General features: G+C 31.6%; 16 protein-coding genes, 4 long non-coding RNA genes and 2 pseudogenes across 33 annotated transcripts; 12 read left to right on the plus strand and 10 right to left on the minus strand.

Moving 5' to 3' along the window:
• Window positions 1–2,082: 2,082 nt before the first annotated feature.
• LOC112797993 (protein trichome birefringence-like 19) lies at window positions 2,083–6,024 on the plus strand. Its single transcript, XM_025841131.3, has 2 exons — window positions 2,083–2,595; window positions 4,945–6,024. The coding sequence occupies exons 1-2, from the start codon at window positions 2,119–2,121 to the stop codon at window positions 5,764–5,766; spliced, it is 1,299 nt and encodes a 432-aa protein (XP_025696916.1). The 5' UTR covers window positions 2,083–2,118; the 3' UTR covers window positions 5,767–6,024.
• A 10,251-nt stretch (window positions 6,025–16,275) lies between these two features.
• Window positions 16,276–18,618, minus strand: LOC112797994 (glucan endo-1,3-beta-D-glucosidase-like). Its single transcript, XM_025841132.2, has one exon. It carries the CDS (start codon window positions 18,616–18,618, stop codon window positions 16,483–16,485), a length of 2,136 nt encoding a protein of 711 aa, XP_025696917.1. The 3' UTR covers window positions 16,276–16,482.
• Window positions 18,619–20,570: 1,952 nt separating this feature from the next.
• Window positions 20,571–23,167, plus strand: LOC112795420 (glucan endo-1,3-beta-D-glucosidase-like). The gene is made up of 3 exons (XM_025837351.1): window positions 20,571–21,846; window positions 22,156–22,165; window positions 22,459–23,167. The coding sequence occupies exons 1-3, from the start codon at window positions 20,571–20,573 to the stop codon at window positions 23,165–23,167; spliced, it is 1,995 nt and encodes a 664-aa protein (XP_025693136.1).
• A 1,871-nt stretch (window positions 23,168–25,038) lies between these two features.
• LOC112794502 (glucan endo-1,3-beta-D-glucosidase-like) lies at window positions 25,039–27,093 on the plus strand. The gene has a single exon (XM_025836502.3). The coding sequence runs from the start codon at window positions 25,039–25,041 to the stop codon at window positions 27,091–27,093; it is 2,055 nt and encodes a 684-aa protein (XP_025692287.2).
• Window positions 27,094–33,430: 6,337 nt separating this feature from the next.
• LOC140184268 (glucan endo-1,3-beta-D-glucosidase-like) lies at window positions 33,431–34,440 on the minus strand. Its single transcript, XM_072234596.1, has 3 exons — window positions 34,065–34,440; window positions 33,948–34,010; window positions 33,431–33,831 (listed from the first exon to the last, which is right to left on the minus strand). The coding sequence occupies exons 1-3, from the start codon at window positions 34,438–34,440 to the stop codon at window positions 33,431–33,433; spliced, it is 840 nt and encodes a 279-aa protein (XP_072090697.1).
• Window positions 34,441–37,365: 2,925 nt separating this feature from the next.
• Window positions 37,366–39,432, plus strand: LOC112797997 (glucan endo-1,3-beta-D-glucosidase-like). Its single transcript, XM_025841133.2, has one exon. The coding sequence runs from the start codon at window positions 37,366–37,368 to the stop codon at window positions 39,430–39,432; it is 2,067 nt and encodes a 688-aa protein (XP_025696918.1).
• Window positions 39,433–40,760: 1,328 nt separating this feature from the next.
• Window positions 40,761–53,302, plus strand: LOC112797998 (tRNA (guanine(26)-N(2))-dimethyltransferase 1). Of its 8 annotated transcripts, none has more exons than XR_011880602.1 (10): window positions 40,768–41,217; window positions 42,470–42,854; window positions 43,248–43,589; window positions 43,745–43,832; window positions 44,087–44,208; window positions 44,425–44,549; window positions 44,652–44,724; window positions 48,638–49,803; window positions 51,045–51,291; window positions 51,416–53,302. XR_011880602.1 is itself a non-coding variant. In XM_072233941.1 (8 exons), exons 2-7 carry the CDS (start codon window positions 42,762–42,764, stop codon window positions 44,699–44,701), a joined length of 834 nt encoding a protein of 277 aa, XP_072090042.1. In that variant the 5' UTR covers window positions 40,761–41,217; window positions 42,490–42,761; the 3' UTR covers window positions 44,702–44,724; window positions 51,416–53,302. The 8 variants fall into 8 exon arrangements, 5 of the variants coding, with proteins under 5 accessions (XP_072090042.1, XP_072090044.1, XP_072090043.1 ...); XR_011880601.1 differs by having other exon boundaries at window positions 40,776–41,217; window positions 42,490–42,854; XR_011880600.1 differs by having other exon boundaries at window positions 40,825–41,217; window positions 42,480–42,854.
• LOC112797999 (glucan endo-1,3-beta-D-glucosidase) lies at window positions 51,547–53,047 on the minus strand. Its single transcript, XM_025841138.3, has 3 exons — window positions 52,799–53,047; window positions 51,660–52,652; window positions 51,547–51,600 (listed from the first exon to the last, which is right to left on the minus strand). Exons 1-3 carry the CDS (start codon window positions 53,045–53,047, stop codon window positions 51,547–51,549), a joined length of 1,296 nt encoding a protein of 431 aa, XP_025696923.2.
• A 561-nt stretch (window positions 53,303–53,863) lies between the features above and the next one.
• LOC112797995 (glucan endo-1,3-beta-D-glucosidase-like) lies at window positions 53,864–56,181 on the minus strand (annotated as a pseudogene).
• A 1,895-nt stretch (window positions 56,182–58,076) lies between these two features.
• Window positions 58,077–59,655, minus strand: LOC112795423 (glucan endo-1,3-beta-D-glucosidase-like). Its single transcript, XM_025837353.1, has 5 exons — window positions 59,563–59,655; window positions 59,137–59,478; window positions 58,891–59,031; window positions 58,236–58,755; window positions 58,077–58,099 (listed from the first exon to the last, which is right to left on the minus strand). Exons 1-5 carry the CDS (start codon window positions 59,653–59,655, stop codon window positions 58,077–58,079), a joined length of 1,119 nt encoding a protein of 372 aa, XP_025693138.1.
• A 373-nt stretch (window positions 59,656–60,028) lies between these two features.
• LOC112798001 (glucan endo-1,3-beta-D-glucosidase) lies at window positions 60,029–62,318 on the minus strand. The gene has a single exon (XM_025841140.3). The coding sequence runs from the start codon at window positions 62,246–62,248 to the stop codon at window positions 60,188–60,190; it is 2,061 nt and encodes a 686-aa protein (XP_025696925.1). The 5' UTR covers window positions 62,249–62,318; the 3' UTR covers window positions 60,029–60,187.
• A 947-nt stretch (window positions 62,319–63,265) lies between these two features.
• LOC112798002 (glucan endo-1,3-beta-D-glucosidase-like) lies at window positions 63,266–65,320 on the minus strand (annotated as a pseudogene).
• A 1,355-nt stretch (window positions 65,321–66,675) lies between these two features.
• Window positions 66,676–68,760, minus strand: LOC112798003 (glucan endo-1,3-beta-D-glucosidase-like). Its single transcript, XM_025841141.2, has one exon. The coding sequence runs from the start codon at window positions 68,758–68,760 to the stop codon at window positions 66,676–66,678; it is 2,085 nt and encodes a 694-aa protein (XP_025696926.1).
• Window positions 67,185–73,492, plus strand: LOC140183993 (uncharacterized). Of its 2 annotated transcripts, none has more exons than XM_072233944.1 (3): window positions 67,185–67,326; window positions 71,116–71,174; window positions 71,860–73,492. In XM_072233944.1, exon 3 carries the CDS (start codon window positions 72,041–72,043, stop codon window positions 73,490–73,492), a length of 1,452 nt encoding a protein of 483 aa, XP_072090045.1. In that variant the 5' UTR covers window positions 67,185–67,326; window positions 71,116–71,174; window positions 71,860–72,040. The 2 variants fall into 2 exon arrangements, with proteins under 2 accessions (XP_072090045.1, XP_072090046.1); XM_072233945.1 differs by lacking the exon at window positions 67,185–67,326 and adding an exon at window positions 69,087–70,374.
• A 4,004-nt stretch (window positions 73,493–77,496) lies between these two features.
• On the plus strand, window positions 77,497–78,377 carry LOC140183994 (uncharacterized). The gene is made up of 2 exons (XR_011880604.1): window positions 77,497–77,851; window positions 78,079–78,377. It is a non-coding gene; the product is annotated as an uncharacterized lncRNA (long non-coding RNA).
• Window positions 78,378–80,573: 2,196 nt separating this feature from the next.
• Window positions 80,574–82,556, minus strand: LOC112798004 (glucan endo-1,3-beta-D-glucosidase). Its single transcript, XM_029297670.1, has 2 exons — window positions 81,743–82,556; window positions 80,574–81,658 (listed from the first exon to the last, which is right to left on the minus strand). Exons 1-2 carry the CDS (start codon window positions 82,554–82,556, stop codon window positions 80,574–80,576), a joined length of 1,899 nt encoding a protein of 632 aa, XP_029153503.1.
• A 4,436-nt stretch (window positions 82,557–86,992) lies between these two features.
• LOC112798005 (proline-rich receptor-like protein kinase PERK8) lies at window positions 86,993–92,206 on the plus strand. Of its 2 annotated transcripts, none has more exons than XM_025841143.3 (9): window positions 86,993–87,512; window positions 87,933–89,014; window positions 89,573–89,983; window positions 90,462–90,548; window positions 90,842–90,912; window positions 91,034–91,110; window positions 91,196–91,343; window positions 91,463–91,624; window positions 91,726–92,206. In XM_025841143.3, exons 2-9 carry the CDS (start codon window positions 87,946–87,948, stop codon window positions 91,966–91,968), a joined length of 2,268 nt encoding a protein of 755 aa, XP_025696928.1. In that variant the 5' UTR covers window positions 86,993–87,512; window positions 87,933–87,945; the 3' UTR covers window positions 91,969–92,206. The 2 variants fall into 2 exon arrangements, with proteins under 2 accessions (XP_025696928.1, XP_025696930.1); XM_025841145.3 differs by having other exon boundaries at window positions 87,077–87,512; window positions 87,590–89,014.
• Window positions 92,207–94,292: 2,086 nt separating this feature from the next.
• On the plus strand, window positions 94,293–97,903 carry LOC112798006 (uncharacterized). The gene is made up of 9 exons (XM_025841146.2): window positions 94,293–94,772; window positions 94,880–94,994; window positions 95,082–95,179; window positions 95,589–95,714; window positions 95,826–95,946; window positions 96,033–96,117; window positions 96,711–96,824; window positions 96,942–96,981; window positions 97,340–97,903. The coding sequence occupies exons 1-9, from the start codon at window positions 94,605–94,607 to the stop codon at window positions 97,490–97,492; spliced, it is 1,020 nt and encodes a 339-aa protein (XP_025696931.1). The 5' UTR covers window positions 94,293–94,604; the 3' UTR covers window positions 97,493–97,903.
• Window positions 97,904–103,833: 5,930 nt separating this feature from the next.
• Window positions 103,834–105,298, plus strand: LOC112794503 (uncharacterized). The gene is made up of 2 exons (XR_011881521.1): window positions 103,834–103,988; window positions 104,477–105,298. It is a non-coding gene; the product is annotated as an uncharacterized lncRNA (long non-coding RNA).
• A 3,115-nt stretch (window positions 105,299–108,413) lies between these two features.
• On the plus strand, window positions 108,414–109,856 carry LOC140184509 (uncharacterized). The gene is made up of 2 exons (XR_011881522.1): window positions 108,414–108,580; window positions 109,350–109,856. It is a non-coding gene; the product is annotated as an uncharacterized lncRNA (long non-coding RNA).
• A 4,524-nt stretch (window positions 109,857–114,380) lies between these two features.
• On the plus strand, window positions 114,381–115,239 carry LOC112794504 (uncharacterized). Its single transcript, XR_003198888.2, has 2 exons — window positions 114,381–114,556; window positions 114,849–115,239. It is a non-coding gene; the product is annotated as an uncharacterized lncRNA (long non-coding RNA).
• A 5,024-nt stretch (window positions 115,240–120,263) lies between these two features.
• LOC112798007 (trehalase) lies at window positions 120,264–128,329 on the minus strand. Of its 5 annotated transcripts, none has more exons than XM_025841150.3 (15): window positions 127,845–128,329; window positions 127,505–127,657; window positions 127,231–127,421; window positions 124,263–124,304; window positions 123,504–124,032; window positions 123,301–123,420; window positions 122,689–122,804; window positions 122,470–122,570; window positions 122,274–122,383; window positions 122,091–122,163; window positions 121,846–122,010; window positions 121,667–121,754; window positions 121,159–121,258; window positions 120,819–121,032; window positions 120,264–120,690 (listed from the first exon to the last, which is right to left on the minus strand). In XM_025841150.3, the coding sequence occupies exons 5-15, from the start codon at window positions 124,019–124,021 to the stop codon at window positions 120,607–120,609; spliced, it is 1,689 nt and encodes a 562-aa protein (XP_025696935.1). In that variant the 5' UTR covers window positions 124,022–124,032; window positions 124,263–124,304; window positions 127,231–127,421; window positions 127,505–127,657; window positions 127,845–128,329; the 3' UTR covers window positions 120,264–120,606. The 5 variants fall into 5 exon arrangements, with proteins under 5 accessions (XP_025696935.1, XP_072090047.1, XP_025696936.1 ...); XM_072233946.1 differs by having other exon boundaries at window positions 124,263–124,583; window positions 127,845–128,307; XM_025841151.3 differs by lacking the exon at window positions 124,263–124,304 and having other exon boundaries at window positions 127,845–128,307.
• Between the last annotated feature and the right edge of the window lie 14,300 nt (window positions 128,330–142,629).

Genomic DNA, 142,629 nt, shown 5'->3' on the forward strand with positions numbered 1-142,629 from the left:
GATATTGCTATAACAACTATAATAATTAACGAATGCCATACCACAAAACAAAATAAAATCAGTGACAGATTAATTTGTGTCACTTTATAGATAATTTTTCTTTCTTAATTAATATAATTCACATTTTCAGATTTTAATATATTTATATATAATATTTATTAAACATTTATCATTATAAATTAATTACTAAACATAATAATATTTTAATAAATATTTTTTATTTATGTACAAATGAAAAGTATTTATATATTACAAATTGTGTAAGGCATTTTGATAAATATATAAAGTTATCAAATAATATTGCCTTTAGAATTTAAAATCCAATGGATGTTGTAGAGTTTTCTTTTTTGGTTGTTCTTTCAGGACCATAAATATGAATTATAAATTCATAAAATTAATAATTTCCTTGTTCTTATGCAAACATTATCAGAGAAGAGGGCCACTTTAAAGATTTTTGCAGCTTTTATGCATTGTTGGTTTTTGGACTTTGTCTTTGATTCAAACATTATTCCCTTATTACTTGTAGTTGTTGCTGCCAGCTGCTGGCATGCATTTTTTTCCATTCTTAAAAAGAAACTTCTAATAAGGACTTTTTATATGATGAAAATCACATGCAACAATAATGTATTTTATTTTATTCTATTTTATTATTTACGTATTATTTTCCTGTGTTAAGATTATTCTCAAAGTAACTAATTATATTTTGAAAAAAATAAATAAATATGTGCTATTTAAAAATATAAGTTTAATGCAACTAAAAAATTATATTTTTTCTAAGGGTGGTTTATTTAGAAAATCTCCATCATTCATGTTTTTGTTCTGATATGAATTCTGTATTTCATTTATCAAATTTAATAAAATATATTTTTATCTTTGAAATAAAATAATTTTTTATCAATATTAGTCAATTTTCTTAAAAATAACTTTTATTCTAAATTATAAATCATAAATTTTAAATTCTAAATTCTAAATTCTAATTCTAAATCTTTCAAAAAAAATGAAAAAAATATAATTTTATAATTAAAAAAATAAATTAATGACTGATTAAAAATTTATTCCCTATATACTAATTCTAAAAATATTTATTTAAAGAGGTATACATAAAAATCTTCAAAAAAAAATTTGGTCCTCAATCCTTCAATCCACAAGTTGAGCAGTTTCTAAGCCTCTCCTTTTCATAGGCATGCACCTCCGATCAAGTGCGACAAATTAATCTCCTCATCAAGATGGTGGTTGCTAATTTCATTATTTCTTATTATCAATTTTTTTATTCTGATCCATCCTTTTCTTCCAGCTTTCAAATAAAGGACGGAATAAGAGGCAGATAAAGCAACATACACTTGGAATTAAGGGATTCACTCATGCTTTTAATTTGACATATCCACTTCCATTTTATTTATCCATCATATCAAATATTTTAGTTACTATATTTAATAATTTAGTAGATCATTATATAATACTTGATCAAATTAAACGACTAATTATTCTAGGAAAAGGAACAAAGTGAATTATGCTCATTTTAGAAACATTTTTCAATATGTACACGTCTATATATGTGCTTTATTATGAGTTAGAAATATGCATAGAGTAAATTATGACTTTTATTTCATGTGAGATACATGTAATTAATTAAACTGATTAATTATATTGTATTGTGCATAATATTTTTGTTAATTGTTCATAAAACTTTTTAAAATTTAAGCTATATTATATTTGGTCGTTTTTCATTTTATAAAATTTTATATTGATTTTATAACATTGACATTATTGTTAATTAAAAAAGAAGGGAAAAAAGTGTTATGTATAATTTATTTAACTTAAGAAAAATCAGTACAACTTTTTCCTAATTTAAATGAATGAAACATTATTGTTAAGCATGTTTTATAGGATGAAAATTCAATATAATTAATTTTATGTAAAGACAGTTAATAATAGTTAGGTAATATAATTTAGTCAAATCTATTAAATTATATAACGACTTTTAACTATTAATTTTAAAGGAAATTAACTGTATTTAAGTTTCTACCGTTTTATTTATGGTATAATATATCACAAAAATGTGGATATATATAAATGAGCTTTTATTGCAAAACCTTTTATTGAAACTCCATTTAAGGCATGATGTTGAGAATTAAGTCCTTAGAAAATCTCCATGGAAAATACACTCCATCAAGAAACACTACAAAGAGTGTTATCTTGCTTCCATTGATTCTTCTTCTTCTCATCTTCTTAGTATATCCATACCAATCATTTCCCAAGATTTCTGAAGTAGGTACCAACAATTTGAATTTGAATAATAGAAGTAGTAGTGACACAAAAAGATGCAACATATTCAATGGAGATTGGGTTCCTTATAGTGAAGGGCCTTACTACAATAATGAGACATGCAATTTGATAATAGATCAACAAAATTGCATCAAATTTGGAAGACCTGACATGGAGTTCCTTAAATGGAGATGGAAACCCTATGAATGTGAGTTACCACTCTTCAATGCAACTCAATTCTTGGAGATTGTCAAAGGAAAATCCATGGCTTTTGTTGGAGACTCAGTGGGAAGAAATCAGATGAATTCATTATTGTGCCTCCTAAGTCATGTAAGTTAATTATATATCACATCAACAACACTTTATTTTCCATATGGAAATGAAGTCATAACAACTTGCATTACCCATGCATGCATATATAACATACTACAATCATAATGTATATAAAAAAAAGTCAAAGGCAGAGGTACTTTATAACAGAGGAATGAGTATATTATATTATATATATTGTGTATATATGTGGATCCTTTTTCAAATATTTCTACTTAATTATATATTACTATTGTATTAATAGACATGTTAGTGTCATTAATTTACTTTTATTTATTAAATATATAAAAATTAAATTAGATAAGATGAGAAGTGATCTATATTTTAACTAAAAGATTTTAGATTCAAACCATGAAAATAACAACTTTTTTTTAATGAATTATACACAATGAAAAATATTTTTGAAAAAAAAAGTTAGACATCAATTTTTTTTAATATTCTCATTATTTATAGTTTAGATAAGTTATTTTTAGCTTTTTTTTTCATTTACTTTTCCTTTTAATATTAATTGAAGTTCTATAACAATAAATGAGTAAGTGAACCACAATTATGCTTAATTATTGTGCTACCGTTGAGATATTTGATGAAATAATATGTGTATACTATTTTTTATTATTATTTAGATAAAAAGTGTTTTAAGAACTTTGGATAAGAGAATATATATATATATATATATATATATATATATATATATATATATATATATATATATATATATATATATATATCATTCTTCCAATACATTCAATACATAAAAGATTTGAAAAAAGTTACATTTTTTTATTAAAATTTTCTACTTGTAATATTTTTAGCATTAGCATATATTTCAAAAGTTATATACATTTTTGTTCTGCATCTTAATACAATCATATATTGTTTTAGGTGAAAATTTAGGTATAATTAATTTCGAGTGTAGTTGATAGTTAAGAGTCGTTAAATTATTTGACAGATTTGACTAAATTATCATCTAATTAACGATTCTCAACTATCAACTTTGCATGAAGTTAACTGCGCCTGAATTTTCAGCATTGTTGTACTTCATACTCGTTCTGTGATTTGTGCAACATACTATCATTCTAATAGAATTAAATTATGATTGTGACAAAATTTTTGCCCCTTTAACATTTTTTCTTTTTTGAAAAAACTTTGTGGTTGGTTTTCAGATCAATAGATAATGGAAGCTAATATATTAACATTGCTGTACCACAAACACAATTCTATATCTTATCATTACCAAATATATATATATATATATACATATATATATATAAGTTGCCAGTTTATTTCTCGATTTACTATTTTTATGAGCTTAATCTTGATGATTTACTATTGTATTGCATTTTAATTAATTTGTTAATAAGTTTCATGTTTAATTTAGAAACACCTTGGGTGAATATCAATAAAAAGATATTTATTTTATTTGGTCCTTTTTTTATCTATTGCTTTGGCTTTTTTTTATTTGTTTTGCAATATCTACTATTTTCGTTTAATTCTATGTAAAATTTATTATTTAATTATCAATTAGACTTTTAATTAGTAAAATTGTTTAGTTGTATTATATTTAGATTGGTGCTTATTGCCATGAAAGTAATATTTTTATATTTTATAATGAAGAATGATCATAAATCAATAGAAAAAGTGATATGTAGAGTGCTACTTTTGAATTAGTCAACTTAAAAAAATCTTTCATTAATCAAATCATAATACTTTATCATGAAACAAAATTATTCTACTTTCAACTATATTATCTATTAAAAAAAATCAATCATCAAATCAGTTATACGTATAAAATATATATTAAACTATAAATATAAATTAAAATATATAATAAAATAATATATGTATATATAATTATGTACCTAGAAGACTACCAAACATTATTATTTTTTACTAGAACTTGGTTAATAAAAATTTATATTCATATTTTAAAAAATTTTACATATAAAAAATATATAATTTATGCTTATATTTATTAAAATTTAAGCACATGAATCAATATAATTTATACACCTATTTTTTAAAATTTATACAAAAAATTAATAAAATTTATTTATTAAAAATAATTTAATATTTATGATAGTTAAATAGTAACTAAAAATACTAAAAATTATTGAGTCCACAAATTTTTTCATATACATGTATAATTATATAAACAAATACATCACGATTTATTTTACGTATACATATAACATTTTTGTTCTACTTTATATGAAAATCCATCTTCTAGATTACCTTTTCTTTTTAAATAATTGTGAATTCAGTTAAAAGTGACGGATAAAAAGAAGGAAAAAAAAAAAACACTCAGATATGGCTAATTATCACATGTTATTTATTCCACTCTTCTTGTAGGTAGCACAGCCTGAGGATATTTCCCAGAGATATAAAACAGATGCCATATATTTCAGAAGGTGGTTCTATGCCGATTACAATTTTACCCTTGTAACACTTTGGTCCCCATATTTAGTGAAAACAAGTGATGTTGACCCTAATGGTCATTCTTCTAACAGCCTCATGAACCTACATTTAGATAAGGCAGATGAAGCATGGGTTAGAGAGATTGAAAGCTTTGATTTTGTCATTGTCTCTGCTGGACAATGGTTCTTTAGGCCACTAATATTCTATGAAAATGACACAATTGTTGGTTGCCACAAGTGTGAACTAAAGGGCATTAAAGACCTTTCACATTACTATGGTTACAAAATGGCAATGAGAACAGCGTTAAGGTCTTTAATTAATCTCAAAGGGTATAAGGGTGTAACATTTTTGAGGACATTCTCTCCAGCACACTTTGAGAATGCTGATTGGAACAAAGGTGGAAGTTGTGAGAGGACAAAGCCTTATACCAAAGAAGAGATTAAGTTAGATGGTTATATCTTATGGACATATATGACTCAAGTTGAGGAGTTTATAGAAGCTCAAAGAGAAGCTAAGGAAAGAGGTTTGCAACTTTTGATGATGAATACAACTGAAATTATGCTTAGGAGGCCTGATGGACACCCTAACAACTATGTCTATGGACATCATTCATCAAAGGGTAAAAAAGTCATTCACAATGATTGTGTTCATTGGTGCTTGCCTGGCCCTATTGACACATGGAATGAATTTTTGCTTTATTTGTTGAAAATGGGAAGTCAATTTTCTTTCAATTCAAACTTGGAGAGATTTGTGTAGAACATTAATTTTGTTTTAGGATGCAAGAAACAATATTTTTATTGGGGCAATTAGATAAATGTATTTGTTTACAATTTATCAATAATTAACTGACTCTAGTGTGAAAAATGTAAGTCAATTTGTGGGTACATATCTAATTTGAGGGATTATCTTTTCTTTTTCTATTTCCAAATTTGGACTAGCTAGGTGTGTCCCTTAGGCCTTTGTGGTATTCACATTTTTTTTTATTGTAACAATAAACCAATTGACATTTGATCATTTATGTCCTTTTATTAGAAACTTGTTTATTTAAAAGTACCTTTCATTATAAATTTAACCAACTCAATCCGGCTTGACAAAAGTAAAGAGAATAAAACTTAGGATGTGTTCTGTTTGTGTTTTTATTTATTTATTTATTTTTAATGTTTTTTTTATTTTTATAATTGTATAATGAAAAAAGAAAATAAAAAGTAAAATGTAAATACTGAAAAATAATAAAATAATAAAAACATAAAACAAAAGCATATTTTATTTATTATTGACCTTACCTAAGTTTTAAATTTGAATGTGCTTAGACTTATTTTAGTAAAAATTTTTGAAAAGGTAGTTGTGTTTTCAAAAGTACAAGCATCTCATCTTGTATTTGGTAAATAAAAAAACTTATGTGTTTGTATCTGCACTTTTTAAAGTTAGGGTTACTTTTGAAAGCACCCAAAGATGTGTTTTTTAAAATTGATTTGTACTGATCAAAATTAAAAAGTCTAATATAACTTTATATGTTAACTAATATCCAAATTTAATTCTTATATTAATATTTATTATAGTACTTTTAAATTTTAAAAACTATTTTACCAACACACTTATTGTTATTTATTCTTATTAAAAATTATTTTTAATTTAATTTATCAAATACAGATATTATAACTTTTAAAAAATTAATACTTAAAAAATAAAAACTTTACTAAATTATAACATAGAGATCATCACTATATTAGATTAAGGTCATGCTGCTTTTTTATTGTTTTTGGTATTAGCCTGTTAGGTCTTGCTGCTTTTATTTTCTCTTCTGATTTTTGTTTTTGGTTCATCAAGAAATTATTTTTACAAAATGAGTGATGTTTTTTATAGTAACGGGGCTAAAAGCCCAAAGTGAGTATAGTATCTATCATATTAACAATGATTGGGTTTGATCATGATCCTGGGCCGGGCCAATTTCAGACAATGCCGGTTAATCGGTCACGTCTTTATTTTCGTGGGCCAGCCCAGAATATCAAATATTAATATAAGCATGTTTCACGTGTACCAAAATATTATGGGAGGTGATTAGGCGAATACCACAAAAGTAAAATACAATGGTTTTGATATTGACATATAATCTTATAACATAGACACCGATAATGAAGAGACTAGAGTCCCATGCAATGCACGAGTATATTATAAAATCATTTTAGTAAACCAATCATTTTAATGGTTGGTTTTCTACGGTATTCTTCGACTTGATATATCAAAAATTAATTTATTGTAGTACTGAATTTTATTTAAAAATTTATTATTGACTAATAAATTATTATATATATACAAGATAATATTTGAATTCTATACTTATTTAAACAGACTAATAAACTAATTACTAAACGAACCTAATTTGATTATCACTCTAATTGTTTAGTCTGCCAATTATTCAACATGTAGGCTCAGCTTTGATTGCAACAAGGAGGAGCAAAAATTAGGTGGAAGAAGCGTAGCTATTAATTTTCATGAAAATGTATTGAGCTTACCATGGAATTTTAGCTCTATTTATTTTGCTCCAAGGAGTCTTGTTCTCTTTTGCTTTCTATTATATTTTACTCCCACGCACTTATGTATAATGATACACAGTAACAATATAATATATTTGTACTTTTTAAAGTAATTTAATACGTATTTAAAATCTATATAAGTAAGAGCTATTCAATAATATTGAATTTAGAAATTAATTTTGATACAATATCAATATAAGTAGTTTTACATATATATTTAATTATATAATATTATATCATAAAAAAATTATTTTTAATATTAATCGTGTAAATAATTATTTAAAAAGACGTATGTGATTAAATAACTATATAAAATATTTTATACTATCAGTATATCAAAATTCAACTAATGTTTATTGATGTATAATATTGATGAAATTTTTTCAAAAGATTTTTTTGTGGAATATTGTATACATATCTGTATTACAAAATGTTGAAATAGAATTGCATTAAAAAAATATATTTAATTCTAACAAAACATATTTTTTATTAGATTAATAGTGTTGTATATCCAAAAAATAATGAAATACTATTCATCTTTTAAAATATTATTTTTAAAAACTTTTAAATTTTTGTTATTTAATTATAATATTTTTTAATTACTAATTTTTCGATTTTTTAAGAAACCATATCTATTCCTATTTTGTTTAACTTTTATATTCCTTAATTTTCTCTCATTTTTTAACCTTTTACACTATTAAGCTCTTGTTAGTTGTTTTATTCAGGAACGTTAAAAATACATTTTTTTTTAGAAAAAATACTCCAAACCTATTAAATACATACCACTATCTTCTTATATGTACTTGACTTTATAGAATTATTTATTTATTTATTTATTCTTTTCTGTTAAGTATCCTTAAATACAGACCACTATCTTTTTATATGTACTTAACTTTATATAATTATTTATTTATTTATTTTTGTTAAGTATCGTTAAATACACTTCTAAAATAATAAATGAATAAAATATTTTTATAACACATTCGAAAATATATATATATATATTATAATTTTTTTGATAAAATTGAGTAAACACGTCTAAAATAACAAATAACAAACTAAATATTTTATAAACTCATCCAAAATTATCAAAAATCATAAAAAGATGGATATTATCAAGGATAAAGATAACCATTACTATATTTATTTAGTTATGATAGTTCCAAAATTATTTTTACAAGACTGAAACTTTCTCCCTCAAATACAAATAAAAACATAAATTTAAAAAGATAGAATCTTTTACCAGAAGAAACTTAAAAGCGTTATTTATATAATTTTTTAGTGGTGTCTCTCAAAAAAAGTGATTTGATTTATGGTATAATTTAAATTATATTTAAAACACATCCAAAATAATAAATAAAAGTAAATTTTTTTTAAAATACATCCAAAAATATATATTGTTCCAAGGGTTACCTGAAACGTTGATTTGGATTTAAACATGAGGTCTAGATCCCTTTGAGTGGGAGCGTCCGACCTTTTCAGTGTCAATGTGCGGCTTGTCCGAGTTCCTCGTGAGGAGGTAGGAGGTGGTACAAGAGACCCCGATACTTAAGTTAGCAAGGGTTTTAACTAGATTTTTAGTAGATTAGAATGTGAATTATAGTTAGGGTCCATTGTATTTATAGTAGAGTTGCTAACTAATTTTGTTAGAGTAGTTCTACCTTATCTTATGGGTAAGCGGTTCTTTTATCTTGGGGAGTTTGTTAGGATCCACCTTCTAGATGACGTAGAGATAGTATGAGAGATTTATGGAGATAGTTACCTGCTTTGGACGGGTAGAGCTTAGTCCCGTTGAGTCGGTGTCCGACCTCTTTAGATAGGTCGGATTTATCATGAAATTCACCTTTATTGGTGGGCCTTTTTGTGTTATTGGGCCTAATGTTTATTTGTTGGGTATGAAGACATATAATATAAATTTTTTTAGTAAAATTAAGTAAACACATCTAAATAAAAAACCAAATATTTTGTAAACACATCTAAAATAATAAAAAATCATAAAAAAATAGATATAAAGATAGCAGTTATTATGTTTATTTAACTATGATAGCTTCAAATCCATTCTTACAAGAATAAAATTTTCTCTCTCAAATACAAACAAAAACATATATTAAAAAGATAGAATCTTTTATTAGAGGATGCGGGGAAGACAAAGAGCGTGTTATACATTCAAATTACGGCTGAAGATCGAAGCACAGCAAAAATGAGAGGTGCATAGGACGGGAAAGATCGCGGCGCACCGATGGATTAGCACGGCTTGAGGGAGAAGCGTGACGAGGAAAAAGTGCGAGACGGATGAGGAGCACAGGTGGAGAAGGAGTGCGGCGTAAGGGAGGAACGTGACAATGGAGGAAGAGTGTGAGGCATTGTGGATCTAAATTTTAGAAGGGGTGAAAGATTTAATGGAGTAAAACTTGTATTTTGATATATTAAGGGATGTTTTGAGATGTATTAGCTAAGAATTAAAAAATTTAAAATTAAATTATTGAATTTTAGTTTTATTGAAGAATAAATGACTATTTGTACCCATGAAAGTTGATAACGCTGACATATGTACTCATGATAGATCGAAACTGATCTTGTACCCACGAGAGTTGTCCTCCGTGTGACAAAAATATCCTGTTTTGGTTAAGTGCTTGTTTCGTTATTATCCGAACCTACGTGGCACCCCAACCCTCCAAAACCCTACCCCTCTTCAATTTCATTTCTAATTTCAACCACCCATCCCTAATTCATGACGGCAGCTTCCTCCTCCTCTGCTGCCACCACCGCTCTTCTGTCCCTTTGTACCTTCGCCTCATCCTCACGCTCTCTTTCCCAACTCCCCATCTTTTTCAAACCCTTCTCCATCGTTGGCGCTCGACTTTTCGCAAAATCAACACCATCTATCAACCCTATTACGCGCTTGTATCTCCGCCACGGATTCTTCTCATCCCTCCCATGGACCATGCCAGCTCCGAAACGGAATAGTCTAGAAGCTCCTTACAGTCTTCTATGTCTAGTTACTCGCGGTTGCTCACGGAGATCGTGATGAACTTTGCTTACTGAGTGCGGCGCTCAACACGGAAGTGGGGCTTGGGGGCCAATCTTGACGAGTTCGTTTTGGATGTTGGCAAGGCCTCCGTTTGATTTTCGATGTTCATGTAGGCTTGTGCAATCATGGAATTCAGGTCTTGGGTTTCAATGCTGATGAAAGTGAAGCCTCAAATGGTGAGGATAAAAGCATAAAGATGAAAAAGAGATTAAGCAAAGCCATTATTATTTGGTAGAGTAGTAAAAAAGTAGTAAGATATATGTTTGTATTTGTGTTGTTCACAACCAATTTTTATTTATTCACAAGTTTTGGCTTTAGGAGTTCAAGTCGGATTTATCATGAAATCCACCTTTATTGATGGGCCTTTTTGTGTTATTGGGCCTAATGTTTATTTGTTGGGTATGAAGACATATAATATAAATTTTTTTAGTAAAATTAAGTAAACACATCTAAATAACAAACCAAATATTTTGTAAACACATCTAAAATAATAAAAAATCATAAAAAAAATAGATGTAAAGATAGCAGTTATTATGTTTATTTAACTATGATAGCTTCAAAGCCATTTTTACAAGAATAAAATTTTCTCTCTCAAATACAAACAAAAACATATATTAAAAAGATAGAATCTTTTATTAGAGGATGCGGGGAAGACAAAGAGCGCGTTATACATTCAAATTACGGCTGAAGATCGAAGCACAGCAAAAATGAGAGGTGCATAGGACGGGAAAGATCGCGGCGCACCGATGGATTAGCACGGTTTGAGGGAGAAGCGTGACGAGAAAAAAGTGCGAGATGGATGAGGAACACAGGTGGAGAAGGAGTGCGGCGTAAGGGAGGAACGTGGCAATGGAGGAAGAGAGTGAGGCATTATGGATCTAAATTTTAGGAGGGGTGAAAGATTTAATGGAGTAAAACTTGTATTTTGATATATTAAGGGATGTTTTGGGATGTATTAGCTAAGAATTAAAAAATTTAAAATTAAATTATTGAATTTTAGTTTTATTGAAGAATAAATGACCATTTGTACCCATGAAAGTTGATAACGCTGACATATGTACTCATGATAGATCGAAACTGATCTTGTACCCACGAGAGTTGTCCTCCGTGTGACAAAAATATCCTGTTTTGGTTAAGTGCTTGCTTCGTTATTATCCGAACCTACGTGGCACCCCAACCCTCCAAAACCCTATCCCTCTTCAATTTCATTTCTAATTTCAACCACCCATCCCTAATTCATGACGGCAGCTTTCTCCTCCTCTGCTGCCACCACCGCTCTTCCGTCCCTTTGTACCTTCGCCTCATCCTCACGCTCTCTTTCCCAACTCTCCATCTTTTTCAAACCCTTCTCCATCGTTGGCGCTCGACTTTTTGCAAAATCAACACCATCTATCAACCCTATTACGCGCTTGTATCTCCGCCACGGATTCTTCTCATCCCTCCCATGGACCATGCCAGCTCCGAAACGGAATAGTCTAGAAGCTCCTTACAGTCTTCTATGTCTAGTTGCTCGCGGTTGCTCACGGAGATCGTGATAAACTTTGCTTACTGAGTGCGGCGCTCAACACGGAAGTGGGGTTTGGGGGCCAATCTTGACGAGTTCGTTTTGGATGTTGGCAAGGCCTCCGTTTGGTTTTCGATGTTCATGCAGACTTGTGCAATCATGGAATTCAGGTCTTGGGTTTCAATGCTGATGAAAGTGAAGCCTCAAATGATGAGGGTAAAAGCATAAAGATGGAAAAGAGATTAAGCAAAGCCATTATTATTTGGTAGAGTAGTAAAAAAGTAGTAAGATATATGTTTGTATTTGTGTTGTTCACAACCAATTTTTATTTATTCACAAGTGTTGGCTTTAGGAGTTCAAGTGTTTTTCTTGAGAGTAATATTATTCACATTCACTTTGTGCTTTTTCTTTTCTCTGGACAAAAGTGTCAAGTAATTTCAAAACTTGCTTTTGATGGAGACATGACATGGTATTTCCCATCCTCATAGATGTTTTGTGATTGTTTAGAGCTTCTTACTGTTTGATGAAGGGGGTTTGAAAAAGAGGGAGAGTTGGGATTTGGGAAATAAAGCACGGGGATGAAGCGATAGTGCCAAGTAACGGAAGAGTAGCAGTGGCAGCAGAGGAAGAGGAAGCTGCCGTCATGAAAGAGGAATAGATGGTTGAAATTAGAAATGGAATTGAAGAGGGATAGAGTTTTGGAGAGTTGGGATGCTACGTAGATTTGGATAATAACAAAGCAAGCACTTAACTAAAATAGGATATTTTTGTCATACGGAGAGCAATTTTTGTAAGTACAAAATCAGTTTCAATCTATCATAAGTATATATGTCAGCGTTATCATTTTTTATGGGTACAAATGATTATTTATTCTTTTATTAAAACTGTTTCTTAAATTTGTATTTTAAATTAAAAAATATTAAATTTATTTAGACGAGTTTATTTTATTTTTTTTAAATTAATGTAATAAAAAATTATTTAAAGAATAAATTTAAAGAATAACTACTCGTATTAAAAAAATATATCACTTGCCTAATTTTAATTAATGTATATATCTTTGTAGTTTCATGTGCTCAATTCCAAATCAGGTAACCAACCACCAATATAATTAAGTCCCTAGACGCCCCCACACAAGTTTCTAATCTTTCACTAAACTTCAAAGTTACATGTAATATATTTAATAATTAATATGCAATAGGTAAAAATAATATTATTTTTTCTTTTAAATAAGTCTTCATAGGTTTGATCTTGATAATAGAAAAAAATATATAGAAAAACTTAATGTTGTCTTTACTAATCTTATTCTTTTATAATTTTCAAAGATATAGTTATTCTTAACTATTATAATTGCAACTTGTAAGAATTCTTTAGTAATAATCAAGCTGAGTAAATGATAATCGTGCGTCAAACTCTTTCTTAGGTACCAGTAGCTGCTTGAGTTATTTAAAGAGGAGTGTAAGAGTCAGTAATTTTTGTAATTTGTAATTATTAAATAATTATTAATAATATTTTTAATAGTGTGAGATTTTATTCAGTAATATAAAATTACTTATTTTTTTATTAGTTATATACTAACTAAAATTTAATAAAATTATTGTCCTTAAACTTTTTTTTATTTAAATATCATATTACTAATTGAATTTTTAAGATTGATGTAGTAGTCTTCTACCCAAAAGTAATGAATTGAGCAAACACTTAAATTTGTTTCTAAAAAGTTTTGATATGACATTTTGATTTTTAATAAATTTTTATAATTTTAAATAAAAAAAACTTAAACGTTAATATTTCAGTTAATACTAACATAAAGAAAAAAAAATGAAATTCTTTAAAAAAATTTCTAAAATTTAATTAAAAGAAATGTTAAAAATATAAACCCAATAAAAACAATTAAAAATTCATCTACTGTAGTGAATTTTATATTATACTTTAGATTTATTCATCTATTAGGTATTATAAGTCTATTATTAGGGAGTTACTCAGATAAAGACGCTTAAAATGTCTTTTTTTAAAAATGTTTTTCAGTAATTAAAATTTAACATATATAATCGATTAAGTCATGTTATTTTTGTCAAAATTAGAATAGACAAATTGATTTAACCAAAAAAATGATAAATCAAATTTTAAACTGATCTAAATTAATATTATTTTTTAATAAAAATTGATTATAATATCTTTATTATAGAAAATTATTAAAATATTCTTATTATATATATATATATATTAATTTAAAAAATTTTAAATTCTAACTTTATCATAGAAAAATAAAAAACTAAAATTTAAGATTCTCAAAATTAATATATATAATAAAAATATTTTAATAATTTTTTGTAATAGAGTATTGTAGTCATTTTTTATAAAAAATAATATTAATTTAAATTAATTCAAAATTTGATTCATTATTTTTTAGTCAAATCAATTTATCTAACCTAATTTTAACAAAAATAATACATTTTAATCTATTATATGTATTAAATTTTAATAGTTAAAAATTATCTTTATAAAAAGACATTGCGTCTTTATATTATTTTGGGACTGACCAACCTTTAACTTGATGATATGATTGATATCTATATATTAAATCCTGTATGTTCCCTCCATTACAGCTAACTAATCCTGAAATCTTATCAAAGAAACAAAATGTTACACAACATCACAAAAGGTATCACCACAGCAGTTACAGATACGGTAAGTTCTGTCACTGCCCCCATCAACAACATCACAGATGGTATCACCACGGCAGTTACAGAAACTGTAACTGCCCCCGTCAACAACTCTGCTGGTTCCAGCAACAAGAACATCATCACAGATACTCTCACAGCCGTCACAGGCAACAACATCACGGAAACTGTAACTGCCCCCATCAACAACATCACGGATGGCATCACCACGGCAGTAACAGAAACTGTAACTGTCCCCGTCAACCCCGTCAACAACATCACAGATGGTATCACCTCGGCAGTTACAGAAACTGTAACTGCCCCCGTCAACAATATCACAGATATCACCACGGCAGATGGTATCACCACGGCAGTAACAGAAACTGTAACTGCCCCCGTCAACCCCGTCAACAACATCACAGATGGTATCATGTCAGCAGTAACAGAAACTGTAACTGCCCCCGTCAACAACATCACGGATGGTATCACCACGCCAGTAACAGAAACTGTAACTGCCCCCGTCAACCCCATCAACAACATCACAGATATCATCACGGCAACTGTAACTGCCCCCGTCAACCCCGTCAACAACATCACAGATGGTATCACCACGGCAGTAACAGAAACTGTAACTGCCCCCATCAACAACTCTTCTGGTTCCAGCAACAAGAACATCATCACAGATACTCTCACAGCCGTCACAGGCACCGTTTCTACCACCGCAGATGGTGTTTCAAGCTCCTTATTGGACCCCTCCCTTCTCCTCTCTCTAACCACTCTACTATCGATTGCAGCATCCGTTCTTCAAGTTCTTCAAAACCTTCTTGCAAACCCAGAAAAGTTCATTGAACTCTTCGTTATCACTCCCTTATTGAGGTTCCTTCGTCCCTTAATAATGCTTGCAATCAGCGTGCTTCTCTTTCTTATAGGCATAGCCATCATGCTTATCATCATTTTTTCGCCTCTCATAATTCTATTTAGCCCTATATGGGTTCCAACTGCCATGGCTCTCTTGTTTGTAACCACAGCCTTGTTGATCACCTCTCTCCCCATTGTTATTGTTGTTACTATGTTTTTATGGCTCGTAAAATCACTTATTTCAACGGCTTAAACTGATATAGTTATGAATGAATGAAGTTGTAAAAATATTCAGCTTTTGGAACTTTGAAGGAAATAAAAATGTCTAGGTATAATATTTCCATGGCCAAATTTATATATGAGCATATGAGAATATGTTACTGTGTATTATTTTATTTAATTTCTATTATTGCATGCATGTATGATCATTTTATTCCATTTTCCCTATTGTTATTGCCTGTTTATTTGATTTTGATTTAGATAATAACGTGTACATTTGTTTTTATTTACATTTTTAATTATTCCTTAGTGGTCAAATTTCACCTTATATTATTGCCACGAATGACACTTAATTAGTTGGCTCGTTTGGTGTTTAATATTCCACTTGATCACGTTTCATGGAACCATGCATATTCAATTGGATTTAATTAACTACTTTTTCTATTCATGCCATAAGTATGCCAAAATTAATAAGCCGTAGAGTGTTTGATAATCAAAGTGACAACAAAAAGTTCTGATACATCAGTTTCCTTCCTAATTGTAATCATCAAAATTTTCATAATACAATAACTTGTTCTTATTCATATAACAATGGTATAAATGAAAGGAGTTACAATATATTAAATTTAGATGAGATATTGAAATCATTATTAAGAATACTTAGCTTAATTAATGGCTGTAATGACCAAATGATAAGACCTGTTTTTCGTCACAAAATTCTTCTATTATTCTGTCATCATCATCATAACTACCTCTGCTATGAATCCACCATAGCAGATTAGTAAATGAATTCCCATCATCAAAACCCTTCAAGCTTCTAATCTTCTTCAAAGCACTTTCATTATCATAAACTCCTTCCAATGCATACACAAATCCCTTCCACCCTTCTCCAACACCTTCTCTATCCAAAGCAGGCATTGTCCACTCCACAACCTCCTTCACAAAACTCTCGTTAGAAAATAAGAATTCAGAAACAGGTGTCAATGGTAAAAGCTGAATCCCAAGCCTACACTCTTTCCACACAGGAGGTGCAAACCATAATCCACTGTCCCTCTTATTAGACCATAGAACCCCAATTAACTTATTCTCTTTTACAAAATCTTCTTCATACATATTACTATCTCCTCCATTCACGTGCCACCACATTTTAGCTGCATGAATTTCCAATGCTGTAAGAGTTGATCCTAATGAAACAAGTTCTGTATCATTATATGCCAAACCCAACAATGCTGCTGAATAGTATGCGTTTATAGCTTCACTTGTGCTCTCTTGATTCCTTCCGTCCGCGAATTCGGTTAGTCCTCCGGCCCAAGAATGCAATTTGTAAAGATCAAAACACCTTAGACGTGTGTAATGATAATGATGATTCAAAGTTGAATGATAATGTTCTGTTTTTCCTCCTCCTAAGTTCATAAAATCTGACATAAGTGAATAGGCTTGTGGCTTGTACTTCTTACCCCATTTTGGATTAATCTTTGCAAGCACTCCAATTCCATAGAGAAAGTATCCCAAATGATAATGGTGATCATTGTAAACTCCAAAACCAAAATCAGCACCTGAATCAGTAGAACCTTGTTTGGTAATAATTCCACCCCATTTCTCATCATATAGAAATCCATTCCCATTGAAAGTTCCATCTAGCCATGGAGTAATGGTTTCATTCAAGAACTTCTTAACCACAGGAATCACATCAAGAAAATCAACTTCTTCAGCTATCAAAGCCAACCTTGCTGCCCTTGCTATCAATTTCCCATAAAAGTAAGATGAAGTTGTTGTTATTGCAGAAGAATCTAGATCCTCAACATCTTTAGAAAGAGCTGATTTGATTTCATCATAGGATTCTTCTTTGACACCTCTGTTTGAATGCCAATTCACAGAAACAGGATCAGTTTTCAATAACCATGAATCTCCAATAACACCAACAAGGTCCCCATCAATGCTTCTATACTTGAAATCATCAAGAATGGTAACATTATTGTGAGAATCATCATCACTCTTAGACAAAAGTAGAAGATGAAGAGGGTGTGCTAACATTAACAAATCACCATCACCTTTCTTCTCCCAATTATATTCAACACTAGATGAATCCGTGTTAAGTGCAACATCACCAGACACCGGATAACAAGAACTGAACCTGTCAAGAATTTCCTCATACTTATTAGAACTTGAATCATCAGGCAACACTGCTATCCGAATTACACCAGAAAACTCATCAGAAATAATCTGAGAGAGGGTGTGACTAAATTTGATTGGCGAAGATGCGTATATAAGCCAGGTTTGGCCATTGTTAAGCTTAATGGTATACTTAGTAAGAGAATCATTGGAAGAAAACGAAAGTATGGCATGGATGGTTTTTATGGAAAGCAGTTTATGATGAGTTATAGAAACAGTGACATAAGGGCTTCCCCTGACAAGAAAGAATCTAAGATTGTTAGAAGGAATATCCAAAGTTACACTGAGATCACTGTAGGAAGAGATAACATGCTTGTTATTGTTGTTATTATTGTGATGTTCAGAGGTAGATATGGTGAGATCAGCAATGAAGACTTGGTATATGAAAGCTGAGGTGAAGAAGCGAGATGGGAAGGAGATAGAAAGAGAAGAGGATGATGATTTGATGAGGTAAGGGTGGATGTATTCAGGTTGGTCGCCATTTTTGAGAGCAAAGTTTTGGAAGAAAGAGTTTGTAGGCAATGGAGAAGAGGTAAGGTTTGAGGAGAAGAAGGTGGAAGGATCAGGGAGGACTGTGGAATGAGTTTGAGGGAAGAGGAAGGAAGCTGCATTATGTGGGTGTTGCAGAGACATTGTTGCCGCTTATGATGCTGTGACAATGGTAATGCCATTTGAAATGGTTTTATAGTTTCTTTGATAATGGAAGTTAAGAGATACTATTCTATTGGAATACTATAAATGGTGGAGTGTATCTCAAGTTTTAGTTGAGTTTTGAAAGAAAAATTAAGAGTTTGTTGAGACAACTCCAAATTCTAAACTCTACTTTTGCTTTTTTTTATTAGACTTCTCGAGTTAGATTAGTCAAATATTTTTATAATGATTTTCGAATGTCTCAAAAAATTAATAAATAAGAAAGGTTAGAAGCCATTAGAATTTGTTATTTTAATATTTGTATTATTATTTAGTTATAAATTCAATTCCTATAATATAATTTTTTTAGTCTAATAATCCAACAACATATTTTATTTAATATAGATGCATATTGGATTCAATTTAGTAATTAAAAAAATTAAAAAATATTCTTATAAAATTTCATATATTTATTTTATTTTATTTTTTTAAAAATGGGCTTATAAAAGGTATAAGATATTCATGGCATCATAAGTACTTTAAATTTCAGTAAGAATTTAATTATTTTATATTCTAAAAACATATTTTAGTAGTATAATAATATAAATTTTTTAAGATATTCTTAAATGATAATTATTAACATAAAGTTATCTTATGTAAGCTCAAAAAGAATCAAGCCGATTCGTGATTTAGTTTAAATTCAATTTGTTAACATCTAAATACATTGAACTCATGAGTTTGTGAGATAAACTTAATTCTAAATTTGAGTTCATATATTAAATGAGTCGAGATTAAACTTAGCTAAACTGAGTTCGTTAGCTCGTAAATTGACTCAATTATATATATTACTTATTATTTATATTAATAATATATTATGAATTTTATACTTTTAATTTATAGTAATATTATATAATTTTACATATACATATAATTTTCACATATAATTAAGATAGAGAATATAAATTATAAGAATAATGTTAGTATGATTATGTTATGGTTACTGCATGAATATGGTATTTTAAAAAGTGTTCTTTAAATTAAAATAATATTTTTTTATTGTTAAAGAACACTTTTTAAAAAACGTTCTTTAAAAAAATTACTAAAATATTTAAAAAAAACTTTAATTTTAACAACACTTGTATAATCTGTAACAATAGTATGATAATTATATTAAAATGCACCAAATTATGTGATCAAATAAGTTATCTGTTTAGTTAGTTTTAACAAAAAAAATGAGGCTTTTTATAAAAATTAAAAAAGAAAAAGATATTTTTGACAGTTTAAATTTGACTAAGAATTTATTAATTATTTCATATTCTAAAAGCATATTTTAGTAGTATAATAATATGGAATTTGTAAGATACTTTTAGAAAGTAACTATTTATATAAAATTACTTTCATATAAAAATAATAAATAAAAATTTAGCTAAACATATAAAATTATTTAATAATTTTTAATTATTATTTTCGTAAAAAATTAAATGAAATACATGTTAACAAAAACCTTTCATCAAATAATTTTTAAGATGTCAATGAGTAATAGTTCAAATAGCATAATTTTTCCATACTCAATTAAGAGGTTGTGGGTTCGAGTCTCCTATCTTTGGTAAAAAAAAAATAATAATTATAAAAAATAAAACAACTTTTAAGATGCCACCAAACTCTTGTAAATATACTCCAATTACCCAGATGTGATTATTACTAACAATATTAGGATATTAGTACATAGAAAATCCAAAAGGCTGACTTAAGAGTAATTATAGTATAATTAAATTAAAATGGGTCTAAGTTATCTTTTCTGTGTTAAAGAAGAGGAAGAGGCAAAGAGTGATCTTAAAAGTCTCAAGTCTTAATTCACATTCCAGGGTTATATCCCTCTTATATATATATTCCTGCTATGGTGCCTAAATTTTAGACTAGAATTCAAAGTCACTGCATGCATGCAGATGCAGATAATGGCAAACACAACACAGTTAGATGATGAACAACCTTTTCATTTCCCAATAGCAGACTCCGAAGACGAGGAGCTCCCTGACCCTCCAAGCTTCTTCTCTGAAAACCTTCTCTCTTGTCCTTTGCCTACACACTCATTCTTCCAGAACTTCGTCCTCAACGGTGGCGACATAGAAGAGTATATTCATCCTTACCTCATCGAACCCTCTGATTCCTCTGTTTCTATCTGCTACCCTTCTCTCTCTGTCTCCTCTCATTCTATGCACCAAGTCTTCACACGTGATCTCACTATCTCTTCCTCAAAAGGTTCTCATTCCAGCCATGTTATATCTTCCTTCAGTGATCTCAGTGTCACTCTTGAGTTTCCATCTTCCAATCTCACTTTCTACCTTGTTAGGGGAAGCCCTTATGTTACCGTTTCTCTGTCACAACATGAATCTCTTTCCATTACCTCCATCCATAAAATCTCTTCTTTTTCTTCAAATGCTTCACCAATTAAGTATACTCTTCAGCTTCACAATGGTCAGAAATGGCTTATCTATACTTCTTCACCAACCATATTTAGTTTCAGCCTTGACATGAAACTCACTTTTTCCAATATTTCTTCTGAAGAGGCTCCTGTGATGCTTCGGATTGCAGTTATGCCAGATTCAAGTTCAAAAAGCGAGGTTGTTCTTGACAGGTACAGCTTTTGCTACCCTATTTCTGGAGATGCTTTGTTCAGTAAGCCATATTGTGTTGAATACAAATGGGAGAAGAAAGGGCTTGGTATTTTGTTGATGTTAGCTCACCCTCTCCATCTTCAGCTTCTGTCTAAAGATGAGGGTAATGTCACTGTTCTTGAACATTTTAAGTATAGAAGCATTGATGGGGACCTTATTGGTGTTGTTGGAGATTCATGGTTGTTGGAAGCCGAACATGTTCCTGTAACTTGGCACTCTGCTAGAGGTGTCAATCAAGACTCCTATCATGAAATCAAACAAGCTTTTTGTAGAGATGTTGGTGCTCTTTGTTCTTCAAAAATGGATACTACTACATCTTTCTATTATGGCAAATCGATTGCAAGGGCTGCAAGGCTTGCAATGATAGCTGAGGAAGTTGGTTTTCTTGACTTGATTTCACTTGTTAAGAAATTCTTGAAAGAAACCATTCAGCCATGGTTAGATGGGACTTTCAAAGGGAATGGATTTTTGTATGAAAAGCAATGGGGAGGGCTTATTACTAAACTAGGCTCTGATGATATTGAAGAGAACGTTGAGTTTAGTTTTTACAACTATCGTCGTTCTCTTGTGGGCCGCAGGGACGGACATAGGACATAAGGGGGTATAAGAGTAATAAGTTATTATGTATAATTTATTTTTTTTAAAAAAAATATTTAGTATTTAGTCTAGTATAAATAAAAATTCAGTCTAATTTTAATATTAATAATTTTTAATATTTAAAAAGTAAGTAACAATATTAAAGATATTATTACTAATATTTTTTAATTAAATAAAAAATTTCAAATATCATAAAGTGAATTTTTTTCTTTTTGTAGCAGTCTTTTTTTATTCATTTGATATTAATTTCAACTGCTACAATTAAGAGATTTTTTTCAACTATGAATATTGTGAAAAATAACTTAGAAACAAAATAAAAGATGAATTTTTTGATAATTTTCTTTTAATTATATTGAAAAGAAAATTACTGAAAAATTTTATACAAATTCTATTATCGGTGAATTTTATGATATAAAGAATCGACTATTTCGTTAGTAAAAAGTATATACATATTTCTTTTTACTTTAAAATATATTCGTAATACATCTTATATTATATAATTTTTTTACATAATTTTTAATATTATATGTGTTATTGGCCCCCATAATATCATTTCTGGATCTGTCCCTGTTCTGGGGTACTTTGTTTATGGAATCGCTGTTCTTGCGAAGATCGATCCAAATTGGGGTAAGAAGTATAGGTCAGAAGCATATTCACTCATGGAAGATTTCATGAACTTGGGAGGAAAAGATTCAAAATCTAATTATACACGTTTAAGATATTTTGATCTGTTCATGTTACACTCTTGGGATTCAGGGCTAGAGGATAGGGCTGATGGAAGATATCAATTGAATAGTGGTGAAGCTGTGAATACATATTATTCAGCAGCGTTGATGGGTTTGGCATATAATGATGCAAATTTTGTTGCTATTGGTTCAATTCTGGCAGCATTAGAAATTCATGCTGCTCAAATGTGGTGCCATTTAAAGATGGATGATAATAAATGTAGTGATGAGTTTGCAAAGGAGAATAGGTTAATGGTGATTCTATGGTCTAACAAGAGGTATGCTCCTCCGGCTTGGAAAGAGCATACACTTGCCGCTCATGTTCTTCCATTGCTGTCCATTACTGAGTTCTTGTTTTCTAATGTTGGTTTTGTGAAGGAGGTTGTGGAGTGGACTATGCCTTGTTTGAACAGGGTTGGTGTTGAAGAAAAATGGAAGTGGTTGGTTTATGCAATAGAAAGAATTTATGATAATGAAGATGCATTGAAAAAGATTAAGGAATTGATAAGTTTTGGTGATGAAGAAGGGAACTCATTGAACAATCTATTATGGTGACTGCCCAGCAGAAGAGGCCATGGAGATCATCATCAAGATTCTTGAAATTAAAACGATGTTGGTCCTGTCATTGTTCCTGTGGTTTCAATATCGAAAACTTAGTATTACTATCTTATTATTTCTTGAATTGCACCCTTTAATAGTTTAAGGACTTAGGTTATTCAAATTTAATGATCAAGTAACGCAAATCAGGAGGATATTTTAATTATGCAAGCTTTTTGATCTTTGTCAAAGATTACTTATGAAGTTTGGAATTTGGATTCTGTATGCATGCTATTCATATATATAGGCCCAATTTGAGTAAATAACAAAATCTTATAAGTGATTTTTTTTTTACTTTTAATTTCTGAAAAGATATAGGCCAAGTTTGAGTAAATAACTTATAAATAAGTACTTTTATTAATTTCAGCTTATAAATAAGTTATTTTATATTTGGATTTTTAGTTATAAAAGTACTTATTTTAAAGTTGTATTATTTGGATAAATAACTCAAAAAATAAATTTTTTTATAGAAAAGAATGAATATTAAAATAACGATAATAACAAATATTTTTCAATATTGAAAGTTGATTTTACATAACCTAATCACTAATATTGTGTATGATATGGTAGGTGAAAATAAAAAATAAATATAAAATGTGTAAATGTATATTTTGTTGTTGTTTTTGATTTTTTTTATTCCTATTAAAACTCCATTCTTCTTTATTGAGGTCAAGAACTTGCTATAATTAACTATGAAAATAATAGCAAGTTATAAAATCACATGTGAAAAAAATAAAATTAAAACTAAAATTTCATATTACAGTTAAATACAAATTTAATAATAAAAAATAGAGTGATAAAATGATAAAAAAAATACTTAAAAGGAATATATACATTAGGTTGTTTAGATGCAATATTGTCTGAAAATGAAAATGGTGGTGGAGGATCAATACTTCCATCACATGAATCATTACGTGAAAATGGTGAGGTTTGGAACATTGCGTGAGAATGATGGTGGAAGGCCAGTGCTTCTAACAGATCTTGAGTAAAAATAGTAGTGAATGGTCACAGAGTCAAGAAGGGTCAGTACTTTTTTTGTTTGTTTTGAAATTAAATTTTTTTAAGGAAGTGGTAGAATAACTTATCGAGAAATAGAGAAGTTATATATTTCTACTTCTTCAAAAAGCTGTAAATTAACTTTTTGTGAAGTTAAAAGCTTTTTGTAAAATAGGACAAACACGTAGATTCTCATAATTTAAAAGTAAAAAAAAAAAAAGTAGTTTCTGCTACTTTTCAAACGGGCTCATAGTATTAATGTCTGGTAAAATTTTCAAAATAAAATTACAAATTTTTAAAAAATTATTTTGGTGCTTAAGAAAAAGTTAAAAATAATAACTTTTTTCATAATAAAAAGTTTTTTATCACTTTTCTCTTAAAGTAAGTACTTTTAGAACTAAAAAATCAAATAAAAAATAACTTATTTATAAGCTATTTTTAATATAAATATTTATTATTTAAACTATTTCTTTAAAAGTAACTTAATTAAGTTGTTTACCCATCCAAACTAAAAAATCCTTTCATCAAGCAATTTTTAAGATGCCACCAAACTCTTGTAAATATACTCCGATTACCCAGATGTGATTATTGCAAAATATTTTGGGAATGGATCCTCTATTTTATTAGGGTATTAGTACATAGAAAATCCAAAAGGCTCACTTAAGAGTAATTATAGTAATTAAATTAAAATGGGTCTAAGTTATCTTTTCTGGGTTAAAGAAGAGGAAGAGGCAACGAGTGATCTTAAAAGTGTTAGTTATGTCACATTCCCTCGTTGGTACCTAAATTTCAGACTAGAATTCAAAGTCACTGCATGCATGCAGATGCAGATAATGGCAAACACAACACAGTTAGATGATGAACAACCTTTTCACTTCCCACTTACAAACTCTGAAGTGCTCCCTGACCCTTCAAATTTCTTCTCTGAAAACCTTCTCTCTTCTGCTTTGCCTACAAACTCATTCTTCCAGAACTTCGTCCTCAACGATGGCAACATACAAGAGTACATTCACCCTTACCTCATCAAACCCTCTGATTCCTCTGTTTCTCTCTGCTACCCTTCTCTCTCTGTCTCCTCTCATTCCATGCACCAAGTCTTCACTCCTGATCTCACTATCACTTCCACAACAAGTACTCCTTCCCACCATGTTATATCTTCCTTCAGTGATCTCAGTGTCACTCTGGATTTTCCTTCATCTAATCTCACTTTCTTCCTTGTTAGGGGATGCCCCTATGTTACTGTTTTTTTGTCTCAACATGCATCTTTTTCTATAACCTCCATCCATAAAATATCTTCTTTTTCTTCAAATGCTTCACCAATTAAGTATACCCTTCAGCTTGAAAATGGTCAGAAATGGCTTATCTATACTTCTTCACCAACCATATTTAGCTTCAGCCTTGACATGAAACTCACTTTCTCCAATATTTCTTCTGATGAGTCTCCTCTGATGGTTCGGATAGCAGTTATGCCAGATTCAAGTTCAAAAAGCGAGGTTGTTCTTGACAGGTACAGCTTTTGCTACCCTGTTTCTGGAGAGGCTATCTTCACTAAGCCGTATTGTGTTGAATACAAATGGGAGAAGAAAGGGCTTGGTAATTTGTTGATGTTAGCTCATCCTCTCCATCTTCAACTTCTGTCTAAAGATGAGGGTAATGTGACTGTTCTTAAATATTTTAAGTATAGAAGCATTGATGGGGACCTTATTGGTGTTGTTGGAGATTCATGGTTGTTGGAAGCTGAACATGTTCCTGTAACTTGGCACTCTACTAGAGGTGTCAATCAAGATTCCTATGATGAAATCAAACAAGCTCTTTGTAAAGATGTTGGTGCTCTTTGTTCTTCAAAAATAGGTACTGCTTTATCTTACTATTATGGCAGATCGATTGCAAGGGCAGCAAGGCTTGCAATGATAGCTGAGGAAGTTGGTTTTCTTGACTTGATTTCACTTGTTAAGAAATTCTTGAAAGAAACCATTCAGCCATGGTTAGATGGCACTTTTAAAGGGAATGGATTTTTCTATGAAAAGCAATGGAGAGGGCTTATTACTAAATTCGGTTCTGATGATATTGAAGAGGAATTTGAGCCTGAATTTTACGACAATCGTCATTCTCTTCTGGGGTACTTTGTGTATGGAATCGCAGTTCTTGCTAAGATCGATCCGAATTGGGGTAACAAGTATAGGTCAGAAGCATATTCACTCATGGAAGATTTCATGAACTTGGAAGGAAAAGATTCAAAATCTAAATGTACGCGTTTAAGGTGTTTTGATCTGTTCATGTTACACTCTTGGGATTCAGGGCTAGAGGAGAGTGTTCATGGAAGGGATCAAATGGATAGGGGTGAAGCTGTGAATGCATATTATTCAGCAGCGTTGATGGGTTTGGCATATAATGATGCAAATCTTGTTGCTATTGGTTCAACTCTTGCATCATTGGAAATTCATGCTGCTCAAATGTGGTGCCATTTAAAGATGGATGATAGTAAATGTAGTGATGAGTTTACAAAGGAGAATAGGTTAATGGGCATTCTATGGTCTAACAAGAGGGAAAGTAGAACTTGGTTTGCTCCACTGGCTTGGAAAGAGCTTAGGCTTGTCAATCATGTTCTTCCAATTCTGCCTATTACGGAGTTCTTGTTTTCCAATGTTGGTTTTGTGAAGGAGGTTGTGGAGTGGACTATGCCTTGTTTGAATAGGGATGGTGTCGAAGAAACATGGAAGTGGTTGGTTTATGCAATGGAAGGAATTTATGATAATGAAGCTGCATTGAAGAAGATTAGGGAGTTGACAAGTTTTGATGATGAAGAAGGGAACTCATTGAGCAATCTGTTATGGTGGCTGCACAGCAGAAGAGGCCATAGAGATCATCATCAAGATTCTTGTAATTAAAACAATGTTGGTCCTGTCATTGTTCCTGTGGTTTCAACATCGAAAACTTAGTATTACTATCTTATTATTTCTTGAATTGCACCCTAGTTTATGGACTTAGGTTATTAAAATTTAATGATCAAGTCATGCAAATCAGGAGGATATTTTAATTATGCAAGCCTTTTAATCTTTGTCAAGATTACTTATGATGTTTGGAATTTGGATTCTGTATGCATGCTATTCATAGAGTTAGGTTTTTCTTTCAAAACAGACTAATTATTAAGCATTTCTGAATCTGAACAAATAGATTGAAAACTTGAGAGTTTCCTTTGATTATATTCTTGCTTTGTTTGAATGAAAGTTCAGTAAAGATGCCTAGTGGAGAAAGAGATTCCTATGGTGAATTTATTTTAACACTTTTCAGAAGATGTGGAGGGTCTTAACTCTCAACTCTAAGTGCCTCTACAATAGAGTTATATGGAGCATGGTGTACACATTTAGCTATATTGACCAAGATCTTAGAATAGAGTATATGCAATACATTTTGTTCTATGCTGAGAACTGTTTTAGTGTTTTTCATCACAGAATTCCCCTATTCTGTTTTCCATAAGCCTCTGCTATGAATCCACCATAGCAAATTACTAAATGAGTTCCCTGTTCCCTGTTCCCATCATCAAAACCCTTCAGGCTTCAAATTGTGGAAGAATATTTCTTTCATGCAAATTAGGAGGAAATTTTAGCTATGCAAGCTAAGATTAACTTTGAAGTTTTAAATTTATTGTGTGCTATTCATAGATTTTTTTTTAGTCAGAGTATAATTATTGAGCATTTCTGAAATTGTACAAAGAGATTATTATCTTCTGGGATAAGAACTTGTTTTGTGTAGAAAGTAGGTTTAACAAGGCATCACAAACCTAATAAATCTTACAAATTTAAGGTTATTTCAAGCTCAATTAACATTCAACTAAGATGTAAGAGAATATATTATTGTACTGCAAATGGCTTTTCTCTAACACCAAATTATGCAGCTACTGTATTTTAAGAGCTAAGAGTTATTATTTCAATTTATATCTTTTTATAGTTCCAAAATCAAGACTCAAGCCACTTACCAAATATTTTCATACTCTCTCCTATTTTTCATTTTCGATAAGCATTTTTAATGGAGTTTTTAATGCATATTGATAAAATTATTAAACAATTAATATATCATTCTTGTAAAATTACAAACACATTAATTATAACTTTTCTTTATATTTTTAACAAAATGACAATTATGATTACTATTGAGATTTTTTTTATGACGTACTATTAAGAATTTACATGTTCTATTAATATATAAATTATTAAAATTATTAATTTTGTTTATAAATTCTAATTAATTAATAAATTTAAATTTTATTTATTTTAATTATTTATTTGATATTATAATTTATCTCATAATACTTGTTTTATATGTTATTTTTTTATTTTAAAAATTAACTATATTATAAGTAATATCGAATAACATACCATTTATTCCATCTATAACATACCACTTAATTCTAAATAATTAAAAACAATATCAAATTCAAGTAAAAAGTATATAGATAATTATAAGTCATCATAAATTGTGGCTTAATTTTATCTTAATTTTTATGTTGATTGCTCAGTCAATCTCTAAATTTGTCATTAATAATTTGTTTAGTTATTAAAATTTTTCTAATCATTCCAAAGTTTTTTTTGTCTTGATTATTAAATTGATTGCTAATATTTTATTTAAATATCACTCATTTTTACTTAAAAAATATCTAATCGATCACAAAATTAATGGTATAATAGATTAAAATATATTTTTTACATAACGTATTTGATTTTTCTATTATAAATGCCAATAATATACATTATGATAGACTGATCCTTAATTGAGTGTTTACTCGAAGCAATTATGAGTATCGGCCATTTGAGCCATAGTTCATAATAAAATACTAATAACATGATACAGTAATAAAATTAGTAAAAATATAATAATTTAGATTAGATCTGCTGATAAATTTAATTATTTTTAGTCGACATATAGTTTGAGATGAAATTTGATATGAACTTAAAAGAGCTATTATGGTTTAATCTATCATTTTTAGACATTAAATATTACAGCCAACTATTATATAATTTGTTGTTGAATTGGTTATTCAAACTTATAAATTCGTCACTAGTCTTAATAGAATGTATTTTTGTCTTTTTTAAAAGTAACTAATATAATATTTAAATATTTTAAATTAAAATTAAAATTAAAATTTTGTTTTCTATAACTAGTTGATTTAAATAACCTAATTCTAAAGCTCTTAAATAAACAATGAGGCAAACATGTAAATATTAGTTGAGAGTTGATATTTATAATTAATATGATAATATCTTGGGATCAACGATAGTCTAAACTGAATTAGGTTATATGTATATGTCGTTTACAATTCTATGTAAATCGATTTGATTTACATGTAAATAGCGTAAATCGAATCAATTAAATTTGATTTATATAAAGTTATAAATGAGACATGCATATAATCTAATCCAGTTTAGGATATTGGCGTAATTTTATTTGATTTATATATATTGTACCAGTAGTAAATCGAATAAATCTAATTTGATTTATTACTAGTACATATTATTGACATTTTTTACTTTTAAGTTAATTATTTATTTATTTTTTATTAACTTTAAAACATAAATATCAATAAAAAATACCCATATTTAGATTTAAATAAAATATAAAAAAATCAAAATAAATAAAAATAAAAATTAAACTTTTGTATTTTAGTTTAAATAATTAAAAAAATAAAACAAAAAAGAGAAAGACGCGTATTTTTAATTAATCTTTAAATATATATTTTAAAACTAATTCTCAAAAGTAGTAATTTTTATCATTCTAAATTCAAACATAAATTTTTAATATTTAAAATAAAAAAACAAATTTAATTTTAAAAAAATATTTTTGTATTTTAAAAGTTAACTAATATTACAGGTTATTTTTTTAAAATTAAATCATATTTTTAATTCAAATTAAATAATTTTAATTTTAAATTATATTTTAGTATTTTAAAATTAACTGTAAAAAGATATTTTTATTTTATTAGTTTTTTTATCTTTTATTTTTGTTTTTATTATAATAGTTTGATATCAATTTCAAAATAAAATAGTCCAAAATGAAAATAATAAAACAAAAAAATTCTAATCTAAATAAATTTTAAATAAAAATTTATAAAAATATTTTTTTATTGCTACAGTTTTTAATTTTAACTCACTATAATTTCAAATAAAAAAATTAATTCTAACTTAAAGTAGATTTGAGACAAAAACAACGTAAAATAAATTTTAATGATCTCTCTCTTCTTATTTAAGAACTTTTAAAATTTTAATTGAAAACTTTACACTTTCTCTTTACCATGGAGTTTTAAAACTCCGCACCTAATAGCGTCACATTCTGACACGTGAGTTATCTTACGTGCTAACGTGCACGAATATAATGGTTTAAACGCGAGACTATAACTACCCAAAGGAAGAAAGAAAGAGAGATTGAGAAAAAACGCAAAGTTGAAATACCAGTGTACCACTGAGGCCCAATTTAGTTACTTTTTCAAAAGAACTTAAAGTATAATTATTTTTATTAATAGCGACTTATAAATAAATTATTTTGTATTTAAATTTTTAGTTATAAAATTATTTATTTTAAAGTTGTAGTATTTGGATAAATAATTTAAAAAATAATTTTTTTACTGAAAAGAATGAATATTAAAATAACAAGGATAATAAATACTTTTTAATATTAAATGTTGATTTTACCTAACCTAATCACTAATATTGTGTATGATATGGTAGGTGAAAATAAAAAATAACTATATAATGTGTGTCAATGTATATTTTGTTGTTGTTTTTTTATTTTACTTCTATTAGAACTCCCTTTTTCTTTATTGAAGTCAAGAACCTGCTATAATTAACTATGAAAATAATAGCAAGCTATAAAATCACATGTGAACAAAATAAAATTAAAACTGAAATTTCATATTACAGTTGAATGCAAATTTAATAATAAAAAATAGAGTGATAAAATGATAAAAAATATTCAGAAGGAATATATGCAGTAGGTTGTTCAGATGCAATATTGTCTGAAAATGAAAATGGTGGTAGAGGATCAATACTTCCATCAAATAAATCATTAGGTGAAAATGGTGAGGTTTGGAACATTGCGTGAGAATGATGGTGGAAGGCCAATGCTTCTAGCAGGCCTTGAATGAAAATGGTGGTGAAGGGTCAGTATTTTTTACAGAGTCAAAAAAGAAAATAGATTTTTTTTGTTTTAAAATTAATTTTTTTTAAAAAGTGGTAGAATGATTTATCAAGAAACAGAGAAGTCATATATTTCTAATTTTTTAAAAAATTGTAAATTAACTTTTTGAGAAGTTGAAAGCTTTTTTTAAAATGATGTCAAACACGCATATTATAACTTTTCATAATCTAAAAGTAAAAAAAAAAAAATAGCTTTTACTACTTCTCAAACGGACTCTAATAAAGTAACGGTTAAGCTAAACTGAATTAGTTAAACTTGTAGCTGAGTCAGCAGAGAGTTAATTACAATCTCTCTCAATTAGATTAGTTACAATTAGTTACGCAGCTATTAGTGAAATTCCTTTTTCTCTCTTCTCTCCACTACCATTCTTCTCCTCTGTTCAATTTGGCACCGATACCTTTCAACCAAACACATGGCTGACGGAAATCAAAGAACCACCGTTTATCTTCAAGGGAGCATTGCGGAACTAGAGAAGAAGCTAAACAGCTTGAGACATGAACCGGTGAACCTTAAGGTCATCGGAGAAGCTGAAGAAGCAGAAAGAGAAAAAAGAGAAATTTTCAAGGAACTTTTTGATATTGAGGAAATTATTGAAGAACCATCAGAAAACCGCCACCTGATCCAGAAGGCCTTTTTCTCCAATATTGTACAGTGGACACTGGAATCCAGGTCGATCCTTGGGGGAAGGTCTTCCCGTATTTGCTGAGGTCCATCTCCCGCTGCTGCGAGAATATTAGTTTGGTTCGTAAATTCATAGATCTTAAGTTTCTATCAAGACAACACCAAGAAGAAGAAGGTGCTAATGTCCGATCAATAATTTTCAAATGAACCGTTGAATTATGCGAAGGAATACTCACCGAAATTTTTCTGGAGTTAGAATAAGTGTTTTAATTTTTAATTTTCAGTAGATCAGTGTTTTAATTTTCAGTGTAATTGCTACTGCCTGGGATGTTTAACATTATCAACTTACTGAGGTCTCACTCTGATCTCATGATATTCATATTTCTTTGTTGTTGATCAGTGTTTTAATTTTTAATTTTCAGTAGATCAGTGTTTTAATTTTCAGTGTTTTAATTAGTAAAAATAAATAATGATAGGTGTGATTTGTGTGTTAATTAGTAAGAATAAATGATGATAAGTGTGATCTAATACTTAGAATTCCCAAAATAATCTTCACAAATCACCATCTTTAGTGATATAATACCCTATAAAATAAATACCTTCATTAATGTGATAAAAAAAATTTAGGTCTGGTAAAATACAGGGGTTTGATACATCGCTTATTAAAAAAGTAATAAAAATGGTGTTTTTATTTTTTAATCATTTTGATTTGCCAAATGATGGGAAGAGGTTTATGCATTTTGTCTATCTTCCTAGTTGGCAATAAGACAGTAATGACCAAATCAGTTGCATCATCATCAAAATTACTACCTCTGCTATTATCAAAATCCTTCAAGCTTCTAATCTTCTCCAAAGCACTTTTATTATCATAAACTCCTTCCAATGCATACACAAACCCCTTCCACCCACCTTCAACACCATCTCTATCCAAAGCAGGCATAGTAAACTCTTATTAGAAAATAAGAATTCGGAAACAGGTACTAATGGCAAAAGCTGAATCCCAAGCCTAAACTCTTTCCACACAGGAGGAGCAAACCATAATCCACGGTCTCTCTTATTAGTCCATAGAACCCCAATTAACTTGTTCTCTTTTACAAAGTGTTCTTCATACATATTACTATCTCCTCCTCCATTCACATGCCACCACATTTTAACTGCATGAATTTCCAATGCTGCAAGAGTTGATCTTAATGAAACAAGTTCTGTATCATTATATGCCAAGCCCAACAACTTCTTCAGAGTTGGGATCACATCAATAAAGCCAACTTTTTCAGCCATTAGAGCCAATCTTGTTGCTCTTACAATTACTCTCCATGGCCTCTTTTGCTGTGCAGCCACCATAACAGATTGCTCAATGAGTTTCTTTCATCATAAAAAATTGTCAACTCCCTAATCTTCTTCAATGCACCTTCATTATCATAAATTCCTTCCCAACCACTTCAATTTTTCTAAAACACCATCCCTATTCAAACAAGGCATAGTCCACTCCACAACCTCCTTCACAAAACCAACGTTGGAAAACAAGAACTCAGTAATAGGCAATAATGGAAGAACATAAAAGGCAAGTGTATTCCATTTAACTCTACTTTCCCTGTTGTTAGAATATAGAACCTCCATTAACCTATTCTCCTTTGTAAACTCCTCAAACTTTTCATCATCCCTCTTTAAATAGCCCCACATTTGAGCAGCATGAGTTGAACCAATAGCAACAAGATTTGCATCATTATATGCCAAACCCATCAACGCTGCTGAATAATATGCATTCACAGCTTCACCACTAATCAATTGAAATCTTCCAACATCACTATCCTCTAGCCCTGAATCCCAAGAGTGCAACATGAACAGATCAAAACACCTTAAACGTGTATACTTAGATTTTGAATCTTTTCCTCCCAAGTTCATGAAATCTTCCATGAGTGAATATGCTTCTGACCTATACTTCTTACCCAATTCGGATCAATCTTTGCAAGAACTGCAATTCCATACACAAAGTTACCTAGTTGAACATGATGAATATTGTAAACTCCAAACCCACATTATGCTCCTGAACTATCAGCACCGCTTTTAGTAATAAGCCCTCCCCATTGCTTTTCATACAAAAATCCATTCCCTCTAAAAGTCCCATCTAACCATGGCTGAATGGTTTCTTTCAAGAATTTCTTAACAAGTGAAATCAAGTCAAGAAAACCAACTTCCTCAGCTATCATTGCAAACCTTGCTGCCCTTGCAATCGATCTGCAATAACAGGAAGATGAAGTATTAGCTATTTTTGAAGAACTAAGAGCACCAACATCTCTACAAAGAGCTTGTTTGATTTCATCATAGGAGTCTTGATTGAAACCTCTAATAGAGTGCCAAGTTACGGGAACATGTTCTGCTTCCAACATCCATGAATCCCCAACAACACCAACAACACCAGCTATCATTAATGGGATTCTTATCACAACACCATGAACAAATTCTTAAGATTTATCGGGTTGTGTTTGTCGGTTAATTTTTTTATATATTGAAAAAATTTGGGTGTAATACTTAATCATTGGATTTTATGGTGTTTTTCGAAATTGTGGGAACAGTACAATACGCCTCCCTTGTATTGACAATACGCCCCCTTGTATTGTATATTTTAAGTATTGTCAATACAAGGGAGGCGTATTGTACTGTTCCCACAATTTCGAAAAACACCATAAAATCCAATGATTAAGTATTACACCAAGATTATACCAATATGTAAGAAAAAAAATGTGTTTGTCTTGTTAACTAGTATTTTTATTTCTAATAACATTACGGAATATAAATCTTTTAAAATTATGGTTCACTTTGTTCTGACAGTATAGATTATGCATGGCATAAAAGACTTATAAAGTCAAACTACTTTTACCAAAAAAAGTCATAGGTTGACAAAAATCTCTGACTAAAAAGATTAAGGTATCTATAGATAAAAAATCAAATAATAAGATTTTTAGTTATTATTTTTATATGAAAAAGTCTAATTTTTTATTAATAATTAAATTGAACATTTGGTATGTAAAATTTAAAATAATTTAACATATATACTTTTATATTTAATTAGGTGTTAAGTCTGTTGTACAAATAGAAATAATGAATTTTATACTTGTTATTTAAAAATAATATTTTTTCTCTTTATGTATATAAAAATATAATTAGATATTAGTATAAAAAAATTATACTGATAGTTATAGAACTAACTCAAAATTAATTTTTTTTTAAAACAATTGAATCTTGATTCTAACTTTTAATTATAACATTAGTATTCTCTCCAATTTATATGTAACGAATATTTCAAAGAAGAGAAATAAAAATATAGATTAGAAAGATAAGCGGTGAAAATTTAAAACTAAATAAAAAAATTAAAAATATATGTATATAATAATAATAATTTTTATTTGAATTATATTATTTTCATAATTTTGTTTTCTATAGAACAGAAAGATAGAAAAAATAGAGAATGAGATAAAAGAGAGAAAAAAAATAAAGATGAAGAATGAGAGTAAGAGCGAGAGTTTGTTAATTTTGGAAGAAAAAATTTTATTTTAATTATAAAAAATACCAGATGACATATTTTGATTTGTCAAATCATTAATATAAAATATAAATTATATATAGAATAAAAATGATAGAGAGAAATAGAAAAATGGAGAGAGATAGATGAAAGAATTTAGGAAGAAAATTTATTAATTTTGAAAAAAAATATTTTCTTTCAGTTTTAATAAGAGAGTGTCATGTGACACATTTGATTATTAAATTAGATTGTAATATATGATATATAATATAAGTATATTTTAATTTCAATTTTAATACAATTAAAAAATGGTATGTTGCACATTTTGATTGTCAAATTAGTAATTAGTCATTGATATTGATAATGATATATAAAATAGATAGGGTGGTTGAAGGAACGAGAGAAATAGAAAAAGGAAGAGAGAGGAGGGAAGAACTTTTTAATTTTGGAGGAAAATATTTGATTTCAATTACAATGAGAGAGTAACATGTGACACATTTTGGTTGTAAAATTAGTAAGGAGAAGGAAGAATTCTTTAATTTTGGAGGCAAATATTTAATTTTAATTACAATAAAAGAGTGACATGTGAAAATTGTAAAATTAGTAAGGAGGAGAAGAGAAATCTTTAATTTTGGAGGAAAAGATTTGATTTTAATTGCAATGAGAAGTGACATGTGGCATATTTTGGTTGTAAAATTAGTAAAGAGAGAAGAATTTTTTAATTTTAAAAGAAAAGATTTGATTCTAATTACAATGAAAAAGGGACATGTAACATATTTTAATTGTAAAATTAAATATATAATAGATAAATTTTAATTATTTTATTGTAAAATATTTAACAAATTAGTTATTTTAGTATAAATTATTCTGCTTAAAAGTAAGTGAAATGATTGAACTAAAACTTTTAAAACTTAATTTTGTAAAATAAAAAATATTATTTAAATACTAAAATTAAAATTAATTGCTATGTATTTATGTACAAGGGTTTATTTAGGTAAATTTTTAAAAAAATATTTTTTCTCAATATATACTTTTTAAAAAATCTTTTAAAAAAATAAAAATAAATTTATATTTAAATATTTCATATAAAAAATATTTTATGTATCAGTTATATTTAGATATAATAATATAAAATATATTTTGTTTGTTTTTACGTAAAGAATATCTTTTTAAAAAAATTAAAAAAATATAAATGGTAACTTTTTAATTTTTTTAAAGTTTTTATTTTTATTATTAAAAATTTATTAAATATATTAAAAAAATTTATTAAAAATTTTATTTTTATCAATTTAATAATATTTAAATAAATATTAAATATATATGTAATTTAATTTATTTTTAATTTATATTTTATATTTGAATATATATTATATTTTAGTGATTAATTTTAATGTAAAAATAGTTGTTGTAACCAAACAAAGCAATTATTATAACTTAATATAAGATTTTGTAATTTGTAATATTTTATATTTGTACTCTTTGAAAAAAAAAAAATTTAACCTATCTAATCCATTAAATACTAACTTCTTCAACACGAAAAAGGATTAATTGGTAACGTCCCGTCAAAGAATAAAGGAGTAACTTGTCAGTTGTCACGTTCAATCGTTCATCACTAAACTCTCCCCCATCGCACCCGTAACCATGCACATTAATTATTAATTATCTTCATAATCGTAATTATAATTTAATTAATTAATTAATTAATTAGTATATTTTTGTTCAAAGGGTTTAACACTTTAAAGTTTAAACCTCAGTTTGCATCGTCTCAGACTCTCAGCTATAAAAAGTTAAAAACCAGAGCTTTAACCTCCATACCCATCAAAAACAAAGAATGGATTCAACAAAAGATGAACCTTTCTTGTTCCCAACAACAATGTACGAACGTGATTGCTTTCACCCTTCTAAGTTCTTTTCTGCGAACCTTCTTTCATCTCCATTACCAACTAACTCTTTCTTCCAAAACTTCCTTCTCTGCAATGGCGACAACCCTGAGTACATTCACCCATACCTCATCAAACCCTCAGCTTCCTCTCTTTCTCTCTGCTACCCTTCTCGCTCTGTTCATTCTGATTGCATTTACCAAGACTTCAACCCTGATCTCACTGTCTCTTCCTCAACAAGTTCTGAATCCCACCATGTTATATCTTCCTTCACTGGTCTCAGTGTTACTCTGGATTTTCCTTCTTCCAATCTTAGATTCTTTCTTGTTAGGGGATGCCCTTATGTTACTTTCTCTGTCTCTCATCAAACACCATTATTTTCAATGACCACTGTTCACAAATTCTCATCCTTTACTTCAAATTCTTCACTCACAAAGTATGCCCTCAAGCTTGACAATGGTCAAGCATGGCTTTTGTATGCTTCTTTACCAATCAAGGTTAGTAACAGCTATGAGACTATGATCTCTTTCTCAAAAAAATTTACTTCTCGTGATCATGGGGTTCCTCTGGTAGTGAGGATAGCATTGTTGCCAACTTCAAGTTCAGAACTTGAGGATGTTCTTGACAGGTACAGCTCTTGTTACCCTGTATCTGGTGATGCTTTGTTTACTAAGCCATATTGTGTTGAATATAAGTGGGAGAAGAGAGGGTTTGGTAATGGTGATTTGTTAATGTTAGCACACCCTCTCCATTTTCAACTTTTATCCAAGGATGCGGGTAATGTTACTGTTCTTCAAGATTTTAAGTATAGGAGCATTGATGGGGACCTTGTTGGTGTTGTTGGAGATTCATGGTTGCTGAAAGCAGATCATGTTCCTATGAATTGGTATTCTACTAGAGGTGTCAAAGAAGAATCTTTTGATGAAATCAAATCAGCTCTTTCCAAAGATGTTGCTGCTCTTTGTTCTTCTGAGATAACAACAATTTCAGCTTACTATTATGGGAAATTTATTGCAAGGGCAGCAAGGTTGGCTTTAATAGCCGAGGAGATTGGTTTTCTTGAAGTGATCCCATCCGTGAAGAAGTTCTTGCATGAAACAATTCAGCCATGGTTGGATGGGACTTTTGATGACAATGGATTTCTATATGATGCAAATTGGGGTGGAATTGTTACCAAAGAACGTTCATATCAAGATTTTGACTATCATAAATATGGTTGCCACCATTATCATTTAGGATACTTTCTCTATGGAATTGCAGTTTTTGCAAAGATTGATCCATCATGGGGTATGAAGTATAAGCCTCATGCCTATTCTATTATGGCAGATTTCATGAACTTAGGTGGAGAACATGATTTGAACTCAAAGAATTATACGCGTCTAAGGTGTTTTGATCTATACACATTGCATTCTTGGGGTGGGGAGACTTTCCCTGATCAAGGAAGGGAACAAGACAGCAGCAGTGAAGCAGTAAATGCTTACTATTCGGCGGCATTGATGGGTGTTGTATATGGTGACAACAATCTTTCTGCCATTGGATCAACTCTTGCATCATTGGAAATTCATGCTGCTAAGATGTGGTGGCATGTGAAAGAGGGTGATAATATGTATGAAGAAGATTTTACTACAGAAAATAAGTTAGTTGGTTATCATTCAGTTAACATGAGAAATAGGAAAATGCGGTATTGTTATACTAGTAAGGAGAGTAAGATTGCACTTCATGTTTTACCCTTGTTGCCTATTTCTGAGTGTTTGTTCTCCAATGTTGATTTTGTTAAGGAGCTTGTGGAATGGACACAGTCTGGATATGGAGATGGTCCTGCAGATGGAGATGGAGATGGGTGGAAGGGGTTTGTCTATGCACTTGAAGGAATTTATGACAATCAATTTGCTTTGAAGAAGATTAGAAGCTTGAAGTGTTTTGATTGTGGCAACTCATTGAGTAATCTGTTATGGTGGATTCACAGCAGAGATGATGAGGAGAAATTCAATTGTGGTCATGGGAGCCATGAGAATTGACAATGACATCTGAAAACATTTATTGCATGCTCGCTTCATCAGTCACGTATTTCGTTAAAAATTAAACTAACCCACCAAACACGGATATATGATATCTGTACATAATACACGACACTCTCCTAGATATTTGAGAATCCATCTTCTCAAAAATCACACCTTTTAATTCTTCAAATGATAGTGTTAATGGAATCATAATATCTAATGGATTTTCACACACAAATTTCACTCCTTCAGATGTTTGTAACAAAAATTGGCCATCATAATACACCTTTAATCTCACTCTATCATCCATAATAATAGAAAAGAAGAGAAAGACAGAGACAGACTGTAGAGATTTGGAGAACGGGAGAAGAGAAAGATGAAGTGGGATGTTCAGTTTGGGTTGGGTATATATATATAACTGAAATCGGACTGTCCGACCGCTTCCTTGGTGATTTGATTTTTTTGAAATTAAAATCGGACAGTCTGATTAGTGAACGGCCCGCCAAAAAAATTAGATACCCAGAAATCGTTGGGTTCGATTTAGGTTCCCTGCAAAATTTTTGTCCAAAAGCTTTGAAATCGGTGGGTCCGATTTATTTAGGTCAAAAAAATTTTATCATCCGTGCATGAAATCGGTGAGTCCGATTTCTTTGCACACAACCATCCATTAACCACAAATCGAAAAGTCCAATTTATGTTCCCTCTCACCTGCAAGAAATCGGACCGTCTGATTTCTCTCCGTCACCTAGCTGTCGTCACAACTGTGTAAATCTTTCCTACGTTTCATAATCCAGTGTTACACCAAAGTGTGTGTCATATGCAAAAAAATTAGCTGTTGATATACTCTTTTCGTTTTAAAATAATTTTCCAAAACTAAAGAACATATATACGTTTAAGAAAAATAATAAAAATAATTTTGGAATGTCTGAAAGTATATAGTAGAAATAGTTAATATTAATTGATAGCACCATTATGTTACAGAGAGAGAGGACAAAAATAATGTGTATTATTAACTATACTTGATAAATGATAAAATACATGTATTTAAAGTATTTACAAGATAAAATTTTGAATTTTAAATTCAATTTGAATTTATAACAAAGTAATTTTAAATATGTATTCTGTAACAAGTTAATGTTCTGAAACTCGGACCGGATTGGCCGGTCGAACCGCTTCAACCGAAAACCAACAAAAAAAATCCAATTTAGTATACAAAACCGTAAAATTAAAAACCATTCATGAACCGCTGAACCTGCCTGTTATCGGCAGGTCGGACCGGTCCGGAACCCGGCCGGTTTAGAGAAAACGACTTCGTTTCCTTCCTTGAGAGGGAAAAAGTTGCACGCGTCATCCCCCCATTCCCCCCTTCTCCAACTCCTTCCTTCAGCAAACCCTAGCCTCCACCAAAGAAAGCAAACCCTAGCCTCCACCAATAGTTGTCGCCATCTGTTGGATGAGAGACTGCTGCCGCCGTCCATCGCACTCAAGAACTTCCGTCTTCGTGCTCTCGGGCCTCTCGCCGGATCCTCCACGTCGGGTGCTCGCATCTCGCCGTTCTCCTCTGTGCTCGGCTGCTCGCGCCTCCCTCCGCCAGTGAGTGCTCGAGCTGTGCGTGTTGGTTGCTGCTCGTCGTCCGTGGTTGTCTCTGCTCGATTCTGCCTCCCAGTCTCACTCGAGTCTCGTCTCAGTCACTGGCATCTCGTGGTTCGTCTGTCTCGTCGCCGGCGGCAGAAGCAACTCGTGGGGTTGTCTCTTGCTTCGTCGCCTTCCGTGGGGTGGTTGCCGACTCGCCGTCGACCGTTGGTGAGTCCCTGCACCATCGCTTCCCTGTTCTCTCTTTTCAGATTTCCTTTCTCCCTGTATTTTTGCATGTTGCTGAATTGCTAATCAAATTTGCCTTGTTGCTAATCTAAATGTTGCTGTAAATCGGGACTTTACTTGGATTTGTTAAATTTGTTGCTGTAACTTAAATTTGTTGCTGAATTTGTTGCTTCCCAGTCACAGAATCAGAATAGAATACTCAGTCAGTGCTTGGTTGATTGGTTTTGCTCACTGATTGTATTTGATGATAAATTTTAAATTGATAACTTTTAAATTTTAAATTTGCACTGCGTGTTACTGATTCACTGTTCCTTCAGTCCTTTTTGTTGTTGTTAATCATTGTGATGAGCTTTATTAAAATTGGGTTGAAAACTGTTGAATCTTTTTTCATTTTTCATTGTTCTTAACTTCTGTTCTTATTAAAAAATTTGCAATTGGTGATCTTTTAATTTATTATATGCTTCATGTTTTTAATTTCACTCTGCTTCTAGGCTTTGAAATCTGTTTATGATAACTGTGATGCAATTATTTAGTTGGATAACTGATGTAATTATTGAGTTCAAGAGATTGAGTTTTTGATTTGCAAGGTGATTTTTGGTTGATTTTTTATTTAATTTGGTAATGGTGTTTATGATTGGGGTTATCTGGTTTTCATTCTTTTTGAATTTGGTAATAGTGTGATTACTTGTTGCTGTTTGTAATGTTTGTTGCTGAATGATGATTGTTCTTTCTTGCCTCTGTTTAGTAATGTTTATTGAAATTTTGTACTTTTTCAATGCATATTTTTATGTGTTATTAGTCAAAGTCATGTCAAGGCCATGCAAATTTATTCAATTCCTCCTACTTCAAACTGCTTATGCTGCTTCTCACTATTTCTGGTGTGTAACTTGTATACTTCTGCATGATTCTCTTTTGATTCCACACAAAGTTGATGAAAAAAACTGATTTTGTTATCTGGGTAATCTTATTCTGTTTCTGTCTATGTTTTCTTGCTAATGGAACATTCTAGTCTAGTTGTTTAGTTATCAGAATGTTATTCCTTCTTAGCTTCATGGAATGAAAGAGAAACTACATTGCATCCTCAGAGGAATCAAAAACCATTAATTAATTTATATATTATTCATTCTAGTTATATGATTCTATCAATTTGGTTGTGTACTTATTCTTCTTATTCAGCATAGGAATTTAAGCATTTTATTTTTCTGATATTTCAAAACTGTGTTTTTCTCAAGAGACATTTATAGTTTTATACAGACAAGTGGTTCTGATTTTGGAATCAACTATGGACAAATAGCCAACAATCTTCCCTCTCCATCACGCGTTGCTATTCTAAAACGGTTTTTCTGGTTGAACCACCGGTTGGACTGGTTGGACCAATAAACCAGTGAACCAGTGATTAAAACGGTTTGATGACCGGTCCGGTTTTCAGAACCTTGATAAATATAGACACGATTGAGTTGCAGTTACAGAAGCTCTAACTCTCAGAAAAACCGCTACAGTGTGTTGCTCTTCTTATTCTCTCAGCAATGGCTGATCTCAGTGAATTCAAGATCGTAAAGGAAGGAGAAGCTGAGATTCTCATGCACAAACAGAATGAAGTTTTCTATAACAAAGCCCAGGTCCCAAAAATCTCTCCTTTCTTCTTCTTTGATGCTTCTCCAGGTTCCAAGTTTCATGCTTGTGATGATTTTGTTCTGGGATTTGGATACGTTTCTGGGTTTGAGTTTAGGTGTTTGTTGAAATTACTAATAGAAAATGGTCATAGAGCAGAGAAAAATCAAATTTTGGAACTTGTGTAGTTGAGTATTATTGGCAAATGGCAAAGTTGCGTTATTTTGTGGTTATGGATTGTTTAATGTTTGTTTATTGATGTCACAGTTCATTGCATATCATCTGAATTTATCAAGTTTGAATTTTATCTATTTTTGGTGCATTTTATGTGCTTGATTTTTGTTATAGTGTGTTGGTGGTGATTGGTGAATGCTACTTATCATTCTTATTTATCATATTAGGTTAATAACAGGGATATGTCAATTGCTGTTTTGAGAACTTTTATATCCAAACGTAAGGAAGAACATGAAGCAAATTTGCCCAAGAAAGCTAAAAGAGCTCCAAAAGTATCTGAAAGTGATGCTTCTGAACCTGCCAAGGAGGATGTCCCTCATGCATCTCCACCTGAAGATTGTAGAGATAATGGCGAATGTGAAGATGGGAATGGAATGGCTCTTGATGAACCGCACAAAACAGCAGAGGAGCAAGTCAAGAGCTCTGAAGAATGCAACGGGGAAGGGGAGTCAATGAGTAATGCAGATGGAAAAGTTCAGAGGGAACTGAAGCCACCAAGAGTTCTAGAGGTTATAGATTGTTTTTTAAGTTTGTGTTCCATTTACATAATTCATTTGGTACAGGCATCATCATTTGCCATTGTACATTTAATAGCTATTGGATAATTTCCTCTTCAATGCATTATGGAACTCATGTGTTGTGTTTAATGCGTTTATATCTTCAGGCATTGTCTGCTTCTGGATTAAGGGCCCTTAGGTATGCTCGTGAAGTGGAAGGAATTGGTCAGGTGGTTGCTCTGGACAACGATCAAGGTGATTCAAGGATTTTGCATTATAGAAAAGAATTGAAGTCTTAGAATATTCTCTACCAAATTTGTTTTATTTATCAAAAACATGAAAGATCTAGCTTTCTGTGTTGACGGTGCATATATTGTTAGTTTGTCACTTTTGACTTTTTCTGATCTAAACAATTTATTATATTGCCCTTTCCTTTAAGCAATTACTTATTTGTATGCATCATTAAGCTTATGCTGTTGACAACTAAGTCCGAATTTTTGCTTGAGCAGCTTCTGTTGACGCTTGCAGAAGGAACATCAAATTCAATGGTTCAGTAGCGTGTTCAAAAGTTGAGTCTCATCTTGCTGATGCTCCTGTATATATGCTAACCCACCCCAAAGAATTCGACGTGGTGAGTAGATGATGTTGTTACATGCCTGGGTTGACCTTTAGACACAAGGAGAAGACTTTTAATTGGTGACCCTCAATACTGATCCAGATCACCCGTTGTGATTATTAAGAAATTAATGCATGATCTGCTATTCTGTCCCATGCAAGTCATTTTTTATATCCTTTATTACTTTAACTATTTTTCATGGGGTTGATGTGTTCTTTTCTTTTTTTCCAGGTTGATCTTGATCCTTGTGGTTCACCTTCCGTGTTCCTGGATTCAGCAGTTCAATCTGTTGCTGATGGAGGTATGCTGATGTGTACGGCAACAGATATGGCAGTGCTCTGGGGGGAAATGGGGAGGTCTGCTATTCGAAGTAATGTTAATACTTTTATTTGTTGTGATCTTTATTCAACAATAACTTGAGTTGTGGACTGACTTCTTAAAAATGCTATTCATACCAGATATGGTTCATATCCGCCGAGAGGAAAATATTGCCATGAAATGGCTTTGAGAATCCTTCTCGCTTCCATTGAGGTATGTCTATAATTTATTGTTTAAGTAATAAGGAATTGAGATAGACAACTAGGAAGATAGACAAAATGCATAAACCTCTTCCCATCACTTGGCAAATCAAAATGATTAAAAACACCATCTTTATTACTTTCTTAATAAGCGTTGTACCAAACCCTTGTATTTTACCAGGCCTAATTTCATTTTTTTTTATCACACTAATGAATGTATTTATTTTATAGGGTATTATATCACCAAAGGTAGTGATTTGTGAAGATTATTTTGGGAATTCCAAGTATTAGATCACACCTATCATCATTTATTCTTACTAATTAACACACAAATCACACCTATCATCATTTATTCTTACTAATTAAAACACTGAAAATTAAAACACTGATCTATTGAAAATTAAAAATTAAAAATTAAAACACTGATCAACAACAAAGAAATCTGAATATCATGAGATCAGAGTGAGACCTCAGTAAGTTGATAATGTTGAACATCTCAGGCAGTAGCAATTACACTGAAAATTAAAACACTGATCTACTGAAAATTAAAAATTAAAACACTGATCAACAACAAAGAAATCTGAATATCATGAGATCCAGTAAGTTGATATTGTTGAACATCCCAGGCAATAGCAATTAGTTTCTTGAGTTGCTTCCATGATTCGTCATCGGTATGATTGTTCGTTCCAACAGAATTCTTGATTCCTCCTTCCAAATTGAAAAGAATTTGACCGAGAATGACCTCTACCCGAACCCTGGCGCCGTTAACCATCGGATTCTTCTCGGGAACAACCTCATCCCACAAAATATAGCTAAGAACACAAATAAATCTACAAATATGCTTGAAAACACGATCAATCGTCTTAAAGTCTTCATTGGAGTCCACCTTTTCCTTTTTCTCTTCCTTTGATATGAAATCGATGGTTGACTCCATGACAATAATAAATTTTCGAGCGATTTTGTTGTTGATATTTTCTATCAATGTAGTCAACTTCGTCATGACCTTGGTCAGCGTGTTCGTCGTTAATTTTGGACAACAGGAAGATGTATTGAGCTAGAACCTTTGAGAGCTTACCTGCGGCGCCAACGACTCTTATTTGGATCCTCGCAAAAGACGCCGATTCAAAAGTTACGCTATTTTTATTGCTGTTTTCAGAAATTGATCAATAGTCATCTTCTTGTAAGCAACCAAAGCAGAAGAAGAAGGTCCTTCTTCAATTGCTACTCTGTCATATTCTAACTCCAGACAAATTTCGCTGAGCATTCCTTCGCTTAATTCAACGGTCAATTTGAGAATCATTGATCGGACATTAGCACCTTCTTCTTCTTGGTGTTGTCTTGGTGGAAACTTAAAGATCTATGAATTTACGAACCATACTTAAATTGTCGCGGCAGCGGGAGATGGACCTCAGCAAATACGGGAGGACCTTCCCCCAAGGATCGACCTGGATTCCAGCGTCTACTGTACAATATTGGAAGGTCGATCCTTGGGGGAATTGGATTCCCGTATTTGCTGAGGTCCATCTCCCGCTGCCGCGAGAATTTTAGTATGGTTTGTAAATTCATAGATCTTAAGTTTCCACCAAGACAACACCAAGAAGAAGAAGGTGCTAATGTCCGATCAATGATTCTCAAATGGACCGTTGAATTAAGCGAAGAAATGCTCAGCAAAATTTGTCTGGAGTTAGAATATGACAGAGTAGCCATTGAAGAAGGACCTTCTTCTGCTTTGGTTGCTTAGAAGATGACTATTGATCAATTTCTGAAAAATAGCAATAAAAGTAGCGTAACTTTTTGAATCGGCGTCTTTTGCGAGGATCCGCATAAGAGCCATTAGCCGCAGGTAAGCTCTCAAAGGTTCTAGCTCAGTACCTCTTCCTGTTGTCCAAAATTAACGACGAACACGCTACTATGACCAAGGTCATGACGAAGTTGACTACATTGATAGAAAATATCAACAACAAAATCGCTCGAAAATTTATTATTGTCATGGAGTCAACCATGGATTTCATATCAAAAGGAAGAGAAAAAGGAAAAGGTGGACTCCAATGAAGACTTTAAGACGATTGATCGTGTTTTCAAGCATATTTGTAGATCTATTTGTGTTCTTAGCTATATTTTGTGGGATGAGGTTGTTCCCGAGAAGAATCCGATGGTTAACGGGGCCAGGGTTCGGGTAGAGGTCATTCTCGGTCAAATTCTTTTCAATTTGGAAGGAATCAAGAATTCTGTTGTAACGAACAATCATACCAATGACGAAGAAACTAATTGCTACTGCCTGGGATGTTCAACAATATCAACTTACTGAGGTCTCACTCTGATCTCATGATATTCATATTTCTTTGTTGTTGATCAGTGTTTTAATTTTCAGTGTAATTGCTACTGCCTGGGATGTTCAACATTATCAACTTATTGAAGTCTCACTCTGATCTCATGATATTTAGATTTCTTTGTTGTTGATCAGTGTTTTAATTTTTAATTTTCAGTAGATCAGTCTTTTAATTTTCAGTGTTTTAATTAGTAAGAATAAATGATGATAGGTGTGATTTGTGTGTTAATTAGTAAGAATAAATGATGATAGGTGTGATTTAATACTTGGAATTTCCAAAATAATCTTCACAAATCACCACCTTTGGTGATATAATACCCTATAAAATAAATACCTTCATTAATGTGATAAAAAAAAATGAAATTAGGCCTGGTAAAATATAGGGACTTGGTACAACGCTTATTAAGAAAGTAATAAAGATGGTGTTTTTAATCATTTTGATTTGCCAAGTGATGGGAAGAGGTTTATGCATTTTGTCTTATCTTCCTAGTTGGCAATAAGGCAGTAATGACCAAATCAGTTGCATCATCATCAAAACTACTACCTCTGCTATTATCAAAATCCTTCAAGCTTCTAATCTTCTCCAAAGCACTTTCATTATCATAAACTCCTTGCAAGGCATACAAAAACCCCTTCCACCCACCTTCAACAACATCTCTATCCAAAGCAGGCATAGTCCATTTCACAACCACCTTCACAAAACTCTTATTAGAAAATAAGAATTCGGAAACAGGTACCAATGGCAAAAGCTGAATCCCAAGCCTAAACTCTTTCCACGCAGGAGGAGCAAACCATAATCCACGGTCTCTCTTATTAGACCATAGAACCCCAACTAACTTGTTCTCTTTACAAAGTGTTCTTCATACATATTACTATCTCCTCCTCCATTCACATGCCACCACATTTTAGCTGCATGAATTTCCATGCTGCAAGAGTTGATCCTAATGAAACAAGTTCTGTATCATTATATGCCAAGCCCAACAAAGGCAAGTGTATTCCATTTAACTCTACTTTCCCTGTTGTTAGAATATAGAACCTCCATTAACCTATTCTCCTTTGTAAACTCCTCAAACTTTTCATCATCCCTCTTTAAATGGCCCCACATTTGAGCAGCATGAATTTCCAATGCTGCAAGAGTTGAACCAATAGCAACAAGATTTGCATCATTATATGCCAAACCCATCAACGCTGCTGAATAATATGCATTCACAGCTTCACCACTAATCAATTGAAATCTTCCAACATCACTATCCTCTAGCCCTGAATCCCAAGAGTGCAACATGAACAGATCAAAACACCTTAAACGTGTATACTTAGATTTTGAATCTTTTCCTCCCAAGTTCATGAAATCTTCCATGAGTGAATATGCTTCTGACCTATACTTCTTACCCAATTCGGATCAATCTTTGCAAGAACTGCAATTCCATACACAAAGTTACCTAGTTGAACATGATGAAGGTTGTAAACTCCAAACCCACATTCTGCTCCTGAACTATCAGCACCGCTTTTAGTAATAAGCCCTCCCCGTTGCTTTTCATACAAAAATCCATTCTCTCTAAAAGTGCCATCTAACCATGGCTGAATGGTTTCTTTCAAGAATTTCTTAACAAGTGAAATCAAGTCAAGAAAACCAACTTCCTCAGCTATCATTGCAAACCTTGCTGCCCTTGCAATCGATTTGCCATAACAAGAAGATGAAGTATTAGCTATTTTTGAAGAACAAAGAGCACCAACATCTCTACAAAGAGCTTGTTTGATTTCATCATAGTAGGCTTGATTGACACCTCTAGTAGAGTGCCAAGTTACAGGAACATGTTCTGCTTCCAACATCCATGAATCTCCAACAACGCCAACAAGGTCCCCATCAATACTTCGATACTTAAAATGTTTAAGAACACTCACATTACCCTCATCTTTGGACAAAAGCTGAAGATGAAGAGGGTGAGCTAACATCAACAAATTACCAAGCCCTTTCTTCTGCCATTTGTATTCAACACAATATGGCTTAGTGAACAAAGCATCTCCAGAAAGAGGGTAGCAAGAGCTGTACCTGTCAAGAACAGCCTCGTTTTCTGAGCTTAAATCTGGCATAACTGCAATCCGAACCATCACAGGAGCCTCACCAGAAGAAATGTTGGAGAAAGCGAGTTTCATGTCAAAGCTAAAACTAAATATGGTTGGTGAAGAAGTATAGATAAGCCATTTCTGACCATTCTCAAGCTGAAGAGTATACTTATTTGGTGAAGCATTTGAAGAAAAAGAAGAGATTTTATGGATGGAGGTTATGGAAAGAGATTCATGTTGTGACAGAGAAACGGTAACATAAGGGCTTCCCCTAACAAGGAAGAAAGTGAGATTGGAAGAAGGAAACTCAAGAGTGACACTGAAATCACTGAAGGAAGATATAACATGGCGGGATTGAGAATCTTTTGGGGTAGAGATAGTAAGATCAGGAGTGAAGACTTGGTGGATGGAATGAGAGGAGACAAAGAGAGAAGGGTAGCAGAGAGAAACAGAGGAATCAGAGGGTTTGATGAGATAAGGATGAATGTACTCTTGTATGTTGCCATCGTTGAGGACGAAGTTCTGGCAGAATGAGTATGGAGAAGAGAGAAGATTTTCAGAGAAGAACTTTGAAGGGTCAGGGAGCACTTTGGAGTTTGTTAGTGGGAAGAGAAAAGGTTGTTCATCATCTAACTGTCTTGGGAAGATCTATAGTCTTATCATCAAACAAGTGAAACAACCCATCGCTCTGTATGCTAGGTATATATTTGCTATATATGTGATTATTGGCGAATACAAAATTGTCTTTTGGTGAGAAGATTATATTTTAAAATTGAGTAGTGCTAGGGAACCAATGGCTTAAACGTACAATGTGTACAATGGGCTAAATCTTTGGTTTATGAATAAAATGAACATCACCTATACTATCCAGAATAATCATCCAGATACCAGGGATAATAAACATCTCACGTTATAAAAAGCTAATTTTGGGTTCACCAAGGTTCGAACTTTCCGAATCTGGAACTCTAATACCATTTCTTGAAACCACTCATCCCAAAAGCGTAACCTGACAAGACAACGTAACACTAATGTTCATATCTCTAATACTTCCTAAACCTTCATTGTACACATTGTACGCTTAGGCCATTGGCTTCCTAGACTTTCTCTTTAAAATTTATTAAAAAAAATTAATATATTTAATTAATTTATTATTTAATAATTATTAATTATTATTTTTATATAAAGATAAAATCATTTGAGTAGTTATTTTTTACGAATGAGTTTAATTTTATTATATTAATAATGTAAAATATTTTATACAATTAATTAATTAATGACATCTATTTTTTTAAATTATCATTCATACTATTAATATAAAAATAATTATTTTTATTAATGCAAAAACTAGATAATTGGATACTACATGATTCAATTTTTTTTTTTTTGGTTGCCAATTCAATTGTTCTTTAATTAGATAAAAGGCTGCAAACTTTAACATCATTTTTGTAGCTTTGTATTTTTAATATGGGGGCAGAAGGTGGTGTTTTTAAATAAGGTGGAAACTTTGTGTGTTTTTGATTTATATGGATACCACAAATTTGAGGGTCAGATTTGTGGTGTTTTAATTTTTTTTTTTTTTGTTGATAACCACAAATCTGAGGGTAAGATTTGTGGTTTTAAATTTTTTTTTAAATAAAATACAAATCTGAGGGTTAAATTTGAGTTTTTTTATTTTAAATTTTTTTCAATTTACAAATCTGATCATCAAATTTGTAACCTTATGAAATCTGACCCCTAGATTTCTCTACTCCTCCAAATCTGAGGGTCTGATTTGTGACTCAAAATTTAAAAAAAAAATCCATATTCAAGAAAAACACACCAATGATCCATAATGATGAATTACACAATTTTTTTTCATATAAAAAAAAATTAGCCTCCAATCTCATCAACAAAAAAGAAAACAAATATTTTATCCAATGCAACATTGTTTCTCATGACAGGATCCCATTTTTCTATAATAATGTCTGCTGTGAATCCACCACAAGAGATTGCTCAATGTGTTGCCAGCATCAAAACGCTTTAAGCTTCTAATCTTGTCCAATGCAACTTGATTGTTATAAATTCCTTCAAGTGCATACACAAACCCCATCCATCCGTCTCTTACTGTATACAGAGATGGTGACCACTTCACAAGGTCCTTAACAAAATCAACATTGGAGAATAAGAACTCAGTAATAGGCAATAAGGGTAAAACATGAAACCCAATCTTACACTCCCTCTCACATTTATAATCGCGCATTAAATCAAGTCTATGGTTAGCAGAAAGATAACCAACTAACTTATTTTCTTGTGCAAAATCATCTTCATACAGGTTATCACCAACTTTCACATGCCACCACATCTTAGCAGCATGAATCTCCAATGATGCAAGAGTTGATCCAATGGAAGCAAGATGGATGTCACCATAAGCTTGGCCCATCAATGCAGCAGAATAGTAAATATTTACAGCTTCACTGTTGCTGTCTTGTTGCCATGCACTTTCCCAATGACAAAGATCTACATATAAAGTCCAAGAGTGCAATTTGTACAGATCGAAACACCTAAGACGTGTGTACTTGGAGTTTGATCCTCTTGCCAATTTCATAAAATTTGCCATAAGTGAGTAGGCTTTTAGGCTTATATTTCATTCCCCAAGCTGGATCAATCTTTGCAAGCACTGCAATTCCATAAAGGAAGTACCCAGCACTGTATGCTTCAATACTAATCCTTCCCCATTTTGCATCATATAGAAATCCATTGCCATCAAAAGTGCCATCCAACCATGGCTGAATGGTTTCATGCAAGAACTTCTTCACGGATGGGACCACTTCAAGAAAACCAATCTCCTCCGCTATCAAAGCCAACCTTGCTTCCCTTGCAATAAATTTCCCATAATAGTAAGCTGAAGTTGTTGTTATCTCAGAAGAACAAAGACCAGCTACATCTTTGGAAAGAGCTGATTTGATTTCATCAAAAGATTCTTCTTTGACACCTCTAGTAGAATACCAAGTCACAGGAACATGATCTGCTTTCAGCAACCATGAATCTCCGACAATACCAACAAGGTCCCCATCAATGCTCCTATACCTAAAATTTTCTAGAATAGTAACATTTCCCTCATCCTTGGATAAAAGTTGAAGATGAAGAGGGTGTGCTAACATTAACAAATCACCATTATCAAACCCTCTCTTTTCCCACTTATATTCAACACAATATGGCTTAGTAAACAAAGCATCACCAGATACAGGATAACAAGTGCTGTACCTGTCAAGAACATCCTCAAGTTCTGAACTTGAATTTGGCAACAATGCTATCCTCACTACCAGAGAAACCCCATGATCATGAGAAGTATATTTCTTTGAGAAAGAGATCATAGTCTCATAGCTGTTACTAACCTTGATTGGTAAAGAAGCATACAAAAGCCATGCTTGGCCATTGTCAAGCTTGAGGGCATACTTGGTGAGTGAAGAATTTGAAGTAAAGAAAGAGAATTTGTGAACAGTGGTTATCGAAAATAATGGTGTTTGATGAGAGACAGAGAAAGTAACATAGGGGCATCCCCTAACAGGCTAACAAGGAAGAAAGTAAGATCAGAAGAAGGAATATCCAAAGTGACACTAAGATCACTGAAGGAAGATATGACATGATGATGAGAATGAGAACCTTGTTGAGTTTGTTGAGTTGAGGAAGAGATAGTGAGATCAGCTTTGAATACCTGGTATATGGAACCAGAATGAACACGGCGAGATGGATAGCAGAGAGAAACAGAGGAAGCTGATGATTTGATGAGGTAAGGGTGAATGTACACTGAGTTGTGGCCATCTTCTTCAACAAAGTTCTGGAAGAAAGAATGTGTGGGTAAAGGCGATGAAAGAAGGTCTGAAGAGAAGAATTTGGGAGGGTCACCTTGATAATCCATTGATGGGAACAGAAAAGGTTCATCTCTTTCTCCTGTGAGAGCCATTTTGATAGGAAGAACTTGTTAACTTGAGTGAGAGACAGAGAGTTTTATAATGCAAATGTTGGTTTTTTTATTTCACAAAACTATGCTGATGCCTCTTTAGTGAAGACAAGGGATAATTTTAGTTACATGTTGGCTTTTAGACTGTGTTATAAGCTTTGGCTTTTGAAGATACAATCAAACCATATGGTAGATCAAAAGAATTGATTGCTATATATTATAGGTGAGGGATACATGTGGAAGCATTTTGGATTTGCATTGACATGTGTTTTGTCTTTTCTATTTTATGGTTAAGTTTAGTTAATATTTGAAGTTACCCATCTGACTATAATAATTTCATAAACTGATTATTTTCATGTGCTATATAGTTCATTAGCTACTGTGTTTAAAAGAAAATTCTTCCTGAATTTTTAAAAATTAGAACATGATTTTCAATTTATTGTTCAAAATCCTGGTTTTTCCTATAAGATGCTCCACTATCCTCGTTCTCTTTGCTCTGTTTTGCAAAGTTATGGGAAAAGGTTTATGCATTTTGTCTATCTTTCTAGTTATCCACTTTTTATAACATTCATATTTGCTATAATATTATTTCTAATATTTCCTTAATTAGATTGAAACTTGAATTAGCCATTATCAACAAATACATCTCTAAAATTTCACCACATAATTTCAAAATAAACATCCTCATTTTAAAATGATCATATTTCTGATATCCTTTGTTGTAATTTCTTTTTCAAATCTTTGCTGATTTATTTTCACAAGAGTAAATAGAAGCCTTATTTTTTTTTCACATTTTGTAATGGAAAAGAGGTTACAATATACAAAACTTATATAGTATCATCATTTTATGATAAGATTGAAATCATGATGAATAGTTGACAATAAGGCAGTAATGACCGAATGAGTTGCCATCATAATCAAAACTACTTACTACAACCTCTGCTATGAATCCACCAAAGCAAATTACTAAATGAGTTCCCATTATCAAAATGCTTCAAGCTTCTAATCTTCTCCAAAGCACTTTCATTATCATAAACTCCTTCCAATGCATACACAAATCCCTTCCACCCTTCTTCAACACCATGTCTATTTAAAGCAGGCATAGTCCATTCTACAAGCTTCTTCACAAAACTCTTATAAGAAAATAAGAATTCGGAAACAGGTACCAATGGCATAAGCTGAAATCCAAGCCTACACTCTTTGCACACAGGAGGTGCAAACCATAATCCACTGTCTCTCTTATTAGACCATAGAACCCCAATTAACTTATTCTCTTTTACAAAATCTTTTTCATACATATTACTATCTCCTTCTCCATTCACATGCCACCACATTTTAGCTGCATGAATTTCCAATGCTGCAAGAGTTGATCCTAATATAACAAGTTCTGTATCATTGTATGCCAAACCCAACAATGCTGCTGAATAGTATGCATTTATAGCTTCACTTGTGCTCCCTTGATTCCTTCCGTCCGCAAATTCGGCTAGTCCTCCGGCCCAAGAGTGCAATTTGTAAAGATCAAAACACCTTAAACGTGTGTAATGATAATGATTCAAAGTTGAATGATAATGTTCCGCTTTTCCTCCTCCTAAGTTCATAAAATCTGACATAATTGAATAGGCTTGAGGCTTGTACTTCTTACCCCATTTTGGATCAATCTTTGCAAGCACTGCAATTCCATAGAGAAAGTATCCCAAATGATAATGGTGATCATTGTAAACTCCAAAGCCAAAATCAGCACCTGGATCAGTAGAACCTTGTTTGGTAACAATTCCGCCCCATTTCTCATCATATAGAAATCCATTCCCATTGAAAGTTCCATCTAGCCATGGACCAATGGTTTCACTCAAGAACTTCTTAACCACAGGAATCACATCAAGAAAATCAACTTCTTCAGCTATCAAAGCCAACCTTGCTGCCCTTGCTATCAATTTCCCATAAAAATAAGATGAAGTAGTTGTTATTGCAGAAGAATCTAGATCCTCAACATCTTTAGAAAGTGCTGCTTTGATTTCATCATAGGATTCTTCTTTCACTCCTCTGTTGGAATGCCAATTCACAGGAACAGGATCAGTTTCCAATAACCATGAATCTCCAACAACACCAACAAGGTCCCCATCAATGCTTCTATACTTAAAATGTTCAAGAACGTTCACATTACCCTCATATTTAGACAGAAGTTGAAGATGGAGAGGGTGAGCTAGCATCAATAAATTGCCAAAACCTTTCTTCTGCCATTTGTATTCAACACAATATGGCTTATTGAACAAAACATCCCCAGAAAGAGGGTAGCAAGAGCTGTACTTGTCAAGAACAACCTCGGTTTTTGAACTTGAATCTGGCATAACTGCTATCCGAAGCATCACAGGAGCCCCATCAGAGGAATTATTGGAGAAAGTGAGCTTCAAGTCATGGCTGAAACTAAATTTGATCAGTGAAGAAGTATAGATAAGCCAATTCTGACCATTGCCAAGTTTAAGAGAATACTTAATGGGTGAACCATTTGAAGAAAAAGAAGAGACACTATGTATGGAAGTTATAGAAAGAGATTCATTTTGAGACAAAGAAACAGTAACATAAGGGCTTCCCCTCACAAGGAAGAAAGTGAGATTGGAAGAAGGAAAATCAATTGTGACACTGAGATCACTGCAGGAAGATATTACATGGCGAGAAAGAGAACTTGTTGAGGAAGAGATAGTGATATCAGGAGTGAAGACTTGGTGCATGGAATGAGAGGAGACAGAGAGAGAAGGGTAGCAGATAGAAAGAGAGGAATCAGAGGGTTTGATGAGGTAAGGGTGAATGTACTCTTTATTGTTGCCATCGTTGAGGACAAAGTTCTGGAAGAATGAGTTTGTAGGCAAAGCAGAAGAGAAAAGGTTTTTAGAGAAGAACTTTGAAGGGTCAGGGAGCACTTTGGAGTTTGTGAGTGGGAAGAGAAAAGGTTGTTCATCATCATCTAAATGTGTTGTGTTTGCCATTATCTGCATCTGCATGCATGAAGTGATTTTGAGGAGTGTTGATGTGAAGTGGTTTTATATATACAATGAGAGAATGTGAGATTGTTAAGACTTAAGATCACTTTTTGGCTCTTCCTCTTCTTCAGCACAGAAAAGATAACTTAAACCCATTTTAATTTAATGACTATAATTATTCTTAGGTGAGCCTGTTGGATTTTCTATTACAGTAATTATTACATCTAGAAAATTGTTTGGTGACATCTAGAAAATTGTGTTTTCTGAAAGGGTAAATACGAAAGGAATCCACTCACATACATAGTCAAACTATGAAAAATTATAGAAAGAATAATAAAGCTAATTTTATGGTGTTTTTTATTTGGTGTTTAATTTTTGTTTAAATTATTTTTTATAGAAATTTTAAAATATTTAAAATTTTTTAACTTTTATATTTTTAATTAAAAATTAATTATTTAACCTATTTTAACAATTAAGCAACATTTTTTAGACACTATCATGAGGAATAGAGTGTAATTGAGAGAATGGGGTCATGGTTCTTTCTAATTTTTTATAAAAAAATTAATAGTACTTCTTCAAAAAAAATAAAAGATAGTTTAGTTGGTTCAAATAATTATTCGTATTTCGCAATTCTCTATTCAAACAAACAACATTTCTTCTACCTTTGAATTCAAATATAAAAAATTAAGTATTTTTATTTATTTAATTTAATTTTTTATATGATAAAAAATTTTAAAATATTCAATAAATATTGCTATTATTGTATTTATATAAATTAATAAAAAAATTTAATAAATATTATAAATTTAAAAAAATATAATTATAAACTATTTTATATTTTTTATTTATAAAATTATTTATTTATTATCTTATTATTAGTGGCAAGTTTAAAAAATAATTATATTTATAAATTTTATTTTAATATAAATATTATTGTTAAATTTTTATGTTAAATTTTTTGCTCTCCAAAATTTTATTTCAACCTCTACAACTTGACCATAACAAACACCAAATAATAATGAGGAATGTTACGTGAATTTTATATTTTATATAAATAAAATATGATTTTATCATCAAATAACCCATCTTTCCATATTTATTACACATGTGAGTATTGGTCAATACAAAATTGTCTTTTCGTGAGAATATGATATTTTGAAATTTATTTAAAAATTTAATATATTTAATTAATTTATTATCTAACTAATTATTATTTTTATATTAAAATAAATTTATATGAGTAATTATTATTTAAGAATGAACTTAATTTTAATTTATTGATAATATAAAATATTTTATACAATTAATCAATTATATTTATTTAAAAAAAAATAGTTTAAATAATAAATATTTATATTAAAAATAATTTATAAATAAATTATTTTATATTTAGTATTTTTAGTTTTAAAATATTTATTTTAAAAAATATAGAATAAAAAATTTTTATTATAAAAAATTATTTTTTTAACTTTTTTATAAGCACTTAAATAGCTTCCTAAAAAATTATAATTTAATTTTAAAAATTACACAAAATATTAATACTATTACTTTTAACAAGTCAAAAACCAAAAAAAAAAATAGCTCTTAAAATTTTTTAAATAGGCCCTAAATAGTAAATACCTCAATAGGATAATAACAGAGTAATCATTTCTAATCCTTTTTAGTACTATAATTGTCACAAAATTGTGGTATTTAAATAAAAATGAATCTTGGCGAAAATATTATATTTGCCTATTAATTGTATGAGTTGTAGAAAAAAAATACTGTATAATTATCCTGAACTCTTGCAAGTTGCATGTTAGTTGAATCTTAATTGAGCTTTTAAGTACCATGAACAAATTCTTAAGATTTATCGGGTTGTGTTTGTCTTGTTAAATTTATTTTTTACATAAACAAGATCTTACCTCAAAAAGATAATACTCTCTTCGTACATTTTCAGACATACTTAAATGATAGTCTGTCTAATTTGAAAGAAAAACCTAACTCTAGGACCAGCATACAAAACCCAAACTTAAAATTTTCTCATAATTTGTATGATAGAAATATTCTTCCACAATTTAAAGCTTAAAATTTGAATAACCTTAAAGCCATTAGGCATAAAAAACCCAAGAGTTTCCCAAATTTTACGAGCACAAATGAAAGTATTAAAGGGTGCAATTCAAGAAATAATAACATAATAACACTTGTTTTCAATATTGATACATTGTTTTCATTACAAGAATCCTGATGATGATCTTCTTGGCCTCTTCTGCTGTGCAGCCACCATAACAGATCGCTCAATGTGCTCCGTGGAGAATCAAAACTTGGTAACTCCCCAACCTTCTTCAACGCAGCTTCATTATCATAAATTCCTTCCCTTGCATAAACCAACCCCTTCAGTATTTCTCCAACACCATCTCTATTCAAACAAGGCATAGTCCACTCCACAACCTCCTTCACAAAACCAACGTTTGAAAACAAGAACTCAGTAATGGGCAGCAATGGAAGAACATGAGCGGCAAGTCTATGCTCTTCCCAAGGAGCAAACCTATTCTCCATTGTAAACTCATCACTACATTTACGATCATCCATCTTTAAATGGCACCACATTTGAGCAGCATGAATTTCCAATGCTGCAAGAGTTGAACCAATAGCAACAAGATTTGCATCATTATATGCCAAACCCATCAACGCTGCTGAATAAATTGCATTCACAGCTTCACCACTATTATATTGATATCTTCCAACATCACTATCCTTTAGCCATGAATCCCAAGAGTGTCATGAACAGATCAAAACACCTTAAACGTGTATATTTAGATTTTGAATCTTTTCCTCCCAAGTTCATGAAATCTTCCATGACTGAATATGCTTCTGACCTATACTTGTTACCCAATTCGGATCGATCTTCGCAAGAACTGCGATTCCATACACAAAGTATCCCAGAAGAGAATGACAATTGTTGTAAAATCCAAACAAGTTCTCTTCAATATCATCATCAGAACCTAGTTTATTAATAAGCCCTCCCCATTGCTTTTCATACAAAAATCCGTTCCCTTAAAAAGTGCCATCTAACCATGGCTGAATGGTTTCTTTAAAGAATTTCTTAACAAGTGAAATCAAGTCAAGAAAACCAACTTCCTCAGCTATGCCTGCAAGCCTTGCAGCCCTTGCAATCGATTTGCCATAACAGGCAGATGAAGTATTAGCTATTTTTGAAGAACAAAGAGCACCAACATCTCTACAAAGAGCTTGTTTGATTTCATCATAGGAGTCTTGATTGACACCTCTAGTAGAGTGCCAAGATACTGGAACATGTTCTGCTTCCAACATCCATGAATCGCCAACAACACCAACAAGGCCACCATCAATGCTTCTGTACTTAAAATGTTTAAGAACAGTCACATTACCCTCATCTTTAGACAGAAGTTGAAGATGGAGAGGATGAGCTAACATCAACAAATTACCAAGCCCTTTCTTCTGCCATTTGTATTCAACACAATATGGCTTAGTGAACAAAGCATCTCCAGAAAGAGGGTAGCAAGAGCTTTACCTGTCAAGAACAGCCTCCTTTTCTGAGCTTGAATCCGGCATAACTCCAATCCGAACCATCACAGGAGCCTCATCAGAAGAAATGTTGGAGAAAGTGAGTTTCATGTCAAAGCTGAAACTAAATATGGTTGGTGAATAAGTATAGATAAGCCATTTCTGACCATTTTCAAGCTGAAGAGTGTACTTATTTGGTGAAGCATTTGAAGAAAAAGAAGAGATTTTATGGATGGAGGTTATGGAAAGAGATGCATTTTGAGACAGAGAAACGGTAACACAAGGGATTCCCCTAACAAGGAAGAAAGTGAGATTGGAAGAAGGAAACTCAAGAGTGACACTGAGATCACTGAAGGAAGATATAACATGGCGGGATTGAGAACCTTATGGGGGTAGAGATAGTCAGGGACGGATCCAGAAATTTTAATATGGAGTGGCCGAATTTTGAATTATAGTTCATTGGATAATGTACTATTCTACTTCATGATTGAATTGTTCTTTAATTAGAAAAAAAGCTGCAAACTTTAACATCATCATTTTTGTTCCACTATGCAACAATATTATGTAACTCAATGGGATAACTGATCTATAAGTCAGTCCTCATCAAGAACCATACATTCAACATTCAACATTCAACACACTATCACAATAATCTAAACCTTAAAATATTAGGGCAGCAATGACAAAAGCAACATTGTTTCTCATGACAGGATCCCATTTTTCTATAATCACGCCTGCTGTGAATCCACCACAAGAGATTGCTCAATGTGTTGCCAGCATCAAAACGCTTTAAGCTTCTAATCTTCTCCAATGCAACTTGATTGTTATAAATTCCTTCAAGTGCATACACAAACCCCATCCATCCGTCTCCTACTCTATATATAGATGGTGACCACTTCACAAGCTCCTTAACAAAATCAACATCGGAGAATAAGAACTCAGTAATAGGCAATAAGGGTAAAACATGAAAGCCAATCTTACACTCCCTCTCACATTGATAATAGCGCATTAGATCAAGTCTATAGTTAGCAGAAAGATAACCAACTAACTTATTTTCTTTTGCAAAATCATCTTCATAGAGATTATCACCCTCTTTCACATGCCACCACATCTTAGCAGCATGAATCTCCAATGATGCAAGAGTTGATCCAATGGAAGCAAGATGGATGTCACCATAAGCTAGGCCCATCAATGCAGCAGAATAGTAAATATTTACAGCTTCACTGTTGCTGTCTTGTTGCCATCCACTTTCCCAATAACAAAGATCTTCATATAAAGTCCAAGAGTGCAATTTGTACAGATCGAAGCACCTAAGACGTGTATATTTCGAGTTTGATCCTCTTGCCAAGTTCATAAAATTTGCCATAAGTGAGTAGGCTTTAGGCTTATATTTCATTCCCCAAGCTGGATCAATCTTTGCAAGCACTGCAATTCCATAAAGGAAGTACCCGGCACTGTATGCTTCAATACTAATCCTTCCCCATTTTGCATCATATAGAAATCCATTGCCATCAAAAGTGCCATCCAACCATGGCTGAATGGTTTCATGCAAGAACTTCTTCACGGATGGGACCACTTCAAGAAAACCAATCTCCTCGGCTATCAAAGCCAACCTTGCTGCCCTTGCAATAAATTTCCCATAATAATAATCTGAAATTGTTGTTATCTCAGAAGAACAAAGACCAGCTACATCTTTGGAAAGAGCTGATTTGATTTCATCAAAAGATTCTTCTTTGACACCTCTAGTAGAATACCAAGTCACAGGAACATGATCTGCTTTCAGCAACCATGAATCTCCGACAATACCAACAAGGTCCCCATCAATGCTCCTATACCTAAAATTTTCTAGAATAGTAACATTTCCCTCATCCTTGGATAAAAGTTGAAGATGAAGAGGGTGTGCTAACATTAACAAATCACCATTATCAAACCCTCTCTTTTCCCACTTATATTCAACACAATATGGCTTAGTAAACAAAGCATCACCAGATACAGGATAACAAGTGCTGTACCTGTCAAGAACATCCTCAAGTTCTGAACTTGAATTTGGCAACAATGCTATCCTCACTACCAGAGAAACCCCATGATCATGAGAAGTATATTTCTTTGAGAAAGAGATCATAGTCTCATAGCTGTTACTAACCTTGATTGGTAAAGAAGCATACAAAAGCCATGCTTGGCCATTGTCAAGCTTGAGGGCATACTTGGTGAGTGAAGAATTTGAAGGAAAGAAAGAGAATTTGTGAACAGTGGTTATTGAAAATAATGGTGTTTGATGAGAGACAGAGAAAGTAACATAAGGGCATCCCCTAACAAGGAAGAAAGTAAGATCAGAAGAAGGAATATCCAAAGTGACACTAAGATCACTGAAGGAAGATATAACATGATGATGTGATTGAGAACCTTGTTGGGTTTGTTGAGTTGAGGAAGAGATAGTGAGATCAGCTTTGAATACCTGCTCTATGGAACCAGAATGAACACGGCGAGATGGATAGCAGAGAGAAACAGAGGAAGCTGATGATTTGATGAGGTAAGGGTGAATGTACACTGAGTTGTGGCCATCTTCTTCAACAAAGTTCTGGAAGAAAGAATGTGTGGGTAAAGGCGATGAAAGAAGGTCCGGAGAGAAGAATTTGGGAGGGTCACCTTGATAATCCATTGATGGGAACAGAAAAGGATCATCTTTTTCTCCTGTGAGAGCCATTTTGAGTGAGAGACTCTGAGTTTTAGATGCAAATGTTTTTTCTAATTATTTATAAGAGTCGTGTTATAATACGATGAATGTCATTGTTGCATATCCATGTTTTTTTATTAGAGAAAACTATGCTAATGCCTCTTTAGAGAAAACAAGGGATAACTCATTTTAGTTACATGTTGGCTTTTAGACTGTGTTATAAGCTTTGGCTTTTGAAGTTACAATCAAACCATATGGTTGATCAAAAGACTTGATTGCTATATATTAAGAATCTTATGACAAAAAATAATTTAGATTAAATTATAAAAAATTTATCTTTCAATATTACTATCAGTATCATCATGATAAATCACTATCATAGTTGCATATCCATGTTTTTTTATTAGAGAAAACTATGCTGATGCCTCTTTAGAGAAGGCAAGGGATAATTTTAGTTACATGTTGGCTTTTAGACTGTAAAAAGACTTGATTGCTATATATTATAGGTGAGGGATACATGTGGAACCATTTTGGATATGCATTGACATGTGTTTTGCCTTTTCTATTTTATGGTTAAGTTTAGTTAATATTTGAAGTTATCCATCTGACTATAATAATTTTATCATCTGATTATTTTCATGTGCTGTATAGTTCATTAGCTACTGTGTTTAAAAAAAAATACTTCCTGAATTTTTAAAAATTAGAACCTGATTTTCAATTTATTGTTCAAAATCCTGGTTTTTCCTATAAGATGCTCCACTATCCTCGTTCTCTTTGCTCTGTTTTGCAAAGTGATGGGAAAAGGTTTATGCATTTTGTCTATCTTCCTAGTTATCCACTTTTTATAACATTCATATTTGCTATAATATTATTTCTAATATTTCCTTAATTAGATTGAAACTTGAATTAGCAATTATCAACCAATACATCTCTAAAATTTCACCACATAATTTCAAAATAAACATCCTCATTTAAAAATGATCATATTTCTGATATCCTTTTTTGTAATTTCTTTTTCAAATCTTTGCTGATTTATTTTCACAAGAGTAAATAGAAGCCTTATTTTTTTTCACATTGAGTAATGGAAAAGAGGTTACAATATACAAAACTTATACATAGTATCATCACTTTATGATAAGATTGAAATCATGATGAATAGTTTGACAATAAGGCAGTAATGACCGAATGAGTTGCCATCATAATCAAAACAACTTACTACTACCTCTGCTATGAATCCACCAAAGCAAATTACTAAATGAGTTCCCATTATCAAAATCCTTCAATCTTCTAATCTTCTCCAAAGCACTTTCATTATCATAAACTCCTTCCAATGCATACACAAATCCCTTCCACCCATCTTCAACACCTTTTCTATCCAAAGCAGGCATAGTCCATTCTACAAGCTTCTTCACAGAACTCTTATAAGAAAATAAGAATTCGGAAACAGGTACCAATGGCATAAGCTGAATCCCAAGCCTACACTCTTTCCGCACAGGAGGTGCAATCCATAATCGACTTTCTCTCTTATTAGACCATAGAACCCCAATTAACTTATTCTTTTTTACAAAATCTTTTTCATACATATTACTATCTCCTTCTCCATTCACATGCCACCACATTTTAGCTGCATGAATTTCCAATGCTGCAAGAGTTGATCCTAATATAACAAGTTCTGTATCATTATATGCCAAACCCCACAATGCTGCTGAATAGTATGCATTTATAGCTCACTTGTGCTCCCTTGATTCCTTCCGTCCGCAAATTCGGCTAGTCCTCCGGCCCAAGAGTGCAATTTGTAAAGATCAAAACACCTTAAACGTGTGTAATGATAATGATTCAAAGTTGAATGATAATGTTCAGCTTTTCCTCCTCCTAAGTTCATAAAATCTGACATAATTGAATAGGCTTGAGGCTTGTACTTCTTACCCCATTTTGGATCAATCTTTGCTAGCACTGCAATTCCATAGAGAAAGTATCCCAAATGATAATGGTGATCATTGTAAACTCCAAAGCCAAAATCAGCACCTGGATCAGTAGAACCTTGTTTGGTAACAATTCCGCCCCATTTCTCATCATATAGAAATCCATTCCCATTGAAAGTTCCATCTAGCCATGGACCAATGGTTTCACTCAAGAACTTCTTAACCACAGGAATCACATCAAGAAAATCAACTTCTTCTGCTATCAAAGCCAACCTTGCTGCCCTTGCTATCAATTTCCCATAAAAATAAGATGAAGTAGTTGTTATTGCAGAAGAATCTAGATTCTCAACATCTTTAGAAAGAGCTGATTTGATTTCATCATAGGATTCTTCTTTGACACCTCTGTTTGAATGCCAATTCACAGAAACAGGATCAGTTTTCAATAACCATGAATCTCCAATAACACCAACAAGCTCCCCATCAATGCTTCTATACTTACAATGTTTAAGAATAGATACATTACCCTCATATTTAGACAGAAGTTGAAGGTGGAGAGGGTAACATCAACGAATTACCAAAACCTTTATTCTGCCACTTGTATTCAACACAATACGGTTTAGTGAACAAAGCATCTCCAGAAAGCGGGCAGCAAGAGCTGTATCTGTCAAGAATAGCCTCGTTTACTGAGCTTGAATCTGACAGTACTGCTATCCGAAGCATCACAGGAGCCCCATCAGAAGAAAGATTGGCGAAAGTGATTTTCATGTCATGGCTGAAGCTAAATTTGGGTGGTGAAGAAGTATAGATAAGCCATTTCTGACCATTGTCAAGCTTAAGAGAATACTTAGTGGGTGAAGCATTTGAAGAAAAAGAAGAGATTTTATGTATAGAGGTTATAGAAAGAGATTCATGTTGAGACAAAGAAACAGTAACATAAGGGCTTCCCCTGACAAGGAAGAAAGTGAGATTGGAAGAAGGAAAATGAAGAGTGACACTAAGATCACTGAAGGAAGATATAACATGGCGGGAATGAGAACCTGTTGAGGAAGAGATAGTGAGATCAGGTGTGAAGACTTGTTGCATGGAATGAGAGGAGACAGAGAGAGAAGGGTAGCAGAGAGAAACAGAGGAATCAGAGGGTTTGATGAGGTAAGGATGAATATACTCTTGTATGTTGCCATCGTTGAGGACGAAGTTCTGGAAGAAAAATTTTTTTTAGTATATTTTTCAAATTTTTAATAGTAGAAATAAAAATATTAGAAAAATTAAAAAATATAACTTTTTCATATTCTCAATGTGCTGAATATATAAAAAATTTATATTATTATATTATGAAAATTTGTTTTTAAAATTAGGAAAATACTACTTCTACAATAAAATTCAGCTTTTATTCAATCTTTAAATTTAATATTTTATTATTTTAATTTTTTATCAACACATCTAAAATTCATATAAAAAAACTTATATATATACATAAGAATATAGTAAACAATATAAACACATCTAATATCTAATATTATAAGAATGCACTTTTAATATTTTATAATACATCCAAACCTTAGGTAAAAAAATTTATATATATACATAAGAACATAATAAACAACATAAACACATTCAAAATTAAGTATTGACACATATAAATTAAGTTAATATTACAACTTCCAAGTTCCAAATCAAATATATGAGTGAAAAAAATTATAATCACAAACATATTTAAAAAAAATAAAACACAGACATATTCAATATTATACATAAATTGAAAAAAACAGAACCTTTTATTAAAGGAAAAAAAAAAGGGATAACATGTTTCTATAAATGAACTCAACCAAATTTTTTTAAAATTTTGCCAGAGACATATTTTAAAATTTTACAGAAGGAAGATTTTACTAGTCATAAAAATCTGATTTGGAATATTTGGAATTTGTTAGGATTTATAAGTTTTAAATTTAAAATTTGAATTCGAATTTTAGTTAATTCGTTTTTGTAGATTTGTATTTAAATTTAAAAAAAAAACAATAAATCTATTTTAATGTGTTTGTTTTAATTTTTTTAAATTAATGTAATAAAAAGGCTAAATGAAAGACAAATTTAAAGGATATCTAGTTGAATTGTTAAAATTAAGATGATCATCTAAAGACATGAATAAAGAACTACCCAGGGTGGTTACTAGAACTTCCATTTTGAATTATAATTCATTGGATAGTGTACTGTTCTACCACATGATTCAATTGTTCTTTAATTAGAAAAAAAGGCTGCAAACTTTAACATCATCTTTTTTGTTCCACTATGAAACAATACTGTGTAACTCAATAGGATGACAGATCTATAAGCCAGTCCTCGTCAAGAACCACACATTCAACATTCAACACTCTCAATCACAATAATCTAAACCTTAAAATATTAGAGGAGTACATCTCATCAACATAAAAGAAAACAAATATTTTATCCAAATGTTAAACCAGAAAATAGATAATCCAAAAGTGATAAGCCTCATCACAATGTATTAACCATAAACATTGAAATCATTGTCAATTCTCAACAGCTGTAACGACAAAAGCAACATTGTTTCTCATGACAGGATCCCATTTTTCTATAATCATGCCTGCTGTGAATCCACCACAAGAGATTGCTCATTGTGTTGCCAGCATCAAAATCCTTTAAGCTTCTAATCTTCTTCAATGCAACTTGATTGTTATAAATTCCTTCAAGTGCATACACAAACCCCATCCATGTGTCTCCTTCATTGTATTCAGATGGTGTCGACTTCACAAGCTCCTTAACAAAATCAACATTGGAGAACATGAACTCAGTAATAGGCAATAAGGGTAAAACATGAAGGCCAATCTTAATCTCCCTCTCAGTATAACAATTGCGCATTTTACACAGTCTATGGTTAGCGAAAAGAGAACCAACTAACTTATTTTCTTCTGCAAAATAATCTCCATACAGATTATCACCCTCTTTCACATGCCACCACATCTTAGCAGCATGAATCTCCAATGATGCAAGAGTTGATCCAATGGAAGCAAGATGGATGTCACCATAAGCTAGGCCCATCAATGCAGCAGAATAGTAGATATTTACAGCTTCACTGGTGCTGTCCTGTTGAATCCCAACATCATCACAATGATTCGCTTCACTGGTGCTGTTCTGTTGCATCCCAACATCATCACAATGATTCGACAGGTATGTAGTCCAAGAGTGCAATTTGTACAGATCAAAACACCTTAGACGTGTATATTTCGAGTTTGTTTCTCTTGCCAAGTTCATAAAATTTGCCATAAGTGAGTAGGCTTTAGGCTTATATTTCATTCCCCAAGCTGGATCAATCTTTGCAAGCACTGCAATTCCATAAAGGAAGTACCCGGCACTGTGTGCTTCAATATGAATCCTTCCCCATTTTACACCATATTGCAAACCTTTTCCATCAGAAGTTCCATCCAACCATTGCTGAATCATTTCATGCAAGAACTCCTTCACAGCTGGGATCACATCAACAAAGCCAACTTCTTCAGCTATTAGAGCCAACCTTGCTGCTTTTGCAATGATTCTCCCATCATAGTAAGCCTCATTTGTTGTTATGCCAAGAGAACCTAGGGCAGCAACATCTTTGGAAAGAGCTGATTTGATTTCATCACAGAAACGTAGGTTAACACCTCTGATAGAGTGCCAAGTTACAGGAATATGATCTGCTTTCAATGACCATGAATCTCCAACAACACCAACAAGGTTACCATCAATGCTCCTATATTTAAGATCTTCAAGAACAGTAATGTTACCCTCATCCTTGGATAAAAGCTGAAGATGGAGAGGGTGTGCTAACATTAACAAATCACCAAACCCTCTCTTCTCCCACTTATATTCAACACAATACAGCTTAGTAAACAAAGCATCACCAGATACAGGGTAGCAAGTGCTGTACCTGTCAAGAACATGCTCAAGTTGTGAACTTGAATTTGGCAACAATGCTATCCTTACTACCAGAGGAACCCCGCCTCCATCATTACCAGCAGAAGTAATAGCCTTGGAGAAAGCAAGAATGTCATTGCTGTAACTAAACTTGATTGGTAAAGAAGCGTATAGAAGCCATGTCTGACCATTGTCAAGCTTAAGTGTATACTTAGTGAATGTATCATTTGAAGTAAAGGAACAAAATTTGTGCACAGTGGCTATGGAAATTAATGATGTGTGATGGGAGACAGAGAAAGTGACATAAGGGCTTCCCCTAACAAGGAAGAAGGTAAGATCAGAAGAAGGAGTACCCAAAGCGACACTAAGATCAGTGAAGGAAGATATGACATGAGGATGAGAATGAGAACCTTGTTGAGTTTGTTGAGTTGAGGAAGAGATGGTGAGATCAGGTTTGAATACCTGGTATATGTAACGATAATCAGCACGGCGAGATGGATAGCAGAGAGAAACAGAGGAAGCTGATGATTTGATGAGGTAAGGGTGAATGTACACTGGGTTGTTGCCATCTGCTTCAACAAAGTTCTGGAAGAAAGAATGTGTGGGTAAAGGCGATGAAATAAGGTCTGAAGAGAAGAATTTGGGAGGGTCACGTTGATCATCCGTTGACGGGAACAGAAAGGGTTCATCTTTTTCTCCTGTGAAGGCCATTTTGACAGGAAGAACTTGTTAACTTGAGTGGCCCACAAATCTCTTTTTCAAATTATTTATAGGATTTTCCCGTTGTGTGCCCTAAGCATATATAATATATAATATATATTATATATTGCTAAATACCTCTTCCGCTCCCTTATCTTTTTCTCTTGAAATATAGTGCATCATAATCATTTTTAAATTAAATTTTGTTAGATAGTTAATAACTTTTGTGAACAATGTCAACAATGGAATCTAAAATTGATATTATAAAATAAAAATATACTACATTTTCAAATTACTTACTTAAATCTTAATATTAAAATAATCATCCATTTGCATATTTAGTAAATTAAACATTTCATATATCAATTATTCACATTATTTAGTATTTTTATTGTTTATTTATATTTTTCTTTTTAAATTTCATTCAAATCCTCGTCAAATAAAAAAAATAGACAAAAACAACCTCTACCGGATAACAAACGATTACCAGATATCAGTTCTAACTTCTATAGATTGGAGAAACTAAAAATCCTCTCTTAACATCTTTCTTTTCTTCTTCGTCCTCCTTCTCTTTTCCTCTATTTTCTTCCTCTTCTTGTGTGTACTAAATAATCTTTTTATAATTTTTCAAATTCTACCGGTATATAAGTAACTACTATATAGATTCACCGAAAAATTACCATTTATAGGATTTCAAATAGTGCAAAATTCGAACACCAAAATTTTCAATCAAATTGCATCAATGGACAACAAGAAAAAGAAGACTTGGGATGTGTGAAAGAAGGTATTTTGTGAAATAGGAGAGGGTGGCATGGTCAAGGATGGGTTGGGAAGGGGACTGGCATGGTCAAGAGTGTATACGTGGTTGCTATCTGGAATATTCGTGGCAGTTTTAGGGCTAATCTAATGGAAGGTGGTTTAGGGTGGTGGTGGTTTAAGCCGAGGAAGAAGAAGAGGGAACCACGGTGATAGTGTTGAAGGTGAAATTCGATAATGATGCTTATGGAGATGGAGATGCGAAGAGAAAATGGAAGAGAAGATGTTATGACCGAAGAAAAAAAAAAGAAGAGGGGTTTAATGAGTCACGTGACTCACCCCCTCCCCAACCCCACTTATTTTCTTTCACCCGAAATCCTTCTCCCTTTTCTTTCAATTTCATTTCTTCTTCTTCTTCTTCTTCTTCTTCTTGAAATCATACACTATCATTAAATCCACTTCTTTCATTTTACTTCCTTCTCCTTCTCTTCTCTTCTTTATTTTATTCATTCAAATTTCTTTTATCACAACCCTAAATCATGGAGCTTCAACCTATTTAGTGAAGAAAGTATTCAACTTTTGAGTTCTGGTTATTATTGAGGCTTCAAGGTAACTCTTTGACTCAATAATTAGCTATATCTCAAATTTTTAGCATCCCTGTACTTGTGGGTATAGCAAAATCCGAATTAGGGTTATTAGGGTTAGAAAATTTGGGGCTTTTGTCAATGTGAGTAAGATTATGTTAATTGACAATATTAGTAGCTCACAAATATCATTATTGTCATATTTTTAGAGTTGTAGAGTTATTGGACATCATTTGGTAGCTCGTTGACGCACTCAGAATTGCTTCCGGTTCTTTGAAATCAAGTTGTGAGTGAATATTATATCTATAATTATTTTTAAATATATTATTATCAATATCTATCTTGAATCATTAATTTTGGAGTTTAAAAATATTTTATTATTGTGATTTTTGAATTTTTGAAAATAAATATTGATTTGTGAAACTTACAATTTTATAACAAAATACACACGAGACGATATTTATATATTTTGTAAAGTATAAATGTTTTCTTATTTGACTTATTTAAATTTTAATTAAATTTTAGTATGCAATCTTATATATATTGATTTGCTATGGAATTTAATAGTATGTTATAAGCACCAGAGATTTTTTATAAGTGATTTGGTTTGGATTGGCTTGGGAGACTCTGACTAGAAAACCGCAGTTAACGGCGGTTATGACGTTAACCTAGATGCATCTGACTCAGACCTCAGCTAGCAGGGGCGTTGCTAGCCTAACGTGTAGGCCACACGTTGGATCTGTTATGCCATACGGGCACACTAGAGGAAAGGGCTACCCTTAGAGGTGGAGCCGCCCTAGGTGTGTAATATTTGATTTGATTTGACTTCTGGAATGAGAACTCCCATTTCAGTTCATCCGCTTAATTATTTATTTAATTATTTGTATAACTAATTAATATGAATTCTTCATCTTTAGAAAGAAATATAATTTTCAAGGTAAACTTTGTATTGTCTTGTGTGGGTTATAGATGTAATGTTTGCTCACTGAGTTGCAAAACTCACCCTATTATATTCCATGTTTTTCAGATACAGGAGTCATTCCAGGTTCCATTCCACCTGCCCCTCAGTAGATCTTAGTCATTTTGGTGAGCTCTTCTTCTTTCCAAGGGCTAAGTAATTATGTAATGGAATCTTTGCTCAAAATTTAGATTATGTCAATGCTCCATACGTCACAGGCAGGATCCTCGTGTGGGTTATGTTATTTTAAATCTTGAACTGTTTAGGTAGTAATTATGATTTGGTTATGTAAGACTTATGGATATAATCATATACTCTAGTTATCAACTTTAAATATATATATATATATATATATATGATGCGTATTTTGGATATATTTGATTGTGGATATGATTGGAATGTGTTGTTGTTGTTGTCCTTGGAAATGGATGTTTATTATTAATACAGGAAGTTAATATTTATGTTGGTAAGGTCCTAGAAACAGAAGAGATTCTGTCCATTTTTCTAAAAATTTGGTCTTTTGGCTTGCTGAGAGACTTGTCCCTTGAGCGCCAGTCATGGCTTGGTTCGGGTCATGACAAAATGCTATCAGAGCCTTAGGTTTTCCTGTGTAATATGGAGCAAGTGTTCTTTAGTAAGATCACAATTGTGCAACTGGAAGCCGGCCCATTTTCACAAAGTGTGATGTTACTAGAGGCCTATAGGAAGTTGTCCTCAATCTTTTGGTCTCGTAATTCTTTCTGTTTGTCCTATTGTCTTTGAACTTCATATACATATGTCGTTGGTGATCCAATCGCTTTATTTACTCAATAGGTGGAAGATGCCACCTAAGAAAAGACGTGGTAGAGCTGTTAATGCTCCTGATACTGCTGAATCCAATAGGTCAGTTTCTCCGCCACTTGGAGCACTTCGACAAAGGCCAAGGAGCCAAAGGATAGCTGATAGGCGCGAAGGAGAGATACCCTGCGAGAGAGTTTAAGAGAACCCCGCAGTAATGGAGGCTCAACCGGACTTAGCAGCTGAATTGAGGGGAATGAATCAAACTCTTAATGCGGTGTTACAGGTTCTAACAACAACAAATAGGGGCGGAGCAAAAATTCCTAATATGCCAAATCCTCAACCTCATAGGGTTCATCAATTGTTTGGGGATCAAGAGCCATCAATTGAAAAATATTTGAAGTTGAATTCGTCCACTTTCAATGGAGATTCATTGGATGAAGATCCACAACAATATCTAGAGGATGCGAAGAAAGCAATTCGAGCTCTCAGGTGCACCAAGGAATGGGCTGTTGAGTTAGTATCCTACAACTTGCGTGGTTCAGCAAGGTATTGGTATGAGTCTCTTCTTGAGAGCAAAGAAGCAGCTGGACTTCCTCCTCCTTCTTGGGAAGAGTTCACTGAAGAGTTTCTTGCTCGATTTTATCCAGCTAACAAGCAAGCAGAAGATGCAATTGCCTTTGAAAGATTAAGGCAAGAGAATATGACCGTGACTGAGTATGCTAAGGAGTTTACTAGACTTTCTAAGAGTGCTCCATACTTAATGAATTCAGAAGAGATGAAAGTACGCCAGTTCGTTCGTGGGTTGGCAGAACCTATGTTCACCACTCTTATGCCTGAAGTCGGACGTATGTCTTTCAAGGATGTCCTAAACTCTGCTTATGGAATTGAAGCTGGGATAGCGGAGAGAAATGCTTTTAAGGATGTTGGTAAGAAGCCTAAGATGAAGGGACAATTTTCTGGTGGAGCTAGTTCAGGAGGATTTCAGTCTCGTCATGGTCAGACTAATCAGCAAGGTTATTCGGGGTATCGAGCTCGTCCTCAAACATCTTTTGGTGGGGTTGCTTCTTCTGGATCTGCTCCAATGAGTGTTTCGAATCCCAGACCTTTTGTTAAGAGCACCTCTCAATCTAGTGCACAAGGTTCAAATCAGACAAGACCAGCGCAGCCTTACTGCCATCAGTGTGGGAGTTACCATTCTGGTATATGTTTCAAGGCTACTGGAGCATGTTTTGGTTGTGGTCAATATGGTCATCTTAGGAGAGATTGTCCAAATGTTAGAGGAGGCTTTGCTCCAGGCATTGCACGTCCTACAACACCAATGCCATCATCTTCAGCTATGTCTATTGGAAATTCTTCTGGTCTTAGTGGCAGAGGAGCAGGTGGCAGGGGTCAGACTTATAACAGAGGAGGGAGCCAAAGAGGAAGAGGTCAGGCACGTGTGTATGCTTTAACACGTCAAGATGCTCAAGCTTCTAATGTTGTGGTGGCAGGTACTTTACAAGTTTGTTCTTTAGATGCTCGAGTGTTATTTGATACGAGTTCTCATTATTCATATGTATCTCCACATCTTGCATCTCGTTTCGATAAACAACCTGAACTGTTATCCCACCCATTTCATGTTGCCACTCCAATTGGAGTCTCCACGGTGGTTCGAGTCGTGTTTTGATCTTGTGTTGTTAGAATTAATACGGTTGAAACCTTAGCTGATTTGATCCTTTTAGAACCAATGGAAGATATTGATGTCATCTTAGGCATGGATTGGTTAGCAGCTTGTCATGCTGATGTGGGCTGTTACTCCAAAACTGTGAAGTTTGACATACCGGGTATCTCACCTTTTGTTTTTAAGGGTGATGATTGTCCCACTTTAGCTAGCATTATCTCATCTATGAGTGCGATGCAATTGATGGATAAGGGAAACCAAGGATTTCTGACAGTTGTTAGAGATATTGATGCCGAAGTGCCTAGCCTTGATCAGGTTCCTATTGTTAGAGAATTCTTTGACGTGTTCCCTGATGAGCTACCGGGGATGCCGCCTGACCGTGAAGTTGAGTTTTCCATAGAATTGGCTCCGGGAGTCCAACCTGTGTCCATTCCTCCCTATCGTATGGCTCCAACTGAATTACGGGAATTAAAGGTTCAATTAGAAGATATGCTAGAGAAAGGATTCATTCGTCCTAGCACTTCTCCGTGGGGAGCTCATGTTCTATTCGTAAAGAAGAAGGATGGAACGATGCGACTATGTGTGGATTATCGTCAGCTCAATAAGACAACTGTTCGCAACAAGTATCCATTGCCAAGGATTGATGATTTGTTCGATCAACTTCAAGGAGCTACCTGTTTCTCAAAAATCGACTTGCGTTCAGGGTACCATCAATTGAAGATAAAAGAGGAAGACATTCTAAAAACTGCTTTTCGTACTCGCTATGGGCACTATGAGTTCTTAGTAATGTCCTTTGGTCTGACGAATGCGCCTGCAGCTTTCATGGACTTAATGAATCGAGTCTTCAAACCTTTCTTCGATCGTTTTGTTATCGTCTTCATCGATGATATCTTGGTGTATTCGAAAAGTGCTACAGAGCATGAGTATCATTTGAGGATTATGTTACAAACCTTAAGGGATCACAAACTCTATGCTAAGTTTTCTAAATGTGAGTTTTGGCTGGATCAAGTGACATTCTTGGGGCATGTGGTATCAAAAGATGGAATCATGGTAGATCCAAACAAGGTTGAAGCCGTTCAGAAGTGGCCAAGGCCTACTACAGTGACAGAAATTCGTAGCTTTCTAGGGTTGGCCGGCTACTATCGGCGATTCATCAAGGACTTCTCGAGAATTTCGGCACCATTAACTAAGTTAACTCAGAAGAATGTGAAGTTTCAATGGTCAGAAGCTTGTGAGGAAAGTTTCCAGACAATTAAGGCTTGTCTAATCTCAGCACCGGTTCTTGTTTTACCTTCTGGGTCAGGGGGATTCTCGGTCTTTTATGATGCATCTCGGATAGGATTGGGTTGTGTATTGATGCAGCATGGTCGCGTCATTGCCTATGCCTCGCGACAACTCAAGAAGCATGAGCAGAATTATCCAATCCATGACCTGGAAATGGCAGCAGTCATTTTTGCTTTGAAGATTTGGAGACACTACCTTTATGGGGAGACCTGTGAGATCTATACGGATCACAAGAGTTTGAAGTATATATTTCAACAGAAGGATTTAAATTTGAGGCAACGGAGATGGATGGAGTTGCTAAAAGATTACGATTGTACCATTTTGTATCATCCTGGAAAGGCAAATGTTGTAGCAGATGCCCTCAGTAGAAAATCTATGGGTAGCTTGGCCCATATCACTCTTGGAAAGAGACCAATTGTTGAAGAAGTCCATCAATTGGAGGCCGGTGGAATTCAATTTGACCTTGGAGAATCAGAAGTTTTCTTAGCACATGTTCGAGCCCAATCTTCCCTAATAGAACAGATCAAGGTTGCACAAAGTGATGATCCGAAACTAAGAAAGCTTATGGAAGATGTTTGCAATGGGAGAAACTCAGACTTTTCTCTTGATCAAGATGTATTGCGTTGTGGTCAACGCTTATGTGTGCCAGATAACCTCGACTTGAAGAAAGCTATTTTGGAGGAGGCTCACAATTCTAAGTACACAGTTCATCCTGGCTCCAATAAGATGTATCAAGATTTGAAACAATTGTTTTGGTGGGAAGGCATGAAGAAAGACATAGGAGTTTTTGTTTCTCATTGCTTAATTTGCCAACAGGTTAAAGCTGAACATCAAAGACCTGCTGGGTTATTGCAACAGATTGAGATACTTGAATGGAAGTGGGAAAGGATTACGATGGATTTTGTAACAGGTTTACCTCGTAGTTTTAAAGGTTTTGATTCAATTTGGGTAATTATGGATAGAATGACGAAGTCAGCTCACTTTCTTCCGGTGAAAACAACTTTCAGTGCATCTCGATATGCTCAACTTTATGTTGATGAGATAGTTAAACTGCATGGAATTCCAGTGTCCATTATTTCAGATCGCGGACCTCAGTTCACCTCTCATTTTTGGAAATCTTTTCAAAGAGCGTTAGGAACTTGTTTGGATCTTAGCACAGCTTTTCACCCTCAAACTGATGGGCAATCAGAGAGGACGATCCAGATATTGGAAGACATGTTAAGGTGTTGTGTTCTAGATTTTGGTGGGAATTGGGACAACTATCTACCTTTGATCGAGTTCTCTTATAATAATAGTTATCAAGCCAGCATTCAAATGGCACCATTTGAGGCTCTTATGGTAGAAGATGCAGGTCACCTATTGGGTGGTTTGAGGTTGGTGAGGCTAAGCTTTTGGGGCCAAATTTGGTACAAGATGCAGTTGAGAAGGTTCGCATAATAAGAGAACGTTTATTAGCAGCTCAGAGTAGGCAGAAGGCTTATGTTGATAATAGAAGGCGTAACTTAGAGTTTTCAGTGGGTGATCAGGTATTTCTTAGAGTGTCGCCTATGAAGGGAGTGATGAGGTTTGGGAAAAGAGGCAAGCTTAGTCCTCGATACATTGGTCCATTTGAGATTTTGGACAGAATAGGTGCAGTTGCTTATTGCTTGGCATTGCCGCCTGAGTTGTCTACGATTCATCTAGTCTTTCACGTATCAATGTTGCGCAAATATCTTCATGACCCATCTCATGTGCTCGTACCACAAGCCATAGAGATAAAGGAGGATTTATCATTTAAAGAGGAACCGGTGGCTATAGTCGATCGCCAAGTAAAGAAACTACGTTCTAAAGAGATAGCATCTGTGAAAGTTGTTTGGAAGAATCATTCAGTAGAAGAAGCAACTTGGGAAGTAGAGGATGCCATGCGCGACAAATATCCATATTTGTTTGAGTTTGAAGGTAACTATCACACTTATCACCATATATGAATTTGAAATTCGGGGACCGAATTTCTTAAGGAGGAAAGAATGTTATGACCGAAAAAAAAAAAGAAGAGGGGTTTAATGAGTCACGTGACTCATCCCCTTCCCCAACCCCACTTATTTTCTTCTTCTTCTTCTTCTTCCTTTCCATCTTCTCATCTCTTTTTCTTGAAATCATACACTATCATTAAATCCACTTCTTTCATTTTACTTCCTTCTCCTTCTCTTCTCTTCTTTATTTTATTCATTCAAATTTCTTTTATCACAACCCTAAATCATGGAGCTTCAACCTATTTAGTGAAGAAAGTATTCAACTTTTGAGTTCTAGTTATTATTGAGACTTCAAGATAACTCTTTGACTCAATAATTAGCTATATCTCAAATTTTTAGCATCCCTATACTTGTGGGTATAGCAAAATCCGAAATAGGGTTATTAGGGTTAGAAAATTTGGGGCTTTTATTAATGTGAGTAAGATTATGTTAACTGACAATATTAGTAGCTCACAAATATCATTATTGTCATATTTCTAGAGTTGTAGAGTTATTGGACATCATTTGGTAGCTCGTTGACACGCTCAGAGTTGCTTCCGGTTCTTTGAAATCAAGTTGTGAGTGGATATTATATCTATAATTATTTTTAAATATATTATTATCAATATCTATCTTGAATCATTAATTTTGGAGTTTGAAAATATTTTATTATTGTGATTTTTGAATTTTTGAAAATAAATATTGATTTGTGAAACTTACAATTTTATAAAAATACACACGAGACGATATTTATATATTTTGTAAAGTATAAATGTTTTCTTATTTGACTTATTTAAAATTTAATTAAATTTTAGTATGCAATCTTATATATATTGATTTGCTATGGAATTTAGTAGTATGTTATAAGCACTAGAGATTTTTTATAAGTGATTTAGTTTGGATTGGCTTGGGAGACTTTGACTAGAAAACCGCAGTTAACGACAGTTATGACGTTAACCTAGATGCATCTGGCTCAGACCTCAGCTAGCAGGGGCGTTGCTAGCCTAATGTGTAGGCCACACGTTGGATCTGTTATACCGTACGGGCACACTAGAGGAAAGGGTTACCCTTAGAGGTGGAGCCGCTCTAGGTGTGTAATATTTGATTTGATTTGACTTCTGGATTGAGAACTCCTATTTCAGTTCATCCGCTTAATTATTTATCTAATTATTTGTATAACTAATTAATATGAATTCTTCATCTTTAGAAAAAAATATAATTTTCAAGGTAAACTTTGTATTGTCTCGTGTGGGTTATAGATGTAATGTTTGCTCACTGAGTTACAAAACTCACCCTATTATATTCCATGTTTTTCAGATACAGGAGTCATTCCAGGTTCCATTCCACCTGCCCCTCAGTAGATCTTAGTCATTTTGGTGAGCCCTTCTTCTTTCCAATGGCTAAGTAATTATGTAATGGAACCTTTGCTCAAAATTTAGATTATGTCAATGCTCCATATGCCACAGGCAGGATCCTCGTGTGTGTTATGTTATTTTAAATCTTGAACTGTTTAGGTAGTAATTATGATTTGGTTATGTAAGACTTATGGATCTAATCATATACTCGAGTTATCAACTTGATATATATATCTATATATATGATGCGTATTTTGGATATATTTGATTGTGGATATGATTGGAATGTGTTGTTGTTGTTGTCCTTGGAAATGGATGTTTATTATTAATACAGGGAGTTAATATTTATGTTGGTAAGGTCCTAGAAACAGAGGAGATTCTGTCCATTTTTCTAAAAATTTGGTCTTTTGGCTTGCTGAGGGAGCTGTCCCTTGAGCACCAGTCATGGCTTGGTTCGAGTCATGACAGAAGAGGAAGAAAATAGAAGAGAAGAGGATGAGGATGAAGAAGAAGAGGAATATGTTAAGAGGGAGATTTTTAGTCCCTCTAACCAAAGAAATTGACACCTGGTACTGGTAACCGTTTGTTATCCGATTGCAGAGGCGTTTTGTTTATAAATACCAAATCAGTACTCAAAAGATTCTGGTGCTGATAAAATAGTCCCTAACTTTTGTTATTGACAAAATAGTTTTAAAATTTGACAAATATGTTTCCAAATTTACCGGAACACATTTTCGGCTAGCACAATTTTAATGTGACTACTGCATTTTGATGAGATGGCAAACTCCCAATCCTAATCTCTCTCCCCAACCCTATTGAGAATCTTATATTATATAGTTAGTTATATAACTTTTAATTTATAAAACGTTATAACATTAATGTTTGGTATAATTTTTAAAATTAACTTGTAATTTTCTAAAAAGTTATTTTAGTATCTAAAAAAAAATTAAAATAAAAAAGTGACTTCTCTTATAATAAAAAGTTTTTTATTTTTTTTAAATAAATAATTTTAAAATTAAAAAACTAAACATAAAATAATTTATTTATAAATTATTTTTAATATAAGTTCTTATTTTTTAATATGGTGTTATAAGCCTATATGAATAAAATTGATGTACAAGTTTGGGACTCAAACAGAGGTGGATCCATATTGAGTTATCTTGTTCAACTAAGACTTAACATTATCATCTAAAGACAAGTGAAATTTATGATGACCATCTTCATCATCTTGGATACTTCCTCTATGGTATGCATATTATGTAGAATATTACTGAAGCTGTGAATGCATATTATGCAGCAGCATTTATGGTATGGGGTACGGTGGCATTTAAATGAGGATCATAGAGATAGCGGAATATGATTTGTTCCTCATGAGTTTAAATTGTAGCTTGGATAATTCATCTTCTACCATTGTTACCAATTTCTGAAGTCTTGTTTACTAATCTTGGTTTTGTGAAGGAGGTTGTGGAGTGGACTAGTTATGATGTTTGGGAAGGAAGGAAGGCATTTTGTGTATGCATTAGAAGGTGTTTATGTCAATGAAGTTGCATTGAAGAAGATAAGAAACCTAAGTGTTTTTTTTTATAGATAGATGTCTCTTGTTACTTTGAATCATAATTTATAAAATCTGTTTTATGGTAAATCTTCTGGTTATTGATAAAGCATAAACAATAATAAATAATATAAAACAAAACAAATGGTATTCAATAGTAATAACAATTATAATAAAAATTTAATATATTTTGAAATTTATTAAAAGTTTAATATATTTAATTAATATATTATCTAACAATTATTAATTAATATTTTTGTATAAACATAAATTTATATGAGTAATTATTATTTAAGAATGAGTTTAATTTTAATATATTGATAATGTAAAATATTTTATATAATCAATCGATTATATCTATTTTTTTAAATTATTATTTATATAATTAATATAAAAATAATTATTTTTACTAATACATAATTATGTAATTGAAGATACGTATAAAATTATTTTATATAACTTTATTAGAAGTTACAAAAAATATTTTATTAAAAGTTACGAAAAATATAAGTTTTTCATATTTCCAATGTATTGAATATATTAATAGCACTTCCATTTTGAATTATAGTTCATTGGATAGTGTACTGTTCTACTACATGATTCAATTGATCTTTAATTAGAAAAAAGGCTGCAAATTTTAACATCATCTTTTATGTTCAACTATGCAACAATATTATGTATCTCAACAGGATAATGACAGAATAATAAGTAAGTGCTCATCAAGAACCCTACATTCAATATTCACCACTCTCAATCACAATAACCTTTAAATGGGCAGCACATCTCAACAACAAAAAATGAAAATAAATATTTTATCCAAATGTTAAACCAGAAAATAGATAATACAAAAGTGAAAAGCCTCATCACAATGTATTAACCATAAACATTGAAATCATTGTCAATTCTCAACAGCTGTAACGACAAAAGCAACATTGTTTCTCATGACAGGATCCCATTTTTCTATAATCATGCCTGCTGTGAATCCACCACAAGAGATTGCTCATTGTGTTGCCAACATCAAAACCCTTTAAGCCTCTAATCTTCTTCAATGCAACTTGATTGTTATAAATTCCTTCAAGTGCGTACACAAACCCCATCCACATGTCTAATACACTGTATTCAGATGGTGTCGACTTCACAAGGTCCTTGACAAAATCAACATTGTTGAATAAGAACTCAGTAATTGGCAATAAGGGTAAAACATGAAGGCCAATCTTAATCTCCCACTCAGTATAACAATCGCGCATTTTACTCATTCTATGGTTAGCTAAAAGAAAACCAACTAACTTATTTTCTTTTGCAAAATCATCTTCATAGATATTATCACCCTCTTTCACATGCCACCACATCTTAGCCGCATGAATCTCCAACGATGCAAGAGTTGACCCAATGGAAGCAAGATGGATGTCACCATAAGCTAGGCCCATCAATGCAGCAGAATAGTAAATATTTACAGCTTCACTGGTGCTGTCTTGTTCCCCTCCTGAAGCCCAAGAGTGCAATTTGTATAGATCGAAATACCTTAGACGTGTATATTTCGAGTTTGATCCTCTTGCCAAGTTCATAAAATTTGCCATGAGTGAGTAGGCTTTAGGCTTATATTTCATTCCCCAAGCTGGATCAATCTTTGCAAGCACTGCAATTCCATAAAGGAAGTACCCAGCACTGTATGCTTGAATACCAATCCTTCCCCATTTTGCATCATATCGAAAACTTTTGCCATCAGAAGTTCCATCCAACCATGGCTGAATGGTTTCATGCAAGAACATCTTCAGAGTTGGGATCACATCAATAAAGCCAACTTCTTCAGCTATTAGAGCCAACCTTGCTGCTCTTGCAATGATTCTCCCATTACGGTCAGCAACTGTTGTTGATATATAAACCGTACCTAGAGTAACAACATCTTTGGAAAGAGCTGATTTGATTTCATCAAAAAAATGTTGGTTAACACCTCTGATAGAGTACCAAGTCACAAGAACATGATCTGCTTCTAACAACCATGAATTTCCAATAACAGCAACAAGTTCCCCATCAATGCTACTATACTAAAAAATTTTAAGGATAGTCACATTACCCTCACCTTTAGACAGAAGTTGAAGATGGAGAGGGTGTGCTAACATTAACAAATCACCAAACCCTCTCTTCTCCCACTTATATTCAACACAATATGTCTTAGTGAAGAAAGCATCACCAGATACAGGGTAACAAGTGCTGTACCGGTCAAGAACATCCTCACTTGCTGAACTCGAATTTGGCAACAATGCTATCCTCACTATCACATTAACCCCATCTCCATCGTCAGTAATCACGCCATCGCTGTAACTAAACTTGATCGGTGAAGAAGCGTATATAAGCCATGTCTGATCATTGTCAAGCTTAAGTGTATACTTGGTTAATGAATCATTTGAAGTAAAGGAAGAAACTTTGTGCACAGTGGATATGGAAAGTGGAGGTGTGTGATGGGAGACAGAGAGAGTAACAAAAGGGCATCCCCTAACAAGAAAGAAAGTAAGATGAGAAGAAGGAATATCCAAAGTGACACTGAGATCACTGAAGGAAGATATGACATGACAATGAGATTGAAAACCTTGTTGGGTTTGTTGAGTTGAGGGAGAGATAGTGAGATCAGCTTTGAATACCTGGTCTATGAAAGTTGAATGAACACGGCGAGATGGAAAGCAGAGAGAAATAGAGGAAGCTGATGATTCGACGTTGTAAGGGTGAATGTACACTGGGTTGTTGCCATCTGCTTCAACAAAGGGCTGGAAGAAAGAATGTGTGGGTAAAGATGATGAAAGAAGGTCTGAAGATAAGTATTGGGGAGGGTTACTGTCATAACTCGTTGATGGGAACAGAAAAGGTTCATCTTTTTCTCCTGGTAAAGCCATCTTTGATAGGAAGAACTTTTCAACTTCAGCTACACGCAAATGTCTTTTCTAATTATTTATAAGAGTTGTAATTTATGAAGAATAAATTCATTGTTTTTTGGTAATCAAAAGGTCAAGAATAGAATTACGTCAGACACACAAGAATTTATTGTTAATAAGGTCAGTTGAAAAGTTTCAAAAATATTTTTTTTGAATTTTTGACTTATGAAAATTAGTAGTATTAATATTAGGTGTAATCTTTAAAATTAAATTACGACTTTTTAATAAATTATTTAAGAACTTATAAAAAATTAAAAAAATAACTTCTCTCATAATATTATTACTTTTTATCATATTTTTATAAAATAAATATTTTTAAAATAAAAAATATAAATACAAAATAATTTATTTATAAACTATTTTTAATATAATCATTTATTATTTAAACTTTTTTCCCAAACCGAACCTAAATTGGATTTGTATTGCATTATTTGACTTATTTGGAGTGACAAATATGAATGACCATTTCTCCAATCAAACTATTTTGGGTCGTCCAAAAACTTAATAGTGGATGTGCAAAAATTCTAAGGTTAGACTACATATTTATGAAGCTATGAAAAGAGAATGCTTCTACATGTATAAATAGGAAAAGTGTGGTTCCAGAATAATACACAGCAATAACAACAATTTTTCTTTCTTTATATTGCTAATATTCTTCTTTCTCTATTTAGGTTACTACATATAAATAAATATATGAATTATCTCTATATTGAGTTAATTATACTAATGAATATTAATATACTAAGATCTTCTATTTACATATTTTTATTTTATATTTAGTACATCTTATTTATTTATTTATTTTACAACAGGCTTGTGGTATATATTGAGTTTTTTTTTTTTTTTTAGTTTGAATGTGTTGGCAAATAAAAGACTTAAACCGATGCCATTTCCAAAGTTTTAATCATAAAGATAGTAATTATGATCTCTACCTTTTCCAAAGCCAAAAAAAGTAACTCAAATTTGATTTGAGCATCCAAAAAGTCACCTCAGTGATAATTCTTAAATGTGGCGCTATAAGTCTATATGAACAAAATTGATGTGCAATTTTGGGATTCAGACAGAAGAGGATAGATAAGGATATTGCGTTATCTTGTTCAACTAAGACTTAACATTATCATCTAAAGACAAGTGAAATTTATGATGAGCATCTTCATCATCTTGGATACTTCCTCTATGATATGCATATTACATAGAATATTACTGAAGCTGTGAATGCATATTATGGTATGGGGTGGCATTTGAATTAAATGAGGGTCACATAATGCTGGGCTAACAAGAGAGATAGCGGAATATGGTTTGTTCCTTAAATTGTAGGCTTGGGATAATTCATCTTCTACCATTGTTATCACAGGTGGAGTTAGAAATTTTTTTAGAAGGGCCAACACAAACTATAAGTTAAGAAGGGAGAAAAATTGAAGATTCAGAAGGAATCAAATTGAAAAATTAGGTAGTATTTGGTAGAAAGATAGAGACAAAAATATTGAGTCTGAAAGACAAAGATTAAGAGACAGATATTGAAATAAATTTTAATAAATTTTAGTATTCTGTTTGGTATAATGTGAGAGATAGAAATTAAAACAAGAATGAAGTTTTAATTTAATTTGCACAAAAAATAAAATTGGAATTAATTAATTGTAATGAGGATATTTTAGGTATAGAATGTTATTAAAGTTTTGATCTTCATCTCTACAAATTTTAGTCCTTTGTGTTCTTATTTTTTGGAAGTACTGAAATACTGAAATATTGAAAATAGAAACAGAAATTTTAGTACCACATGATACTGTATCTCAGTCTTCCTGTTTCTGTCTCAATACTTCAAAACAAATGTGGAGAGACAGAGACGGAAAGACTGAGATTGTGAGACAGAGACTAAGAGATAGAGATTGAAATAAATTTCAGTATTTTGTTTAGTGTAAAATGGGATACAGAAATTGAAACAATAATGAAACTCTAATTTAATTTGCATAAAGAGTAAAATTGGAATTAATTAATTAAAATAAGGGTATTTTAGGTATAAAATGTCATTAAAATTTCAGTCTCTATCTTAAAAAATTTTAGCCCCCTATGTCCCTACTTTTTGAAGGTACTGAAATACTGAAATTTTGGAAATAGAGACAGAAATTTTAGTATCAGTCTCTTAACCAACAAACATGATATTGAGTCTCAGTCTCTCAGTACCTCAAAACAAACGCTATCTTAGAGACTTAGTGTGTACTGAACTCTTGTTTTTTAATGTTGGTTTTATAAAGGAGGTTGTGGAGTGGACTAGTTATGATGTTTGGGAAGGAAGGCATTTGTGTATGCATTAGAAGGTGTTTATGTCAATGAAGTTGCATTGAAGAAGATAAGAAATCTAAGTGTTTTTTTATAGATAGATGTCTCTTGTTACTTTGAATCATAATTTATAAAATCGGTTTCATGGTAAATCTTCTGGTTTTTGATAAAGCATAAACAATAATATAAAACAAATGGTATTCTTTAGTAATAAGAATTATATATGTATATATATTTTATTGGTAAGATTTGAAATCACAAAAGAGTGCAAGTAAGCCATCTTTTTAAGGAGAGAAGCCAGGAAGCTATCCATTGTTAAAATAAAATAGAAAAAGAAAAAATATTATTTATTTAGCTCACCAAATCTTAAACTTTGCTTTGAAGGATGAAGCAACTGGTTTATGACAAATTATCATAAACAATTCGAACGGACAGCTTCATGCATTTGGATTATTTGTGACAGTAAGAAGAAACTGTCACCATTCACCAGTCTCCCCCTCATTTCCCTCTTCAAAAAACAATTAATATCATAAAAAATATACATTTATATAAGTGTAGACAATGGAATCAAGCCAAGTAATCAACCCTCTGACTGGTCCAACTAATATAAATAACACTTTAATTAACATTTTGATCTCTACTTTACTTAATCATCTTCAGTATAATTTATTTATTTAATATTGACCAATGAATAAAAGAATTTATGTATTTAATGCCGACCATGCATGGTTCATAATCACAGCTACTCGGTACAGCATTCCATTCCATAGATCTGTTCTATATATTTATTGCAAACACGTTCTTCATCTTATAATAAAATACTTTTAATTAAAGATTTTTATTCCAAACATTTTTATTTTATTTTATTATTTTGGTCAACGTACCTGAATAATTTTTTGGTGAATGCTATGGTGTCTAAAAGATGTTACCTATTTACTAAAAAAGATTAAAAAATAATATTTAATTTAAAGATATAATAATAAATAATTTTTAAAAAATCAAAACTTACTACAAAAGGTAAGTTAGACAAAATTTAGATACCAATTCATAGGCACCATAGAATTGGCTTAATTTTTTTTATGCTTATTGTTAATTCTTTCAAAGTGTGTGTTGTTTCTTTTCCAAATACAATCACTAAATTAAAATGGAAATATTATAATGCATGTAATCAAAGTAGTTATATTAATCTATCATTAGTATTTGTTTCTTTTAATATATTGTTTTACAAAAATATTATCTACAAACTAAAAATTAACTACTAAATTAGCTAATGTATAATTTTATATTTGATATAAATAATTAATTTAATGACTTATTTTTCATGTATATATAACATGTCCTTTTAGTTTAGTGACCTTTATTCCAAAAAAAGATTAATATCTCTACAAGTACATTATTACTCAAATAATCCATGAATCTTTCCCATATATAGCTTGATTATTATCAATAAGAATAAGAATAAGAATAGAATTAGTAATTTCTTTTAGCTTGCTTTCTCACATACAAATATCTTCTATTATAAGTATCAACATTCCTTTCAATCAAATTGAAGTTTAAACCATAGTTTATCACATGTGATGTGAGGGATTAGTCTCTTGTCTTTTTTGCTAAACATCATCTTTTGGTGCCTCAAATGACATGTCAATCACTGAGGATGACAAAAAAAATGTTATTCCATGGAATTTAGAGATAAGAGGAATAGAAGTATTAGAATCTCCCAAAGCACGAAATGTACCATTGTTAAATTATTGACATTTATGCGATTTTTAATAAAATTATTTAATAATTTATACTCAATAATAAATAACATTTACACTTATAATTAATATATTATATCAATAACATATTTGATTTAATTATTCATCATCTCAAAAATAAAGATAAAAATTTTTTAAAATGAAAAAATTTATAAAATAAAAAAATAAATATTTAATTATGATTAAATTAATATAATAAAATTTATATATAATAAAAATTATAAATTTAATGATAATTACTTCTTTAAGAAAGTCTAAGTAACCAGCATTTTTATTGAAATAAAATAAAATCATATGGGTAATGATTAAAAAGGGATAACACAGCAAAAACAAAATAAAATCATATGGGTAATGATTAAATTTGTGCTCTCCATAATTTTCATTTTAATTATTTTATTTTTTTACAGAACAAGACAGAAGCTTTTTCATTCCATTAGCCAGTGCATGTGCTTGTGAGTGAGTGGAGGAAGCAGAGAGAGACTGTGTCTTGTGTGAAGGGAGGGACTTCCCACTTTCTTCTCAAAGTCGTCTCCACGTTCTTATTTGTTGCTGTGTCTTCCACTGTTCCCATATTCCGCAAATTAAGCTTCTTTTTTTCTTTTTCTTTTCTCCTTTTTTTCCTTTTCCTGTTGAATTCTGAAAGCTATTGTGGAACTTCCAATACGTTTGAACTAGTCCTTCAAATACCCTTTATTCAGATTTTGGTAAAGTTTTCATCTTTGGTATTTGGGTTGTGGCTTGTGCTAGTTTTGGAGATCTGGGTGTGCTGCATTTTGGACTTGAATTTGTGTTCTCAGGTTGTGGAAATTGCAAGTGATAAATCTGGGTCATAATGCTGCTGGGTGCTCCTTCATTTGTCTTCTGCTGCAAATAGAAGAAAAAGGTTTTTTTTTTCCTTTTTTTAAATTATTTCTAAGCTAGCTTTCTCTTTTCCCATTGTGAATTTCGCTTTACCTTTAGTATTTGTCAGGTTCTGTAGCTTGCAAAAGTTGCAAAAGTTCCCAACTTTGATAAAGTAGTTCATGGGTATTGACTTTTTGCTGCTAAGCTAAGCTTTTGTTTTTGGGAGTTGGGTCTTAGTGGTTGTTAGAAGTTTTGATTTTGGAAGAAAATTTGAGCATTTTGTGGTAGTAGAATAGTTGATGATGATCTGAAACCTGGAGTTGATGCTTGATCTGGAGTGTTGAATTTGATGGTTATGTGAAAAAGGATTGGAAATTTGTGAGTGTTATTGAAATTTGGATGATATTGATGGGAGTGTTATAGTAACATAGCACATTTTTGTTGTTGTTGTTGAGGGTAGATTCATAGAAGATATGGCTTCAACCTCTCCTTCTCCAAATGCATCACCTTCTGCAATTCCACCAGAATCTTCTGCTAATCCACCACCACCATCACAACCATCTCCATCTTCTCCTTCTAAGCCAAATCAAACCTCTGATACCCCTGCACCTTCATCTCCTTCTACCCCTTCTTCAGCTTCACCTCCTTCCCCTTCAGTTCCTGTAACCTCTCCTCCTACCCCATCCCTTTCACCTCCACCATCATCTACTACACCTCCACCAACTCCATCCCCTCCTTCACCACCAGATTCTCCACCACCCTCAACACCAGCATCGCCTCCACCTTCAGTTGCATCCTCACCACCACCACCAGCTGCCACTGCTGCCCCTCCTCCTGCCAAGGCCTCGCCTTCGGTTCCAAGTTCGTCCCCGCCGCCTCCCATAGCCACTTCCCCTCCACCTCAACCCTCACAGGCACCTCCTAAATCAACTCCACCTCCTTCTCAACCAGTTTCACCATCTCCTCCACCTCCAGCCAATGTGCCAAGGCCAACACCATCCACCCCTACTCCGCCAAAGGGAAAGCCACCAGAGAGTTCTCGTCTGCCTCCTTCGCCTCCTTCACAACATGCATCCCCTCCATCTGTTTCTAAACCTGCTCCTTCCACTGATGCTCCCCCTCCATCAACATTGCCATCCACTCCTCCTGCACCTCCTTCTAAAGATGTCCCTGCTCCATCCACATTGCCATCAACTCCTCCTTCAGTCCCTTCGGCGTCTTCACCTCCATCATCTTTGTCTCGTCCCTCTAATAATGGAACAGCAGCTGGGGCTCCAGCTGAGTCCTTACCCTCTTTTCCAACTGAGAAACCCACTGCTAAACCAACTAATGACGGCACCGAGAATATAACCTCGAATACCCCATCTTCACATTCAAAAGGGTTAGGTTCTGGAGGAGCTGTGGCTATTGCCGTTATAGCTGGCTTTTTTGTTCTCAGCCTTCTTGTTATGGCTTTGTGGTTTTCAAAGAAAAAGAAGAAAGGAAAGGGACCAAAAGCTGGTTATACTTTGCCTTCACCATTTACCTCGTCTCACAATTCAGGTATTGCATTTTGCACTTTTATCCCTTAACTATATAAGCTTATTACATGTTGTTTGTTGTCAACCTTGATTGTTACATGTGCTCATAGCAGTGTTCTTCATGTGTACAAATATGTGACAAGTTCATGTGTTTGTGCTGTGCTCTTAGTAGTGTCCTTCGTGACTTCCTGTGTAGACATATTTGATGAATTCAGCTGATTATAAATTTGTGTTTGTAGGCAGCTTTATGAACTAGGTAATAATTGAAATGTGTAAAATTTTCATAGAATATACATAATTTTTAGTGTGTGTGTTGTGCTCTTAGCAGTGTCCTTCATGTGTACACAAATGTGTTATGAATTCAGCTTATTACAATGATTTTAAGTGTGAATCAATTCTTGCTGGACTTTATTGTGTTCCAAAGAAGTTTGAATCCTAGTTGTATATATTATTTTTAAAGTGGTACTCTGTGAATGGAATATGTTCATAGGCAGCTTTATAAAGTAACTAATAATTGAATTGTGCAAAGTTTTGCTATAATATATACAATCTTTTAAGAAACATTGGTATTCTGTGCTAGGTACATTATTCCTGAGGCCACAATCACCAGCTAACTACTTAGGTAGTGGTTCTGGTAGTGATTTTGTGTATTCACCATCAGACCCAGGTGCTGTAAGTAGTTCAAGATCATGGTTCACATACGAAGAACTTATCCAAGCTACAGATGGGTTTTCTCCAAAAAATCTATTGGGAGAAGGTGGATTTGGTGCGGTCTACAAAGGTATGCTCTTTGATGGAAGAGTAGTGGCTGTGAAACAGCTTAAAGTTGGTGGTGGGCAAGGAGAACGCGAATTTAGAGCAGAAGTTGAGATTATTAGCCGTGTGCATCATCGCCATCTTGTTTCCCTGGTGGGCTATTGTATATCTGAGCATCAAAGATTGCTTGTCTATGACTATGTTGCTAACAACACACTTCATTACCATCTTCATGGTAAGTAAGATATCTCTGTGATTAAGTAATTCAAATACATAAGAAAATGTAATACTTATTAACAACTTATTACAAATTTACAACTTCAAGAGATATATTCTATATCCACTTTGGTTGAACCATGTGAAAATGTCATATATGAAGTCCATTCTTTAGCATGAAAGTTAAAAACTAATCATACTGTGCTGCTCTTATTATTTATTTAAATATTTTGGGGGTGAACTCAAGAACTCTTGAAAAAAATTATGCATTATATATTTAATGATTGTGCAGCTTGCAAGTAGATACACAAGGTTCTTCCCCATATGTATTCATTTATATTTTATGTTAATCTTGCATTTGAGTTCTACTCCTCCTATCCAAAGTAGGTTTTTCTAAAAAGTTTCAGTAGTGATGCAATTATAAGTTTATGTTTAACGGGTACCCTCCTATGTAAATTTTGATCTATAGCTTAATGAATAATTTACAACTTTTACAGGTGAAAACAGACCAGTTTTGGATTGGCCTACCAGAGTCAAGGTTGGAGCTGGGGCTGCTCGAGGAATAGCTTACCTACATGAAGACTGTAAGTTTCTTCATTGTTTTTCCCTTTTTTCCATATTTCATCACTATCCACAGTAATTGGGATTTTCTTTGTACTAGGGGTGTCTTTTAGATTTGGAGACATTCTTATAAAATATAAATATTTTTCTTATGACTAATTACATTGAAAGTTTTGAAGGACAAGATTGTATTCTTGTTCATTTTAAATTTAGAGCTACTTGTTTTTTAGTTGTTGATCCTTTTTTTTTTGCGGCATAATATTTTTTGTATCTTCTTCATCCCTGTTTCTTACTTCATTTTTAATGAATTTATCAGGCCATCCACGCATCATTCATCGGGATATTAAGTCATCAAACATCCTGCTTGACAATAACTTCGAAGCTCAAGTAAGCCACTTTTGAACTCTTGCAACATAATTGGTCAGGGAATAAGCAAGTTTTCTTGCTTCATTACCAGCTTAAATCACATTTACAATCTGACACCTTTTTGGTATGACTTGGCCAACAGGTTTCAGACTTTGGACTTGCAAAATTGGCACTGGATTCAAATACACATGTTACTACCCGAGTGATGGGAACCTTTGGGTAGGTAGCATGCGTTTACGTGTAGCCTCATCAGTGATCTTTCGTACCCTGTTGTTCAAGCCTCTTTCTGCTTATGAAATTGCAGGTACATGGCACCAGAGTATGCAACAAGCGGAAAATTGACTGAAAAGTCCGATGTATATTCCTTCGGTGTGGTGCTTTTGGAGCTAATTACCGGTCGGAAGCCTGTAGATGTCTCTCAGCCTATCGGTGACGAGAGCCTGGTTGAATGGGTACTTCCTATGTTAGAAACTTAGAATTAACATGGCTTTGCTTATCATTATAACACTTGAATTTATAGAAACCATAGATTCCAAGGTTTTATTTACTTACTAGGCCAACTTATTCCCAGGCTCGGCCTCTGTTGATAGAAGCACTTGATAACGAGGACCTCGAAATTTTGGTGGATCCAAGACTGGAAAAGAACTACAACAGAGATGAAATGTTCCGGATGATTGAGGCTGCTGCAGCCTGCGTTCGTCACTCGGCAATAAAGAGGCCACGGATGAGTCAGGTAATTTGTTATCTTGTTTTCAAAAAGCTCCTCAAGACTATACTTTTCTTAACTTCCAAGTTACTAACCCTGCATGCATCAATTCATGCATCACTTCCTAGGTGGTAAGAGCTTTAGATTCCTTAGACGAAAATTCTGATCTCAACAACGGAATCAGACCGGGGCAGAGTTCAGTCTTCGATTCTGCGCAACAATCCGCACAGATCAGAATGTTTAGAAGGATGGCTTTTGGTAGCCAAGATTACAGTTCCAGTTTCTTTAATGAGTCTCAAAGTAGCTGGATGAGTAGAGAGCAACATGACTCAACAACCATGAATAGATCAGGACCTAGGAATATTATTTGAGATGATTATGATGATGATGGTAATTTGATGGTGGCCAGATCCTGTGTTATAACTCTTGTAAATCTCAAAAAGTATCATTTTTTTAACCCTTTTTTGTTTCTTTTGCCAACATGATTTTGCTTGCTATGATGCCTTCTATTCTTTTGTAATTTAGGTCATTTGTTACATAACTACTTGTATTTATAAGTTTTCAATGATTAATGATATAATATAATACCATGTATGATTTGTTGATCAATCTGCAACAAGAAAATGCATTATATATACACCTAGTTTAGATATCCATCACCTCATTATTTTATACACCATGGATATTTTATATTTGGACTTTTATTTCAGATATTACACACTTATTAATTCCAAACATGTAAGATTCCAAAACACTTTAAATATATGGTTTATCTTTGTATCGATGCCAATTCTTTTTATCCTTTTGTGACAGTTTCAAAATGGATTTGCACCCGGAATAGGTTTTCAATTTTGCATTCTCATCTCTATCTAACAAATGCTTTTCTTGAGGTGCTTTTTTCCCCCAAAATCTTTTTTAGGTTAAGTTGGTCTTTTTTTTTATTCTTTTATCTTGAATTTCTTGTATAAAAAACTAATTTTTATACATGATTAGTGTAAAAGAGTTTTACAAAAAAAATAACTGTACTACTAATTTTTAAATTCACTATTTAAAAGGTCATCTAAATACATAATATGAGTTATAATTATGTAAACTCTTTTATATTTTAAATAAGGGGAAAACTCTGCGTACAAGCGATTAGGGCTTGTAAGTATTACAAGCCAATTAAACTCTAATCCCCAAAATTCGCTGTAAATGCTACGTTCCTTACACGCGCTACATCCCTTCTTCTTCTCCTTCTTTTTCGATCGTTCTTTTCTCCTCCTTTCTCACTGGTTTGTTCTTCGTCGTTGACGTTAGTTCCTCCACATACTGTTACGGCACGTTTTCATTGCACTTTCTTCTTCTTCTTGCTGCACGTTCTTCTTCCTCTTCCTCTTCTTCTTCTTTTCTTTTGTTTCTTGCCTTCTCTTTCTCCTTCTTCATTTACATGCTTTTCTCTCTGTTTTCTTTTTTCGTTATTCTCGATTTCTATTGTTTTTTGACATTAAGCTCTGAAATCGTTTTTGAAGAAGAAGAAGTAGCAGAAGATGAGGAGGAGAAAGAGAAAGAGTTCTGAATTATGCATGATTTTGGGTGTATTTCTTAAATCCTTTGGGTGTATTTTCTGTAATCTTTTGGGTGTATTTCTATAATCGTTTGGGTGAATTTCTGTAATCTCTTGGTGTATTTCTGTAATCTCTTGGGTGTATTTTATGTAATCGTTTGGGTGTATTTCTGTAATGCTTGTCATTTTTTCTGAAATGAAAAATACACCCATAGATATCAGTAAGATACACCCATAGATATGAGTCAGATACACCCACAGATATCAGTCAGATATCACTCAAATACACCCAAATGATTACAGAAATGCACCCAAAGGATTACAGAAAATACACCCAAACGGTTACAAGAATTCACCCAAACGATTATAGGAATACACCCAAAGGGTTACAGAAATACACCCAAAGGATTTAAAAAAATACACTCAAAATTCGTTGAAGTACATCTTATGCATAATTCAGAACTCTTTCTCTTTCTCCTCCTCATCTTCTGCTGCTTCTTCTTCTTCAAAAACGATTTTACCATGAAAAATCGAAAAAAAGAAAAAACAGAGATAAAAGACGTAAATGAAGAAGAAGAAGAGGAAAACGAAGAAGAAGAACGTGCAGAAACGAAAGAAAAGGAGAAGAAGAAGAGTAAGAGGAAGAAGAACGTGCAGCAAGAAGAAGAAGAATTTCAGAAACCATGAAAATCGAAAAAAAAAACGAAGAAGAAGAGGAAGAGGAAGAAGAAGAGAAGAAGAAGAAGACGAAGAGGAACCGTTTGAGTGGGGCGCGTGTAGTTACGCTCAATTCAAAATGAGTTAATGCGCGTGTTAATGAAGTTTGGGCTGATAACTTGTAAAACTTGTACGGCCTTTTTACCCTTTTTACTTGTATGTGTAGCAGGCCCCTTTAAATAACTATGTAAAATTCTAAGTTCTAAAATTATTTATCAGTGTATTAAAATTAAATAAAAAATACCTCTTATACAAAAAATTCACAATTTAGTCCATATAGTTTATGTATGAGAAATGCTATTTGTACACTAAAATCAGCCACTAATATATTTTTATATAAATATATGTGTGATTTAATTTATTTTTAACGTGTATTTATATTTTAGCATGTATTTCTTTACGTATATATAGTATAATAAAGAAGAAAAAAGCAAAAGAAAAGAAAAATAACAAAAGGTAAGGGTAAGTGTGACAAAAACGGAAAGAAAGAAAGAAGGTGAATGAGATGAGAATTGAGATGCGTTACTCAATTGCGAAATTCTTTGCATCCAATTAGCAAAATATTAAGCTAAACCCCCCCCCCCCCCCCCCCCTTATTTCCATTCGTCGTTTTAGTAAGCAGGAATCAATCGATCCAATATCCCCAACGAAGTAAACGACACTAAATAGCTTGACTCACAACTCACCAAAACGACACCGCCACATAAAGCAGCAGAAGCAGGTATTTGCAGAGAGCAGAGCAAAATGGGCGATGAAGGACAGAGAGCTAAGAGAGAGGCGGCGGCGTCCTACGACTACGACGGCGATTCTCGATGGGCCGATTATTGGGCCAACGTCCTCATCCCTCCCAACATGGCCTCCCGCCCTGACGTCATCAACCACTTCAAGCACAAATTCTACCAACGCTACATCGTAATCGCTTTCTTCTTCTTTCTCAAAACGCTTTCTTCTGATTGTGTAAGCTAATCCAAACATGGACTTAACATTTTGGATTTTCAACTCCGTTTTGTGCTTCACAGGATCCCGATCTCGTCGTAGAGCCAATGTCTTCTACCAGTAGTTCGCGTTCTTCTTCAACCACCTCGTCTTCCACTACTTCATCCAACACAGGCGTTCGTTCACGAAGTAATTCAGGTTCAGTTTCTCTCCTTTTGTTTTTCCTATTTTTTTTAATTTTTAGTTTTTGTTTTTTATTTTTTCTGTTTCTGTGTGCCTGTTCAGGTAGATCTTCGGGTTCGGGAACATATGCGACGCAAGCTCCTAATGCAGCACCTTTGCGTTGGGATCGCCAAACCGTTCAGTTTTCTGTTAATGCTTGGGTAAATTCTTATTCCAGTAATAAACATGCTTCTTTCTCTTTTTATGCTTCATAGGGTTTTAGCTAAATGATCAGGTTTTAATTTGGTTAAATTGTGAAATTTTTTATTCCTATTGAGTATTGACTGAAGTTATGACTTATTAGTTAAGAGAAGGAAAGATGGGGTGGAGCTTAGAAAGTTTAGTTTAAGGTTTAGTAATATTGTTAAATGACTGAAAATGTTGATTTCGATTTTCTTACAAGTGGATGCCACTGCTGGCTATCTTTGTTTTTCTTAATGTTCAAAATCTTAATGCTGAGACCTTAGATTTTAAACATTAGGACAAGGATCTTTGTTGTACGAGGCATTTGAATTGCAGATTTGCTAAGTTTACTTATGTGCTGATGCTTTTATTTAATATCGTGTATAGGTTTTTGTTGTGGCTGCCCTTTCACTCATTCCACTGGTGCCAGGACATCTTTCTAATAGGGCTTATCGACTTTCTTTTTTGGGTACCACATGCTCTTCTCTGTATTCCTTGTACTCATTATATGGGGTAAGTTTGTTGTTATGATTTTAGAGATGATTATTTTGTATTCACAGTTAATGTTATCTTGGGATTTTGGTCTCTGCTTTTGTTTTAATGTGTTGCCTTATTCTATTGCAGAAACCAACAGCATGGAATTTGCAGGGATTGCAAATTTACTTTCAGACAATAATTGCAACAAAAGATTTTATAACCTTCGTCTACTGCCTTTCATTTGTTACTTCTCATCTTTGCCTCAAACGTGAGTTTCCCTTGATTAATTACCCTGATTAGAATATTCAGTGTTTATTCTGTGTTTATTAATACTTTTCCCTAAATATGTTGCAGTTGCATTGATCCCTATCATTTGTCGGGCATTAGAACATGTTGCAAAGTTCCTTAGACGCAATTTCAGCCGCTCTACCTTGTACAGGTGAATAACTGTTTTAAAGTTTATGTTACTAATTTTAAAAAGAATATATTGCTAATAGATGTGCATTATTGTGGTAAACTTTAACATAGGGTCTGTTTGGCCAAGTAGCTTATGTAAGTCCGTATGTGAAAGGAGCTTATAAACAAGTTATTCTGTGTTTGTATTGATTGCTCAAATGTGATTTTGGAGCAGCTTTGATATTTTAGCTTCTCTAGAAGTACTAAAATGACATTTTAGAAAGTAATTAGTGTTATGCAAACAAGCCTTAATACTGAAGAGTGGGGCTGGCTAGTATCTCCTACCTTTTATGTGATGTCAAAATTTTAAGCTGTAGAGTCTAAAGTAATGTGTGTAAGTGATCTGGGAGCATGAGCTGATAATTGTGCTTCACTGATTCCTGACATACTTTTAAATTTGAATGAACTGTTAACTACTTGTAGTCCACTGCTCATTTAAATGCACTAGGCTTACTTCTTCTAACTTGTTTCTATTTTGAACTTTAGTTAGGATCTTGTTCATTTTAAAATTTTGATTTTGGATAACAATATAACATCAGTTTGACATCTTATTTTATTGCTTTTCCATTTGAATAGGAAATACTTGGAAGAGCCATGTGTTTGGGTGGAATCGAACAATACTACCCTCAACATACTCGCATCACATGCTGAGATTGGTCTGGGATTCCTGCTGATCATCTCGCTGTTCTCGTTAGTTTTCTAAGCTTTTCCTTAATTATTTTTCCTGATTTTCCTCTGCTAAATGTTCCTTATCTGTGAAGACTAGTTTGCTTTGTTTTTAACCCTTGTTTTGAACAACACATGCAGGTGGCAGCGCAATATAATACAGACATTTATGTACTGGCAGGTTTGTCTTATTTCTGTTTAAATCTCTGGACATACTGGGTTTTTTGTTTGAATAATGATGTTATGTAGTGTTCTCTTTGTTCATGCATCAATTAGCACCTTTTAAGGTGGATAGTGGAATACATTCTCGCACAGAATCAAGATATTTCTTTTTCATGACTGTTTATATTGCAATATGGTAATGTTTTTTAATTTATGAAACCCAAAAAGAATGGTTAATTGATTAGAAAGATGTAATTTTTGCAATCCAGTAATATACTTCTCCAACTTTTGCTAGTATTCCGCAGAACCCAGCCTGCAACACAATCAAATTAATAGTGTGTGTAATCGCTTTTATTTTGCTGTCTTGCTTCCTGTAGCTTTTGAAGCTCATGTATCAAGCTCCTGTTACCTCTGCTTATCATCGGAATGTATGGGCTACAATTGGGAGGACGTTTATCCCGATTATCCACCGCTATGCACCATTCCTGGATGGTCCAATCTCCGCAGTCCAAAGGTGGTGGTTCAGGTAGATCCTCGGGAAACTGGAAGATTCAAAGACAATAATATTATTTGGAAATTTCGTAGAAACACCTTATACAAGTGACTTCATATGAAGGCCCAAGTAGCCATTTTGACATCTAAAATCTTGAAACAGAAAGTGATTTCATATGAAAGATCAAAGTAGGCATTTTGGTCACAGTAAGTAATAGAGAACTGGAAATAGTTCTTACGGGTTGAATAAGGGTCTAACACTGAATGACCAATTTCATTTGCATTAGTGCTTGGTTTAATGATTTAATCTATACAGTTCTTCTATGATGGTGATCACATTATTGTATTTCTGTTTTTTCATGAGAAATAGGAAGGATAGGTGATTACAATTGAAGTTGCAACTTTGGTAAATTAGTTGAAGCTGAGGCTCAATGCCAGTCTTAGTCTTATTCGTGTGTGTTTGCTACAAATCGCCGTTGATTGGAAATTTTTCTTCTTCTTTACAATTTGTATTTATGTGTGAGATATAATCACCTCATCAGCTTAGTTTTTGTATCGTGAAAATTTTTCCCTCCAACAGAAAGACTTATGCCTACTAGAAAATGAGTATAGATCAACACTTGTATATTATTTGGACTTTAGAGAATAGAGATCAATATCTTAAAATAGGATTATTCATCGCCCTTCCTACCTATGTCTATTAATTGTTAAGTTGTAATCTTTATCAATTAAATCCCCTAAATATTTTCTGAAGCCAAATTAATCACAAGAAGGGTGAAACAATTATTATTGTTTATTTCACAATAGTTACCAATCCTCCTCCATACTTTATTTTTTTCAATCCATTTTATCACTCTTGAGATTTGAATGGTTCAAATCCTTAGCTCTTACGTTCCTTTGTTTTATTTTATTTTTCGGCAAGAGATTTGCCTGCTTCTACTGACATCTGGATAGTGTAGACAATTTCAACCATTAACAAAAAATAAAATAAGATAAAATGTTATTATTATATCCAAATTACTAGTATGACAAAATTAATAATTAATTGTGTTTTTAGTCCAACGTCAAGAAGCCAAATTGTCTGTTAGTATATAAGGTCATCGTTATTCTTTTCCCATTCTTCATCATATAGTTACGAATTGACCTGTTTTATAGTAAGATGCTCCCATACATTTCAAATGAAATTGCACAATTGAACACAACATGAGAAAAATTGAAATAATTTGTTGTACATGGGTTGAATAAGGATAGTGTAACAGTGATTAAGATTTCGTTTTGGAGTACTGCTTGGTTTAATCTGCATTTTCTTTATTCATGGTAGTGAACTGATCACGCGCATAAATATGTGTATAGTCAAATATCCTCCTGACCAAGTCCTTTTGTAAATTACTTAGCATGTGTTTATTTAAAAGTAAAGACTTTGACAATACATATTTGGCAGTAAGATATTATAAATTTTGTTATAATGTTAATTAAAAAAGCTGTTGTTTGTGTCTATAAATACAGATATCCGAAGGCATAGATGTATGCAGTAATAATTTAATTTGGCGATGACCATGAAGAAGGGTACTATTGTTGTTATTACATTCTTTCTTTTGGTTTGTGTTATGTTTCTTCCCACCTCAACTTTTGGTCGACCTGGACCACCCAATGGTAAGTAAGCACACTACTGCTACCGAGTTCGAATATCAAATTACTTATTTCAAAAGTTTAAATTTTAGAGATCGATAAGAACAAATTATAGATTGATAAGAGAAACTATACCAACTCTAACAATAGAAGATTATTATTATGTTGTGCAGGAGGAAGCACACCACCTCCGATTGCTGGATGCGGCCCTTATACAAGTAAGTGTGTTGGTCCTGGTCACACGCCACTGAAACCCGGTGGTCCCGGAGGTCCCGGTGTGTCCAAAACAAAAACATAATTTGCCAATGACCACAAAATTCCATAAATAAATATATTCTCTTATTGGTGTGTATATGTTTGTAACTTTTTAATTTCTATGGATTACTGTTTACGGTTTAGGTTTATTGTTATCATTTTCCAGAATGTATTTCTTTAAAATCCTAAAGTGTACTTTGGCTGAGATCCTATACATATTTTCTAGCTAGTTTAGGAGGTGAAATATAATTAAACGTGTACCTTTGTAAACTCATCCTAATAAATAAAAACATACTGCTTCATTATTATTATTATTACTATTATTCTCGTCGTCGTCGTCGATTATTAATTTGATTCTATTATGAGATGATATCAGAACTTCAATGATAACCTAAAAGTTTATAGTTTGATTCTTGGTGACTCAATTCTAGAAGAAAGAATTTCATAAGACAAATAAAAAGCTAAGACATAGTAATTGATTCATGATTTATTCACGGCCTCTATCTTGAAAGTCAGTGTAAACCGGCCTTTTAAAAGCGGGGTCATAGTAATGATTTTCACTCCTTCACTAAAAATTAGAAAAGGAATTTAAAAAAAAATCAGGACTTATTTTAAAAATAATTTATAAATAAATTATTTTGTATTTAATTTTTTATTTACAAAAATACTTATTTTAAAAGAAAAATAATAAAAGAAACAATTTATTATAATTTTTTTAAATTTTTTTAAATGCTTTAAATAATTTTTTGAAAATTTGTAAATTAATTTTAAAAATTATATTACATATTAATATTATAACTTTTGATGAGGTAAAAGTTAAAAAAAATCACTTATGGACAATTCAATCACTAATGCTATCACTTCTCCATGCATATGTGTTGTAATTTACTAATTTCAAATTCAAATATACCTATGCGTAGGTATATACAAAACTAAGACTGTAAGCTTTAATTTGAATTTTTTTGTTGTCATGAATTTGGAGTTTTAATTAGTGTTTGTCAAATTAAAGGCCTTTTATTGGTTTTAACATGAGCCCAAAAGAAAAACTATAATCTTGCCCCAAACTAATCACGGTAAATCCAACCCGTCACTAATGATTTTATTTATTTATTATTTGGAGGGGGTGGTGTTGAGGGAATGATAATTGTCTTAATACTTTTGCATGTGCTTTCTAGCTATTTGGTGTTTGAGCCTTGTGAGTGGTTTGTAATTTGTATGATGTTTCGTTGAGTTATATATTTATATGGATGATTCTAATGAAATATTACCAATATAACTTATTTTTCTTAATTATGCCATTATGGGAAGTTAGTTAGTTATTGATCCGTTTACATAAGAGTTTGGAGGAAAGTCATTATCCGAATGTATTAGTGGTTGGTTTAAGCCATGCAGTTCTTTTATCATATATGGTTATCACTTATCACATTATTTTAATTCTGTCTCTGATCATGATAAGAAGGATAACTAGTTTAACTTAGGTTTGATTTCGTAAAATTTTATTTTTTAAAAGTAATTTATCAAAATTAATTTTTAAAAGATATTTTTTTAAAATTATAGTATTTATATTTAATAAATTAATTTAAAAATAACTTTTAATAAGTATAAGTAATAACAATTGTTTTTTATAAAATAATTTTTAAAATTTTAAAAAATTATAATAGACACAAATATAAAAAAATTAAATATTTATTAATATATAAAATTATATTAAATTTTTTAATTTTAATAAAGACAAACGAATTTAAAAACTTCAAATACAAGCTTAAGCACAAGTTTTAATTACAATAGTTACTAAACTAAAAATTTTAGATGCATTTTATGGTGTCTAGTTATAATTTGATGTCTAATTTTTATTTAACTTATTTTTTATGACAATTTTTAAATATTTAATAATTATTTATTTTTATATTTTTAAAATTAAATATTAATTTTTAATTCTTTTTGATAAGTTAGACAAACATTTTTAGACACCAATAACAATTACCAAAAATTTATCAAACCAAGCTCTAGTTCAATAGTTACCAATCTACGTCCATCCATTTTTTCACTAAGCAATTTGAGTAGTTCATATCTATTCTTACGTTTTTCTTTTTCCTTGTGATAATTACATGATTTGCTTACGTTCGATCAAATCGATATCTTATTTTATTAAGCTTGACGCGGAAAAGTGATGCGTATAATACAATCTTAGGTTTAGTCAAGTGAAGATAATCAGAGACAAGAAAATAAACCTTTGAATTCGTCTATGAAATAATTATAAATGTTATCAAAGCAATCACTAGATTTTAAAAGGGGGAAATTTTGACTACATGTAGTCACTTAAAATTTTGAGTGCTAGGGATGAATAGATTTTGTGATTTATATTTATTAATTAATTATTATTAATGTTTTAATTTTAATAGTGTGAGATTATATCTAATAATATGAGATTATTTTTTTTGTTTGATTAAGTACCAACTAAATTTTAATAAAAGTGATAGTTTTCAAAAATATTTTCATTACTTGAATAATAATAATAATAATAATAATAATAATAATAATAATAATAATAATAATAATAATAATAATAATAACAATAACTAATTTAATTAATTGATGTATATGTTGATTGGTTTAGGGGTGTCCGCGGATCGGATATGGCCGAAAATTCGATCCGATCGTCCGCGTTTTTAAGTGCCAGATCCGATTTGCAAATGTGTGGATCGGATTGGATATCGGATATCGGATATATCCGCATAATTAAACTTTCTCTTTTTAATCATATTTCTATGTAAAAAAATTTAATAAAAATATTTTTTTATACTTTTAAACTTATTTATTCCTAAAATATTTTTAATCAAACTCTTTTTAAATAACAAAAATAAAATAATACAATATATGAATAATAATTACTAACTAAAACATACAAATAAGTAAATATAATACCAAACATATATATTTATTTATTTTTAATTATTATTGTGCGAATCTGCAGATCTGCGGATCAGATACGCGGCTGTAGAGCATATATCCGTGATCCAATCCGCAAAGGGTACGGATCAGATCGTATCCGTAATTTTCGGATCGAATACGGATATTTATCGCGGATATGCAGATACGATCTGATACATGGACACCCCTAGATTAGCTAAGACATGTTTATATATAGAGAGTTGATAGATATTGAGTTGAAGTATAGTTTTTGACTTTGTTATTTTTGTCTGTAACAGTAGATTAAAGTATCAGAATTGCTTAACAGACAAAAAAAAATTGATTAATAATTAAATCAAGATTGATTGATAATTAGTTGTGGTTAGTTTCACCTAGTGTGTCTTTGGTATTAATATAATATGGTAAGTTTTATATATGGTGTCTTTGTTACGGTGTTTAAATTATTTAACTTACTTTTTAAAATAAAAAATAAAATATTTAAAATAAAATTAAATCATATAAAATTTATTAAATATTATTTATTTATTCTTTTTAGTAACTTAAGTACAATGTAATAAGTACTGTAGTATTCATGTGAGTGAGCTATGTATATTTATAATAATAGGTAGAATACTTTATTTTTGTACTGTATACTTTATTCTTTGGAAAATTTATTGTTCACTTCAATACTAATTTTCTGTATTTTCAGTTATTCTTATTTTCTTTTTTTGCCGTTAGTTCTTTCTTGTTCAGTATTTTCTTAGTGTTTATATCAGAATCTTCATAATTTTTTTCAGTCAATGGCAGAATAACGATTAGATAATAATATGTTGTCATATCCATAAAGAAGAGATAGCGTGGCGCTATCAATTAATATTAATTTTATTGTCTACTAAATTTCTAATAACATTATATTATTATATATCTAATTTAATTTATATTTAAAAATTTTAGATATTTTTATGTGATGAATCTACTTCTATAAAATAAATTATTAAGTTGATAAAAAAATATATTAATAATGATATTTTTAACATGTCTGACCTCTTTTGAGTTTTGCTTGAATTTTTTGTAAAGTCTCTCTCTCTTTTTTTATCAGCATTGCACTATTTTTTTTGTGGTCAATAAAATTATTTTATCATAAATTTAAATTAATAAAAAATAAATACATATAAAAAATTATATCTTTAATATTTTATCAGCAAATATTATATTCCCATGTATTAGGATAAAATGGTAGCTTTTGACCATCTACTTAAATCCACATAAATAAATATTTAAAGTATCATATTAATTAATCCGTCATATTACGCTGACCAAGTCTTTCCATTAGTTTATGTGTTTTTGCTAACAAGTACTCTTTAGAATATTAATTAAAATTACTATTAATAAATTTAAAAGAAAAAAACATTTTTATTAAACACTTTAATTAATTAGTAATTTTAGGACATTTGTTAACATCACTCTTATTAATGTATTAAGTCTATTATTTAGACTTTAACATCTATATGCATAATTGAATCCCTTCCCTCCACTTCATACGCGGTTTAGGGGCAATATAAATACGCAACAGCTTGGGATATATAGTCATGCAAAAAAAAAAAGAAAATATAAGTGACAACATATACACAATAAATCATAGCATGAAGGCCATTTTTATTGCATTCTTACTTTTGGCATTCATGGCCTTCCTACTCTCTTCAACTACTCTAGCAGCTCGAGAAGTTCAACCAATCAAAAGTAAGATAGAGTACTCCTTAAATTAGTTATATTAAGTAGGTGAAAATTCAGGTTCAGTCATCTAACGACTCTCAACTATCAACTTTACGTAAAGTTGATTGCACCTTAATTTCCACCATACTAAGTATAGTATTATGTGGCTACTAAAAGCGGCAATTCTATCTGCACCTGTTTTATCAATTTATGCAATTTTTTTTCTCTTTCTTTCGTTGTTTTAAATAAGTTTCAAACTCAAGTTGTCACTTAAGTTTGAGAGGGAATGTTAGAAGATAATTAGGATCAATTAGCATCAATTAGTATTATTTAGTATATCTGAATATTTATTATAGGAGATTACGTCTTTATTATTATGATTCTCTTAATACCTATAAATACCTTTTATATTATATCATTCTAGACAACTTGAATAGACAACTTGAATACATTCAATAATACACAAATCCTTTTTCTAATTTAGTCTCTTATTTCTAACAATAATTTACTTGCAGGTGATGAGGGAGGGTATAGAAGAGGGTATAGAAGAGGAGCAAGACCTGGAGAAGCACCTCCACCTCCTCGTCCCAATCATCTTATTGGTGTTCGTCCTAATCCATATAGAAGAGGAGGAACACACCATCCACCACCTCCTAATCCTCCTGTCTCTATTGCTAATCGCTATGTTTATGGAACAGCACCTCCTAATCCTATGGCCAATACTCCATATAGAGGATGCATTAATAATCCATACACGCGTGGTTGCTCGCCACCTAATAATTAAGCCTTAATTAATAATTGATCGAGGTCGTCTAAGAACAAACAATAATTCATATTTGTTAATGTTGCAAGTGTGAGGAGTGTATAAAGATAGTTTCATATCAAAGAAAGCAAAGAAAAGTGAGAAATTTATAAAATGAAAAATTCATTAACTTATTACTTTAAAGTTTTGAGTTGGATGTGGTGTCTTATTATCTTATGTTCTATTATTTGATTCCTTCTCAAAATCTCCTAAATAGTATCTTGTCATCGTATATGTAAAATTAGTTAAATTTTTTAAATTATTTTAAAAAAAATTATTATTAACTTCATATAAAAATAAGTGTACGGTCAATTTTGATGATGTCCAAATGCATAATATGAACTCCTTGTTCTATATTGTATGCACGTACCAACCAGTGTGTATGCTTTTATTTTACTAGCCAATAGAATAAGCGATCTCAATGTACGTTTCAATTTCTATGTACGTTTTTAGTTTGTAGGTGTGTGCGTGTTAGTTTTGAGTTTGTAATAGTGCTTATTGTGAAATTAAATTATATGGTTTGAGCTTTAATTTTCATCGGGGGAAAGGAGTATTAGCTTTTTATGTTTAATTAATCTACAATAATATTAGGTCAAGGTTAAGATTTGTTCGAAAATTTTATTTTTAAATTGTGAAATCAGGTAGAGCACTACTTTATGTAGATTATGCACCAATAATTTAATTTGGCGGTGATGAAGGGTATTATTATGAATCTTAATTATTACTAGAAATTTAACTACTTTTCAGTGAATGTAAAAAATAAAAAGATAAATAAAAAAGCATATTTTTGAAATGGAGGAATTATCAATTTGAAAATATAGTTAACCTTAACCAACGTACTTAGGACTGTATTTGATTCTAAGAACAAAATAAAATAAAATATTGATAATAAAACATAAATGATAAAGATATAAAAATTAGTATTTTTATATTTTTATAATAAATTATAAAAATTTAATTTATTTTTTTAATTAAAAAAATAATTATAAAAAATTAATAAAATTAATAAAAAAATAAAAAAATTATATTTTTTGTTTGTATTTTTCTATCTTTTCTATTAGCAAGATAAACGTAAAATACATTAATTTATATTAGTGTCTTTAAACACAATATTTTTAATTATGTTTTATTTGTTAAACATGATTTTATATCTTTTTGTCTCGTGTTAATAAATAAACACAACCTAAAGGAATAAGCTATAAAGTATAAACCCGAAACAAAATGAAAGATCGCGGTAGAAGTTATCAAATTTTTACGTTGAATATAATGCTTGTTAAAATCATATAATAAATTAATTCAATTGATTGAGTATGACATGTTGTTGATTTGTCTATTTAAAGATTTTTCTTTTCGTATTGAAGAGGAAATTGATTAATCAATGACGATGTTAAACTTCACCCGTTTATGAGTCTTCTTTGCAAGTCTTCGGCTTTGTCATTTTATTAGTCAATGGAAAAATATTGACTACATACACAATATATATATATATATATGAGTACCCAAACAATATGACTAACAAGTGATTAAATTGAACTTGAAATTTAATTTTACATAATACATATTTAAAATTTCTTTATTATAAATTCAAATTGAATTTTAAAATCAAAATTTTATCTTGTAAATACTTTAAATACATGTATTTGATAAATTTATCAAGTATAGTTAATAATACACATTATTTTTGTCATCTCCTCCCTCTCTCTCTCTGTGTATATATACAGTGATCAGATCCAAAAAATTTTGTCAATAATGACAAATCATATATAATAAGATAATTTTTAGGATAAAGTGTACCTTTTGTTCTTAATATTTGCATTTTTAAAAAAATATACTTAATATTTAGTTGCATTTAATTTTGTTTCTAATATTTTTGATTTGTGTTAAAATTACCCTTAGATGTCAACTTATATAAAATGTTAGGAATAGATTAGAAATTTTTAGGAATAGGTTTGACACAAATTAAAAATGTTAGGAATAAATTTGAATGAATAAAAAATATTAAGAAAAACGAAAATTGAATGAAATTAAACATTAGAAATATTTAAAAAAATACAAATATTAGAATTAAAAATATATTTTATTCTAATTTTTATAATTATATTTTATTATTATAAAATAAAATTTAAAATTTTTGGTCATTATCCATAATCTGCTATAAGACTTTTTATTTTAAATTTTAAAATTATCTTTTTATTAGAAGAGGTTGATAAATTATTTTGAGATCCAAATTCTAATAATAATATTTTTTTAAATATTTCTTTGTTGCTAAAAAAGAAATTTATAAACTTAAATTAATTTATTAATAAATATCAATATTATAGAAATATAATTTATAATTTCACAAAAAAATTAAAATTATAATATAAATATAAAATACTCAGCAAACTAATTATAGAAAAACAATACTAATAAAATTTTATTATACAACAACCATTAACCAAAAAATAAAAATATTACACAATAGTATAATTACAAAACAAATGCAGTATAATTTAATAAAATAAAAATTACAAAAGGATAAGAATAAATTTTTAATTAAATCAAAAGAAATTAAAAAATATAATAGAAAAAATAGAAAAATAGGAAACTGGAAAAAAGTAAAAAGAAAAATAGCAGCGAGAAAGTTGGATACGAGAATAATTAGAAATAGGGTGGCTTATTTTGACTTTTTATTCTTTTATTATTATTTATTTAATTTTTTTATTAAATATTTAAAATCAAATTTTATATATCTATAAAATAAAATTTAATTAAATATTTTTCAATAATATTATAATTGTGAATAATGGAGTCAAAATTATTTATATAATAAAATAACTAAAATTTAATACTATATATTACTTGAAAATTTTATAAAACTCAATGAGACCAAGACACTTGCCCCCACATGCCACTAAGTAGATCCATCTTTATAAAGTATAAACATAATGGTGTTATCAATTAATATTAACTATTTTTACTATATAATTTCAGACATTCCAATTTTTTTTCCTTAAACATATGTTCTTTAGTTTTGGAAAATTATTTTAAAGCTTAAAGAGTCTATCAAACCACCATTCTTTATATATATTTTATATATATTTTCGTTGTCCATACAGTCAAGTCACTTTGAACATCTATCACTGCACCATAATTAAAAAAATCCTTTAAACTACACTGAGCAATACGCATCATGCTGATGCTACTATAATATATATCTAATCTTTCTTGGCACTATAAAAAAATGCATGATGCATGATGTCGCAGTTATATTTCCATGCATGCAAATCAAAACGGAAAATGAGGTAGACAACGTATGGTACGTGGCTATTAAATAAGAAACTAAAGTATTAATTTAATAAAAATTAATTTATTCGAATAAAACATTGTGCATGACCAATTCAACTAACTAATTACGTACCAAACAATTTGAGTTGATGAGTGGCTAACATTAACATAACGTTATTTGGGACGACTTGACCATGAAATTAAAGTAACTTGGTGATACGATCCACCACAGATTGATCTATAGAGTGTATGCTGGTTTATCAAAATTGTCATTAGTTTACATAGTCTAAATGAATAGGACGCATGTGGCTACTAATATGCAAGATAACATTGCAAGGCATATATACTTGAATACCCTTCAATATATTGTGATACTATAAATAGTTAAATACTGAAGTGTAGTCTCATCTTCACTCACAAATAAATATTTCCTAATTAATAATCATATCATATCATAAGATGAGGCCAATTTTTTTTGCAATATTCTTGCTTTTGGTTTACGTAGTGTTCCCTCCCTCCTCAACATTTGCATATTCAGTAGTAGAGAAGCGTAAGAACTCTCATCTTATCTCCTTCCTAATCATTTATAGAGTGTTATTACTTATTAGAGATATGAGCATTTAATTTTAGAAGAAATAAAGAATCTTAATATAAGTTTAAATTTAAAAAAATAAAAGAAAAGATTTATGTAAAATTCACGTTTCAAATTTAAAATAAGCTCCTATATATTTATAAAAAATACTATGTACATTAGGCCAAAATTATCTCTATATGCTTGGTCTTTGAATTTTATTATTTAAACATAATTTTAAATTTATCTTTCATAATTTTTGGTTCGAATAAATTAGTTTCCGATTATTTAGAATAATAGATAAATTCATTTCCAATATTGTTTAAAAAGTAACAAATTAGTCTTATCTTTTTATAAAAAATAATATAATTGAGAAATTAAATTATTTAAAAGTTTAACAGATATTTAATTTATCTAATGTTTAAAAAAAAATAAAAACTCAATTTATTATTAGTTAAAAATTTAAGAGTGCATTTGGTTCGTATTTTTATTTTCTGTTTTTATTTTTAATGATTTTTTGTTTTTTAATTTTATGAAAAAAAATGTGAAAATAGAAAGTAAAACAAAAAATACAGAAAATAAAAATACAAACCAAAATACCCTAATATGTCCCAAACAAAAATTATTAAAAATTAATTATGAACTTTATAAGATTAGAGAGTCAACATTTTTAGTTAAAACAAAAAAAAGTTAATTAATATATAAAAAAATGTGAGCTAATTCAAATTTGTGTTATTTATATATGTAGGAGGTGATGAGAGAGGAGTATACAGAAGAACATATAGATATGGAAGAAGAGGAGGAGCATTACATCCACCTCCTCCTCCTCTTCCTGATTTTCCTATTGGTCCATCAGGAAGTAATCCATATGAAGAAGTATATCATCCAAAAAGACCATATGATCCACGTGGAAGAAATCCTCCTCCTAATCCTATTGCCAATACTCCATATAGAAGATGCATTAATAATCCATACACGCGTGGTCCTTGCTCACCACCTAAGCCTTAATTAATTAGTTAATACTTGAGGTCGTCTTAGGAGAAATAATAATATAATTCATATCAACAATGCTAGGAACCAACTTTATATAAGTCAAGAATCAGTCAACTGGTAAAATCAGAAGTATCGGTGACTTTAACTGGATGTTATTATTGATAGGCACACGGATGTTTCTTTTTCTTGTAAATTGGATTTCATGTGTTACATATTAATAAAATATAATTAATTATATGAAACCAACTAATTAATGATCAAAGCATCTGTTCCATAATTATCTCCTATCACTAGCGTATCTTCCCTCATATTTTGAACGTGGTCAACAATAATTTAAAAAACAAATTAAATTATAAATTAATAAAACTAATTATAATTAATTATGTTGTTCCATTCTTGATTGATTATTAGTTGGTTCATGTACTTTTCTAATTCATATTAACTACTGTTTCGTTTTGTATGTTTTTGTTTTATTGGCTACTAGGTAGAATAACCGACCTCATCATGTATTGATTTCAATTTCTTTTTGTGTGTACTCTTTTGAGTTTGTAATAGTGCTTCAGAAATAAAAACCATATATTGGGCTTCAATTATCAGAGGTTGGCTTTTTCCTTTTTGTTTGATTAATTAATTAATCTAAAATATTAGCTCAAGGTCATTAAGATTTATTCCAAAATTTCATTTTTATATATTGGTGAACCTAAGAGCACTATTTTCTGCTGCTACTTAGATTTCCTTTTCTCTTTGGAGCATATATAAAATAACTAGAGTAGTAGAAAAATAATTCTTCTATATATGACCCATCATGAATCACTAAAATTAGAAGATAGGTTACTCAAATTTGCTATTTTGTTTTACAAAAGAAAAAGAAAAAATCAATTACATGCTGACCATCAAAATAAATAACTAATAAATATAGTTTCTTGGTTTGAATGTTTGAATGTTACAACAATTTATGTTTATGTGTGAATAACCCTTTCTTGGACTACTACCTATGTGTAAACAAAAATCTTTTCGCCCGGTACTTGAGCTTTAATTTGTGAGTGATTTGTATGAAGTTTCGTTGTGTCATATGGAAATATATATTATCAATTAGTATACTTCTTTAAAAACGCGTAAAACGTCTTTTTGTAAAAATATATATGTGTCGCATATTATTGGACGTATTAATGAATATATTATTTTTGAATTTTTTAACAAATTAGAATAAAATCGATTTTTTTTTTTAAGATTTAATTGTATTTTTAAAATTTTAGAGATTTAAATGTCCGCAAAATAAAAAGTCAGGAATATATTTATTTTTTTATCAAAAAATTTAAAGATATTTAGTTTAGATTGTATAATTCGATCGGATCAAATCGAGTCTAATAATTATAATGCAGAAAATTAAGTTTATTGTTGTTGCTATAATAAACCGATTTTATTTTAATTTATTAAAAAATAAATTAATTAATTTAATAAAAATGTCCAATAATAGCATAACATATATGAACATCTTTAAAAAAAATATATTTTTAATGTCTTTATTAAAGTGGTCTCTATTACAAATATAACTAATTTTTCTTATGCCATTATATGAGAAGCTAGTTAGTTGTGGATCGAAAAGGTGCATACGGTTCGATTTGGCTGGAAGATTTGTTCCAAACTTAAAAGTATTTTTATATATTTTGGTCTGATCTTGAAGTAGTTCGCAACTAATTTGAGAAAAAAAAATCACCCAAGAAACAATTCAACCAAAATCGAACAAAATCAAAAGATATAAAACAAAAAAGTAATGCAAATAAAACAAATTAAAAAATATCTTTAAGAATATGTTAGATCAACTATGCTATTAATTAAAGAAATCTGATTTTAATAATAGATAATATATAAATCTTGATGAATATTTGATAATAATTTTTTATTCTCTCTATCACTCCCTTCTAGCTAACTAACGCTTCTACATCAATAAATATCTAAAATATCATATTAATTAACCTATCATAATACACTGAGCATATATCAAATCTTTCCATTAATTTATGTTTTCTCTATAAGTCCTCTTATTAATTGGAATATTAATTAAAATTACTATTAAAAAAAATTCTATAATTCTAGAGGCATAATTGAAATCCCTTCCCCCACTTCATAGTTCATACACGGTTATGGACAATATAAATACACAGCAACTTGAGATATAATGATCGATATATAACCACGCAAAAAGAAAGAAAATATAAATGACAAGGTATATCCTCTATAATCACAGCATGAAGGTTATTTTTATTGCATTCTTATTTTTGGCTTCCATGGCCTTCTTGCTCTCTTCAGCTACTCTAGCAATTCGAGAGATTCAACCAATCAAAAGTAAATTAGTTAGTATGAGAATCAATTTGAATTGGTCTAATAATTAGCACACTAATTTATTTAAATAAGTGTCAATAATTCAAATTCTGACAAAAAAAAATGTATGACTATTATATGCAGGTAATGAAAAAAGATACATAAGAGAAAGTGATTCATATAGATTTAGAAGAAGAAGAGGAGGAGGAGGACCACGACGACCTCCACCTCCACCTCCTCCTAGTGCTGTTGGAAGTGATTTATATAGAAGAAGAAGAGGAGGAGGAGTTCCACCTCCACCTCCACGTTCTAGTGCTGTTAATAATTAAATTAATCAAAGATTGCATAAACTCCTTCTTCTACTTTATTATGTGTTACTACAGCTAGTAGTAATAAAGATGTATCATGTGTTAGTTTTCACTTTGTAATGGTGTTTGTCAAATAAATTAAAGCATATATATGAGCTTTCATTTTCAGGGAAATAAAGCTGCTGTTTTTTTATGTTTAATTAATTTTGCAGTAATATTAGCTCAAGATTACTTAAAATTTATTCCAAAATTTTATTTTTAAATTGGTGAACCAAGAGCACTATTAATTTTTTTGTAGATTTATGCACCAATAATTTATTTCGGCGATGATCAAGAGTATTATTATTATTATTACGAGTCTAACTATTAAGAAAGCAATTATTTTTCAATAAACTTAAAAAATATATAAAAGAGACAGCTTTAATTTTCTAGGGAATAAAATGACAAAATATATAATATGAATTATTTAGTCATATTTTTGAACTAAAAAATGAAAATAAATAAATGAGTGATCCCTTTTCATGTCAGAATGAATATATTCTTTAATATACTTCATAACTCTTTAAATTAACTAATAAAAAAATTAGAGTACCGATTTTTTTTTAATTTTTAATGTTTTATCTTAAATTTAATCATGAACTTTGATTAAATATTTTAAAACAACAAAATATAAAATATACAATTAAGCAAATAATTTCTTCTTAAATTTTTAAAAATGATATATTAATTCTAACATATTGTGTTAATGAGATCTCTAGTTATCAAAATAATAAAAAATATTTATTTTTCAAAGAAAAATGGCCAATAAAAATGGCGGCATAGCTAATTGATTAAACTGTTTGACATTTTAAAAATAAAGGATAAATTTAGCTAATATATTAATTTAATTTTATTAAAAGTTAATTTATTCGAATATAAATTGTCAACGACCAATTCAACTTACCAAACAATTAGGGTTGATGAATGGCCAACATAAGTACATAAGTACATAACATGTATTGTTTGTGACGACTTGACCAATGACCATGTAAGTAAGGTGGTAGGTACAATTCTTTGTTATAAATTTAAATTTAAATTTAATTTCAGTATTTAAAATAAAAATAATCAAATTAATTTAGATAAAATTCAATTTAATTTTTTTTTCAAAATCAATTACAACTAAAATATATCAAATTATTAAATTTTTACTTAAAACTTAAAATATCTAAAATAATTTTTTAATTTAATAATTTTTTCTAAATTTTTTCGCTCATTTTATTTCAATACTTTCCATCTTTTAATACATACACTCTCTTTTTTCACTACCTTTATTCCCTTTTTTCTTTCTCTTTTTTCCACCACTTTTATTCTTTTTCTCTCTTTTTTTTCAACTCATATATATATATATATATATATATATATATATATATATATATATATATATATTACATACCTTTTTTAAGAAGATCTATTATAAATAAAAAAAATATCCACACATATAAATTTTAGGTGTTTAATTAGTTGTTATAATTTATTATTAATAATTAATTTTTTTTAACATGCTATGTCATTAGACCACTCAACAAATTAATTCTTAATAATTTATGTTTACTTTTTGTAGTTAGTTTATTGTTAGAATTAATTATGAAGTAGAACTATTTAATTTTTTTAATTAATAACAATATTTGTTAAATTTAATATTTTTAGATTAATTTAATTTTTATTTTTTAAAAGAATAAACAAATTTTAGTTCAATAAAATTTTTAATTATTTTATATAATTTAATAAGTAAGCACATTTATTATTTAAATATAATATTATATTAATAAAAATTATCTACTATAAAATTTTAATTTATTTAATAAATATTCCAAATATTAAAATTCAATTCAATTCTAACTGAAACTTAATTTCATACTATTAAAAATTTTTAGATTGTCTAAATTATCTTCATTAATTAAAATAAATAAACAAAAGTTTGGTAGGTACGAGCCGCTATAGATCGATCTTTAAATTGTATGTGGGGCTATCAAAATTCTCACTAGTGTTGTTAGTCAAAAAGAGAATAGGACGCATGTCTCCCACTAATATGAAAGATAAGATTGCAAGACATATCTACTTGAAATAACCCTTCAATCTTGTAATACTATAAATACATGATATCGCTATGCATAACTAAGGAAAATTGAAGTGTAGTCTCTCTCATCTTCACTCACAAAAAATAAGTATTTTCTAATAATCAAATCATATCATAAGATGAAACCAATTTTCTTTGCAATAATAATATTATTGCTTTTGTTTTCCGTAATGTTCCTTCCCTCGTCAACACTTGCAGCTCCAGTAGTAGCGAAGCGTAAGAATTCTCATCTTATCTCATTCCTAATCATTCATATAGTAACATGCCCCTAGCTAAATTGAGAGATAATTAACTAAATTAATATAATTAAAATTTTAATAGATAACAAATTAGTTTATCTAATATTATCATAAAAAAAATAAAAATCAATTTATTAAAATTTTTTTTTTGTCAAAGCCTATGTCCAAACAAAAAATGTTAAAAATTAAATTAGAATATTATTATTATTATTATTATTATTATTATTATTATTATTATTATTATTATTATTATTATTATTATTATGCAGGAGGTGATGAATACAGAGAAGCAGCAGCTTATATTGGAAAAAATTCATATCTTAGAGCAGCACATCCACCTCCTCCTAGTCCTCTTCATATTACTCCTCATCGTCCACGTCTAAAACGTAGAAAGTCAAAACCTCCTCCTAAACCTGTTGCCAGATAGAGGATGCAATGATGATTACACGCCTATCTGCTCTGATCTCCACCTAATAAAGCCTTAATTAATTAATGAAAGTATTTTTACGGATGTGTCTAATAAAAATATTTTTTTTATAGTTGTTTTTAATAGAAATATTTTTATAGATGTATTTTTTATATGTGTCACTTTATACATATGTTTAAAATATAATAATAATCATTATTAGCAATAAATTAACAGATTTTATATTAGTACCATATACTTTTCTATTAATTAAAGGTCGCATAATAAACTCCTTCCATTTTCTATATATAGAATAATATGTAACACTTACTTTGTGTTAGTTTTCAGTTTTTCCATTTTGATGAGTTTTACACATTTAAATGATTATTTATGTTTAATGTAAAAAAATAGTTATTTTTATTAATGTAGTATTATATATAATTGAATGCGATGTAAAACAATTTTACACAGATAATACATCAAAATTATATATATGTGTGTGTGTTTTGAGGTTTTATTTTCAAGGGAAATAAAAGTTTTGTTTTTTTTAATGTTTAATTAATCTACAATAATAAATTAAGATTTGTTCCAAAATTTTATTTTTACATTGGTAAAATAAGAAGACTACTTTATGTAAATTTGTGCAAAGCTAGAAATCTGCAGCAAAATTAAAGAGAACCAATTATTCTTATTATTCACGGTTGAAGTTATCAAAATGTTAACTTGAATGCTTGTGAAAATCATATAATTAATTAATTTAATTGATTGATATTGATTGAGCAATGAGCATGACATGATTTGTCTATTAAAAGATTTTTTTTATAAAAGAAAATTGGTTAATTGACGTCGATGTTAAAGTTCACTCGTTTAATGTAAAAAAATAGTTATTTTTATAATGGATAATGTTTGGTTCATTTTAGGAGTGTGCATGGGTCAGGTAAAACCGGGTTTGATGTGACTCAAACTCGGCCCGAAATATATACCGGGCCTATTTGTTAGACCCGAATCCGACCCTAGACCCGATGAAATCTATACACTTTCGGGTCACGATTATACCGAGTAAAAGTCGGGTGAAACCGGACCGTTAACATTATATTACCTTGATACCTTCTTGTAAGTTAGCATGTAAAAATATCCAAATTTTCAAGACTCCAACTATTATTTGACATGGTAAAATTCACTTAGAAAATATAATAAGAACCAACTTTTCTCTAAAATTAAAGCATAACCATAATCAATACTAATATTGTCTAATAATACCAAATATTTAAATCAATACAAATAACACAAGATTATGCATTAGTCTAAAGTCTTATGCATTTTAAATATAAAACATTAACTTATAGTCTTATATATAATGACTAGTAATACAAAATATTAAGGTTTACAATACTTAAATTTCACATAATAATAGCCATCATCCATCACTAATAACATAAAATATTAATTGTGTATGATGACCGGGCCACCGGGCCGATTTCGGGTGACCCGAGATATGGCCCGGACCCGACCCGAAATAATGACCGGGTCTATTTTTAAGACCCATACCCGGCCCTAAACTTGATGAAATCACACCAAATTAGCCCGAAAAGTGTTCGGGACCGGGTCGGGTCTTCGGGTCGGGTCGGGCCATGCACACCCCTAGCTCATTTAATATTATACAGTGATTTTATTTTGATAATATTTTCGGTTCATTCTAGACGCAAGTATTTTTGAATTCGAATTTATATAATGAATAAATATTCGGTTCATTTAGTATTATATAATAGTTTTGTTTTGATAATATTTTCGGTTTATTCTAAATACAGATGTTTCTGAATTCGAATTTATATAAAAAATAACATAAATATCTAATAAAAATAAAGAAAAGAACAATATTTATAAAACAATAATTGGTTTTATATTATGATGACGGCAAAGTAAGATTACTTACCTATTCTCTCATTTTATACTGCAATTAAAACCACGTATCACTTGAAGAATAAGAATCAAGCAGTTGAGAGATAAAATCTTGATTATTAATATTAATTATAGTTATAGTTATTATTAGTGTATAATTTCTTGCGCAAAAACTAATATTATTGACAAGTTATTTAATTTGGTAGCAGTTTTTTACATATTTATTCCCAATTTTTATTTCAAGCAAGCTTGAAATTTGTGAAATTCAGAATATGGTTGGGTGAGATTCATATATGGTATTTGGTTCATTTGGTATTATACCATAGTTTTGCTTTAATAATATTTTCGATTCATTTGCAGTTTAGGTGTGTTGTCGATGAATAATTTGTTCCAATAGTTGGAATGATTTTCAAGACAAATTGAATGGAATTGAATAAAATCTAATACAATTGAATAAAATGATAATAAATAATTTTATTATTTTTTGCTAAAAAAACTCAATCATTAACAAAAATACATCGAATTTATTTTTAGATCCAAATGAATCTCATCAATTAAACTAAGAAATAAACCGAAATTACTTAAGAAATAAAAAATTTGGTCAATACTTATCAGCAGCATCAAGTGAATCTTAATTAACACAAAAATGATCGAAATAAATTAAGAAATGAACTGAAATTATTTAATGATGGTAGCAAAAAAATCAGAACTAATAAAAATGCTTGCAAAATGTTGGTATTATTGGTGATGACGATAACAAAAAAGAAAAAGTAGAAGATGCAACATTGAAGAAAAAGAATCTGCGTGTGCAAATTTGGAAGAAGAAGAAGAAGAAAGAGAAAGAGAAGAAGAAGGATGAGAAGAAGAAGGGAAGAAGAAGAGCTTGCGCGAATTTGGAAGAAGAAGAAGAAAAAAAGACGAGGAAAAGGAGAAGGAGAATGAGCGCGTAATTTAAAAAGTTGTTATAACAACTTAGATAGACTTGGATAAGTATTTTGTTTGAATGTAAAACTTTATTCTTATTTTATTATTCCTTCAGGTAGTACTCAGTCAAAAAGATATTACTATACAAGGTTCTAAAAATCGGACCGATAATCAAATTGTTCTAATTATTGATTAATTAATTTATTGATCCAATTGATTTAACTGTAATTCAATTGAAATAATTGTTTTATAATAAAATAATAAATAAAATATAAATAAACACATTAAAAACAAATTAAAGTCTAATATAAACTTTAAATTATGATCCCAATTTAAAATATTACATAACTAAAATCTTAAATTTTATCAAAGTATAAATTTAAAGTTAAATAATTTTTAATCTCATCAATTAATAACAATATAATACTCATTATATTATTAAGATAGTCACTATTTATGCATAATTTTAATAAAATTGTTAGCACAAAAAGATTGATTATAATAGACAAGTAATAATTTTACAATTTTAATATGGCCTGAAGTGATCTTGGTGGATGAACATAAACAAAATCTGTTTAAAAAACAAAAAAAAAAGGAAAATTTAAAATGCTAGAATATTATGTAATTGCTATTTAAAAAATGAACATATTAAATTATTAACAATGCTGTTGAGTTTGCACACATAGAGACTCTGCTCATATATATTTAAGACTCTGCCCAAGACTCTTTTTTAACAAAATTAATCTCAACTGATATGTTAGATATATATTTTCTATAACTAATGATAACAGAACTTAATTTTATTAAGTGATTTCATTATCTTTTGTACTCTTTACCAAAATAATAAATTAACCAATTTAGTTAATACAACTTTAAATACAGTAAATAATCTGCTTCATACACTTCTCAAAAGTGATCTTAAATTATTTGCAATAATAATGAACGATATTTCATAAACAACTCAATTGTCAAAATTAAAAGCATGAATAACACTATTTAAAATCTACAGAAATACACCAATCTCAAAAAATGTATAATTGGCAAAATTGATCAAATCATGGCAAAACTAAGTTCTTAAAAAAAAATTTGGTATATCACAATCAAAACGGAGCCGGAGCTGTTTTGTCCTTTTTTTTTTTTGTTGCCGCTCCTGTTGTGTTTTGTGCTTTAAACTTAAACCAAGCACTAGTAAATTATAATAGTGCTAAATGAGGAGTATATAATATAAAAAGGGGAGAAATGGAAATGAAGATTGAAAACTAAAAAAAGATGTTATGTGGTTAATTTTATGTATTTTTTATATATTTATATATTTTTATTATAATTAATTATCATCAACATTAAACGAATAAAAAAAATAGGTAACAAGCATCATATTGCTACTCATGATCAATTTATTAAGAAATGTATGTGTGTTATATTTGTTATTTGAGTGAAATATCAAATTGGGGCTTATTAATTTTTATTCTGGATAAATTAGGGTTATATATCTATATATTTTTAGAATATTAAATAAATTAATCTCTAATATTTTTTAAAAAGTCATAAAGTCTTTAATTTTTCTTAAAAAACATATAAAATGGTTAATAGATCAAATTGTTTGACATTTTAAAAAATAATAGACTAATTTAGATATACATTATTAATTTAAAAGATAAGAAACAAATTTATTCAAACAAAAAATTATGAATGACCAATTCAACTTTTCGAACAATTTGAATTAGAAAAAGTTTAGAAAATCAACTACAATATAAGTCAACTCAATCAATCTCATTTTATTTCTAGTTTTAAAATTCAAAAAATTAGAGTAGTAGAAGTTTTTTTTTATATAACTGACTTATTTTTTAACTAATTAACTGCAATTGACTGCACTCCTAATTAGCTGTCTAATATTATCGTTTGAGTTAATAACGAAGGGCTAACATAAAATATATAATGTTGCTTGTGACGACTTGACCATGAAGGGTTATCAAAATTGTGATAATGTACTTAGTCTAAATGAGTAGGACGCATGCGGTACTAATATGCAAGAAAAATTGCAAAACATATCTGCTTGAATACCCTTCAATCTTCTAAGACTATAAATGCATGATAATAATATATATTGCCATGCATAAGGAAAAGTGAAGTGTAGTCTCATCTATCTTCACTCATAAATAAGTATTTCATAATAATCATATCATATCATAAGATGAAGCCAATTTTCTTTGCAATATTCTTGTTTTTGGTTTCCGTAATGTTCTTTCCCTCTTCAACACTTGCAGCTCCAGTAGTAAAGCATAAGAACTCTTATCTCATTCTAATCATTTATAGAATGTTATTAGGGATATAATTATTTAATTTTAGAAAAAAAGGTTTTTAGTATATATATATATATATATATATATATATATATATATATATATATATAGTAATTTTAACTATGGACCTAACCAAATTTGCTATCGATTCACGGTTCGACCAACTGATCCATGCTTATATATTTCATGTCGATTAGTTCCAAAATGATGCTTAAAGATAGTCTCGCTTATGTTTTTTTTTTTTTTTTTGTTCACACAAATACACTCACACACTAAATTAGCCACTACTAGAACACCTGGTTTGGCTTCTCTAAAATGCTTAGTAAAGCAGAAACATGAAGGGTAAACTATTATTGGAATCATTTAGTCTCTCACACAAGAAAAATTATTGATGCAAGAAAAAGTGCTCAACAGTCAACACTTCCTTATTTAAGCGCATCATCCTCTAAACAATACCAGGCTCAAGGCTTGTTCAAACTTTGAATCTGAACACACATATCAACAATTTATACTCCGATCTTGAGGCCAACCAAACTCTTCCAAGAATGCCAACACAACCCCGTTAGACCAACCAAATCCAGTCTGCATTTGCAACACAGTTACCAACCAATACATAGTCAGATTCACATGGCACAGATCATGAAAAAGTGTTTGTGAAAAGCAACTTCAATTTGTGATTTTATAAGCCAGCTATATTAATTAGGACATACCTGGGTTGCATATTCACCCCCGCCTCCATATTCTCCACACTTCTCCACGTCAAGCTTTTCATGCATTACCCCTGTTTTCTTGTAACAAACATAATTGCTTCTAATCCATTTGATAGCAATTTCCTCAGCCAACAACCTTGCTTCTTTTGACCCTGATTTTACCAGGCCTTCTGCTAGCATGTGTTGAAGTGGAGCCCAACCATTTGGAAAGTCCCTATTACGTTTCAAATGAGTCACTAAAAACACTTAGCTTATAGACACTATTGTATTATTGGATGGTAAATGCATGTCAATTTGATGTACAAGAATATATCTCAAATCCAAATTGTTTATTACTTACCACTGTTGTCCTGAATCAGTCAAAGAAGTTGCAATTCCAGCAGCACGAATCAGGCCAGAAGTTTTGAGAGCATGAACAACGTTACCCACAAGCGAACCATCTAATGAAATATAAAATATACCAAATTTTCAACTTACAAGACAGGAAATTCTACCGAAATAAATTGAACAAAAAATGTAAAGCTTTGAAATATGGTATCCTGATTGTGCCTCTGAGAGTTCCAGTATCATACACTCTCATGCACTACTTCCTCCCCCAAAATACTCCCCTAATACATAACACGCTTTTGGAGGGATAACTATAAGAAGTTACAGATGGGTTTAACTGTAAGGCTTACTCTTGTATTAGTTAATCCTAAGTTACTAACTGTCCGCGTGCATGTTTGATTCTAAAAAGTTCAGGCTTGCTAGTTCAAAATTAACAAGGGATTGATACCACAATGATTAGGATAACCAATCATGCAATTATATTTACTTGTTATTTGATGAAGATATCATATCAAGAATACCTGAGTAAAATGGCTCCATCCACAAAGGAACAAAATTGGAAGCAAATACATTTTTATTCTGATGCTTAGCTTCCCAAACATGAGCCACCTAAGAGTGTCGAAGAGATTAGCAATGCAGCAGCAGAAGGCTATGATATCCCTCTTTATGGCGGATTTCTACAAGGAGCAATAGGAAATACCTCACATGTGCCACTGTTGAGCCAGTAATCGAGCCATTGCTTCTTGCTTGGACTCCAGAAAACAGAATTTATTGCCTTCTTTCTAGCATCAGAAAGTTCCATGAAGTGTTTCACAGTGGTTTTGTCTCCAATAGCTTTTGCAAAGAAGGCAATATTAATTTCCATCTGGATCAATATTCATCAGAATTAAATGAGGTTTCGAACTCTGATTTCATGTTTTTCTAGTCAATTGGTCTAAGACATACCCCAAGCAGATATGCATTCAAATCAACAGGTATTACAGATGTTGTAGCTAGTGTACTGTAGTCAGGTGGAACTCTGTATTAACACAACATGGTTTCATCAAAAACATAAATACGTCGGTAAGAACTTAAAGTTGTGTTTTTCCCCCTTTTTGCAAAAAATCTTAATTTTATGTAATACAGTACCTCATCCATCTTGTGCTGAAATCCCATCCTGATTCAGCAGCCGAGGCAATATCACGGTAAAAATGCTGCTTTTCTGAAATATTTGAGAACTTCGAAGCAGATTTCTTGTCCTGTGCCATGGAATTTGTTACCCAAAATTACGTTTGAATGAAATACCACTGCATCAATACCACAGTAGTTAACAAAGCACACACACCATTGTGGACGACTCTGGCCTGGGTTTGTTCCACATTGCCTGATAGCGATTCAAGTTATGGGAGTGTCCTTGAGCATCCACAATGGTCACTCTATGTATATCTTAAAGATAAAATATAAGGTAAAGCCATTACACTTGGGTAAGACTAAGAGGCAAACACATAAAAGTATTCTACAAGAATAGTCGATAAATATAAGGTGAAATTTTGTGGTTTAATACCTGAATTCCAAAAGGCATGCTCCTTAAGCAGTGCAGGTAAACATCTTTTAACTAACTCAATGTCACCAGTGCTGCGGTATATCTCATAAATCATAGAGCTTAAAAGAGGAGGCTGACTGTAAAATCATCTTCAAGGTTATAGTTTCTATTCTCGTTTGTAAGAGCAAGAATTATAATAACAAATTCTTTTATTACATACGGTGTAGTAATGAGAATGACATTATATGCAGGCAAAATTATTATAACAGAACTCATAGTACACTATCCTTTTGCAGCTTATTAGTGAAGTTAATGCAAGATCGCAAAAAATGATAGCATATAATATAATTCAGTGAACCGAAACTTTGGGAGTCAATAACATAAAGTTGCCTTATTTAACTTAACATCCATAATTTCATGCACGTAATATATCCAAACATTTTTATTCAGCAAAAGCAAAAGGCAGAGTCCAAGTTTAGACTTAGACCAGTCAACAAAAATGATGACAAATTTAGAAAGTCCAATCATATGGGTGGTTCTTTTAGGAAGCTATTTGTTTAAAAGAAATTAATGTGTCTTTACCTATCCTTTTTCCTAGATCTAGATCTTTGTAGGAATGGAAAATGTGGTTACCTCCTGTTAGTGTAGTACTGTCTAGCCCCATTGAGCACAAATCCATATTTTTCTATCAAAGAAACAAGATTCATCACAATAGCAGTAGCAGTCTTATGCATTTTACTCACCAGCAAGCCCCTGCACCACTCAAATGAATGCATCATTATTCCTTATAATGCTCTGAAAAGAGAAAAAGAAAGAGAAATAGTAGAAGAACGAACCGAATGACCCAATAGGAGTCCCAATAATAGACCTCACGAAAGCGTGAACCAGGAATAACAACAGGATTCGGCAGGGGAAGCAGAGTGTGCAGCTGCGGGTTCTTTTCGACTTCACGGGATACCTTGCGACTCAAGTTTCTCCAAAGCGAATGAACCTTCAAAGCCCACGCCCTCACCTCCGGGTGCTTCACCTTCGTCAAGAACCCTTCTGGCTCTGCAACGAAATCATGTGGCTGCCAGCACACCAGATCATCCCCTGCGCCCTTAAAGTACCTATTGATGAAGCCTTTCAGCACCTCCGCAGAAACGGTCCCGTTGGAACTCAGTCTTGGAAGGTTCTGGAATGCTTGGTGTGTCTCGGAGAGGGTGAACTTGAGGGGCAAGTCAACGTAGGTTTTGGGATCGAAGTTGGAGTTCCCGAAGGTTTGGAGCGCCGTTTCTTGGAGCTGTTCGAGGAAGGAAACAAGAGGAGTGGATGGCGTGACAACGGAACAAGAGGAAGAAGAAGAAGAAGCCATGTGGGACGAAGCTACATCAAAGGAGAGTGAGAGTGAGAAGGTGCACAGTAGTAGGGTGAGGGAGTGCAGTGCCATCTTGTTGGAGTCAACGCGTGATTGTTGACTCGTGAAATATGGTGAATGGTGATTATGTCAATATATATTGATATGTTGGTGGATGAAACAGACAAGAACTATCCAAAAAGAAGATAAGAGAGAGAGAGAGAGAGAGAGAGAAAGAGAGAGAGAGTGGAAAACAAACCTAGGAAGTAATGAGAATGATGCGAAGAGAGGTGACCGGCAGCTACGACAAAAAATGGTAGCTTTTAAACTTTTGCGTCATTCGTAAGCAAACAAGTGTCAGCGTTCTTAGGACGACGGCATAAATGGTATGGAAGCCGAAGATGACAAGGACAGAAAGGAGAGGCTGATGACGATGGGGACTTGCAGCTAGATGGGGGAATGGAAGATGGAACTTTGGCTGAGAGTGGACCAGAATGGATGGCTTAGTGATTTCAAGTTTTCTTCTCTTCAGCCTTTTTTTTTTTTTTTTGAATCCAAAACGACGTTATTTTGGTTCTAGCTACAAAACCGATCGGGGTCCCGATTCAATTGACTAACTAGTTCTCGATTGATATTCCGATTATCAAATTGATTTTTAAACTTGATGATTTTTTACTATGGACCTAACCAAATTTGCGATCGGCTCACGGTTCGATCAACCGATTCAAATTGGTTTTCAGAACCATCCTTATATATTTCATGTCAATTAGTTCCAAAATGATGTTTAAAGATCAAAGTTTAGAAAACTGAACCAGTCATCGAACTACTCTAGTTACTAGTTAATTGGTTCAACTGAAAAAATCATATTATAGTAATAAATAAAATATAAATAAACACACTAAAACATAACTATAGTCTAATATAAATTTTAAAATATCATCTAAATTAAAAATACTATATCAACCACAATGTCTCATTAAAAATAACAATTATACAAATTAACAATCACAAAATCAAAAATAGCACCACAACAACAGAAATTTATCAAATTAACACATTCAAGAACTTGAACTCAAATCAGAATAATTATTCAAATTAATAATTGGCAAAAATACAGCCATCTAGCAATCACAGGATCAAAGAACACCTCAAAAACAATTTATCAAATTACTAGACAAGATCAAGAACATGAACTAAGATAGAATAATTGTTCAAATTAACAATTAGATAAAAATACAGCAACCTAACAATCACAGAGCACTTCAACAACAATTTATCAAATTGCTAAATTAACAAGATCAATAACATGAATTTAGATCAGAATAATTATTCAAATCAACAATTGGACAAACATACAACAACCTAGATGCTTTTTTATTGATACTCTCATTCATACTTAAAATTACCAGCAACCCAATAACAATTAACAATATTACAGCAACCCAATAATCCCAAGGATAACAGTTAGTACACAACCAAAAAAATTAACAGATCAGAACCATGTAAGAATCAAAGAAAATCAGTAAACCAATAAATCAATCCACAACAATCACTAATGAGTAATGACAACATCATTGACAGAATATCAGAAAAAATGAAAATTCAGTAAACCACAATAATGACAATAAGTCAACAACAATTGATTTAATGTCGTATAATAGAAAATAAAAAAGAATAAATGCCTTTGAATCCAAGCAATCGAGAAAACGTATAAGACCATGTGAATCAGGCCAGTTTTTGTATTTTGGACCAAAACAACACTGTTTTCAACTTTTCATTCCTTAAAAAAAAAAGGAAAAGAAAAGGAACCCAGCCAAAACGGTAACCCAGCAGGCAGCAGCATCTATGAGGTTCGAGCTCCTTCGTCACTGCCACACTTGCTCCGTCCAGCCACCGCCGTGTCACCGCCCATCGCAGCTGTCAAAGCCGCCTTCCCCACCACGGTCGTCTCCGCCACTGCTCGAAGGCACCGTTCCCACTACAACTCGTCTCGCTTCCTTCCTCTGTCCCACAGCCGCTGTTCTGCCACGCTGGCTCTATTCCACCGTGCTCCAACTCTTCTCTACTCCAGTTCCACGACTCCTTGGCAGTAGTTCGTCGACGCTCCACCTCTTCTCGAGTTCTGCTTCCCAGTAACCCTCTAGTTCCTCACCTCTCTGATTTTTCATTTTTCTTCTTCAATTGTTATTGACTTATTGTCATTATTGTGGATTGGTATTATCGAGTTCTGCTGCCCAGTAACCCTCCAGTCCCTCACCTCTGATTTTTCAATTGTTGTTGACTTATTATCATTATTGTGGATTGGTATTATCATTGATTGGTTTAGGATTGTTGATGATGTTCTTGAATCTTGATTCTGATTTGTGGTTTACTGATTTTTCATTTTTTCTGATATTCTATCAGTGATGTTGTCATTACTCATTACTGATTGTTGTGGATTGGTTTTATGATTGGTTTACTGATTTTCTTTGATTCTTATATGCTTCTGATTTTTTTTTTTTGTGTACTTACTGTTATCAATCTTAAAGGACCTGCATTAAAAAAAATGAACATCTGCGATTAGAACCAAAGTGGATAACGATTTAAAATGAACATGAACAAATTCACAAAAGAAATAATCCCACATAAGAAGATAACAGTATAATTAGTAGTCAAAATAATAAAAACTGGTAGAACTATCTTCGTTGACCAGTTGAACTATGTTATATGCAGAGATATTTTTCCTGAGATAAAAAAATCTTTAAATAAAGTAAATTAATTATAAAGATAAACATATCAAAAATCTTTTAAATTTTCTTTTCATAAAAAATTTATATTCTTATATCCAAAATCAACACAATAAAAGGGGTGATGTAAAAAGAATGAGTGGAATAGCACATCATTGCAGAAAACACACCTTCAAAACCACTTGAGAAACTCATTAAACAGTTTCATAGTGACAAAGTACTCCATTTAATTGACATGGAGAATGAAGTCATGAACTAACCTGGACTTCCCTTGTACGGAATCATTAGCATAATTCCCAGTAGAACAAAAATTGAAGGAAAATTTTAAATTGACAGAATCACAGCACAAATTCACTAATTATTTCACAAAGTACACATATATAAACAAAATTACAGCAGAAATTCACAAATTATTTCACAAATTCACCAAGATTCAAACATCCAGTGAAGTATAGATTCAAATTCATAATGTGAGAGAAGGGGGGGGGGGGGGGGACTTACTGCGGACAGAGAAAGACAGAGGAGGAAGACAGCAACAGAGGACGCGGCGACGGCGAGAGGCTCGGGATGCAGCGAGGGGCTCGGGAGAGGAAGAAGACTTCGACGGCAAGGGGCTCGCGAGAGGAAGAAGACTTCTCAGTTCTCTCGGTATAGACTGGAGTTCTCTAGGTATCAACCTGACTCAGAAATTACTAACAAAGTAGCAGCAGCACAACAAATTAAAATCATTAACAATTTTGCAAAAACAGCAGAAGCAGATGGAAGAATAATCAACCTGACTCGGGAAAATTAAGAAGCAACGAAAAGCAAGAAGAGACTGAATCGGAAACAGAACCAAACTGAATCAGAAATACCACCAAACTAATTCCAAAAATTTTCATGTGATGCACCAATTCCACAAATTCTTCCTCTTTCACCTTCCCCTTCCCTGCATTAACATTAAATAAACAAAAAGTTCAGAATCAACCCTAAACCAGAATTAAAAAACAAAATCAGAATCAACAATCTCAACCACAGAATCAAGAACAAGCCTACCAAGTGTTTATTACGAATTACAATCAATAAGAAGACTAAACCAGAATTAAAAAAAATAGAATCAGAACAAAAAAAAAAACCTGAGGCTTAGGCTCCATTACAGAGGACGACCGAGGTGCAGGATGGTAAGACGACGGCGGCGACGAAACAAAAACCAGAGATGGAAGGACAACACTGCTTCAATGACGGAGAAGAAGAGACTGGACAGACGACACGGCTTCAGCGACGAACGGGCGACGGGCGACGAACTGCGGCAGCTTCGACTGCATCTGGTGCGTGCTGCTGCGGTTCGTCGAGGACGACGGTGGCTGTTAGTTAATGGAGGAGACGGCTTGCTGCTGGAGAGGTGGTGTGTGGAGCCGTCGACGATGAGGGAGAGAGCGAAGCGCTACGAGCCTACGAGGAAGGGAGAGGAAGAGGAAAGAGCCGCGCCGCCGCGATGGTGCTGTCCGGCGGCGTCGATGGCGGAAAAGAAGGGGTTCCGCGCTGCTGGGAGGGAGGGTCGCTAGGTTAGGGCTTTAGGTTATCTGATTTGGGTCACTTGGTCTAATGGTTTTGTTAGGGTGTTTTAGATGAACCAATTTGGTTCGGTTTTTTTTTTTTTTTTTTTTTGGTCGATGGACTGGACAACCCCAATCCTAGGTACCCCAGTAGATTGGACAACCCCCAATCCTAGGTACACAATACACACCCACACATACCTCATATACTTACCAATTTTTCTTCTCGGTTGCAGCTGGTAGGACTCGAACCCGAGACCTTTGAGATGAGGAAGGGGCGGAATGCCGTCTGAGCTACGGCTCATTGGCAATTTGGTTCGGTTTGATTAGAATTTTTAATATCAGAACCAAAAATTGAACAACAAAAATTTTTGTTCGAATTGTTTGGTTTTTTTTATTTTTTCGGTTTGATTTTATTCGATCCAAATCGATTTTAAATTCCGCTATTATATATATATGGATTCGGATAAATTCGTCTCTACTGTCTCATTCAACGTCTGTCCCAAATAAAATCCGTCTTGGACTAGATTATTATCTACCCGACCAAATAAGAGTAGGTCGGATACTCATAGGTTCGGATACTCCTACCAATCCTATGTCAATGTACCTTCTTAATTTCTTTCAAATAGCTTTAAGTTTGTTGTAATAGTAAGACTGCCTGTGAAATAAAACCATATATTTCATTTCAATAATTGTGGTAGAAAGTTAATGCTAGCTAATCCAGTAATTCCCATTTACATTTCAATTATTCTTTCTTCTGAAATTACTAAAAATAATAGAGGTGTTCATAGATCGAATTCAATCTGTACATTCGCAGTATTTATTTGAATCCAATTTTAAAATTATGGATATAGATCCGATTCACAAGAATATTGGATCAAATCCGATCCGCACACTAATAGGGTTAGATTGTAAATTTTGTGTAAGTATCTACATATCTCTGTAAGAAAAATAAATAAATATTTTTTTATATTTTATTTCAACTAATAATTATTATATATGTTGTATTATTTTAATTATTATTTAAGAAAAATATGTTTAATATTATTTTTTTAAAATAAACATATTTAAAAAAATAAAAAAATGAATTTTATTAATATTTTTTTAATAAAAATAAACTTTTAAAAATATTTTTATGATTTATAAATATATCTAATATTCGATATATGATTCGATCCACAAATATGCATATCAGATCAAATTCAAATTAAAAAATTGTATATATTAAATTTGATCCGACTCAATAAATTTAATGCCATCAAAATTTCCATTCCACATCTATCCTTTAAAATAACATATATTTCATTGTCAATATGCTTTTTAATATAAATATTGGTCGCTGTACTTTGTCAAGTCTACTATGCATACATACAAGTCTACGCTTTGATAGTCCTTCGATATTTTATTACCATCAAATTTGACCAGTTTGTCGTAAAATATGTTGTACCATACCTTCAAATTCCACAAGGTATAAGTATAAAATAATATAAGATTAAAAAAATCTTTCATTGAGTTTCTATTTATAGTGTCGTTTTGTATTACCGGTGGCACCCTAACAAAATAAATTCTGTGAGTAGTGTGACTTAGTTATTAGTATTGTGTTCATGGTGTGGTTCGGTTTAAAAATCTGGTCTGACTCTAAATATTTTAAAGATTAATATAATATAATTTTATTGAGTTTAAGGTTAGATAAAAATTTTAAAAATAGATTCAGTTATTATTTTGAGTTTGATCCGAGTCAAGACGAATTCGTCTTTATCACTATAAGAGAACTAAAAAAGATATATATTTTAAATTAATTTTAATATTATATTATATTAATTATAAGTTTATTGTTTTATTTTTAATCACACTTGTTAAATTAAAAAATAAATAAAAAAACATCTAATTAAAATTTATGGACAAATTTAAATTCAAATATGGATATCAACTTTTCGAAAACAAATTTTTTCTTTATAAATAAGCGCATTATAAATAAGTTTATTTGTAAATAAGTTTTTTTATAAATTATTATTAAAGTTTAAAAAATCTGGTTTTTATCCTATTTGAACCCGTTATAATTGTGGTCTAAAAATGCTTAGATTTCATCGAATTTAAGGTCAAGTTAAAGTCTAAAAAATAAAACCAATATATATTTAAAATAAGATCTGAATCAAAATAAACTTGATTTTACCCAATCATAAACATCCCTAATTAGTATTACGGAAATTCCGGTGGAAATTAAATTAAATCATGGAATGATGCTAAGTTTATATAAAAAATGACTCGTCATTTCGTTTCATATATGGTGGTTCACGAAAATAAGAAATCATCACTGTTGTACAGTATAAAAGTATGGAGAAGAATCACAACCATTCAATCGTCACTAGGAAAAGAAACTTCAATTATTGAGTGGAAAAAATGTTTGAATAGTATATAAGAATTTGAGTGTTGTCAGGCAAAATACAATATCTCTAAATTTATTTAGAGATTGACTTGTTCTTAATAAGATGCTCAAATTCCACAAGTGGAAAAATGATATAAGAAGAAGCTAAGAAAATTCTTCACATGTAGTTTAAATTTCATCCAATATCAAGCCTACGCTATTTTTAATAGGAATCACTTATTTACTATGATGCACGGACCGGACACGACACGGAACACATTGACACACAAATTTTAAAATCTTACATGACACGGAGACATGTATACATATAAAATATATAGTATTATTAAGATAAATTGTAATAATATTTTGATATTTAAATATAAATTAAATTTTTAATTATTTTTAATATCTTATTTTAATTATATCAAGTATTTACAATATTTTTTGTTTTAATAAATAATAATATATACTATATCTAAATTTATTTTAAGAATATATGTTAAGATTAAGACTGACACGCTGACACTTGATGATATTTAAGTGTGTTAAAGCGTGTTCGAAGAAGAATTTTTTTTTATTAAGACACGGTTGGACACAGCACACACGCGTATCAGACGAGTGTCTGCGAGTGTTGTGTCCAAAATGTGTCCGACACGCAGACACGACAACTCAGCGAAGTATCCGTACTTCATAATTTATTTATTAAAAATATCTTTTTTTAAGATATTTTTAATAATTAAAATTCAATATATATAATTGACTAAACTGTGTTATTTTTATTTAAATTAGATCAAATAAATTAATTTAGCCAAAAAAACTAATAAATTAAATTTTGAATCAATCTAAATTAATATTTTTTTATAAAAATTACTACACTATTTTCATTATAAAAATATTTTGCCAATTTAACGTCTATTCTCTAAATTAGATTACCACGCTAATATGGCTTATTACCTGTTTAATGAATCCCAAAACATATATAGTGATGGATATTCTTGATCAATGATTTTAATATGGATAAATTATACCGTTGGTCCTTATATTTTTACTAAAATTATAAATTGGTCCCTATAATTTAAAAATTTGTAATTGGGTTCTTAAACAAAATTAAAATTTGTAATTTAGTTTTCGTCGTTCAAACAAAGTTTGATTTAACAGAATATTCCCAGCATATTCGCTATTTTAAATATGTGAGTTGCACGTGTTTAACAGTAAGGACTAATTTGTAATTTTAGTAAAAATATAGGAACCAACACTATAATTTAACTATTTAAAAATGACAAAAAAAATTCCTAACCCACCCCACCCCCTCCCCAACCCTCTCACTATCACTTCTCCACTTTCCAAAATAGAGGAAAAAGAGGAAAGAGCGTCATGAATTGAAGGAACACGTTGCTCTTCAACACTCTCGTCTTCCTCTTCATCCTCAACTCCATTTCTCTCTTCCTCTACTTCCTCACATACTCTTCCAATTCTTCACGTTCCAATGCCAACCTTCACAATCAAGTTCCTCTCTTAAGATTGCAGCAGCAACAACAATCGCACCATCACTCTTCAAAGTCATGGCCAATTCTCCCTTCTTACCTTCCTTGGACCGACGCCAAAGACTCTAAGGCCAACGCCATAACTCGCTCCTGTGAAGGCTACTTCGGGAATGGCTTCGGTGGGGATTCATTGGCGGTGAACACACGGCAAATAACGTTGCTGCAGGGAGTGGTGCCACCGTGGTAGGGAAACTCCTCCCAGCCGAAGGTTTCTACGACGTTGTTGAAGTTAGAGGGGTTTTGAATCGGGAATCCCTTAAACACCACGACCTCTTTTCCAAATCCAGGTACTATCTATTGCCCTTGATAGACTCCGTAAGTGACAATGTTATTGCTGTAGGAGGAGCCACCACCGTTAGAAACATAACTCCATCGTAAACCTTCTGCTGTGAAACTTGGATCTCCATGAATGCCTCTGATGCCACCATCTTCGATTGATCTCACTGTTAACTCTGAAATGGTTACTATTGAAGAGAAAATGATAAACTATATAATATATATTTTATCAAATAACGAATTTGAATAATAATAATATAAGAGAGAAGAATTTTGCTTGTGATGAGATGAAGTCCTTGATTATTGCTAATTTAAATATAATTGGGTTGAGTTGAATTGAGTTTAGACATGATTCATGATTCATGATTCATGATTCAACGATTCTGGAATTATTGTTGTTGAAACTGTATTGTTGTTGTTAAAAAAGAAGAACAGAAATTCTGAAGAGAGGTGGAGGAAAAAAAAGGAAAAAAAAGGAATAAGAGGATATTATGGTAAATATGGATTTTTTTATGGTAAACGTTATTGAGGATTTAATTACAAAATTTAATTTTATTTAGGAGCTCAATTACAAATTTTTAAAATATAAGAATCAATTTACAATTTTAATGAAAATATAGGGACTAACTGTATAATTTAATCTTTTAATATTTCATCCAACAAATTATAGGATGCTTTAAACTGGTAGGATACTGATGAAAATATCTTGCAAATCCAACGTCTATTCTCTAAATTAGATTACCACAATGACATGGCTATTACTTGCATAAACAGGGTAGAAACATGAAAGCTATTAGTTAAACTTTTTGTCCTTATTAGGAGCTTCTTAATGATTTTATAAAATTATAAAAATAATCTAATTTAGTATTGACTTACTCATATAAAAAAAGAATTAATTTTCGCATACAAGTTTTTTTATTATACAAATTTTATAAGTTTTGATATTCACTTACCCCTAATACGTGCCTCTTATTTCACGTATATTTCACGCGTCTCTTTAACAGATTTTTCAATCAATCAATGCATGAATATATAACTTTCTTTTTTGAAAGGATTTCGTTTCCTTTTTCGAATTTCTTGCCTTCTCTCTTCGATCTCTTTCGTGTGTTTCTCTCTGTCTTCTCCTTTGCCATTTATGTACGTTTCAATCTGCCTTCTCCTTCGTCGTTTACGTGTGTTTCTCTCTCTTTCTTCGTTTTTCTTGATTTCCATTGTTTCTGAAATCAAGCTCTGAAATCGTTTTGAAGATAATGGATGATTTAACTTCAGATTGTCAGCTGAACTAGAGCGAAGTAGATTTTGAATTTGAATCGAATGAAGTTCTTGAGGTGTGGTTTAGTTTCAGTTAATAATTGAGTCTGAATTTGAATCCTGTTAGTAGTTTATGATTGTGTAGCTGAATAATGCGTGAACCTTGCCTGTGAAATTTGCTATTAATTATTCCTTGTTTGAATTGAATCTAATGTACTAGTTCTAATGAATTTTGTGCATTTTATATCAGACGTTCGGGTGTAGATTAGGTATATTTGGGTGTATTTTAGGAAAGTTTGGGTGTATTTACAGTTTATGACTTTTCATCTGACGGAGGATATTCTTTTAATTGAATTGTTTTAGTATCTATTTAATGATGGTGTATTTTTGTGTGTATTTTGCAGCCCTTCTATGGTGTTGATGAGCAGTTTGTTCCCAAGGTTAGGATGACTTTTAACACCCTTGAAGATGCTGCAAAATTCTACAAGGATTATTCGAAGGCTGCAAGTTTTTCTACAAGAGTTCGGAGCACAAATAAGAAGGAAAACGAAATTAAGAATCAGTTGATTACATGTAACAGAGAGGAAAAATGGAAATTAAAAATATCTCCGACCGAGAAGACAAATCCCTCAGCTGGTTTAAATTGTCCTGCAAGAATTTATATACACATATTGAAAGACATTGGTGTTTGGATCATTTCCAATGTTGTGTTGCATCATTTACATCCCTGCTGTCCAAATCAAGCAGAGATGCTCAAACAACACAGGGAACTAAGCATGTCCGTGCGCCATACAATAGAGAATAATGAGGAAGCCGGTATCAGACCAAGCAAAATCTACCAATCATTTGTTGCAGCAGCGGGGGTCACCGTGAGTTAAATTTTATCGAAAAAGACATGAGGAATTACATGACGAAAGAAGTGCGGAATGTTTTAGAACAAGATGATGCAAAAGAATTCGGGAAATACTTATTAAGAATGAAAGAGAAGAATCAGAATTTCTTTTTCGAGCTCAAACTCGAGGACGATCAGTCGATTAAGCTTGCTTTTTGTGCGGACGCAAGGAGCAGAGCTGCCTGTGAGTATTTCGGAGATGTTATTTCATTCGACACTACCTACAATACAAACAGGTAACATGTTGTTCTGGTTTATGATACAGAGGTGTATATTGGAGGTTTTTGGGTGTATACGGTTATTATTTGGGTGTATTTTAATGATTTTAATTCTGTTATTTTCGTAATCGATTTCAAGTATAATCTGGTTTGTGGTTATTTTGTTGGGGTGAATTACCACAGTCAGTCAATACTTCTTGGATGCGCTTTGATGAATAACGAAGATATTCAATCATTCAAATGGTTATTTCAATGTTGGCTTCGTTGCATGGGAGGAAATGCTCCGAAAGGAATTCTCACCGATCAATGCGCTTCGATGCAAAGGGCTATCGAGGCTTGTATGAACACAACAATTCATCGTTGGTGTATTTGGCACATCATGAAGAAGATTTCAGGCAAATTAAACGGATATAAGGGACACTTAGAAATCGAACAAGAAATGAGCCATGTTGTTTAGAACGCTCATACTAAAGAATCATTTGATACAAATTGGAATAATTTTCTGCTGAAGTATGGTCTTGTGGATAACAAGTGGCTTTCAGGTAATGTCTTTTACAATCTGCAGTAGAGGTGTAAATTGCATGTGTTTTAGTGTATTATAGTCTGATTTGGGTGTTTTTGGTAGAGCTTTACGAAGACCGCCATATATGGATTCCAATTTATCTTGATCACCACTTTTGGGCCGGGATGAGAAGCACACAAAGGAGCAAGAATATGCATGCATTTTTTAACAAATTCATTACCTGGAACAGCTCACTCATCCAATTCGTCAAACAATACGATAATTGCCTCGGAAGCAGGGAGCAAAGAGAGAGATAATCGGATGCTACAGATTTTCACACTGTCATACCGTGTGCAACAAAATCCTCCATAGAAGTTCAATTTCAACATGTGTACACTCACCAAAAGTTCAGGGAAGTCCAAGCACAATTCAGAGGGAAGGTGAATTGCATCATAAGATTAACCAACTCCGCTTTAGGCTATTCGGTATACGAAGTTGGAGAACAATTTCCAGCTCAACATTCAACAAGTTTGCGGTTACTTACGACTCAATAGTAGCCCAAGTGAAATGTCAATGCTTATTATTCGAGTCAAGAGGAATATTGTGTCGTCGCACCCTAAGCGTGTTAAGCTTTGAACGAGTAACCAAAGTGTCACTGAGATACATATTGAAACGATGGAGCAAGAACGTAAAGAGGAGACACACACACATCAAGAGCAGCCACGACGAGCCATTGTTGGCACCAAGAAGCAAGAGGTCTGACAAATTGGTATTTCGTTCGCAAAATATATCCGAATTTGCATCGAAATCCGAGGAGCTCATTGCCATTCTACACCGCGCCTACGATAACATTGTGGTTGATATGGAAGAACTGAAAGCCAAAAGGAAGGGGACATGTTCATTATCTCACGAAGATGCTAACTTGAAATCCGTTAACGAGCTTCAAAGCCCTCTAAGGGTTTGAACAAGAGGACATAAAAAAAGGCTAGGTTCAAAGTTGGACAAATATATTGCAAATGCCTCAAAGAAGAAGAAAACAAAAGCTCTAAGCGAGGTAAAAGTGATGTTCTTTAAATAATGGATAATTGAGTTTAATTTTGTTGTTAATAATTTCGCTAATATGTGAGTTTATTTTTTTCCAGTTAAACCTTTTTTATGCTGCATCAGTGGTGCAACCAAATTCCAACCAATATCACGGACTTGTTATGAATTATCAGTTTAGGGATCCAGTAGCAAGGGATAAATTTTTAGGTGAATAAAAACAGTATATTGGTGTAACGCTCAATTTTTTTAGTGTATTTCTGTATTCTTTTATGTTTGACATTTATATATATATATATATATATATATATATATATATATATATATATATATATATATATATATATTTGAGATGGTGCTGTTTGTGTTGAAAATTAGTGTTTTGAAATATTTGAAGGGATTTATTTGTTTAAAATTTACAATACATATATAATTTTTGAAATTCCATAACTCCTGGTTAGTTTTTCCAAGGAAATATGTAAGCACCCAATTTTTTGGTGTATTCAGGTTATTTTTGGGTGTATACTAAAAGTAATTGGACGTATTAGTATATCTGGTCTTCTTTCTTCTTGATTTTTTTGAACATGTAATTGACAGCTTTTGAATACAGAACAGACAGGTTGATAAAAGTTTATTTATGCAAACAAAATTTAGAATAAGATTGAATTAAATATTCACAAACTATACAAAAGTTGTTGAATATATTCCCAAATTATATAAAAGTTGTTCAACCTATTCCCAAACTACATATCATACAAATTAGTCACTATCAATATCATAACTCTCAATATCATCTGAATCTATTTGACAACATGAACTCAACTGATGGTTTTCAGTGGCTAAGAGAATGGGGGTTGAATCTTAGCCCCCCTTTTACTTAATTACACTTTCTAGTTTTTGAGGAGACTTTTTGATTTTTGTCTCGTCCCTAACCACGAGACTTTTATTTTTGTCTCGTCACTTGGCACGAGATATTTTTTATTTTAGCTCCTGTGCAGTAGAAACAGAAATGGAGTAGAAGAGAGAAGAAATTACACCCAAATATATCCTGGTTCAGCTGCTAAGTGCAATGCAGCCTACATCCAGTCTCCATCACAACAATGATGGAATTTCACTATAATCACCCTGATTATAAACTGTAAAGTGCTAACCCAATTTACAAGGGGATTCCTACAGAATCATAAAACACAACATAGATGAACAAAAGAACTCTATGGACATCTATGGCTTTTTCTTTTAATTTTGCACTCTCTGCCTTTTTTCGCTCTATGACTTTTTCATACAAACCTCACTGTTTGCCTTTTCCATGAGACTCAAGACATGACAAAATTAAACAGAAAAATACTAAACAGAATACATTGAAGGAGAAAAAAATCTGTAAGTTAAGGTAGCTATGAGAATCTTGTGCCTTGCACTCTCAATGCTTACTTCTAACTCCTTGAATCAAACCGTGACTGTTCACCCTTTTTATAGAAGAGGGAAGCCTCCACAGTTGAAACCAAAACCCAAGCTTAACTTCTTTTCCTTCACACATAACCGGTTTGGCCAAAGAGAGAGAAGAGGTAACTCATGCAAAACCCAACATGCAAATACCTCTAGTTCTTCCTTGGTCATCACTCTTCATCAATCTGAGCGCTCCATCTTTGGCTTGCTCTCCAAGATGGATTTCTGGCCCTTGATGCTTCATGATGATGATAGCTTCATCTGCTCCAATCTCTGCCTCTTCCATCACTTTGCCACTCTAGCTACTTCCTGTGGTAGTTGAGCAAAATTAGAGACAAGCCATCCCTCCAAGAATCTCTTCCTTGCTGGCCGAATCTCCTTCTACCATTTTTTGTATGGAGAAACTAAGATCTCATCACAAAATCTTACCATTCATGGTTGATGATCTTAGCCACTACATTTTTTATGTTTTATTGCCATCATCATGATGGTCTTTATACGTGCTTTTCTTTTCCTTTGGTAGCTCATTTTTGCTTCCATGGTTTCCTGGGTATTGACCGAAAAGAGGAGAGAGATGAGAGAATAGAAAATGTAGAAAGAGAAGCAATCAAGTGTTTTTGAACAATTAAACTAAAATGAATTAATTTACTTCCCTTTCTTTGTTATTGGTAGCGTGCAGCACTATGGCAATCAATCAACTCAATTGCAAATTTCTCTCTCATATTTCCCATGCAATAAATGACGATGTAATAAAATTTGGAATCCATCACATGGTAAAATGCTTGGATCCGTTGGAAGCAATTTTTGCTTTCTTCTTCACTTGATTTCGGATCAAGCATGAGGAACATTCATCAAAATTAAAACCAGGCTTAGTAGCAACAACATTTAATATGGCCCAATAAAATTTTGATTCATCCAAATTAATTGGGCTTATGGCAATGTTAGAGTTCTGGCCCAATTAATCACAAATTGCTTCAACCACATATTGCAGGAAACATACGCCAAGGCTGAATGTTGGTTTTAATTTGGGCTTGCAATATTTCTTTTATGTTTCGGCCCAAATAAGACCTGCATTGCAAAAATTAATTCATTTAAAATATATGATTTAATATTTTTGAAATTAATCACATTAATAATGTTTAGTCATCACAAATATTAGTTTAGAGTTTTCCAAACTCATCATCAACAATGTTGCAGATGACTTGGACAATCTCACTGCTTCACTTTTCCTAATAGTTGTATCTCTGTCTCGATTCATCTCATGAAACAGAATACGGGAAGCAAATTTAACTCTAAAGTGGTCCACCTCTGCCTACAGTTTAAAAGAATATTATTTTTAATCAACTCTGTTAATTTAGTAAAGTAATAGAGGGTTATATAGTTTTAAACACAATTACCTGAGTCCAATTGTCCTATTCATACTTTTTCTTTTTAATGTTTTGAGGCTGGATTATTTCAAGCCATTTCATTACATAAACAACACAATCATAGCTAAAAACCAAAAATAAATTTGCAAATTAAAATAGCACAACAAGAGAAAACACAATTTTCAGAGTGAAAAAATTATACTGTATTTTTTTGCCTGAAATGTCGACGTATGGTGGCCTGAAATGTTCTTGAGAGGTGCCTCCGGCATATACCCTCATTATGGAAATCACATACCACTAAAAACAAAAAACAAAGCAAAATATAAGAAAGAATAAATCTATTAAATGAATACACCTAAAGGATCACAAACTACACCTTATTTTGAACAGAGATACATCCAAATATTAAAACACAAAAAACAGAATCAACTTACAACAAATTTGTTTAGCTTCATTATGGGTTCGGAGGGACACGTCTTATGATATGGGTCAAGGACATAAATTTTTTTCTTTCTAACGTCAGCCACCGATAACCACCAATGCTCCATATAGCAAATAGGTGCAAATATCTGAGGCATGTCCACATTGAACAGTATTTTAGTTTAATTGGCATAGCCAAAGAATTGTGATAAGAAGTTTTAGAAACGAAAACTTACATATGGATGTGATGCTAATTTTTTCAGGTCCAAAAAGGGTATGAACATTTTATAGTCTTCAATCATAAATGGCCTTTTTTTTATTTCGGTTGTAAGAATTTCCCACCTCCATGATTTTCAATAGCCATGTTCTGTAACATTTGTGAAACAGCAAAAGAAATATTTAATACACCCAAAAGATTACACAAATACACCTAAATTTAATTACAATACACCTTACCACAATATTAGGCGGGAGACAGTAAATTTCTTCTTCAAATCTTTTAATATTTTGTTGTTTCATAATCAAACACATAACATTGACAATCTAGAAAAACAAAAACTCAAATTAATTACATCAATCAACATTGCAGTCACACATCATAATAAAATCATTAATCTTATTCTAATATTACCTCAACTTCGATATATGTAATAGCTTTTAGAGAACCCATTTGACAATAGCAATGGTTATTGGGCATTGAGGGTGCACACTGCATCATACTCATTCATACTTCCATCCCCATATGTCTTTACACGTGTGGCCTATAGGTAGCATTTTTCTTTCATTTCGCCCAACATTAGCTTGCTCTTTGCAGGAGTTTCAAATTTTTCAAAAATTTGGCCAGGAGGCTGCTTTTCGATCGGAGCACTTTTACTCTCTGCAAAATCCAATGCTGCCTTTACCCCACTGTTTGCAATTTTCTCCACCAGCCCCCCTAGTTCTTCGATTAGTATTGGTGTCTCAGGACTTTTTTCCTTCTGAGGTTCTGGTTGCCTCTCTTGGGTCAGTATTTCTTCTTGACTTGAATCAGTAAAGCCAAGGCTGAATGATGGCATCAAAAATTCTTTAGGTACATAGGATGCTGTGTTGGCCATCATCATGAGTGCAACAGTGGTTGTATTACTGCATGTTGACATATAAGATACTAAAAGAATAAAAATAGAAGAATAATATTAAAAAAGAGTTATATTGTGCTGAACTTATATTTTAGATGGAGCTGGTGGCACCGTGGCTGTGCTTTCATCAAGTTTCTGGGATTGTGGAGTGCTGCAGGATTAGAGAAAACAAATTAGATTATAAAAAACCAATTACATGGGCTGTATTACTGCGTGTTGACATATAAGATACTATAAGAATAAGAATAGACGAATGATATCGAAAGAGAGTTATATTGTGCTGAATTTACATTTTAGATGAAGCTGGTGGTACCGTGGATGTGCTTTCATCAAGTTTCTGGGATTGTGGAGTGCTGCAGGGTTAGAGAAAACGAATCAAATTATAAAATAACCAATTACAGCTCAATTCTGATGATATACACCCAAATAAAAAATCAATACACCCAAATAATAACCAAATACACCCGAATATTATTCTTCATCACTTAGTTGTTTCTTAACTAATTTTCTCGGTTGGGGGAATGGTTCAAATGGTGGCACATGACTTGCTGTTGTTGTTTGGGACAGAGGCATGCAAACTTGAATCGGAACTCTAAATAAGACAAAAATAAAAAGTTAAGAAAATCCCTTAAAATAAATTATTATAAGGTTGAAATTTAGTTGTAAAACTCACATATTAAGCGGCTCAGAGGGCGATTGAAAAACGATCATCTTTTGTTGAGTTGGATCACTCACCGATTCTTCTTCCAGACTCAACCTGAAATCCACCCAAATAATGTTAAAATAAACCTGAAGCATTGAAAAAGAAACACAGGCTCTGTTTTTTGAGAACTTACATAGTTGCAGATTTTTCTTTTTTTTCCGTGCCTTTTTTTTCTTGAATATAACATTAAAGGAATTTTTTTCTCTAAAAAAATATATGCAAAATTAGAAGGAAATGGTAAAAAAAGAATTAAGCAACCGGTATTAGAAAACAGAAATTACATACTATCCACAGGTTTTTTTACGCTGCTTTAATCTGTTTGTCCTTGAAACAAAGGATCATTCTTACTTTCTAAGTTTACTTCCGGCATTCTAAGTATAGAACAAACATCATTCAGTAAAAATACTATTGAGTTAAATCAAGATATCAAAATTCTATCAAATAAAGAATTTTACGTTTTGGATGAGTCATAGTGGCCTTCCGTTGATGGGACCCCAACTTTCTTCATCCTGGAAAAGCAAGAACAATTATCAGCAACCAAAATACCTTAAAAAGGATAATATACACCCAAATTCAGCATACCCCTATGCAGCATCCTTTTTTTTTATTTTCTTAATAATTCTTCTATTACTTCAGTTCTAATATCAGTTCTGACAGTACATTCAAAAGAACATGTTAACAAAATATAATTTTGATAATAAAGGGTAAGATAACTTTACAAGGTATCTTATCATAGGATTGAATATGTTCTTCAGAAGACAAATCCTCAACTATCTGCTTTTTTTTTTTGGATTGTGTCTTGAAAATAAAAAAATTATGAATCAGACAAACACAATAAAATTGATGATAAGGTGACGATTCTATTACTCTCAAAAGCAATGCATACTTTTTGGGGGGAGTCTGAATTTTTTCTTTGATTTATGTTTTTTAATTGGTGACAATTCTTCACTTCTGAAATTAAATGAGAAACACTCTATTAATACATCAAATTTTGATAATAAATAGAAAAGAAAGCGATGATAATTTCAGAATCTTATTCATCATTGGATTCACTTTCACTCTCTGAAGTGGAATCCTCCAAAATCTGCTTCCTTTTTCTGGATTTCATTCTAGAAGGCAAACAATCATTAGCAAAAAATACCCTAAAAATGACAAAATACACCCAAAAACATCTTTTTCTTTTTGGCTGTCCTGGTGGGTTGTTTCCTTCTTGGTTCCTTTGAGT

This window comes from Arachis hypogaea, chromosome 4 (genome assembly GCF_003086295.3).
Source record: "Arachis hypogaea cultivar Tifrunner chromosome 4, arahy.Tifrunner.gnm2.J5K5, whole genome shotgun sequence".
NCBI lineage: Eukaryota > Viridiplantae > Streptophyta > Magnoliopsida > Fabales > Fabaceae > Arachis > Arachis hypogaea.

What these genes read in the sequence shown, in the direction of transcription:
- LOC112797993 (XM_025841131.3), top strand. Translation starts at nt 2,119, where the DNA reads ATGATGTTGAGAATTAAGTCCTTAGAAAATCTCCATGGAAAATACACT. An exon ending in TATTGTGCCTCCTAAGTCAT is followed by an intron (nt 2,596 to 4,944) that starts GTAAGTTAATTA and finishes CTCTTCTTGTAG; the next exon opens with GTAGCACAGCCTGAGGATAT.
- LOC112797994 (XM_025841132.2), bottom strand. Translation starts at nt 18,618, where the DNA reads ATGTCTCTGCAACACCCACATAATGCAGCTTCCTTCCTCTTCCCTCAA.
- LOC112795420 (XM_025837351.1), top strand. Translation starts at nt 20,571, where the DNA reads ATGGCAAACACAACACAGTTAGATGATGAACAACCTTTTCATTTCCCA.
- LOC112794502 (XM_025836502.3), top strand. Translation starts at nt 25,039, where the DNA reads ATGGCAAACACAACACAGTTAGATGATGAACAACCTTTTCACTTCCCA.
- LOC140184268 (XM_072234596.1), bottom strand. Translation starts at nt 34,440, where the DNA reads ATGATAGCTGGTGTTGTTGGTGTTGTTGGGGATTCATGGATGTTGGAA. An exon ending in TACTAAAAGCGGTGCTGATA is followed by an intron (nt 34,011 to 34,064) that starts GTTCAGGAGCAT and finishes ATGTTCAACTAG; the next exon opens with GTAACTTTGTGTATGGAATT. An exon ending in GAATTGGGTAAGAAGTATAG is followed by an intron (nt 33,832 to 33,947) that starts GTCAGAAGCATA and finishes CTTGGGATTCAG; the next exon opens with GGCTAGAGGATAGTGATGTT.
- LOC112797997 (XM_025841133.2), top strand. Translation starts at nt 37,366, where the DNA reads ATGGATTCAACAAAAGATGAACCTTTCTTGTTCCCAACAACAATGTAC.
- LOC112797998 (XM_072233940.1), top strand. Translation starts at nt 42,762, where the DNA reads ATGGCTGATCTCAGTGAATTCAAGATCGTAAAGGAAGGAGAAGCTGAG. An exon ending in AGCCACCAAGAGTTCTAGAG is followed by an intron (nt 43,590 to 43,744) that starts GTTATAGATTGT and finishes TTATATCTTCAG; the next exon opens with GCATTGTCTGCTTCTGGATT. An exon ending in ACCCCAAAGAATTCGACGTG is followed by an intron (nt 44,209 to 44,424) that starts GTGAGTAGATGA and finishes CTTTTTTTCCAG; the next exon opens with GTTGATCTTGATCCTTGTGG.
- LOC112797999 (XM_025841138.3), bottom strand. Translation starts at nt 53,047, where the DNA reads ATGGCTCTCACAGGAGAAAGAGATGAACCTTTTCTGTTCCCATCAATG. An exon ending in ATTCTGGTTCCATATACCAG is followed by an intron (nt 52,653 to 52,798) that starts GTATTCAAAGCT and finishes CTTCCTTGTTAG; the next exon opens with CCTGTTAGGGGATGCCCCTA. An exon ending in GCAAGAGGATCAAACTCCAA is followed by an intron (nt 51,601 to 51,659) that starts GTACACACGTCT and finishes CTTTATATGTAG; the next exon opens with ATCTTTGTCATTGGGAAAGT.
- LOC112795423 (XM_025837353.1), bottom strand. Translation starts at nt 59,655, where the DNA reads ATGAAACTCACTTTCTCCAACATTTCTTCTGATGAGGCTCCTGTGATG. An exon ending in TTGCAGGCATAGCTGAGGAA is followed by an intron (nt 59,032 to 59,136) that starts GTTGGTTTTCTT and finishes TTGTATGAAAAG; the next exon opens with CAATGGGGAGGGCTTATTAA. An exon ending in AGATCATCATCAGGATTCTT is followed by an intron (nt 58,100 to 58,235) that starts GTAATGAAAACA and finishes AATGGCTTTAAG; the next exon opens with GTTATTCAAATTTTAAGCTT.
- LOC112798001 (XM_025841140.3), bottom strand. Translation starts at nt 62,248, where the DNA reads ATGGCTCTCACAGGAGAAAAAGATGATCCTTTTCTGTTCCCATCAATG.
- LOC112798003 (XM_025841141.2), bottom strand. Translation starts at nt 68,760, where the DNA reads ATGGCCTTCACAGGAGAAAAAGATGAACCCTTTCTGTTCCCGTCAACG.
- LOC140183993 (XM_072233944.1), top strand. Translation starts at nt 72,041, where the DNA reads ATGGAGGCTCAACCGGACTTAGCAGCTGAATTGAGGGGAATGAATCAA.
- LOC112798004 (XM_029297670.1), bottom strand. Translation starts at nt 82,556, where the DNA reads ATGGCTTTACCAGGAGAAAAAGATGAACCTTTTCTGTTCCCATCAACG. An exon ending in ACTTCTGTCTAAAGGTGAGG is followed by an intron (nt 81,659 to 81,742) that starts GTAATGTGACTA and finishes CATGGTTGTTAG; the next exon opens with AAGCAGATCATGTTCTTGTG.
- LOC112798005 (XM_025841143.3), top strand. Translation starts at nt 87,946, where the DNA reads ATGGCTTCAACCTCTCCTTCTCCAAATGCATCACCTTCTGCAATTCCA. An exon ending in ACAATAACTTCGAAGCTCAA is followed by an intron (nt 90,913 to 91,033) that starts GTAAGCCACTTT and finishes CTTGGCCAACAG; the next exon opens with GTTTCAGACTTTGGACTTGC. An exon ending in CGAGTGATGGGAACCTTTGG is followed by an intron (nt 91,111 to 91,195) that starts GTAGGTAGCATG and finishes ATGAAATTGCAG; the next exon opens with GTACATGGCACCAGAGTATG.
- LOC112798006 (XM_025841146.2), top strand. Translation starts at nt 94,605, where the DNA reads ATGGGCGATGAAGGACAGAGAGCTAAGAGAGAGGCGGCGGCGTCCTAC. An exon ending in TTCTCATCTTTGCCTCAAAC is followed by an intron (nt 95,947 to 96,032) that starts GTGAGTTTCCCT and finishes AATATGTTGCAG; the next exon opens with TTGCATTGATCCCTATCATT. An exon ending in CTGATCATCTCGCTGTTCTC is followed by an intron (nt 96,825 to 96,941) that starts GTTAGTTTTCTA and finishes CAACACATGCAG; the next exon opens with GTGGCAGCGCAATATAATAC.
- LOC112798007 (XM_025841147.3), bottom strand. Translation starts at nt 124,096, where the DNA reads ATGGCACTGCACTCCCTCACCCTACTACTGTGCACCTTCTCACTCTCA. An exon ending in CAGTACTACACTAACAGGAG is followed by an intron (nt 122,805 to 123,300) that starts GTAACCACATTT and finishes ATGATTTTACAG; the next exon opens with TCAGCCTCCTCTTTTAAGCT. An exon ending in TGAATGCATATCTGCTTGGG is followed by an intron (nt 122,011 to 122,090) that starts GTATGTCTTAGA and finishes ATATTGATCCAG; the next exon opens with ATGGAAATTAATATTGCCTT.